This window comes from Amblyomma maculatum, chromosome 11, assembly GCF_055883805.1.
Source record: "Amblyomma maculatum isolate TAMU_Amacu chromosome 11, ASM5588380v1, whole genome shotgun sequence".
Lineage (NCBI taxonomy): Eukaryota > Metazoa > Arthropoda > Arachnida > Ixodida > Ixodidae > Amblyomma > Amblyomma maculatum.
This window is the reverse complement of record NC_139354.1, coordinates 3,980,023-4,124,201: the sequence shown is the minus strand read 5'-3', so window position 1 is coordinate 4,124,201 and position 144,179 is coordinate 3,980,023. Positions and strand designations below refer to the sequence as shown.

The 144,179-nt window shown below is 45.3% G+C and overlaps 1 protein-coding gene across 4 annotated transcripts; it reads left to right on the top strand.

Moving 5' to 3' along the window:
* The first annotated feature begins 51,128 nt into the window (after positions 1-51,128).
* On the top strand, positions 51,129-128,495 carry pcx (pecanex). 4 transcript variants are annotated; one of them, XR_014701795.1, is made up of 39 exons: positions 51,129-51,477; positions 57,145-57,344; positions 59,149-59,363; positions 62,149-62,301; positions 64,498-64,569; positions 64,884-65,647; positions 66,199-66,370; positions 68,405-68,692; positions 72,243-72,395; positions 75,596-75,655; positions 77,329-77,449; positions 78,935-79,119; positions 83,265-83,370; positions 83,878-84,517; positions 85,425-85,579; positions 88,068-88,221; positions 90,315-90,347; positions 92,637-92,811; positions 93,263-93,373; positions 94,565-94,656; positions 96,445-96,551; positions 97,047-97,155; positions 99,977-100,069; positions 102,976-103,126; positions 104,994-105,129; positions 107,627-107,804; positions 108,372-108,480; positions 108,964-109,093; positions 109,216-109,274; positions 110,875-111,090; positions 111,712-111,965; positions 113,174-113,404; positions 114,590-114,693; positions 115,115-115,265; positions 118,016-118,164; positions 118,476-118,829; positions 120,698-120,807; positions 121,109-121,243; positions 125,047-125,185. XR_014701795.1 is itself a non-coding variant. In XM_084583530.1 (38 exons), the coding sequence occupies exons 1-38, from the start codon at positions 51,325-51,327 to the stop codon at positions 125,625-125,627; spliced, it is 7,221 nt and encodes a 2,406-aa protein (XP_084439656.1). In that variant the 5' UTR covers positions 51,129-51,324; the 3' UTR covers positions 125,628-128,495. The 4 variants fall into 4 exon arrangements, 3 of the variants coding, with proteins under 3 accessions (XP_084439656.1, XP_084439655.1, XP_084439654.1); XM_084583530.1 differs by lacking the exon at positions 121,109-121,243 and having other exon boundaries at positions 64,887-65,647; positions 125,047-128,495; XM_084583529.1 differs by lacking the exon at positions 121,109-121,243 and having other exon boundaries at positions 115,118-115,265; positions 125,047-128,495.
* The last annotated feature ends 15,684 nt before the right edge of the window (positions 128,496-144,179 follow it).

Here is a 144,179-nt window from a genome sequence, read left to right as displayed (position 1 = left end):
CGCAGAACAACTGCTAAGATACAAGGAGTGCGATGTCGTCGCTGCCAAGCAGAATCCACTGAATTAATGCGCTCGCAGAATGGAAAAAAGTAGTCGCTCGCTTTACTCGCAGGCGCAGCAGCATTCATCGCTACATGCGCAACAGTTGGCGTAGCAGAATGCAGCACTCAAGCTTTCGGCTTTCATCACTTTGGTCGCCAAAGTGTCCTCGAAGTTTTTATTTGTCCTTGAACGCGATTTCAGAAACAAGAATTCGGCGATGGCGACGACTTTTCGGCTCAACAAGCCCAGTACGCTCTCTATATACAACGCGAGCTAAACTGAGGATATGTCACCCCAGAATCCTAGATGGTCTCTCAGGGGTCCTTGTGCAAAGCGATGCCTAACGAAGTAGAGAAGTGTGATGAGATTGGGAACTCTGCCGATGTCCAACTTAGCGCAAGGGTCCCTGCGAATCGCTTAGCGCGGCGTTGTGTAGTGGGTCATTTCCACAAACGATGTCGACTAGGAACACCCCAATCCAAACGGATACTCCAGAAAGATGCTCATGCAGGCTTCCGAGAGTTTTTTTCCGAGTTTTTGCGCAGTGTGTCACAGAGTGTTATGCGCAGGAATTTCATATTTCCGCTTCCAAGTTTATATATGAAAGCGCGCGAACGCTGTTCCAAATCGATATAGCCAAGGCGAAATGGTTCATTATATCTCTATTAGAAAACTTCTGCATCATTAAAACGAGACATCAAACTTCGATGAGGCCTCATAATAAGAGAATAGATGTTGAAAATGGATACAAACGATGATGAAGGTTATTGTTTTTTTCGCCGAAAAAAACAACCCAAAAACCTTCGTCGTTCGTGTCGAAGCAGCTTCATCTTATTTACAATATTCTTTTCTGAGATCCATTATTTCGTTCTAAGCCATTTTGTAGCAGACATGTTTGCATATTGTACAGCAAATCGATTCTCCGTCAATTGTATATAATTTATCGCGGACCGATAGTGCCGTGAGGCCATCGTGACATAGCGTGGAATTGAAAGAGATGATTTCGTATTTAGCTGCGCATTCACCAAACAGTCTCATAATTCCTCAGCTCGATAAGCTCGTAATTTAAGCAAGCTATCCTTATCATTTACGTTCTATACAACCCTGCACCAGCCTCTGAAGGTGAGCGCTTGTAGACCGCGCACCAAGCACCAAGCGCAGAGAAGGCCCGGTTAATTCGCAATCATTTTTATGCGATTTCTTTTTCACCTGCAAACAAAGTGAATATGATCTTCGTCTTGAAAAACTTTTATATTCTACCGCACAGCCATGACAAAAGAAATGTCGATTCTAGAGGCCGACGCTTGTACCGCGACGATAACCAGCAGGCCGGTGAGTCTGCAGAGGGGAAGATATGCTGCGCCGCAATACATTGGTGAACAACCGGAAAGCCGAGAGCGTGAAGCATCCGTTCACAGAAGATAAGCTCTGTCTTCTCTTGAAACTTCGCGTACATGTTGTCTACAACTTTACACCCCCGTAAGTTCGGACTTACAGTAACCCGATCGAACCAGCAGGCCCCCCGCTGAGCCGCCGTCAAATGCGAGCGGAGATGCGGCGCCGGGCTTGGAACAAGGAAGAAAATCACATGCGCCTCCTGTTTGCATGGAAATAGAAGTAATTTTTGAGTTCAACGCTGGAACTAAACGACTGGCGAAGGTCGTCATTTCTGATCACGTAACTGCCCCACAATCACTTGAGGCAGCCCAGCCCGGTTTATCTTGCACAACTATCAGAGTACACTATCTGACCAACATGAAAGCGTGCCTATTCTATATTCTATTCTAAAAACAATCTCGCCTCTCTCTTTTTCACAAAGTATACTACCATAGCTCAACCTTGCGCTCCCTTTGGGTTCCGTGATACCATAATACATTTCGTTTCCCTGTAACCACAGTCAAAAATTAAGTGTTACACATTCGCTCATTTCTTCCGCGAGCCTCTACTGACTGGAATAGCTTGTATGCGTCACTAACAAGCCTAACTGGAGATGACTTTAAAGCCGCATCACGAACTTTTTATAACTGCTGCTCCAAATTTTAATATGGTTGTTTGTTCTCAGTCTGCATTGTATTATTTCTTGCATATATAAATTATTTACACCTTCGCTGCTTTCTACGCGTTATTTTTTTTACCTTTTCATGCTTTCTCTTGTTTTTCGTTTGGTTAATTTTTTTTTTTTTTTTTTTGATGTGCTTATACCTATTTTGAGCTTGTGTTCAGAGCTTTGTGTGCATTTATCTCATAAGCATCCTGTCTTTGTATTGTATTGTGTCCACGCCTCCCCTCCGCAATGTACCCTTTTACCTGTAAAATAAATAAGTAAATAAATAAACAAGCAAATGATTAAATTTCGCGCACATAGCATCAACAAAGTAAAGTACGCGCCCCGAGTGTCAATTATCGTCCCACTTCAGGCAATGGGTAGACAAGGGATGCAATCGGGCCAGTTAGATATTTGCCCCGTGGACAGAAACACGCCGTCGCACCAGTACTACTGAACCTACGAGGAAGTGTTGTGAGATAACTATTATATGGAACTCTAGGAACAGACGAACATTGAAAAGAAAAATGCACCAGGTCCGTCCGACGTACTTTGAGCCAGAGCCTCAATACACATTGACCCCATTCGTCTGAAGAACCAGAAGAAAAATAAATATACCGGGCCCATCCACCGGCCTTTAGCCACACTTCAATTAAAGCTTGTCAGCACTGATGAAAAAATCTTCCAGTTGTTGCCAGCTTAAAATTTTGCCTACCACTAAAGAAGTTTCACTCATTCTTCTTTCTCAGTTTTTAAGTGCCAGACGGTCTCCATCATTGAGCAAAAACAAGCCAACCAACACTTTTTCCCCCCTGTCTTTTCTCCTAATAATCCAGAAACAGTGCACTCGCAATGGTTGCTTACAGAGTATGCGAGAGTTTCCCGCCTAGCTCACAAAAGAATAAGATAAATTCTTGCCGGCCAACCTCACATCCTGGTTTGTACTGCACGCAAAAAACGTTAACGAGTAGAGAGCACGGAGACTGAATCCGCTTCGAATAGCTTTCTCAGCGTTTGGTTTGGAGCAAAACAGGGCGGGGATCCTGCGGTCTCCGGACGGGTGCCAGAGACTGTCAGACGCTAGAATGATCACCGGGCTTCTTTCTCCATTTCGTCGTTGTTCGTAGTTGTCGCTCATCGAGAGGGATCGCCTAGGAGCGCGCGAAGTTGCATTCATGCCTCCTCCGTATTAGGCCTATATAGCTTGACTCTCCCCTCCCTTGCGCGAACCGTTGCTACGGTCACCGCTACACAGAGTGCTGCGGAACCACTCCCACCGATATCCACTCCCTTGACCTTATTCGCAGATACCTGTACACTTTCAAGTATATATATATATATATTGTACGTTCAGCATCTGGTTATAGACACCAGTTTCGGACCAAGCGACAGCCTCACAATGACATTGTGTTCTGAAGAAAGCTGGAGTTCAGATCAAACTGCGGTCGCTAAAAGATACCTGCCTTCATTTCCAACGGGTGGACCAGGTTTATTAATGGTAACGTGGATGCACCTAGCTTTGAAGAACGGCGGTGAGAAACTAAATTTGCAGTTTCATCCTCTAGGTAAAAAGAGTACTTTGTAGTCGGTGCATGTTTGGCAGGCACCTTGTTTGCCTACGTCTCTGCCGTCGTCCCCCCTCAGTTGTGCTGGTTCTTTCCGCGCTTGGCACGTGCAGCTGCCATATTGGACTCAGGGCTGTTAGGACCCAGGGCTGTAGAACCAAGGTTTACAGTCATCGCGCTGTGTGAGTAACTGGATTCGTATTCTTCGGGATACATAGCGGGTAGCCATCTGGGAATGAAGTACGTTGGTTTGCAGCACACGGCAAAAAAAGTCTCATTTCTTGTTTAAGTCTGGGCAGTTTCCTGCTTCTAATGCATACGGTGCTGAAGTGCCTCACCTAAGGTGCTGAGCGTGTTGATATAGTTGATACAGGTGTTCTGTATGTTCAGCTGCCTGATGTAGAAGTGCTCAGATATTGGCGTTAGCTCCACCATTTCGTAGTATAGAACGATGCCCGGGTGTCCCCATAAGTCGCTCCTGTACCGACGCAACCTTTATTGAAACTATCTTTTTTCCGTCTTCGCCTATCCGATTTTATCTTTCTTTTCTAAGCCAGCCCTGACAGCATGAATTAGGCTAACACTCATCCTACTTATGCGGCTCTGTGTATACAACGTATAAGTTTTGATGGTACACGATGAACTGGAATTAATTCATGAAGGAGAAAAAAATGATTAGCTGTGCTTTAGCTCTGGTTAAACTTGAATGTAAGTGGTAGCTTTTTTTGTCTGGCTACGCCTGTGGCCGAACTTGTGATTAAACACTCATTTAAACAGTGGTTTAACTGTGGTTTTGTGAAGCTTCCGCTTCAAAACATTATTGGGGACCCTTAAGCTCGGCCTTTAAGGGTATGATGTGATAGTGTGAGCCCACATAGAAATTTACAAGGACATAGAAAGCCCCACTTCAACCAAGCCGTATATGGACGTACGTGCCTGCGCGTCTAGGAGTAATGTGAATGCAAAGGGTTCTGGCAGGCTGATTCTGATATATCCCTCCCATATAAAACAAGCGATTCTAGTTGGCCCCCTTTCAGGCACCCACAGACACTGCCCTAGTGAAAAAATTTCTATGAGTAACAATAACCTCGTACAAGTTCTCATACTAAACTCATACTAAACTCGTACAAATCTCATATCATATCATACAAATCTCATTCAACGTATGAGAAATATATGAGATTTTATGACATTTGTATGAGTTAAGTATGAGAAATTTGTTTGCGGTTATTGTGACTCATAAGGCTTTTTTCATAGGGTGACGCTGAAGGCTCGAGCTGGCTGGCGTAATGAAGCTTCCGCTCCAAAATAACATGCCCTCTAGCATACTCCCTTATAGGGTTATAGGGGCGGGATATCATTTTAATTCCTGGCGTGAAGTTTCATTCCTAAATACAAAATAAGTATGGTCGGCAAGGGAAGCGAATTCGGAATTCAAAGTGCGGGATGTTATTGCAGCACAAATATTTTAGGGTGGGACACGGTGCAAAAAGCCACAATGATAAAAACTCTTCTTCTGGATTGTTGTTCCTTCCTTTCCCGGACCAATAAAGAACCTCTAGGCCAAATTTAATTCCCGGGAGTGCCCTAAAAACACAGGAATTCTTGTTTATTGAAACGTTGGTGGCGCCTGCGAGCTCTTTTGAGTCCAGGGAAACGGCCCGCGATTTTCGAAGTACGCACGCGAGGTGTGTATTTGTTCCAGTGAGCAGCGGGTACTCTTGCCGGAAGCATCATTCCTTCCTTTTTTCAACAAGCACGCGCGCTTATACCGAGAGTAGAGTGAGAAGTGCAGAAAATTGGAGAACATGCAGCCATGAAAATCAAAGAAGCTCTGATTGGCTAGAAAACCAAAAGTAGTTGCGACCTTCGTGAAAAGGCTATGAGAAAGCTAGATATCAATAAACTCAAACATGGTGTCTCATACTAAACTTGTACTACTCTCATATCCCTAATGAAAAATATATGATATTCTATGATATTTGTATGATTTTTGTATCAGAAAATCTTTGAGGTTTTTGTGACTCACAATTTTTCACTAGGGAATTGGCGCAAAAGTACCACGTGACGTTTCAAATTTTATTTCGCGCCATGCGAGGACAGCGTTTGGTCACATCCGTCGCTGAATTTAGTCACCTTGCTTTTCTGGTTTCTGCCAGCATTAATACTTGTTGGAGTCATGTCAGCTACGAAGTTCGCGTCGCGCAAGGGCTTTGGTAGACGAGCCGCTGCGTGAAATCAAGCCGTCGACGCTGCACAGGCTGACCGCTCTGTTTGCCTCTTTCAGAATAATTGTACAGACAACTGTAGCACTGACTGGTCTACATTTCAGTTAAGGACTAAAGCAACTAAAAGTGGTCTTATACTAGCTGGACATTGCTTTGTGGCGCACACACTGCCAAGATCATAGAGGAGAACAAATTGTGTATGGTGCGAGCAGGAGTATAGGAACTCTCAGTTCAGTTCAGTTCAGTCGTTCAGTCGTGTCCGACTCTTCGTGACCCTATGGACCCCCTCTGTAGAGTTCCTATCTTCTCACGATGATAGGAACCCTACAGAGCTCAAATGTGACCAGAAAAAACAACAACGGCAACTTGAAGCCAATGCTGCTGAGAAGCTTATAGACGAAGTAGAAGAATCGTCCTCAATTCCAGTTTTTTTTTCTTTCACTGAACTATCAGCTTAGGAAAACTATTGTTTCGCCATTACTTGATAATGTTAGTAATGTGCGTTTTCTGGAACAAAATTTTATGAAGAATGCAACTTTGCTCCTAGTTTGTTTTCTTATGAGTAAAAATGGTGGTTTGCTTTCGTTTATGGTGTTTCACGCCTCAAGGCGACTCACGCTATGAGAGAAGCCGTAGTGCATGGTTCCGGAAATCTCGACCACCTGAGGTTCTTCAACGTGCGCCGACCTGGCATAGCACACGGGCGCCTGCTTTCCGCCTTCATCTAAAAAAAAAAAAAAAAAAAAAAAAATGGTGGAAATGAGAAACCAATGTCATTCTTTATAAGATAGCATTCCTTTAAAATACAGCAAAGCTAAGCAAAATAATTCCCCACTTGTGTGACCCAGACTTCATGAGGCCACATAACACAACAAATTTGGAAAATTACCTTTCTCTTGTACAGTTTTCGTAAGCAAGTATATAGTCATCCTGGTCGCATAAGTTGCACAGCACGCTCCTTGCTTATTCTAGAGTAATGAAATTTGGCAGAGATGGTCCCAGCAGTGCTTATAATCTGGCCCTGCATGTTTTGAGTGAAATTGAGCAGGCGGTTCAGAAGTTCGCTCATTTGGGCAATGTCCCCCCTTAAAATATGTTTCGATACCTCCTAATTGCTCACCCAAAGATCTCGAGTGCCGCCGATAAAAGCTTGTTAAAACTATAAAAGATTTGTTAAAAGCGTTAAGTTAATATGATATCAGATATGAATACACATCTATTCGAGACTGTGCGGCATTCCGCAAATTTGGTGACCAAAATCTAAGCCTGAGCTTGGGCTAGACGCTCTAGCTATATGAAGGTGTGCGTGAGAGGTAATGCTATCCCGTTCCTTCTTCCTTATGAGGCAATTCGTGTTCGAGTGCAAGGAACTGAGAGAAACATTTAAAAAAAAAGTAATAAAAGACACGGGTTTTCCAGAATAATACCTAGCAACTTCGATTTGCATTTGCTATCCCGCCTAGTTCTTCTGATGTGTAACAACATGCACTCACGAAAGCGTGACGTGGATGGCCTGCAGAACACATTCATTTAAAAATGACGGCTTATGTTCGAATAAGAGCGGTACCTTGTCGGTATTGACGTATAACTCCCCGCCTTCTCTTAGTGCACTTCGTGTCTGTGCTGCGCTCATTCTGAATGTTTCAAAATGGCTTAGTCCTTCACTCTCATCCCTGCGCATTGTGACCTTCGCCTTATTTCCCGCAATTTCCTGACAAACCTGCGCGTACGCAAGGACTATGGCGCATTCGAAGATATTTTTCCATTAGCCCACCGCCGAGCTTTCTTTGGCGAGCAGTTCTGTAGCCCCAATTACGCCACTGCGTGCGCCATTCTTTCGGAAGCGCTTTGCGTGGCCTGATCCGGCTGCGTTCAGCCAAGCGTCAGAATTGAATGCGCGTCTCCAGAGGATGACACGAAAATTGAACGGGGGGCGTGGGAGAGCGATTATGTGTGCGCACCCCGCACGGAAGAGGGCCGGTGGCTGGCAATGTTTGCGCCGAGATTGCACGAGGATGTTGCTTTTACATAGGCATTCTAGCGGCGACTCGGGGCACTCGCGTGCAGTTTCGCTCTTTTGGATTGCCTCTTTTACGAGCTTCAGATGTTCAGATAAATGATGGGGCGAGACGTTATCACGGTTGGTATATATAGAACCGCGCGGGACTTTAAGAATGCCGAAAAGAAAAAAGAGACAGTCTTATCTTAGGCGAATTTGCCGTACTCCTGGCATCCAAACCAGCATAGACGATAAGATTGAAAGAACTTGAAATGTGCGTTATTAAACCAACGATTTCCCTACACAGCCCCTAGAATGTTCACTCGCCCCCCTCCCCGCAATTTTGTTTTGTTTCTACTAAGGTGTCCCAAATGCGGTGTCCAAGGTGTCCCGCAAATGCACTGCAAAGATGACCACAAAAAAGAGAACACTTAAACTTCGCTTAAGGGCAGACGCGACAGCATGCACCCTGATTGCCTCATCGCTTCTAATGCTCGTATCTCGGCATCCCGTCTTCGCTTAAACCGTTTGGCTGCCTCATACCGAGCGTCCTTCTTCACCTTATCGGTACCCATCTTACGAAGTCTCTCTGGTCGCAGAATCTCGAAGAGAGGTTTCATTCAGTATTCAGAAATCACTACTAATTAATCACAATATCAACCAACATATATCGTATACACTCCGCACAAGGGTTCCATCATATCTCCGCACCCTTTTGACTCGTCCTTGCGGAGGCGCCATCTGCGTTAGCAAAGATGTATCAAATACTAAGTTCCGGTGACCGTCGCATGCCTGCCGGCGGCGCCACCCAAATATTTGCGCCGGCCGCATTTTCACTCGACCATGAAAGCGCCCTCTTAAACTGCGGTACGGCGACGACTTTTCGAAGTAAAGAACCCAGTGCGCTTCGCGTAAAATGACTACCGCGTTACACCACTCCCCCTAATCGCAATTCCTGGGGAAACACTTGCGTTAAACATTACAAAACATGCCTATTCAACAATACTGCCGTCTGCCTTTCGTTCAGAGTGATTACTCTGCTTTGTCCTCCATATCTTATATAAATCCTCCGTGCAATGCCAAGTAATTAGCGAAATTGTGACGCGGGTCTCTTCTTCCTTTTACAGTTCCTCAACAGTCTCTCCTGGGAACAACAAAGCACCCGCCTGTCGGGAAACCACCAGTGACGTTTAATATTGTGTAACGGGCTGGCGCCTTATCCACCGATTCGCGCTTTACGTACCCGTTCCACTACTACCCTCCAATCAGCACATCGCGCCCATCACTCGCAACATAGGCTGGACTTCATGACGGTCGCTGTCAAGCTCATACTGTTCATTGCATTCTAACTCTGTAGCGTTTAGCAATGCTTAATAAATTAATGCCCTGGAGCACATCCGTCGTCCACTCTCCGCAACTCACTGACCTCATAATCGAGACAAGGCGGCCTTTCTCCAACCCTCCAAACACCACCTCACCGGAAAACACCCCCATCGTTCACTCAATACAGGTCTTCTGAACAACTCCGATTTACCCTGAACAATATGATATATGAACTTTCAGCCCACTGCCCCTAAACCTCCTTGATGATCTCGATGATGCGTTTTTTAACAATACGCCGCGCAACGATCACTCTGCCGTGGATAACTGAGCTTTCAGCGATTCCCGGAAATGAATTTGTTCAATAGGTGTCCGCAACTTCCAGCACTATATACTACTGCAATCTCTTGGTAAGCCTATTAATTAGCGACGAGGTGAATATATGCATACAATTGCGAATTCTGTGCTGTATGTTTCGACGGTCCTTATCATCAGGAGTGCTTCCACAAGACTGGAAAATCGGTAAGGCCGTCTCAGTCGCCAAAAAAGGATCTTCTTCGTATAAAAAAAAACTATATCGCCTTTTTCCCTCACAAGCATCTGCTTTAAATTAATGAAGCTCGTTATTTACTCATACATAATCAAATTTCATCTTTAGAATAACTTTTCCTCCCTAATGAGCATGGCTTCCTGAAAGGACTTTCTTGTGACACCCAACTACCTATTTTTATTAACGAATTCAGTTCTAACCCTTACCAAAACATTCATGTCGAGGCCATCTCGCTAGACTTTGAAAAAACATTCGGTAAAGTACCGTACAAACGATTACTACTAAAACATTAGCGCTTATACCTTAATCATTTAGTGATGAAATGGCTCCGAAGCTTTTTGACTAACATAAAACAATTCGTCTACGCTAACAGCCGCTTGTACCCCCGTTCCCCGGTAACCTCAGGTGTTTCCCAAAGGCACAGTGCTCGGACTTTTGCGTTTCTTAATTTACATCAATGACGTTTATTGATTATTGCGTAATATAATGCCCAATTTCTAATAACAATGACGCCCTAATCCTTCAAAGCGATCTTAAAAAATCGAGATCCGGTTCAAACATTAGTTAATGTCGCGTAATATTACTAAACATGTTTGCTCACTTTTCGTCGCAGGCATTACTACATTTCTCATCAATAAGTCATTTTTGATACCGTTGTGTCTTCCGTCTCAACCTGTTATTTGGGCGTTACATACCCTTACTCATACCCATGGTCATCACGTATAACGAACATCGCTGATGACGCTAATTGTACCCTTGAATTTTACGTCTAAATCTTCGTTTTGCTACCCTTTCTATAAAATTATTAGCATACTAAATATTTGTCCAATCTAAGTTGGAATTCGCTTCAGCCTTATTGGGACCCGCATCTGTCCAACCTTACTCTAATATTAGACGAAAAAAATTAAAATCGCACTGGAGGCTTCATTTACTCCGACTGCTTATATTATTTTAGTGTATCTAATTTAAAATCGCGAGCATTTTCAGCTAATATTGAATTACGACGGAAATTGTTTCGATTATGACTTTTTCATAAGTTCTATCATTCATCTTTAGGAGCATCGATCATGTCACCAGCCCATCGTCTTTCCAGCAAAATCAATAACCACCAAGACTATATACCCACCCCCTGCTAAAACATCTGCTCACCTCCGATATTTTTATCAAATTCTCTAGGGACTGTTCTGGAACGATCTTCCGACGGAAGGGGTGCATCTTACCAACTCCATCTAATTAAAAAAAAAAAAGATCGCATCCATAATCCTATGGCTGTCTTACCCATTCCTCATGTCCGTGCCCATTCCATATCCGTGCCCTTGAAGTATAATAAATAAATAAATAAATAAATAAATAAATAAATAAATAAATAAATAAATAAATAAATAAATAAATAAATAAATAAATAAATAAATAAATAAATAAATAAATAAATAAATAAATAAATAAATAAATAAATAAATAAATAAATTAGTAAGCGTGGGAATTAAATAATAATAATCAATCCATCTTTATTTATTGTGTGCAGGAACAACCACGTGGTCTTCGTGCTGCAGCACAAAAAAAAAAAAGACAATGCATACACAAGTTTTACACACACAGATAGAACACAAAAGAAACAAATAACACATGAAATGAAACTGAGATGAAAAGTGTCGCGGAAAGACATAAATGAATAGCATGTCTTATATACACAGTCAGAGAATTGTAGAGCACATCACGAAAAAAACAACATTAGATAGAGAAAAAAACAACAAATAACTGATATTGATTATAATAATAGAAATATACATAAAATAAACAGCAATAATAATAATAATAATAATAATAATAATAATAATAATAATAATCAATCAATCAATCAATCAATCAATCAATCAATCAATCTTTATTTAATGTGCGCAGGAACAACCATGTGGTCTTTGTGCTGCAGCACAAAAAAAAAATGAAAAAGCACAAACATGTTTACACACACAGAGAGAACACAAAAAAAAGAAATAAATAATACATGAAATGAAACTGAGACGAAAAGTATCACGGAAATTAAGCAAACAATGAGTATCATCACTTATGTACACAGTGAGAGAATTTTTTAGCACACCAGGAAATAAAGAAAAAAAAAAGAACGGTAGGTAGAAGAGAAAAAAAAAAACAGATGACTGACATTGATTATAGTAATATAGAAATATACATAAAATAAACAACCATTCCAGGCGCAACAAGTGCATGATACTTAAAACACAGGCTAGAAATACAGAATAATACAATAAAGAAGTAAAATTGAACAAGGGACAGTAAGATTCGAATATAAAGTTTAAAGTTGAAATATAAGCAAGAAGCGGATAAAAAGTAGTTCAAGATACAGACAGCATTGAACAGGAGAAAAAGCAAAAAGTGCAGTAAATACAATTTAAGGCTAGAAAGTGGGAGTTATATGTGATAAAGTACTATTTAGAATACAACGCTACGAACATCCAATGTAAATGAACAGAGCGAGTTTTGGAAGATGTCAAGGTGAGGACAAAAAGAGTTAAATAACCACTGCATCCTGTCCAGAGGGGAGTGGGAATGAAGAGGAGAAACCTGAAATGGTCTGAATTCCCTCATGCTCTTTCGCGGAACGCGCAGTAGGATGTACTCTAAGAGCTGAGGGCACATAATGTGGCCATGAAGGAGTTTGTACAGAAATATGATATCAAGTCTGATACGACGGCAGTGAAGGGAAGGAAGATTCAGTTGGGCGCTCCTGGTGGAGCGAGAGGGGGAAGTTGCGAAAGGAAAGCGATAATGAAATATCCGTAAAAATTTTTTTTGTACTCTGTCAACCTTGTCCAAGTTCGATTTGCAAGTGCCATTCCAAACAACCGACGCATACTCCAAGACCGGGAGGCATATGGACAGGTACAGTTTTAGGAACGGAAGGGGAGTATGGAACTCTCTCGAAAGTCTGCAAACGAATCCGAGTGTGCGCATAGCCCGCTGAGCAATGCGTTTAGTGTGAGAGGAGAAGCTGAGGGTGCGGTCAAAAAGTACACCAAGGTCATTAATTTCATCAACCCTATCCAACAGCACAGAATTGACAGAATAATGGTAGAGAAAGCTATGTGTTTTACGAGTAAAGGACACAACCCTAGTTTTGGAAGAATTGAGGGTAAGTCGATTCATCGCACACCAATCAGAAAAAGCAGATATGTCCGATTGCAACAACACGCAATCTTGAAAAGAATGTATTACCTTGAATATTTTTATATCATCAGCATAAAGAAGAAACGAGGAGTTCTTTATCGCCGAGGAAACATCATTAATAAAAACGGAGAAGAGAAGCGGGCCTAGTACTGAACATTGAGGAGCTCCACTCGTTGCAGGGTAAACGAAAGAAGTCTGTCTATTGACACTGACAAAGCAGAAGCGATCAAGGAGATAGTTGCGTAGGAGGGCTACGAGAGAGACTTCAACGCCAGAGAGTAGAAGTTTTTCAAGAAGTAGTGAGTGAGTAACAACGTCGAAAGCTTTGCTCATATCACAGTACACAGTGTCAACCTGACCCCTCTGAAGGACTGCTGCAGAGGCATACGTCATAAACGTGACTAGGTTGGTGGAAGTAGAGCGACCCGACATGAAGCCATGTTGATTCGGTACTATGATATGTTTGAGATGGAAGGAAAGTACGCTGTGCAAAGCTAATTCGAAAAGCTTAGAGGTTGCACATAGAAGAGAAATCGGACGATAATTGGAAACAGCAGCTTTGTTTCCAGACTTGAAGACAGGAAATACGCGTGCCATTTTCCACACGCGAGGAAAGGCAGCATTTTTTAAACAGTTATTAAATATGGCAGTCAGTACTGGTACGAAGATATAACTGAAGGCTTTTATTATGGCAGCTGGAATGCCATCAGGTCCAGGAGACAAAGATGGTCTCAGACGCTTAAGACTCTCAGTTATCAACTCCTCGTCAAAGAGAATGGAATTAGATAGTGCACCAGATAATAATAATAATAATAATAATAATAATAATAATAATAATAATAATAATAATAATAATAATAATAATAATAATAATAATAATAATAATAATAATAATAATAACAATAATAACAATAATAACAATAATAACAATAATAATAACAATAATAACAATAATAACAACAATAATAATAACAACAATAACAATAACAATAATAACAATAACAATAACAATAATAACAATAACAATAACAATAATAATAATAATAATAATAATAATAATAATAATAATAATAATAATAATAATAATAATAATAATAATAATAATAATAATAATAATAATAATAATAATAATAATAATAATAATAATAATAATAATAATAATAATAATAATAATAATAATAATAAAAACCTGTATATACTAGAGCCACTTTGGGAATGGTCTCACCTTCCTTCCGGTGCCGCACCATTACCTCTGTCGTTGAATCCCCTGCTATCTGTTGGCCTGCCTGGCTGCAGTCTTCTTCACTTGGGATCGACTGGTCCACTTCAGGCAAGCGTCCGACCTGCTCGACCAAATAAAGTTAACATTGCCACGTACTACTGTGATTAAATCACCAAATATCGGAGAACGACGGAGGGGGGAAATATTTTCTTTGTTGTAAGCTTTGCCTGGTTGCCCCTCGGTGAATTTTCAGCCGTATTTACAGGATTCAGGGGTAAATTTATAAAGCTATCAAGGGTACCGTACCCCCCAAGAATGAATCTAGCGGGAAAAGCAGTAATGCACGACATTTGTTTTTTATTACGTCGGAAGGAAGTTCAGAAATGCATTGTAGAAACGGAACCATCTTGTCAAGCGTAACTCCTCAATAATTACTCCGAAATTCGCTCCTAAGAAAACCTATGCTGTGTCTTGAAGAACAGCGCCAAAGATTTATGAACAAGAAAAGAAAACAGAACGAAGATACATTTCGCTTTGCAATTCGCAAAAGTTTAGCGCAGTTCAAGGTGCACAACCAACTAGGCCAAATTCTGGCGCTATGCTGTGATTAATTATTATTTTCGTTTGTTCCATCTCTTTTCTCCTTCGGCTCTGTCCTTATATGAGTCGGTCGGCCGGTCGGCTCAATTTCAAGCAGTCAAATACTTATGCCCGTACTGAGAATGGCGGCTTCATGGTCTTGACAAGACCTATGACCTAATTTCTCATACCAAAAGTAAGGTTAGCGACTGTTAGGAGTGCATGGACGGTTAACAGACCGATATGTCACATGGTAAACGTACAGTCATCGTTTCCTCCATTAACCACCACAACGTGCGAGTCGTTGTAATGGATCGACGACGCACAGACCGCCGCCGGCGGAGCGACAGAGCCAAAGAGGAGCCGCTGCAGTCAGACACAGGCATGCATGATGAGATGAAAACCTTCGTGTCTCCGCAGGAGTCCCTCGCCATCCTGTTACAGCTGTCCGTGGGCGAAGAACAACCGGAGACACCCCGAAGGCTCGGTGGTCACGACTGACCGCCACGACGCGGGGTGCCGCGCCCGACTATCGGGCAGCCAACCTGCGGGCCGGTCGGCGGCTCGCCGAAATTGGACACTGCGACGGTTCGGCGAAAAGCGAAGAAGCAAGCAAGAGGGACGAATGATGGCTGCGAGCCGCTATCGATGGCAGGCGCTCAATGCGCTTTGACGGGGCGCCACCCGTGAAAGGACCTGACACGACTCTGCCAGCGTCGCTTTTTTTGGCACGATGAGAATGCCAATACACTCTAACGCTTCTGTACAGGCGCGGTGCTATTTCGGCATGTAGTTCGGTGCAACACGGGGAAAGAGTATTCTCACACAATGGTCCCGTGACTAGACCGCCAACCGGCAACACATAAAAACTACGCTCACGAGAGGAATGGAAGGGTTATGTATGTGCGCTTTGAGCCGCTTTAAGCCACCTTTGCTTTGAACCGCGTGCTTGGAAGCATGGCACAGTGTCATGCTTGTGTCATGACGCAGTGCGGGATGAACATTGGCAATTTTGGCACTGCAAAACTGTCGCTGCCAATGACGCTGGCACTCCACGCGGGCCCGCTTCCCCGTCCTCATGCTCTCTGGACGACCACAGACTCAGTTATCACGGTACGCCGCTTCACATAAGACCATCGTAAGGTTACTGCGTCAGCTGTCTTCAACCATGGTCCCTGAAACATTAGGAGCATTCGTTATATTTGTGTCATTTGTCAGCAATGTCAGCCTAATCGTAAAGAGGGAGGTGATCAATTTTTACTACGAATAATAGTTGCATTGAGTTGTCCTCGTCTCCTCAATAGAGAAAAGAAAGGACAACAACCGAAAATAGAAAACAAAGAAAGTAAACAAATTGGAGTACACTGTATTTTACTAGCTAGCTGCTCACCTAATACGGTTACGTATAAGTGCTCTTCTTCCTTTCTTAACATCAAAGTAAGCATGCAAACAAGAAGTGCTCAAATGAACGACCATAAGAAATTTTGGATGATGAAAGGCTATTTTTTCTCACCATGCAATTTACGTTCAGAAAAAAAAAAAAAAACACTAACAGCCATTTTTTTTTCTTCAGTTGAAAGGAAAAGCCCGTGAAACGAAGGGTAGTGCATATGAACTGCTCTCGCCCGCACGTCCCCCGTCATATACTCCATTTACCGCTGCAAGACTCGCCCTTGACTACCAATGCGCTCCTGTTGTAAAAACGATTTAAATAATCAACAGCGAACTCTCATTTCTCAAGATGCAATGCTTGCGCTGCGCGCAATTGTTGACATAGGGCGGAGAGAAAGAGGGTCAGGTCAGCAGTGGACAAGAAAGAGTGAAGGAGAAGAAAATCGATAGAGAACAAATGAAAAGACGAAAGAAAACAGTAAGTAAGAATAAAGAAAACAAAAAGAAAGAAAGAACGAAAGAATGAAAGAAAGGTACGAGGCCAGAGCGGCGTGCTTCTGGTGCTCCTCTCGCTCGCCCAGCCTCGCGCGCGGTTACCCGGCATGCGAGCGATGGAGAACGGTGCGGACAATTGATGGGCATGCCATGCCCGCGGTGGTTCATCTCGGCGCAAAGGCGCCGACGATGGTCGACGGCGCCATCACGCGCGGCGTTCGGCATAATATTTTACACTAGCCATGGTTTGGGACAAATGACCGACCGAGGCCATCGAGCGGGAATGAGAAATGAATGCACATGAACTGCGCTAGAGAGACGTCCGAAGGGCCCACACGTCGTCGCCCTGTTTAAGGAATGTTGGCGGAAAGGAGTAAAAAGGTATATATTTAAAGCAAGAAAAAAAATGAAGTAAAATTGAGTGAACTTAAGCCTTGAGGAATTGCGAACGAAGGTCACGCTCCTCATGAGGACTGACAACGACTAATGATCCCATTATAATTATTCCATGAATGAGTAAAGCCAGGCATTATGAGAGAAATAGCTGTACAAACACAGTATCAATATACTAACGCATGGGGCCTTTTCTCACCATTTCCGGCTTGGAGCACCGGAGGCACTCTCTGCTGGAATAATTAATATCTCAAAAATCAAACTTGCTGCCCTAATAGACACTGCAATCGATGTCATCTTTCACCATGTCACAAACCCCCGCCTCCTTTGCGGTCAAAAGAGGCGCGGGATCCCCTTTATGGTTACCCGTCGTCCCTCTATGAGGTTTGAGAACACATTTAAAAGTTAGACCGGCCAACCCGTGAAGTACGTGTGTCGGTGTGTGATTGAGGAGAAAGTTCAAATAGGTCACTTTCGTTTACAAACAATTGAATTTTTATAATTAGTTGTCCAAATTACACTGCATAATAAAAGAGTACAATAAAAAAATAAAACGCCACGACAAGATATATGATATAAGATAAAAGACGACTAGTTAAATGACAAGTGGAAAACCCGACAATGAACAAAACGCTACGATAAAAGGAAGACTATAAAGATAACAAAACAAGTATTCTAGATATAATAAGTATGGTCAAAAGTCACATAGAAAACAAAGCGCAAATATTACTAAGTTAGGTAAAGGTTAACAAAAGCGAAAATAATGTTCGAATAAACAGTCTGTGGCAAAAGGAATTCTCACGGCTTTCTTGTTAGTTGAGGCGACGAAGGCTGAGTTGATCGGTAGCGGCGGCCGTACAGGTGAGGAGAACGATACGTCGACCGCGGGCCCGAGGAAACACAATACGCTCCCCCGGAGCGGCCGCGAGAGTGGCCCGGAAATCTGAATCTTCCCAGAGCGCACTGGCCCGGGCATGCTGCTATGTGCGTTTTTATGCTCTCGGCTGTCTAAGCAGCGCCCGCGTCAAGGACGCGCGGTCGCTGCCCCATCGGCTTGTCGAATCCTGCTCAGAGGAGCAGCGAGGCCCCGTGAGTTTCTCTCCATCTCTGAGGTAAAAGGTCCCGCAACTTCCGCTGTATATGCGAGGCAGCTTGTGACACACCAGGACCAGTTATGTCTCAGTTGCGCAGTCCGAGTAAAATATGAGTCCGATCCATGTATTTCCCGTGACAAACAATTATCTGTAGACAGTGTAACTGTGGCTGCTATAACTTTAATTCATTCCGAATTTGTGCCACTTCGAAAGAATATACTGTCATATGACAGCGAAGTTAGCTCCCAAAATACTTACACCATCCCCAGAGGAATGCGAACAACTACTAACATTCTTCGTCCTCCTCCTACTCATACTGGCAGCACATTTTCTAAAATGGCGAGAATTGGGCCTAGTTGGTTATTCATGTTGGTTTCACCGCGCTAGCACATTGAACGACAGAAAAGACAGACACCACGGAGCGCGAACTAACAACTAGTTTTAATGGATGAAACGGATGAAATGGAGGTCATTTTATACACAAAACGTGATCGTCATCAAACAAACATAAGCAATGAGGAAACATGAGGAAACAATCATCGCAGGGAACAAAGGCATACAGCTAGACACTCATCGCGATAATCTAAGCAAATCAACTTCTTTCGCAGACAACGACAGTGATACGTTGCTGATACACATATCGGCCCTGACGGATTTTATTTCAAAGGTTTCTGTGATCTCTCTTTCGGTTTTATTATCAGAATGCGAAATAACAGCGGTTTTTTTTTTCAAATTGAGGCTTACATTTACAGTGCTGGCAATGCGTAGCCAGCTTCCCTGGATGCGCGATTGATTTGCAATTGTTAGCATGCTCATTTAGTCTTTTGTTTATGCACCGACCCGTTTGGCCGACATACTTCAATCCGCATGAGAGGGGGATGGAATAAACCATGCCTGTATCGCATTCGACGTGTTTCCTCTCATGGTTGGTGGTGCAACGTAGTTTGGGTGTTTCATCGAGTCTGTTTATTTTTGCGCACAACCCCGATAGCTTTTTGGGTGCCGTGAACACCACAGGAACTTCGTGCCTGCCTGCAATCTTTTTTAGACCGTGCGATACTCCGTGCACATACGGGATGACAATCGGACCTGTGATCTTCTTGGAACCTTCAGGGTCATTTTTTTCTTTATTTTTTGCGGTCAATGTTTTAGGTCAATGTAGTTCGCGCTCCGTGGTGTCTGTCTTTTCTGTCGCTCAATGTGCTAGCGCGGTGAAACCAGCACAATTTCTGTTTTAGGCCTGCTGTGAGGAAAATTGGAAAATACGCGCTAGAATGAGCAGTTTCACGCAATAAACTTCACTTTAACTTGTTCTTGTTCTTGTAGACTTGTTCTTCAGCCGCACCGCGAAGCCCTCTGCGAACTCTAAATGACGCTAGCTGAGCTATTTAAACTATCCCGCACAACAGAAATCGTCGGCTAACACGCCAAAAGCATGGAAAATGCACTTTAAGTGTCCACATCCTATCCCCCTGCACGCCGACACCCACCCAAGGGCTAAACGCACCGACGATGGCACTCATTCATCCGGACGGCAGAAAAACCGTGTGTGCGGACCTTGTGGTGGTACATGCCCGCATCGTTTCTCACCCTGCCCAGTTCGATGTCGAACCTGCCACAAATGTGGAAAGCTGTACAACTTAGCCCATGTGCGTCGATTCCAGCGACAACCTCAGCGACAAACGGACCAGATCAATGCCGTCATAAAAAGCACGTCCTCGAACTGGATCTTCCACACTGGCGACCAATGCAAGCACCTACCTCAAGCACTGATCACTTATGGTGCGCACGACTCTGCCATTGCTATCATTGATTTTGGAGCAACAGTCAACACAATGGGCAAGCATGCTTACAACTTTCTTTCAGCATTACTCGTTTAATCAGATATATTCATATGGATCTCTGTAACCATTGCACGCCCTTGGTCAGTTCCGGGTAAAGCTGACATACAAACGCAACAGCACCCAGACAGTTTTTCATGTCCTAAAGAACAGCTGCCCGCTATCCACACTGCTAAGCCGTGAGTCTACTACTGCCCTTGGACTGCTGCACATTACACACCAATTGCTCAGCACAGCTGACCTGCTCAGCATCTACCCAGTGCTCACAAAAGGGGATCGGTAAACTCCCTAGTGCATATACACATCAAACCTGATGTGCCCCCGTAGCCCAGAAATTTCACCTAGTACCTTTCCATATCCAGTCAAAGGTAAGGCTGAAATCAAAGCCCTCTTAGATGCTGACATTATTGAGTCTGTTGAAGGACCAACACCATAAGTCAGACCAATATTACCGGTTCAGAAATTTTCTGATCTGAATCATAGTCGCAGATGTGTCGAGATACGTTAAGCCAACATGGCTATTGAGAGAGAACGACACCCAACACCCACTACATGGTTGCAGAGTTGACACACTAGAATGCTTTCTAAGATTTATTTGAAAAACGTAAACTGAAACTGGATGAAGTCTCGTGTGATCACTACCTTCACGACACCCTTTGGCCTCTATCGATACAGACACTTTTTTGTATATGCTCAGTAATTTAAGTGTTCCAACGAGCTACCGCATGTTATAGCAGACACACCTGGCACCCTGAACACCAGTGATGGCATCCTAGTCCATTATGCAGCAAGAGAAGAACATGACCGTGTACTTTGTGCCACATTCGATCGACTCAAGCACTGTGGCTTAACAGTAAGCCCTGGAAAAAGCTCCTTTCATTAAACCAAGCTCTTTGTTTTGTCTTTGACAAAGAAGGTCTCAAACTATTCTCAAGCAAAGTAACTGCCTCACAGAAGGCGCCCACCCCAAAATTTGTAAAATGACTCAGAAGTTTCCTTGGTTTTGCTACCTATTGCACCCTTTCCACTCATAACTTTGCTTCCCTGCTTCCCTCTCTGCACCTCTCAAGCAACTGCTACGGAAGAATACCGAGTGGCACTGCATGGTGTTCAGAGGAGCGAGATGTCTTCAACTGCATCAAGGAAGCTATTGTACAGACAACGGTGCGTGCCTACTTTAACCCTTTAAGCAGGATTTTAAGGATTTAGGGATTTTAAGCAGGTGACCCTTCAACATGATCGTGGGGGTGCATGCCAGCCGCTCGCTCACCCCAACTGAACAAAGATACAAACTGAGCGTGAAGCCCTTGCTACAGTGTGGGCATGTGAACATTTCCGTCTGTATTCATATGGAGCTCCATTCGTGGCGGTGACGGACCACAAATGACTAACCACCATATTCTCTGCCAAAGCGACAAACACGCCTCCAAGGATTGAGAGATGGCGTCTCCGCGTCCAGTTGTGTGACTTTAAGGTATGTAAATTATTAACCCAGAACGATCAATCCAGCAGCTTCTCCCGATATCCGGTTAGGGCCCCAAGATCAGACATTGAGCGCTCCATCAAGAAGTTTGTCTTACTTTACAGTCAGCCAGGCCGATCGCATTTCTCTTGGCTGAAATTGAAACATGTGTAGATGCAGTGTACAGATCTGTTGTTGAGGCCATCACCATCAACACTTGGTGCCAACTACAAAATTCACTTCCTTAAGTGTCAAAGACGAAATTTGTGCACTAGCTCTCAAGGGGAAAGACGAACTGCGCGTACAAGGCAGCATCCTACGAGGTTCAAGAATCCTGATATCACAACCTACATGCTATGCAACTGACCCACGTTGGCCACCAGGTGAAAACTAAGCAACTCTTGCGAACAAAAATATGGTTTTCACAGATGAGCCAGCTCTGTACAAGCACGCTTAAAAGCTGTATCCTGTGTCGGTCATGTGATGAAAAAATACGCAAGAGCCACTTTTCCATGACCCACCTCCCAGCATGACCTTGGTCAGAAGTAGCAGTTGACTGCTCTCTTCAATCGGACAAGGCATCTGCTTGTTATCTTCGATGAACACTCACGGTTTCCAGTGATAGAGATCATCCAGTCGACATCTTCTATGCAAATTCTATCAAAGCTGCAGAAAATATTTGCTCTTTTTGCATACCAGACGTAATAAAGTCAGGCAATGGGCCACCCTTCAACACAAGGCGTGGCTTCGCTTGCGACTGAGCTGAACTTTCATCACCGTAAAGTGACATCAATATGATCCCAAGCAAATGGAACCGTGGTTCATGAAGCCGCTAGTCAAGCTCGTTCAGACGGCGCACATAGAAAACAAGAATTTGGCTCTTGAACTTAATGCATACTTGGTGAGTTACAGGCACCTCATCTCAGTACAGGGCACTCCCCGCATTGCATCATGTTTAGAAGTGATGCTTAAGGCCTCCTACCAATTGTATCTTGCCACCAGAGCAGCCAGCACATTGCCACCATAGACGCTCAAAGTAAACATACCATGAAGGCCTACGCCGATGAACGCGGACATGCTTTCCTTTATGACTTCAAGGGGTGGGTGGGGTGGGTGGGTGGGGAAGGGGGGGGGGGGGGGCGTACTTAAGAAGAGAGAAGGAAAAAGCACCACTCTGGTATATGACCCTGAACGCCAGATTATGACTGTAACAAAAGGGAACGCCATCCCAGCAGCAAACCAAGAAGGGTAGATGGTATGCAGAAACATGTACTTAAAAAAGTTGCTGGTACCTGGTGTTTTATGGCGCAAAAGCAACCGGGCTATGATGCGTCACAGCAGGATCAGAATCAATCATTGAAACTGTGCTAGAAATCAATCACATGCGTCTAATAGCACCAGGCAGCAGGCTGTACCCCACTCGTCACGCAGTGCCAACTAGCGTCATAGGATGAGGCCCAGGGGACTCATCGAAGAGTACCCAGTGTAAGCCCCACGCAAAAAAAAAAAAAAAAAACACACACACACACACATCTAGTTTACCAAATGGGAGATAGGTGTAATGTTTTGTGCGTTACCGTTCAACTTTTCGACTTGGTTCTCGGAAGCAACATTCATGATCATCCTGCCCAATCCATGCTGGGTATGTGTGCTAGCGGAGGAAGCAGGTGATGTGACCCCGCGATGTCGAAGTTCGATAATCCTGTGTAATCCTGACAATAACGTTGTTGAAATACTACAACCTCCTGGCTGCCCTTGAATCAAACAGAAGAATACACCATTTATCCTGCTGCGCTTGGCTGGATGTCAAAGAGTAATTACCCCCTTATTACAAATCCTACACCTTGGTGGATTCCCCTAAATATTCGATCACCACCTATCCATATTCACTTCACCTGGAGACTGCCTCAGCGCTGTCAAATTTATTTGCTTTCAGCCGATTGATCCAGCGCTCTACCTGAGCACAGGGCAGATTAGTACCCAGTTCCTAAAAGCAGTTTCCATGGTTGTTAGGCGACCCTGTCATGGTGGAACACCAGTCGCGAGGCGCTTGTGTGGTGCGTCAAAGCCGGGACCTTCGATTGGATTTCTGAAATTCTGAGGGGGGAACTGGCCAGAATGAAATAAGGTGATGGATTTCATTTTTCTGTGCTCTATGAAAAGAGAGTGTGCAGAAGTATTCGAGCTTTTCTCCGGAGGCCATGCTTCCTGAAACACTTGGTGAGACTTCGGGACTAACGGAATGCGAAGTGCTGAAGGCAATAGCCTCGGCCGAGAACGTTTTGATGGACATTTACCTCGTCATCACAGGTGTTGTCCGGCGCTCTGTTGTCTGCATGCCACCAAGCAGGTGGCGGGACACAGTTCGATTAGCTCAATGGCGACTGCCAGCGTGCCATCGCTGGTAAACTCAAGATGCCTTACGTGATGCGCAATCTTCTACCCCTTTAGGTTACCATTGAACAAATGAGAAAAATCCCAATGAAACATCAGCGCTTGTATAGTTTCATTTTTGAACGGCTAATCGGCAATATAGACATTTTTGGTCTGCCGGAGTGCACAAACACTGGTGGGTGTTCTTTTGTTCCTTTCTATTCCTATGCATTTTAAACCCGAAAATGCCTCTACAATTCTGACCGATCGAGTTTTAACTTTTGTTTGCGTCTCTACGTTTTTTTTTTTTTTACAATACCTGCTATGGTGGCGATGGGACTGATGGCGAGGGGGGGTTGAATACACGCGTCTGTCAAGCTGTCGATGATGTCGTACCTACTGCTGCTTTAATTATTTAATTAACGCCTTGCATGTTGTATACTGCAGAAGTAAAGGCAAGTGAAAAAAAAAATCATCTCTAGCAACAGTTGGAACGTTTTTACATGTCAATGGTATCGAGTAAAATATGTATGACGAGCGGCACAACCTTTGAAGCGAAAGTTTCACTACTGCAGGTAGCTCGAGCAGTCGGGTATGCACGGTTTCCACTTTGTTAAGTAGTGTGGTCGTTATGTTACTTTGGGGCATATTCACGTAGGCCCCCAAGTGGCCTGTGGCCACTACCAAGGTCACGTGAGGTGACGTCAGTGTGACGTGGAAGTAGAGGGCGCTAGAAATAGGAGCTCCCGGGCTCCTGGTTACAAAACTGCGCAAAATGGAGAAGGACGAACACCCTGCTACAGTAGCGCATCGGAACGCGAAAGCACGTCGGAAGCAGGTCCTAAAAAGGCGATGAAGTACGGACTTTACGTTTGTAGAAACGCACAATGTGTTTAATCCAAGCCTGCCAATGAGCGTAGCTATGTACAAGAAATTTTTGCTTTCCTTCAGGGTTGACTACAGTTTTACCATCAGCTATTTTTTTTTTCTATAGGATGTAGGGTAGTTGTGGTAAAAAGCACTTTTATTTTGCCTTTTGCGTCTTTCGCGCGATATAGTTGTAATTTTTTTCAGTTCTATAGACGTAGGTACTTTTTTTTTTTTTTTTTTTTTACCTTTCGCGACAGGTTCGCGAGAAATAATTTTGAACCCTTCTTGATTCTCAACTTACAAGTTTCATTTTTGCATTTCTTTATGTTTCTTCCCATCATGTCCCATTTCAAGGCCTGTAAAACAGCCACGCAGTAAAATGAATGAAATGCATATAAAAACCCTGCAGAATCTTGCCCGGTCCAAATTATTTCGAACCTCATAATCAGTTTAAAATTGCGGGGGACACTTAAGCTCCGCTTTTAAGGGTATGGCGCGATAGCGTAGGCTATCACCTGACATATAAAGCCCGGCTTTAACCAAGCCGTACATACGTGCCTGCGCGGTAACGTGTGTCTCGGAATGCAAAGATCCTATAATACGGATCCCTCTCCCATGTGAAAGGATGCGCCCCCAGTTGGTAGCTATTGCCAAATGTAACGTCAGGCAACCCTTCATATGCGATAGCAGTTTAAACGGCATATACTTCTCATTTGTTTCATTTACCCTTCGCAGTGCGATATGTATGTTCATGTATTGCATCAGCATATTTAGGCTTTATTTTTACTAAGAACGAAAAAACGCCCCCATATCTACTCCCCTGGGCGTCGGTAAGCATGAGTAAGTAAGCAGTTGCGGTACGCCCCAAAGCCACACTGAACTATGCGTGCTTACCATAGCGATCTCGCCTCCGGTAAACTCGTGTGACTGCGGCGAATAACCTGGTCGCTAGGAGGAGCACCGGATGTCAGCATCGAGCCTCAACTTCACGCGACGAGGGTCCTTACAATGCGCTTGACAGTTCACTTCATGTGCTCTTAGCGTTTCCCTCTCTGCTTTCATGTAACTTCTTGAATTCTTCACACTTTCTCCCTCGAACTAGTAGAACAGAAAAAATCGAAAAACTCGTTTGTTATGGCATATATTTTTTTTTTGTTGCTGATTTTAACTTGTCCATGTTGAACGTCGAACGTTGAGCGTTGAAAGTTGAACGTCGTCCGAGAAGATTGAGCCTGACTGTACTGCCTCACTCACAGAAACACACGCTCTCTCAAAGCGGGCACACACAAACGCGCAGACGCAGCATGTACTCACCATCATCACTGTCGTCGCGTCGTTTTTTTTTTTTTTTTTTTTTTGTTTTTTGTTTTTTTCTCTTCGCGATCCTCCCATGAACACGGTGTTTTATGTAATACATTCGGAAGCCTTCGCGCTAGCACCGCCGGCTCAGAAATATCTAACGACTTGACAGATTTCGGCTTGCTCTGCCAGTGCTGTGCTGTGAGTACGACCTGGTCGCCGCCGAGGTGAGGGTGCAAGGCGGATAACTTTGAGGTGGAAATGATCTTAAAACAGAAAAATGCGCGGGCCTGAAGGAGTTCTCGGTGTCGGGTCAGGGCTGGGAGGGGGCTGCAGGGGAAGGAAGCAGGGGAGTACGGTGAAAGTAGGCGACCGAAAAGTTACATTCGCATTACGTCCTCCCCTTGAAAGAAAGCAAAGCTACCAAGCAACCGAGCGTTTATGCGTTTAGTTGGAAAGAGAGGAAGAGGGGCAAGGAGAGGGGCAGGCGTGTGTAAAGATGCAAGGAGTAGAAAGAAAGAAAGAGAGAAAGGAAGAAGAAGAAAGAAAGAAAGAAAGAAAGAAAGAAAGAAAGAAAGAAGAAAGAAAGAAAGAAAGAAAGAAAGAAAGAAAGAAAGAAAGAAAGAAAGAAAGAAAGAAGAAAGAAAGAAAGAAAGAAAGAAAGAAGAATGCATACGTGGCGGCAAAGTCAAGGGACAAGGGGAGGCTTGTCGGTTTTTCAGTATGTACATAACCTGTTCCATGTCGGAGAGCTGATAGAAAGAACAAGGACCTGTGTGGGAGTGGCAGACTGCGCTGAGAGAAGGAAGGAGAATTTCAGTCGCAGCAAAATCAGAATGCGAGTGAAAGGCTGCAGTATGTAAGCCCTGGAAAGTGTGAGAAAATAGAAAGAATACCGGAGACGAGCAAGAAAGATAGGAGCGAAAAGGCGGAAGACGATAGCCTCAACCCGAGAGGGAGAATGTCAGGTAGAACGAATGGCTCTTGCCAACGAAGTGACGTCGGCCTTATTGCGTTAGGGAGGGGCAAGTATACGTATACGCTTAGGTCGAGTGCGCGGAGTCATACCCGCGTCTGCATATGTGGGGACTCGATATTGGAGTCGGACAACGGGTTTATCAGGCGGCCGGAGCTCCTTCCACGCGTGAAGCCGGACTGGCTAGGGTTTATTTTTTTATTACTAATACACGGTTTCGCACAATGAACGGTCATTCGATTGCCACGCAACCAGGTTGACTACCTTTCGGTGACGCTTGGCGGGCGTTCTATTTTGATACGTGGTACCATTGGATGTCGTCGACTGGAACTCATTGAGAAAAGTTGTCCACCTCAAGCTCTCTTGGAAGGCGATAATGAGGCAGTGCTTGAGTCACCGATTTCACTTTAGGTTTAATCTGTTTTAGTTGTCTTCCCTGCTGTCGAAATTATGCCCCTGTGTCTCATCATGTTCGCCTCGTGCAGAAGAAAGCATTACCTTACACCTTTGTAGTGATGCGAGCAGTACGTTGCATGCGGCCATGTCTGGCCAAATGTGCATAAAGTTAAAACTCGATTTAATGAAGTGAAGCGGGGCCACTAATTATTTCGTTAATTTTGGAGCTTCGTTAACGAATAAAGCATTTTTCGGGTACTTAAGTCGATGCATTCGAATATATGGTGGAGCGGCATTCCGAAAGCTACCGCGGCATCATATCGGCAAAGCGCAATCGCGTCAGAAATAAAATTGTGACCCGCGTAAACAACCGACACCACTAGCGCGTTGAAATGAAATCGCATAATTTTTTTCTCTCTCAACAAGAAGAGCCCCAGGGCATTGCAAATTTACCTCCCAGTAAATAAGTCAGTGATCTTTGCTTGAGTGCACCTTACAAGTAACCACCGCATGAATTCCTTATAACTTTAAGGTGCATCCAGCATGTCTTTCGTCCCCTTGTGTGTTCCGGAAAACTGCCGCAGCAGGTAAAGGGCCCATAAATTTACCGAAAATCTAGTGAATTCACTTCAAGATTGTAAATCTCGCATTTCACGATGCAGCTTGCTTAAAGCGGGATGAAGGCATTCTGCGACGTTGCCGGCTCGCAGTCAAATTTTGGGGGGTTTTGTACATAACACACAAAAAAGTAAATGCTTCTTCAGCTTCATTTCTTGAAAGGTTCGTTAAATCGGGAGAGATCACGAAATTGGTTTCGTTATTCATAGTTAGTCAAAACATTGAATCCTAAGCGCGTCTGAGGGGGAATTAATCAGGATATCGTCGTTAAATTGGGAGTTTCGTTATATCAGATTTTATTAAAACGAGTTTTGACCGCATTTCTGTGACCATGCATTATGCCATTTGTGATCTTATATGCGCATACGTCAATATAGGGAGATATCAATGAAGGTAACGTCGGAAGCAGAGTGTTGAGACAGAATTTTGTCTAGTTCGGATCCAATTCGAGTTTATTCTATTTGTGTTCAGTTTCGGGTACGATTCCGTAGTGACATTCTGTTCATGCTAAAAGAGGTTCGAACCTGTTCTAACATGGTTCAAATGAGTTCAAGACAAAAAATGATCGAACGGAATGAAATTTCTGAACAATCCTCTCCCACAGTGTAAAACTGTGAGTGGATATGTTACATAATTAACCCATACGTGGGAGTGGAAGAGTTACATCCGTTCGCATGTTCTGCCCGTGGAATTAGGGTATAATAATTTGCGATAATAGAGCCGCAGACTCTAATGAATTGACAAGCCGTTGCTTTACTATTCCATTATGTGTCTGATAATTAAATAGGGACAACATAAGATACGCTTGTTGTTTGACGTGCACACATAATTCGACATTTTTAGAAACGCCGTATCGCAAGTGGTAGGCATCTCGGTGAGGCGCGAATTTGATTTACGTTTAAAAACTTTCACTGGAGACGCGTAGGTATATTGAACTCGGAGATAATAGATTAATATCAAACCGCTAGAAATTCTTTCCGTGGGATATAGAAGGAATAGCAGAGGACTTCTGTGAAGTTCGGTGAACTTTCGTGCCATTCGGTTTCGCGTAAAGAGCGTACGAACCGAGATGGATACTTTGAGATGTGCACCTGTCCTCGGTCACGGCGACTACCAATTTGGTGGAACCGCGGACGCACGACGGAGGCGCGATGGCAGCTATATTGTTGCCGCTGCAGAGCACTCATTTCCATCTCGTCTTGCCTTCCTACCTTAACTGTCACTCCAGCGCGCAGCTTTGTGCAGTGTAAAGTGTTGAATGTCATATCGGGGACCAGTGGAAATTTTCTTTTGTACGTATTCTCGTATTGCTACGGGCGCATCTTTCCCTCTGCGCATGTGCCTAAAGCCTTTGTGGGGTAGAAGGTGTGCGGTGGCTGACTGGTGCGCGTTGAAGCGCAATGGGTCATTGAGCTGCAGGTGGTCAAAAGAAGGGCTTGGTCAAGTTGGAATTTTCACATTGCGTTTGAGCCCTCACCGGCAGCTTTCTGTTTTTTTTTTTTATAAAGAACTTCAGCTGTCGTTCACGCGACATACGTTGGTCCCGCATGCACGTGTGCGAAAGAAAACAAGGGAAAACAGAGGTTCGGAATGTGGTGACGTCACTGCCGTTCATATTTTTGCTTGGGACCTCTCATTTCCCAAGTGTTTGTGTGGTTTATATCCTTTCCCCAGTCTTTGATTGGTGAGAAAGACTGCCTTATTGCTTATTGGTTGCTGTCCTCGCCAAGGGCGGAGACAGATGGCTTAAAAGTAAGCGCTCTGGGCTAAGCCAGGGCTGATTTCGTCCGACCAACGGGTAAGTCGTGTAAATAGTTTTTTCCTTGCTTGTGTCTCCTTGTTATATTAATGTGTAAATAAATAGTTAATCTTTCTGTCGTGCCATGAAGTAACGTGATTGTTGCGAGTCTGAATCTTAAATTTATTTACAACACCGATATCTTCAAGTGTTTCCTCACCTGGCCACCTTAAGGGGAAACTCAATTGCTTCTAAACAGAATATTTGAGACAACCGATTGTATTCGCAATATATTCCGATTCTCGTTCCACCTAACACATGTAAGAAAAACAAGGTACACCAAACTTTAAAGCGCATTTCGTTCTAGGTAATTGCCGATTTTGTTTAAACTGTACAGCATAAGTTGATGTGCAACAACCCCTCCCATTTCCTTCCTCGATACATCATCCAGAGGAAGAGGGAAAACTAGTGCGCTTGGTTCGTGCTGATGGCTGTGCTTTGGAATTTGAGTGGAAACGTGAGTACGCGACCTTCCAGCTGAAAAATATTAAGGAAAGCGTAGATGGTGTGGTTTCTACGTGGGCATAGGCCACAAACCACCGCGGGTTGGAGCGTCGCGCGAGCCGAAGCCCCAATCAGCCGTCACCACGCGCACACTGAAAGACCGCAGCGCACACTCAACCTCCGCAGGGAGGAGAGGACTTCACTGCGAGGACACAAGGCTCCAAGTTCACAAAGGAGACGTTTATTGACACACACACACACACACACACACACACACACACACACACACACACACACACACACACACACACACACACACACACACACACACACACACACACGCACACACACACACACACACACACACACACACACACACACACACACACACACACACACACACACACACACACACACACACACACACACACACACACACACACACACACACACACACACACACACACACACACACACACACACACGCGCGCGCGCGCGCACACACGCACGCACACACACACGCACGCACACACGCACACACACACGCACACACACACGCACACACACACGCACACACACACGCACACACACACGCACACGCACACGCACACACGCACACACGCACACGCACACACGCACACGCACACACGCACACGCACACGCACACACACACACACAAAGTCACTGCGTCCCGGGAGCGCGCGAGGAGAGTGCGCGCCGCAAACACGCAAGGGCGTGCTGTGAATCTCTCTCTCGCGGTGACCAGAGGGTTCCTTTGAGAGAAAGTGGGCAACCACCGCAAGGTACGCCTGTCGCGGATCGTTGGATCACGATCGACAGGCTCGAGCTGCGCTCTCAGGTACGACCCGGAGCGGACGAACTCGAGTACACACTGGTCTGCGCGGACAAAGGCCGGCAGACAAGAACAGTAGCGTAACGCACCTTGCGCTGTCTCGGAGGGGTCTCTCCATGGGCCCCGCTCGGAGGGTCGCGCGAGCGCGGCCGTCGAAGCGGTGCCGTGTTCCCGCCAAAAGGCGCCAATGAGAACAGCCACTGGGACGCCAGGGCGGAGCTGTGGCCGAGCGACAGTGACAAGTCGTCCGGACATCTCTCCGCCGCCTCATGCGGGAGGAAGGGAAATAGGAGAACAACAGGGAAGCGGGCGGCGGCCGCGCAAAGGGCAACCGCCTCAAGCCCGAATCCCACAATGGTGGTGGTTAAAATTTAGCTGTGGTTTAGCTTGTGGTTAAACCAGGAGTTACGAGAAAACAATCTGCATGGCGACGCTTAGCTTCGGCTTGAAAGTAAAGACACGGCTTTTGCACATAAAGTTTGCCCTACAGTTTCAGCTTTATTTATGCCAGAGAGGGCACTTTTGACCACTTGAAGTGCGATGAGGCGAAAGCCTCTATCGCGAGGTGTCCGAAGCACTCCACTACGGCGCCTCTTTCTGTTTTCACTCCCACCTTCGCAATGACGCGAAGCGTAAGCTACCAGCCAACATATAAAGCCCGGCTTTAACCGAGCCGTATGAACGTGCCTACGTGGCCTAGGGATAACGTGAATAGAAGGGGTTTGGCAGGCCACCATTTTAGATGCTCTTTCATCGCTTCAAGTCGGCGAGCGTGCCCACCAGTACATATCTGCCTTTCTTCGTAACCGCACAGCAGAAATCACCATCGGCTTCCTCTCATCTCTATATTTCAAGTTGGGTAGCATTGGCACCTGTTAGCCCCGCCGGGGTGGTGCAGTGGTAAGACGCCCGACTACTGTGCCGGAGTACCCGGGTTCGAACCCGACCTCGGCGGCGGTGTTTCCATGGAGGCGAAACGAAGAAGCGTCCGTGTGCTGTGCGATGTCAGCGCACGTTAAAGATCCCCAGGTTGTCGAAATTACTCCGTAGCCCTCCACGATGGCTCCTCTTTCTCTCTTTCCACCTTTACTCCCACCTTCCTCCCTTCCCTCACGGCGCGGTGCGGTGTCCACAGAAAACAAGTGAGACAGCTACCGCGCCTTTCCCTTCCTATAAATAAATCAGTCTTTTTAAAGCCAGTGCGCTGACATCGCACAGCACACGGACGAAACGAAGAGGCGTCCGTGTCCTGTGCGATGTCAGCGCACGTTAAAGATCCCCAGGTGGTCGAAATTACTTCGTAGCCCTCCACTACGGCTTCTCTTTCTCTCTTTACACTTTCACTCCCACCTTCCTCCCTTCCCTTACGGCGCGTTTGAGGCGTCCACAGAAGACAAGTGAGACAGTTACCGCGCTTTTCCCTTCCTATAAATCAATCAATCAGCCAGTAGCAGGCCCGTGCATTTTCTTTTCCTTCTTCCTACAGCCACAACAACAACATCCTCAACCGCACCTTTCCCTTCCTATAAATAAATCAGTTTTTTTTCCACAAAAAGAGATAGAGAGAAGAAACCTTTACTTAGCCGGATAGTTATATGGGGCCGAGTTACACGTACCCAGTTGGTCGAAATTACTCCGTAGACACCACTGACTCACCTTTCTCTCTTTCCACTTTCACTCCGACCTTCCTCCTTTCCCTTACGGAACGGTTCAGGTGTCCACAGAGGAAGTGTGATAAATACAGCGCCTTTTCCTTTCTGTGAACCAATTAACTCCCCGCCATGGTGGTGCAGTGGTAAGATATCCGTCTACTGTGCCGAAGTACGCAGATCCCGACCGCTAGCGGCTTCATTTCGATGGAGGCGAAACGGAGAGGCGCCCGTGTGCTGTGTTATGTCAGTGCACGTTAAAGATCCTCAGGTGTTCGAAATTACTTCAGAGCCCTCCACTACGGCACCCCTTTGATCCTCCACTCCCTCCTCCCTTCCCGTATGGCGTGGTTCAGATGTCCACAGAACAAGTTTGACAGATGCTGCGCTAAGACGCCCGACTACTGTGCCGGAGTACCCGGGTTCGAACCCGACCTCGGCGGCTGCGTTTCGATGGAGGCGAAACGAAGATGCGTCCGTGTGCTGTGCGATGTCAGCGCGCGTTAAAAATCCCCAGGTGGTCGAAATTACTCCGCAGCCCTCCACTACGGCTCCTCTTTCTCTCTTTCCCCTTTCATTCCCACCTTCCTCCGGTCCCGTACGGTGCGGTTGAGGTGTCCACAGAAAACAAGTGAGACAGTTACCGCGCGTTTCTTTTCCTATAAATCAATCAGATGCTCCGCCTTTCCTTTCTGAGCCGAATAATATTAACGGAAGGGCAGCCCTGGGTGTGCGATGTCAGCTTGAACAACCTTGAAGAGCCCCGCCGGGGTGGTAACAAGACGCCCGACTACTGTGCCGGAGTTTCCGGGTTCGAACCCGACCACGGCGGCTGCGTTTCGATGGAGGCGAAACGAAGTGGCGTCCGTGTGCTGTGCGATGTCAGCGTTGTTGTTGTTGTTGTGACTGTAGGAAGAAGGAAAAGAAAATGCACGGGCCTGCTACTGGTTCTGTAGCTGAGCCAGCTCCGCTGCCTCGTGCAGACAGAAAAAACTGATTTATTTATATAGGAAGGGAAAAGCGCGGTAACTGTCTCACTTGATTTCTGTGGACACCGCAACCGCGCCGTAAGGGAAGGGAGGAAGATGGGAGTGAAAGTGGAAAGAGAAAAAGAGGAGCCGTAGTGGAGGGCTAGGGAGTAATTTCGACCACCTGGGGATCTTTAACGTGCGCTGACATCGCACAGCACACGACGCCTCTTCGTTTCGCCTCCATCGAAACGCAGCCGCCGAGGTCGGGTTCGAACCCGGGTACTCCGGCACAGTAGTCGGGCGTCCTACCACTGCACCACCCCGGCGGGGCTCGTGCAGAAAGAACAGAAAATAGACAAGAAAGAAAAGGAAGAGGGAAAGAAAGACGCGCGCCGCAACAACAGCCATCGTCCACCACCGAAGCGGTGGCGGGTGCAATGACGGCCTAGAACATAAAAATTCGGTGGCAGGCTAACCCCGCCGCCAGCGGCGGTGACCTACCTGCTCCAGCACCCGCCAGACGTTAAAGATCCCCAGGTGGTCGAAATTACTCCGCAGCCCTCCACTACGGCTCCCCTTTCTTTCTTTCCACTTTCACTCCCACCTTCCCCCTTCCCTTCCCTTGTTTACGGCGCGGTTCAGGTGTCCACAAAGCAAGTGTGACAGATACTGCGCCTTTCCCTTCCTGTGAACCAATTATTATAACCTTGAAGACCTAGAGAGATCGCGCCTTTGCTTCCTTATAAACCAATGTACAATATACAAAGAAAAAATGAAAACGATCTTTACCTGGTTAGGTGTAGGTGTCCTAAATTCGGTGGCGTCGACTGAAAAGTATGAGGCTTCTTCCTATCCCTAAAACCTAATTTAAATAAAAATTTATGACAAACCATGGATAGAATAGCGAATGTTAAAGAGACTATCGCTGCAACACTCACAGTTTTCGCTCTATCACTAGGTTCAAACCATGCTTAAACCCCATTATTTTTATACCCTTTTGTAGGGCAAGCTACATTGGGCGCGAGGGTCGGAGCTCCTTCATCCGCTGGAGTAAATAAAAAGTTCTACTCTATATCTCTGGGCATGATGCAGCGATTTTACCGTGGCACGAATGGTATGGGGGGAAATTTGTTAGTACGGGTGAAGTGAAAAGGGGTGTGGTATTTAGGCAGCAAATAACCAATCATGCTGATGCTTGCTATGATTGGCTATGATTCAAATATGGCTGGGCCCCGAGGGATTAAAACCGAGCCCGACGGCCCAGTCGAGTGTTCTGGGCTACCGCGCCAGATGCAATGCATCGTCAACTATACCGAGTAAGGGGTTTCCCCTGTTGCTAGCCAGTTCCAAGTTCTTTTTTTTTCTTTAACGTCTTTGCTGTACATATATCTCGAAGGAGCTAACTTGTAATTATGTGAACATTCGTGCATATAAACAAGATGAATCCCTCATTCCTGTTATCGTTGAAGTCATCCCAAGGCCGTCTCTGACGGGGCACTTCTGGAGCAATAAGAAAACCTTCGAGTCTTCGTCGCCTTGATCAAAACGGGTCACTACCTGAAATTTACTCCACTGTTAGGGAGGCAAGTAGCAATATCGGTGATACAGTCAGCAGGCCTCTGTGTGTAGACAATTAAGTCGAAGACGAGCTGTTGCCGATTCAATGATTTTAATTATAGCGGTCCATCATGATATTCAGGGAGGATAGCCCACTCTGCAGGTTGTTGCAGAACATATAAAATAGCTGCCCAGAGAGCACCTAGTTCGTCACTGAAGTGCATGCATTGAGTGAGTGTCGCCGAAATCGTTGTGTGCGTTGTTTTTTTGTTGTTTTCACGGATGAAAATTGGTGCCTTCATGCTGCTGACATGCGATGTTCTGTCCTCTCGTCCTTTTCTCAACTTCGGTGACTATGCATTTCAGGAAATAAAAATTGACAAAATTTATTTGCTTTTAAAATTCACGACCGACTTGTAGTGCCTGTATTCTCACACCGAAGCCACGCACACGAACATAGGCCGAAGATCGAGCCCGTGCGCTTGTACGCAGTAGTGTTCTCACGTTGCCTGACGTAAACAAAACGCCAGACGTCCGTGTGAATGAATGAACGCATGACTGAATCGACTTCAAACCGCTGCATCAACAGCACAGCGGGGAATCTGGGCACGTCAGGCTAATTCACGCGAAATACGATGGGAGTGTTATGCCCTCATGTCTCGTCGTCTCGTTAGCGCCCGCAGTGACCTCAATCGGTGACCGCCGAGCGAAACTACCACCACCGATTGCCAGCGCGACAGCCAGCGCGTATCGGGTGTCTCTGCTCTGTCCACAAGACAGTTCCATGATGGATCGCTAGCGCCCAGACTTATCGTTCATTGCGGGCCCATGTTGCCACCACTCGGGTCGCTGTCGTGGGAGACAGCTGAGCTGCAGATAAATTAAGAGGCAGGTGGAAAAAATAAAATATCGTTAAGGGGGCGAACGAGTGTTGTTTTGAGCGAATGAAATCAAAGAAGACGCGAGTGTGGGTACGCCATCGGAACGACGCAACCGGAACTTGTAGGCGTTCGCTTTGTTTGCGCCCCCTTCTCCGCATAAGCAATGTACCGTCGCTACACCGCGCAAACGTTTCCCACAGTTTAGGCTCTTCGTTCGCCGAACCTGTTGTACGCCAAGCTGATGAATTCCCACGACATGGGGCTCTGTAACAGATTCTGCATCTAATTTATTAGTTTCATGTTCTTTCTCGGAACCACGGGGTGCGCGAGCAGTAGCTGAATACTGCGAAGACTGCAACGACAGATGTAAGCAAAAATTAATAAGGAGAGTAAGAGTGAATTTTGGAATAAGACTATTAAGGGTAGTGGAGGCAGGCTCCGCGTGAATGAAGTAGCTACGATAACAATAACATTGGCCAGGGAAGACAAAATACCAGAGTCCCTAATCGAGCACAATGAAACCATCTAGGCTATGGAACCAAAATGAAAAACACGCAGATGAAAATGAAGCCTAGGCGAAACGACGAACCAGGAGGAAGTCAACATAACAGAGGCCAAAACTCAAGCGCAATAAATCGGAACGCGCCCAAGCCAATGTCTCAGGTTACGAAACCAAAATGAAAAACAGGCAGGATGAAAACGAAATCTATAGGCGAAACGACGAATGAAGACGTAGTCAGTATACCAGAAGCCCCGATAGAGCACACTGAATCGAAACTTGCACAAGTCAATGCCTCAGCAACAGGCTATCGAACGAATATGAAAAACACGCACAACATGAAAATGAAACCTAAACGAAACCACGCACGGGGACGAAGTCAACATACCAAAGGCCTCAATCGAGCACATAGAATCGAGACGTGTTCAAGCCAATGCCTCACAAACAGGCTCGGAAACTAAAACAAAAAACACCCATGATATAAATGAAACCTGAACTTAACCATGTACGAGGACGCAGTCAGCATACGCACCCAATCAAATGCATTGATTCGGAACGAGCTGGAGCTAATGCCTCAGCAACAGTCTATGAAACCAAAATGAAAACTGCTCAGAATGAAAATGAAATCTAAAAAACGAAACCACGCTCGAGAACGAAATTAACATACAGGGCCCCAATCGACCACCCTGAAGCAAAACATTCTAAAGGTAATGGCTATAAGTAGCAGGCTATAAAGCCAAAATGAAAACCACGCAGTGGATTGGCTCCACTACGACTTTTGCACCGAGTAGAGCTAAAAACGGCTCGTTCTATACTCGGATATCGTCGTAGTCTTCAAAAATCCAGGTGGCTCAAATCGATTCAGAGACGTTCAGTATGGCTCACCTTATAGCCCACAGCATTGCATGAGAACTTAAAAACCCGTTACACACTTAAAACACACTAACGCCGGCGAACAGTACTCTCAAGTGCTTGGCAGACCGCTTCTTTCCCCCCTCAAGATGGCCGCCGCAGGCTTTACACCAGCCCATTTGCCGGTATAGGCGACTTCCACTCCAGCAGATTTTTTTTTTCTTTACAACCTCCTTGGTTGCCATTAGCAGCGCACACTAGTGAATAATAACCGGGCATGGACAATATAGGAGGCTATGGAAAATAAATGGGACTGTCCGGGTGTAAGCGCAAATCGTATTACTTTGAAAAGTCTGCTCAGCAGTCTGCGGCCACACACAGTGTACATCAGTACACCGTTGACAGTGAGGAGCGGCAAGGAAACTGATGTCATTTCGCTGATCAACTTTCTACATCAAGTAAGGTTCATGGGTGTCCCTCTAATTGCTACCAATTAGAAAAAAGAATTTCTCTTTTGGCAAGTGGCTAACGCTCAACAAAGAGAATCCTGTGCAAAGTTAATGCATAGAAAAATTCTTACAACGTCTCTCAATCTGTTAGCATTCTGCAAGGAGAGGATTTATGTATAAGCACGCATTTGTGGTGCTTTCGAACTATGATGTACGTACATATACGCTTTGACTTCGCACCTTTACTTAATACACGTTTCTGTTAGTCTGACCTAACAGACGCTAGCAGCTGGCATGTGAAACGAACACTTCGGGATACCTTTTTTTGAACAGCTTATGGAAGTTATAACGTCACAAATCAGTATTCTGACGTGAATAGGCTGACATTGTTTCAAACCTCTTCTCATAGATTTTTCTAATTTTCTGTGAAATGCATTGGCCGAACGCTGTTCCCTCAAGCTGAAGCGTCCCTTTAGGAATTTCTACTCAACTTAGCACCTGGAATATATAACATATTTTAAGGACTTTTAACTTTAATTTGTAAGCTTTGGTAGGCATGTCGAGCTGGCATATTTAGTGCTTTGTATCATTGTCGTTTCGAGCACCGTTACCGTGTTGTGCGCCAACGTAAGCAATACAGAGAGAAACAAAGTCGGCGTTATCTTACTCGGGACCTTGAACAACCCTGAAAGACGCGCTCCTGAATTCAAGCCAAGGTGATGGTCAGGTTTTTCCAAGTACGAATGTTATGAAATGTTTTTTAATTATGGCTGAGATTCTCTTTGAAAAATTACAATAAATTAATTCAATTTGATAATAGTTGTCACAAGGTGGCTTAGACATAGAGCGGTAGTTACGGGATCTCGATCCTGCATCACATATAGAGCGGAACTTACGGGATCTTTCCGCTCCTCCAAGCATGCTTCGACATGAATCTCCGGGGCAGCGAAATGCAAGCGCACGTCCTTGACCACGGCCGGTCTCGAGGGAGAGCGCGTGCTCTTAAGAGAAGCGCGCTCTCCCTCGAGACCGGCCGTGCCTTGACGATGGACTGCAGCGCAAACAGCCGAGAGTACAAAAAGGCAGACCGCAGCACGCCCGCGGCAGTGCGCTCTGGGAAGATTCATTCTTCCGGGCCTCTCTCGCGGCCGCTCACTCTGGGAAAGTGTCTTGTTTTTCATCGAGCCCGCGATAAACTTATCGTTTCTCCTCATCTTGTACGGCCGCCGCTCCCGATCAACTCTGCGACTTCGACGCCTCATTAACAAGAAAGCCGTGAGAATTCCTTTTTGCCACACACTGTCGGTTAATAGAACATTGGTTCGCCTTTGTTTAACTTTGATATGGCTTAGTATTTTACGCTGTTTTCTGCGTAACCCTTGCTCCTTCTTATTATATCTGGAATACTTGCTTTTTTTATTTTATAGCCTTCTTTTATCGCAGTGTTTTGTTCAGTTCCGGGTGTTTTTCCTCTTATCATTTACCGACTCATCTTTTATCGCTTTCGTGTCCTAGTGTTTTCTTTTCTTTTTTGTTATATTATTATGCAGTGTAATTTGGACCACAATCTATAAATATACAATTGTTTGTAAAAGAAAGCAACTTTCTTGTATTTATTCCTCAATCACACACCAACACACGTACTTCACGGATTGACCGACCTAACATTTAACTGTGTTTTTAAACCTCATAGAGGAACGACGGGTAACCGTAAAGGGGATCCCGCGCCTCTGTTTACCGTAAAGGCGAGGGTCTGTGACAACAGTAAATAATTATTTACGGGGAAATTAAGGAAGAGGGCAGTAACTTTCTCACTTCCGGTGGACGCCTGAAGGCACGTTGAAAAGTAAAGTGGGAGAGGAGGGGGGGAGAGAAGGAAGAAGAGAGGCCCTACACTGATAGTCTGTAAATTCAGCTTTTAAACCGAAACATTTACCTTATAACTTAGGGGCAATACATTTAGCCGATATATATTTCGTTATCACTCTAGGCGCATTACAAAACTCGAATTTGATCTAGATGACTGCACGCATCTCTGCACGTGTTGAAATTTATACGGTGTTCAAAAACTTGTCAGCTGAAACATTCTCTATAAGCACAGTCATTCCTTCAAGATCGTTTTACTTTTGACAAGTTCCATCTGCGACTCATGGAAGGAATAGGCTTGCACCCACTCTGCTACCTAATTCAAAGCAACACGTATACGCAGGCCTTTGGCAAAAGATGGAGAGTAGCCTGACAAAAAAAAAAATAAACCTTTGCACATAGTTGTTCCAGAAAGCCCTACCTGGCTGAACGACCTCACCACTTTAATACAGCTGACTTGGCGCGCTTACTTTAGGCTGGCTGGATATGTGATGTCCCGGACGTGCGAGCACGAATGCGATTCAGAGCACTGGTGATCACTGAAAGGAGACGACTGACAGGCCAACGATACATTTATTCGATGTTTGGAGAGGAGGTACAAGCAATATACAAGCTACTTAGCTTGTATATTGGCATACCAGCTCCCTCATGATTTTCAGGGAAGGACACTCGAATGCGCCAGCCGTCAGATGTCCTTCCTCTGCGGAACTCAACGTAACGTTCACACCCGAAAACGCGTGATGGTGCGCTCTCACCAGCCCGTCCTTTGAGCTCTTGACCTCTCGATCGACAATGTGACTAACGGTAGCATTGACATTGCTGCCACGGCTTCCTACAAAGCTCCTAAGACGCATTCCCCCTTCTTTTATGAGCATGTGCAGGTCACACCTCAGCCCTTCAATGTGTGCGGTAAGGCTCACCGACGCGAGTACAGCATAGGGAACATGCGGGACCTGGAGTAAACAAATCATTTTGAGACCAGAAGCACAGCAGAAACATATGCGTTTAGCAACAAAGGAAAACAACAACAACAAAAAAAAACAAACTCGAGGTTTTGAAGCCTTGCCACCTAATAAAAGAGCGTCATCGTGGGTTCTGAAGCCTCTGCCACGCGGTCGACATGAATAAGAGGCACGCCGCCGCGACTGTGGCAATGAAGTTATACAGATAGAACGAAAGTCTTGTATCGAGCGAAATGCTTGATAGAACAAAGGTTGTGATGTAACTAAAATCTCGGATATAACAAAATGCTGTCACATAACAAAAGCCTCACCACCAAGAAAAAAGCGGCGTCAGGTTTCTGACACTTCTGTCGTGGAAGGTGGCGAAAAGCAACGTTGTGGCTCTGACTTCTCTGTAATGAAACAGGATATAGCGAAAATTTGAGTGCAACGAAAAGCTCGGATATACGGGGAAACTCGAAAGAAAGAAAGAAAGAGTTGGGTATAACGAAGTAACGAAATACTCAGATATAATGTACGATCGACCGTCTTAGTTTCGTATTCGGTGCTGCACCAACTGAGCAGCGGCTGAGCATACCTCAAGTACAACACTGATAACGCATTCCTCGTCGCATGAACTGCAATCGTCACGTCATTTTTTTTTTCTTATCTGCTTATCGCACCTGCTCAGACTTGCACTGTATATGTAGAAGCTGGAGTAAAACTGAACGCTGAGCTATAGTTAATATGCCGTATAGCTGTAGAAAGCAGTTCGCCTGGTCTACTTGTTTGTGGTCACGCCGTAAATTTCCACGAACTGTGGAAGCTCTTTCTTGTGAACCGTCATAGCGCCCGTGGTGTCCATATCCAACGCATGTGTAGGCTTCTCCAATCTAGCTTTGAGCGCCGATAATTGCTCGCTGGACCGCCCAGTGGCCCTGGCGGTGTCATTTTTGTTACTACTCTGTGCACTGCATGCGCCAAATTATGATGGACACCGCGACCAAGAGGGTATATATCTGCCTGTCCGAGAAGGCACCATATATAGCACTTTGACCACGGGCGTGCTGGCCGACATGGAAGCTATTCCAAAATAGCGCGTTCATTTTTGTTTGGTACCCCTCCTAATGACCGCCCAATAAAAGCAGTTCTCACGAGGCACTTACCTCAAAAACTACACATGTAAATATCGATCATACATAATTTAGGCAAATTATTCTAAAGCATTTGATATTTTCTGCCATAAGAAAGCTTCTGGATAAACTGCGGGAATATTAACGGCACTATTTTGCTCACTTGGATAACCGCGGCTACTTATGTGTGTACGATGAACAGTCAACTGTAGCACTGACGTCAGGCGCGTGTCTCCCCGTGATTCGGAATTTACATTGCTGCCGTCAATCTCATCGGCAGTCAAGCTCCGCCTATAGCTGATGACTGTGTCATTTATCGCGATGTTAGCGATTATGGTGAACAGAAACAAAACAAAAAATTGTTTTTTATAGTGTTTGCATAGGAAGTTATGCCGAAAGACCGAAAGTATTACTAACCACATATTCGACCCATCGGGGACTCTTACTTTACAGTAATAATGGTAACTGCTTGGCGGCCCATGCAAGTGGGTTAAAATACTGAAATGTCAATATGGCGAAACAATTACTAACTGTTGTGTCGGTGTCTAGGGTATTCTACCATAGAGGTAGTTATGAAACCTTTTCACACCAAAAACAATACTCAATGCTTCTTTTTCGATTTGGCCATAATTGCGTTCTGCAGGTGACAGTGACCGGGATGCAAATGCAATTGGTTTATCTTTTCCATTCACGATGTGCGACAGTGCAACACCAAGACCATATTCGGACGCGTCACATGTTAGCTGTATTTCTTTTTTGACATCGTACAACTCCAGAACACGCTCGTTAGTAAGCATCTCTTTAGAATTCGTAAAGGCAGTATCACACTGACGCGACCAGTGCCATGCAGTGTCTTTGCGCAAAAAGTTATGCAGGGGTTCGAGAACTGTAGCCAGATTAGGCAAACATTTTGAGTAAAAATTAATTAAGCCCAGAAAGGCCTTTAGCTGGGTCACATTTCCAGGTTTTGGTGCATTCTTTATGGCTGCCACTTTATCAGCTGTGGGATGTAGTCCATCTCTGTCAATTTCATGGCCCAGATATCGTATTCGTTTCTGGAACAGCTTGCATTTCGCAGTGTTGACCCTTATGCCATGTTCTCTTAGGCGTATGAGTACCTGCTCCAATCGGTCATGGCACTGTTTTTGATCTTTGCCCGCGATGACAATGTCATCTAAGTAGCAGGCTGTGCCAGTCAGTCCGTGTAGGACTTTGTCCATCACAGCTTGAAACACTCCTGGCGCGCAGGCTACGCCGTATGGCAAGCGTCGGAACCGGTACAGGCCGAGGTGTGTATTGACAGTGAGCAGTTCTTGCGCTGGCTCGTCTAATTCCAGCTGCAAGTACGCCTTAGACAAATCCAAAACTGAAAACACGGACCCGCCTTGTAACATTGCAAAAATGTCCTCTGGTAGAGGGAGCGGATACTGGTCAACCTCAATTGCCGGATTTACCGTGACTCGGTAATCACCACACAGCCGAAGCTCCTCGCCGTTTTTCTTTGGAACAATCACTAGTGGTGTCGCCCAAGCACTGTGGCGCACCTTATATATGACTCCAGCTTTTTCCAAATTGGCCAATTCCTGCTCGACCCGTTCTCGCAGCGCGTACGGCACTGATCGCGCCTTACAATATACAGGGGACGCGTTCTCCTTAACTACAATGCTCGCCTTGAACCCTTTTATCGCTCCGTAGCCCTGCTCGAACACTTCGCGATATTTCTCAGTCAATGTCATCAAGGGCATTTCTTTCGTCAGTGACCGCACATGCATCACTTCATTCCACCGGATTTTGATTTTACTCAGCCAGTTGCGGCCAAACAACGTAGGCATTCTGGCACCTTTCGTCTCTTTAGCAATTACTAGCGGCAAGCGAAAACACTGCTCGTAGTACTTAACTTCCACATCCATTATACCCTTGATATCAACCGGAGTGCCATTGTACGTAACCAGTTTGACGTCTGCTGGCTTGAGCTTAGTGTTTGGAAAGTGCTTCACACACTCTGCCTCTGACATCACGGAAACCGCTGCTCCTGTGTCTAACTCCATGGGTACGTTTTCCCCGTTTAACCATACACTGACTACAATAGCAGGACTGGCCGCACAGTTGTCGGTGTGGCAAAGGGTAAGAAGTTCACTGTCCGACGATTCCTGCTCTAGCTGATGTACAACTCTAGTTTTGCACATTTTAGCAACATATGGCCTATCTTTTGACATTTGTAACACACCCTGTTCAAGAAAGGACAACTTACAGGTGCGTGCTGCCCACCGCATCGATGACAACTCGATTTAGTCTTTTGAGCCGTAGACTTCGTTTTTGGCTTGTCAGAGGCGTGACAGCTGAACGCCACCCCTTCGGAGACCGGTCTCGCCATCGACGACTTGCTCTGCCAGAGGACATCACTGACGCTTGAAGAGTGCTCCCCACTGGTTTCAGACATCATTGCCACTGTGTCTCTCGCTGCCATTTCCATGGCCGTAGCGATGCTGCAAACACGGTCCCAAGCGAGTTCGGTGTCGGCCATGGCCAACAGCCGGCAACGTATCGCCTCCGAGTATAGTCCAGCAATCAGGCGGTCCCGCAGGGCTTGTTCCAAGAAGCTGCCGAAGTCGCATGAGGCTGCCGCTTGCTTGATCTTCACTATGAAATCCGCGATACTTTCTTGAGGTCCTTGCTTCCTTCGATTAAAATCATATCTCTCGCTCACCACGGACCGCTTCGGAGTGTAGTGCTTCTGCAGAGCCGATACGACTTCCTCGTAAGTTGATTTGCTGGGTGACTTTGGAAGAAGCAGACTTCGGAGCGTGACATACGCCTTTTTTCCTATGGCGCTGAGGAACAGATGCAGTTTCTTTTCCTCGGCTACTTCATTCTCCGTGAAGTACAACTCGAAGCGCTCGATGAAGACGTCCACGTTTCCGCTGTCAGGATCAAACTCCGGTAGCTTGCCGACTGTGGGTGCCATCTTCAGTTCGTGTTATCCCATCCTCGTCGCCAGTTTGTTGCATCCACAGTAAGTAGGCGTAGGCTTGGACCAACGGCTTTATTCACAGTGCTGCATACTGGCAGCTCGAAATAAACTCCTCCCAGTACAGCACATGGCAAACGCATATATACACACACAGCAGCCTGACACATGCGCAGAACAGACATGATGGTGATACCATTATATCTTATCACACAACAGTAAAAGCACGTGTCGCACCCCAGATACCGACACAACACTAACCAGTAAGATGTGTTGTCGGCCTAGTTGGTGCAGTACTTCAGACATCTTATAGTAGCGCGAACAAAAACACAGTGTGTTTTTGTTCGCGCTACTATAAGATGTCTGAAGAAACATTACTAACCACATTCGACGACATTCCGTCGGCGACTGGGGGCAAAGGAATATGCCTAATAATGGTAACTGCTTGGCGGCCTATGTAAGTAGGTTAAAATACTCAAATGCCAATAGGACGAAACTATATACTAACCGGGATCCGGTAAAAACGTCCACGGAAAAAACGTCCCTGGAGCAAATGTCCCCGGAAAAATTGTCCCTATTGGCGAAGTAGAACAAAAATGTCCCCGAACGGGGCTGAAGTCTTGCGCTATAGAACGTAGACTACGTTTCCCCGTGGCGAGCTGCAATGATGAATGATGCATGTTAACTTTATTACAGCGGTTTCACCTGTCGGCTTGGAATTCACCGCGAACTGATGTGGGCATTCATGGCAAAAAAGAAATTATGGCAGCGGTAATACCCAGTGACAGCGCCTCGTCTTCACTTTGTTTGCGGGGAAAAGAGGAGCGGACCACCGGCTTTACCGGAGAAGCTTGGAGCGATGCTTTAATATGTCCATGATGCACGACCGGTTAAGCCTCGTTCTGCTTATATCACCATCACCCTTATCCCAATTCTACACCAGCATCGGAGAAACGGTCGTACCTCATCACCAGAAGGTCTGGAAAGTAATTCTAGTGACGTCTTCTGCTTTGATCGGTTCCCCGAGACTACCGTACGCTGATCCGCTTGTACCTTTCTAAGTGGGCAATGGTACCAAACTTATTAGACCTGCCGTATATGATTGCTTAACGAGCTGCGGAGCTCGGAATCTCGCAACGTATAAAGAGCCAGATGGCTCTTTCACCATGCTTTTACACAGTTCTTGTAAACATTTCGGGCCCCCAGAGGACGCAGGTACCAAATGATGATTACATTTAACTCAAAGACAAAAAAGAATGGCATAAAATATGTGTGTGTGTGTGTGTGTGTGTGTGTGTGTGTGTGTGTGTGTGTGTGTGTGTGTGTGTGTGTGTGTGTGTGTGTGTGTGTGTGTGTGTGTGTGTGTGTGTGTGTGTGTGTGTGTGTGTGTGTGTGTGTGTGTGTGTGTGTGTGTGTGTGTGTGTGTGTGTGTGTGTGTGTGTGTGTGTGTGTGTGTGTGTGTGTGTGTGTGTGCTTTATGTGAGTTCCGGAAGAAATTTTTTGAAGGGCCGGCTTTGGCCTTGGGGACATTTTTTCCTAGTTGCCGCTCCTTCAGGGGACGTTTCTTCCGGGCACATTTCTTCCGGGGACGTATCTACTGGGGACGTTTTTACCTACACCCATACTAACCACATTCGACGGCATTCCGTCGACGACATGAGGGCATGGGGGCAGAGGGTCTCCCCAAAGCCTGCGGCTCGTAATTTGCTTGCACAGCATAAATAACGGATCCCCATATGGCGCTAGTTTTTGCCGTCTTTCTTGTGAGAATTGTGACGCAATTTTCTGTGCAAGTGTTCCGGGTTATATCACACAATTGCTCATTGCACATAGCATATAGCTGGTAGAATTTTAACTCACGATGAAGCCTTTGCCTTGTTTTTTTACATGAAATGCTATGGTAATCCACAAGAGGATGGCGGGAGCACCAGTCACGCAGGTATACTGCAGGCCATTATTGCTACCAACGCAAAGCTGCAGGAGGCTGCTGATCCAGCAGCGTTTCCACTTCGTCCCCAACTGAAATTGGCCAACAGCCAGCCATCGGTAAACGACTGGGCAGAGCTCGGCAGCCATGACAGGCGGTATTATCGGCCAGCGAATGTGGGCCCAAAGGCGAGCCATGGTTGGTTGCCAATTACGTTCGTTAATATTTGACCGAAGCCTTTCAGCATATACAATTAGCAAATTGCAGGAAAGTCGGTATCCAATGCTAGGCTGTCAAACACATGACCCAAGTATGGTCGTAGTTGGCTGCCAATGAGGTTGGCAAATCACTTTGAGCCAGTCACAAGTCACGCGCAATAGGAGGTCTGAAATTTTTAAAAGAGTTGTCAAGTGCGCGCGCCCTGATCGTGGGCAGAAAGAACGAACGAATAGAAAGACTGCGACGCATGTGTATTGGCGTTTGTGTGCATGTGCGTGCGTGTGTGCAAGAGAAGCGGCCGTGGATGACGCCTCCCTGTGAAAGACCCGAACTTGGGAGGGAGTCTGCGGGCTGGCGCCGCACGGCCGGCCGGCGATGTCGGCCGAAGAAAAGCGCCGCTCCCGAGAGGACACCCGATCCTCCCTCAACCACCCCCCAGCCGTGCCAGCGAGTTGTTTCCAGGAATTCGGAGGAGAGCTTGCAACGGTTGCTACGCTGACGCCGGACGACGGGGGAAAAGCAGAACCCGGAGATGGGGAGAAGGAATCCGAGCGACGCGGCGAACGGGAGACTTGTTTCGGGTGCCGTGACGAGAGGCCGCACCCTGACTGAAGTGAAGTTGTGCTGCAATGGTGTATATAGTGTAAATAAATTATATATCCTGAAATTAGAGTGAATTCCGGTCCAGGTTAATCGGGAGAGGAGAGAAATTTGAAGAAAGAAGAAGAAGAAAGAACCTGATATTTAACTGGCGCAGTCGGCAAGGATCTTCCGATTGGAAGCGGACCGGCCATCGGATCGACGGAGGCAAGACAACAAAGGAGCCAGGGCTGAGCCATGAACCTCGGGCGCTGACCAGCGGGCCAAGCCATCTTCGGAGCACGACACAGGTTGGTGTCTTGTAGGTCCCTCTTCCGCGGCGCACTATGACAACTGTGGGGCATAGTTTGCGGGACCGTAGCGGGGAAGGATGGGGCCGGGGTGCTGGAGATGGGCAGATGGAGCTGGTGGCGGGCGCAAAGGTAGGGGGCGTCAGCGGAGGCTCGGGGTTGTCGTTTGCGGACGAGATGGCGCGGTTAAAATTGAAACTAAAAATTGCAGAAATGAAATTGGCAGCAGCGAAATTGCAGTACGGGGAATCTATCAGGGCAGCGGCGGCCGGCAAGAAACAAGCGGCGAGTCCAGACAAAGGGGCGGGCATCGCGGAGAGTCTCGAAGGAGGTCACAGAGCGGAAAGTTTGGACCGCGGACTGGCAGATTCGGGAGGCGGCGATGAGGCCGAGGTTGAGAAGGAGGAGGCAATTGTTAATGCGTCTGAAGTGCGTTCTGACGACGCAACGGAAACAGGCGTAGACGCAGTTGACACTGCGCTTCTCGGTGCTCCGAAGAGCATGCTAGCATTTGAGGAAGATGCGATATTGGAAGACGTCACAAATTCGCAGCGGTTAGAAGCGACACCTGTAGTGCGCGTAGAGGTGACGGCGCGGAAGGAGGATTGTGACGATGGTGAGATATGTTCTGAGGCAGATGTGGATGTAACGGATGTAACGGTCATCGCAGCAGAGGCAGACAGTATCGACAGTGCAGAAAACGGGCACTGTGCGCATGACGGGGCTGCAGAAATCAACGGATTCATGCGTAAGCTAACTGGCAGCGGTACGTCGAACGAAACAGAGGACAGCTCGAGTGCGCCCGTTCACGATGAGGCTGCTGCAGAAGTTTTGCTTGACCAGGGAGATAAAATCGCAAGTCAATCGTGCGATCCGCGGGCAGCACGGCAGTCGCGCCGGGCAAAGATGGGGCCTCGATTGACTGCGTGCGGGCCGGTCACAAGGCTGGCAGAGATTTTCATCAAAGGAAGAAACGCGCATCCCGCTCGACAGAAAGAAACATGCGCAAAAAGCGCTTCGATCAGAGCTTTTGCGAGCGACGAAAGAAGTCCGGTGCGTGGACAAACAGCAGGGCACGAAACCACCAAATTGTAAAGGACACAACCTTGGAGACGATCCGTATGGGCGACACGGAACCGACGGACCGCCCTCCGCCGCAGGGGGTCGGAGTCATCCCGCGCCTGGCCTGACGCGCTGCCGACGCGTGTGCACCAGCTCCATTGCTCAGAGGGAGCGGGCCCTTTTGTTTAAAGTTTTAAGTTTAGCTTTTGTTGTCATGGTGCGCCAGAGGGGGATTACGGACATCAGCCGCGCTCTGGTGTTGTGTGAGTTGTGACGCGTTCCAGTAAGTCACGCATCACAGTGGCGGTGGAGGTGTCAAGTGCGCGCGCCCTGATCGTGGGCAGAAAGAACGAACGAATAGAAAGACTGCGACGCATGTGTATTGGCGTTTGTGTGCATGTGCGTGCGTGTGTGCAAGAGAAGCGGCCGTGGATGACGCCTCCCTGTGAAAGACCCGAACTTGGGAGGGAGTCTGCGGGCTGGCGCCGCACGGCCGGCCGGCGATGTCGGCCGAAGAAAAGCGCCGCTCCCTAGAGGACACCCGATCCTCCCTCAACCACCCCCCAGCCGTGCCAGCGAGTTGTTTCCAGGAATTCGGAGGAGAGCTTGCAACGGTTGCTACGCTGACGCCGGACGACGGGGGAAAAGCAGAACCCGGAGATGGGGAGAAGGAATCCGAGCGACGCGGCGAACGGGAGACTTGTTTCGGGTGCCGTGACGAGAGGCCGCACCCTGACTGAAGTGAAGTTGTGCTGCAATGGTGTATATAGTGTAAATAAATTATGTATTCTGAAATTAGAGTGAATTCCGGTCCAGGTTAATCGGGAGAGGAGAGAAATTTGAAGAAAGAAGAAGAAGAAAGAACCTGATATTTAACTAGAGTTAACAAGCCTAATTATTACACTGACAATGTACAGCCTTTGTCAAAAGTGTCGAGCCCAGGGGGTCGTCTTCTGAGCCACTTCGTGCGGCTTGTAATGCATTTCCAGTATTAAGAATCCCTTGATGGTAAAGGGTACAAGAAGAATAAGATTTGGATGGAGCGCATTTGGGAAGCACTCGCAGATTATGACTAGCAGCTTACCGGTATCGCTCAAAAGGAAAGTATACAACAGTTGCATCTTGCCTGTACTCACCTATGGGGCTGAAACGTGGACGCTAACCAAGAGAGTTCTACTTAAAGTTGAGGACAACGCAGAGGGCTATGGAACGTAAAATGGTAGGGGTAACATTAAGAGATAGGAAGCGTGCAGATTGGGTCAGAAAAATAACTCAGGTTACTGACATTCTAGTGGAAATCAAGAATAAGAAATGGGCATGGGCAGGATATGTAGTGCGAAGAAAGGCTAACCGATGGTCGCTTAGGGTAACAAACTGGATTCCCAGGGAAGGAAAGCGTAGTAGGGGGCGGCAGAAAGTCAGTTGGGCGGATGAGGTTAAGAAGTTCGCAGGGGTCAAGTGGATGCAGCTAACACAGAACTGGATTAATTGGAGAAATATGGGAGAGGCCTTCACCCTGCAGTGGGTATAGTCAGGCTGATGATGATGATGGTAAGGATATTTTTGTCCTACTCTCCAATAGGAAGGATCTCCACTAATGCTAAATCAACGCCACTACACGGCTCAGAAGCAGACCCCCGAGGCTGTACACTTTTGACAATGGATTTACCTAGTCCATTAAATCCTTCTGGTTGCCGTGAGAATGGTGCATGAAGCATTAAAGCAACATATGTTTCTTTAATGCTTTCCGAGGCCTATTCAAAAATAGGCCTCGGAAAGCATTAAAGAAACACACACAGCATGTTATTAGGTTGGACATCATGGACCTACATGGGGCCAATCTCGTTTCTTTTTAAATTGTGCGTGGTCACAGCTATACTTGAAACGGATATAATTTGCTCAGAATTACCTAAGCTAAGTTTGCTACGCTTCAGGTCCAGGGTATGGGTCTTGTCAAATTTGTGTGAAAAATATATGAAGAAAATCGAAACGGCAGGTCCTACTAACCCTACTGCTAGCAGTAGCAGGGTTGGGCTAACTGGCGCTCACGTCGTATTGTCAATACACAAATCATTACTGACATTCTCGCAGTCTTTTCTACCGCAAACAAAACTTTGTTATTTCTGCACAGATTGAGATCGAATGGTAGCAATCTGATGCATACAATTTCATTCCGAAACCGAAACTTGTACCCTCTGAAAAACGTCAGAGCCCGTAGTGCGTGTGCATCGCCCGTCACTGCCTCACTGCCTCTCGATCTTTTTTACTTGCCATGGAGTGTCGTTTGCACTTTGTGATCCTGTTAGTGGATCGTATTTATTTCAATCCTGCATGGACAAGATGAGTGCCTGTTGGACGCTGAGAAGAGAGATGATAGGCGGCCCCACGATAGCCACCCGGACGCTGTGCCCGTTGATTCCGTAGATGGGTTCCCAGACGCTTGAGATACTCCGACAGGGGGTCTGGGCAAGTTTCACGGGGGGCTGGTTCTACGACCCAAGGCAGGATCATGAGTCCAACATTCTGCACCTCTATTTGTGGCTATTCCTGCTGTGCCTGCCTTTCTCCCTGTACATGGTAAGACGATGAACTTGCGCCCTTTCTCATGCATAGCATAACCCATAGGCAATGTGTGCACCCCTCTCACGGAAGGGGACTCGCAAAGCATACGCGTGCTAGACCTCGTATATGTAGGCTTGATGTCGTCCGAGCGTTTCACATTGCCGGATATCTACGCTTTATGTTTTGCTAGCGGAAGGCTAAGCGTTGTTTTACGTGCACCAGTGGTGGTAGACCACTTGTTGCGAGTAGTACCGAAAGCGTTGTTTCGGGATCGGGTATCGTGAGTTCAAGTGAAGACAGGCGCGAAGTAAACTGTCTCTCGATTTACCATCGTGCTGGTCTTATTGGCGATTAACTGCGCCTCTACTTTTTCGCCTTGCTGTGTTTGAGCTGCAGAGTAGTTGTTAACGTGTTTTACACTGACGTATGTTGGCCTTTGACAGTACGTCATTGTTTCACGCTCGTTAATTTTAGGAGTTGATGCCAGTCTCTGCTCGTGCGCGCTTCGCTAGGATTGAATGAAGTCCTGTCGTAAGTGTCCCGTTGGTTTGCCAGACAGGTTTTTGGTGCAATGCTGCCAATATTTTATATTGTCGTGCCAACTTTAATTTGCATGCTTGCAAGAAAACAAGAAATTCAGTGGTTACGGCGCTCGACTACTGTTCCCAAGGGCGCGGGATCGAATCCCGGCCTCGGCGGCAGCTTTTCGATGGAGGCGAAAAGCAAGGCGCCCGTGTGCTGTGCGATGTCAGTGCACGTTAAAGAACTCCAGGTGGTCGAAATTTCCGGAGGCCTCCACTACGGCGTCTCTCATAGCCTGAGTTGCTTTGGGACGTTAAACCCCACAAACCCAAACCCTCTTCATTATTAAGGCGTGCTGCTGCAGTGCTTTCATACAGCAGCACTGTCGGCATGAGTTGTTTCAGAGCCGCAAGAAAGCGTCATAAAATCTGAGCAGTGTCGCTGTAATGTTTTGTTTTGCGTGTTTCATCCACTCCTTAGTACACTTTGACATCATTGTAGTCTGCTAGAAATTAGTAGTTGCAAGAATTAATTACGTTCTTCCTGTGGATTGTAATTTTCATATGTATCAAGGTCTGCAGTGCATGCATATTTCTAAATGCTTTTCTGTATTCTACTAACTTGCATATGAATGCCTGGTGACACAAAAAATGCTTACCAACATTAGCCTATTTGGTAGGGACACCAAAAGTCCATCTGTGCAAAAATGCATCAGTAAAATGCCTAATGCAGACTCTTTGCTGCTTTGATATTGATATCAAATCGAGCATTGAGTTTGGTTTGTATTATGTGGTTTTAACTCCAGAAAACGACTCGGGCTTTAAGAGATGCCATAGTGGAGGGCTGTGGAAATTTTGACCACCTGGGGTGCACTGACATTGCACAGCACATTGGCACCTAGCTTTTCGCTGTTGAAAAAAAAAAGAAAAAAAAAAAGAGAAAAATTCCTGAGTGAGTGAAGCAGAGAACATCTCTTTAAATTCACTCATTAGCAGCTGACCCCTCATATGTCATCTTTGTTGCCATCTCAATAAGTAATTGAAATCGTGTGAAATATCAAATTACAGAAAGATGAGCAAAGTGTAGCAATGTTTGCTTGCATCATGATGCGACGGTTTGAATGTAGACAGATAAAGAGACATCTTTTTACACTAAATGTGATGTGAAAATTTGGGCTAGACTAGTTGCTCGGCTCTAGTGCTTGTCTGTGCCTTGGGTGTTTTCTTGTGGCCAGATTATCTAAGGCTCTCAGTACAAAACTAATCTCAAAACATACACACTGCCCCACCCCTGTTGGTTGCCTTGCCTGCTGTTCAGGTCTGACCAATACGGGTGATGCATATGAGCATTTTGTGAATGGTTATGTTAAGAGCCGTATGTAAGCTGTTCTCTTGTACGCTGTTCTGCTCAATTTATCTGTGAAAGCTGAGAAGCGTGATGTTTTTTCTCTTTGTTTTGATGGCCTTTGCTGTCAGTATACTATAGGAGATCAGTGGGGGTGTTTTCAACCAGAAACTTGGTCAGGCTTTGCTGTTAATGTTTTCCGTTAGCTACAGGACAAAGTCTTTCTCCTTAGTAGCCATTAGTCCAACTCCCTGCCTTGTTTTTGAAGCCTTTCTTTCAAGACACGTTTGCAGCAGTTGGCGAACATCCACGTCAGCTGTGAGTGGCGGAGCATAGAGGTCATGCGGTAGGCTTTGTTTCTTCATGAGAGCATCATCGACATGTCGCTGACAGTGTAAAGGATCACCCCAGCCCTAATCTTCCTTAGTGACACCTATTCCAGTCTTAGTATTAAGGTTTTAGGGAGGAGTTAAGCTAAGAAGATAGGGGAAATGAGGATGTGTACTTTTCCTTAAAAAGGGTGTCAGTATGGGAAGTGTGGAGTGGGAGGCTAGTTTTGGAGGCTTTGGGTCATGTTTAAGAGCATCTGTTCTTTGTTCAGCATTCGGTCCATCTTATGTTCAACATACCTGGATGCATTCCATTGTTCTTTTATTGAGCGAGTGTCCATCTTGAGCATTGCTTAGGGTTTTTATGACTTGTTTGAGTTCCCAAATAGCTGCTAAAGAGCCTGTGTAAATGTGTGCTTTTCTTATAGACACTTGGTTATTAAGATGGTAGAGACAGCTTTTGTCTTTCAGATATCTACTATGTCAGAGAACGAATTTAGGGCACGTGGTTTTGGTGTACGACTAGAGTGAAGAAGTAAACCGCTTGACGGAACACTGCAAAGGTTGTATGTCAATCAAGTTGGCAAAAAGGCAAAAAAAACTCATGCATTGTTGTTTATTTGTTATAGCTTATTGGACTAGTAGGGCATTGAGTAAAATGGTGCACTACACTTTGATAGCAATACAAAACGCAACACTAAAAAAAATGATGCTGGAAAAAAAAAAATAGTAGTAGCTTACTTTTAATACTTGAAGGAATGCAGGTTGCAGTGAAATCATAGATATGAAAGGAAAAAATGTGAACAGGATACTGATCTGTGCAGTGATCTTTATCCCCTGTAAGTATAGTCAACACTGTGCAGAGAGAGAAACAATCAATACAAATCGTTGTCCCTTATATGTGCTGTTTTGTGTGAGCCAATTGATAAAACACTGTAGCAGCTAATCATGAAATGTTTGGCGATGTGATACAGGGGGGACTTAGTTGATAATGCCGTTCAAATGTTTGATTACAAGGGTAACTCTGAAGGGTCAAGAACTTTATTTCTATCGAAGGTAAGCATGACAGGCAGTGTATAATGAAATCATCTGGAAATGCAAGACTAAGTCTGCAATTAAATGAATTTTAGGTTTAGAAAATTGTAGTCAGTGACAAAGATGTTGTGACATAAAGAAAAAGTAAACAAATTTGCCTATTAAAGAAAAAAGAAAAGGCCACTCATGGTTTCAAAAGCTATTGACTCACAGTCGACTGGATAATTCAGACTTGAAGGCCTAAAAATTGTCACATTTTTTTTTTTTTTTTCACATTTTCACAAATGGTTTGTTGGTGTGAATATTTGGGTTCGTAAATATGATTCAAAGATCTTTTGCTGCATTTCAAGCTTTTGGTTAACTGCTGGAAAATGTCCATTAGGGCACAGAGGAGTTTGAGTGTCATTTACACACTGGCATGTGGGTGTGTCTTTTGGGTGCACTATTCTGACTTCTTAAGAAATGTAGATGTAAAATTTTGGTTGTATTGTTCTTTGCCTTAGTCATTCTTAGGACATTAATGTACATGGGTCACCACGTGGCGTTCACCTGTGACGGATAAATAATTTACGAGCAAATTTCTTTTCTGACCTGTTTCATTTTCTGTTTAAACAGCCAAGTGATGACTATGACGTCAAAGTTAAGTAGAGTTTGTTTGAAGGATGAAAAACTGGAGTATAATCACTGGTTCTTCACTCGTTATGACTCCTGCTCTCAATTCAGGCTGGCCTGAGTGTTGTAGTGAATCTAAACGACAGAGAAGGGATTACATCACTGTTTTTTGTTATTATTTCTCGCTGTTGAATCAAAACAGGTCAGAAAAGAAATTCGATTATAACTTATTTAGTAGTTGTAGGTGAATACCACATGGGGTTAAGTTATAGCAATGTCTTATGTGATTAAAACACACAGCCTAAAGTATGTAGGAGTTGAGAGTTCTTGGACTAGAAATTCACAAATCCGGCAAAGGAACACAATGGCTTCATAAGGTGAAAAAAGTAGCTGTGACTTCATTAAACTTGATAAAATGCATTTCGTCTAGGGGAGGAGGAGCTCGAGCGGACATGGCAAGACGTCTTGTACAATCGGTGTTACAGCCGAGGATACTATACCAGCCCCAATTCCAAAGACTCACGAGGTGGCAGTGGGCCAAATTAGAAACAATAAATAGAAACGCAATGCGCACTATCACTGCCTTACCAAAACTTACCCCTATCCCTATTCTCCAAGAGTTTGCACAGATAAATATGTTGACAGAATTAATTGAACGAGAGACAACAAGGGATAAGAAGCGAAAGTATGTTATGCCCATAGCATCCTTGTACAACGAAGTGGCAGTTCGAACACCACCAGTGGCTGACCCCCCTCCGTGGGAATTCGCGACTATTACGACAAACAAGACCACTCGGCTTCGTCGCAAAGAAAAGCTGGCATCTCGACCTCTGGTTGATGCACTTCCAGGTACCTGCATTGTATATACGGACGCATCAATTATAGAAAATGGCGGTAGAACAGCAGGTACTCACACTGTGAACTAAAGGTACATAAAGAATATGTTTCGGAATACCCGGACCCGCTTGTGATGGAACTCTATGCAATCCGCGATGCTATGGAGGCCATAAATAAAATAGATTCCGTAACAGAAGCCCACATCTATACAGACTCCTTAGCCGCCATAAAACAACTGAAGAAAGTGACAAACACGCTGTGTAACCCAGAAAATCCACGCACTTAATAAAAAAACAGATACACATCCAGATACATTGGACACAGGACGATGCTGAGAACGTTGAGCAGAGAAAAGTTGACCACCTCACACACGAAGTTCCAAACACTAATGCGCCCCCCACCAAGCTCCCTTTTGATGCCCGCTCCGCTGTTCCCATCTTAGCATCCTCCTTAAGGACAAGTACACGTGCCCTCATTCCCCCGTGCACATTCCCCCTCCCTCATAACTTAACGAGATTGGAGGAGGTTTCCCTTAGAAGGATAAGAGCTGGGGTGACCCTTACCCCGTCGGTAACATGCCGATGGGAATCTCAAGCAGACATCGGACCAACCACATGCCCGAAGTGTTCCACACCTGCTGTGGACTTGTGCAGGGACAAGGGCATCAAGGACACAGATTCTGCGCGAAGTGGGACTAACCACAACAAGGGAAGAGGACTTCTCTAAATGGCTCACCGACAACAAGAGTCGGAGCCTGCTCCGGTTCCTTACTGAAAATAAGTTACATGAGTTTCTATAATATGCCTTATGGCAAGCTTGCGTACAAAAAAAAAAAAAAAAACTATGTATTGGACAAATTTTTTATTTTGCTTCTATTGAGATCATTGCAACTTTAAATTGAATCACTTTGAATTGATAGGAGTCTTCTGTGAAGGATTCGAGTGAATTTGGTCATGGAGCTGTTTTCAAAAACTGAGAGTCAGTTTGCTTTTTTGTGCTTCAGTTTCTCGAGCCAACGATGCCGGTGTGGCTTTGCTATGCCGGTGTTGTGGGCGTCCTATTTGCGACGCTCAAGATCATCAATGTGCGGCTCCACCAGATGTTCGACAGTGGAGAATGCATCGAAGAGTCGAGTGACGACTCTAACCGGTCTGTCTCCGTTGACCACACGGGACAGGGGTCACAAGCTCACGGCTCGAAAAAGTAAGCGCAGCCACCTCATGGATGCATGCTCTATTATCTACATTTACTTTGTAGCAGTTGATGTATGGGCAGTTTTTCCTGGGTAGAAATGGTGTTCCTGTCTAAAACAGCATATGCGTGACCACTAAGAGTAGTAGGCAGAGCTGCTCGTCCAGAGTTGCAATGTAGTGTCCTTGTACTTTTGAGATAGGCATCATATGTTTAGTTATGTTCTATTTGGGGAGTAGTCCCTTATCAGTGAATATTTTGGTTTGAAATCTGGCCTAAAATGAAATGGAAATTTTTTTGTGTTTTCAGAGAATTGATATAATTAGCAGGAAAAAGGGTAGAAGTGATGTGTAGAAGATATTACTTGGTGGCAAGCATGTAACACTTTGACATAATAGAAACAGGATGACATGATGGTGGAGTATGCTTTAATGGCCAGCAGGCATAGTGCGAGTGGTCCACCCCGCGCCACTGCCTCCTTCGTTGCCTTTGTATTCGTAGCAGTATTGTAAACTGATTCGCTATCTTATGCCTGTCATTGTGCAACATCGGTGACTTTTAATGTTGAAGTTTTTTGCTAGGCATATTATGGTGAAAAGAAGGCGTTCCCATTTTTAGTTTCTAGCGCTGTCGTGTATATAGCGTCTTTCAGATTGCCATGTGGTATGTGGTTTGCTGAAAGTACAGCATTGTTTTAGGTTGCACATTAGTCAATGTGCACATGCTGTGTTGGTCAACACAGTCGCGTATCTGTAGCTCCCAGATCTTTCATTAGGCAACCTGTACAATATTCCAACTCCAGATTAATAGTTTTCCAGTTTCTGAAGCTAGTTCCGACCTCTGTCATATGACAGACCCACTGATTGGGGTAGTCGTATTGAGCTGACAATAGACAGAATTGCAAAATTCATGTGCAGGATATACGTTCATGCTACTAATTTATGTGCTTGGTGTTTGTTTTTTTCACTCTAATTAAAAAGGGCATTCTCACTGAATAAAGTGATTGGGTGTTTTTTAATTTTTTTGACATGTAGCCGTAGGTATTGAAAGTGGGAACATTTCTCACTGATTGCTATTGCATCAGATATGTGGTAAACCTCTAAAGATACACTCTCCATGAGTAGTGCTTGGCAAATTCTGCAATCTGGTCTTAATTCTGATGACACCGAGAAATGAAAAAAGTTACTGTAAATAATGCTGGGGAATATGCAGCAATTTTTTACAGGACCAATTCCTATGTATTGTTTATATTTAGAAAGTGGTTAAATGACCCTGTTGTTAACCAAAAAACGAAGTTTAGGTGAAATCGTGGCAAATATTTTCAATGGTGTCACACTTTCTCACTACATTAAATAAAAGGACTAATGGATCACCGTCATCATAAGCCTTCATTGCATTAACAGCGGTGCAAAAGTTCTTAAATATTTTCCTTTGGCAGCTTAGCAGAGCATAGTTTCCTTCTTTTATCTGTGCCTACCTGTCTTACTCCTGCTCCTGCCTGTGTTTTCTCTTTCCTAATATACAAAGGGCTCCCTAAAGGGACTGGTCGCAATCTTGGTTGCAGTTATCAACATCGCAGCAGTTAATGCTGTAACCTCACTTCAAGGTTGACTGTCCAAAGAGAGGCCCTAATGTCGCCTAACCTGGACCAAAACTGAGAAATGCTGAGGCAGGAGTTTGGAAGTCTTCTAACATTGCATGTCTTTGCTTTAGCCTGTAGCGAAAAACTACAAAGCCTGTCTGCCGAATTCAACAAACCTTCAGTGTACTCATGCCTCCCGTCATACGCACTCATGTTTGTGCGGTGGTTGTGCAGAGAATCGGAACACATCGAAATGGCCGTCCTGAAACAACGGCAGGACGAAGAAACGCCGCCCGTTCAGTGCAGTTCGCGCAACTCCTTCACTGATGGAGCAGTCCAGTCCCAGATCACGAGTGGTGCCGTGGCTCCGACCAGCTCCATGGAACTGCTGGGACGGCTGGCACGTTCCGATGACTTCGAGATGAAGTCGCATGGCATTTGTGGAATTGGTGAGCAGAGTCTTGGTGCACCGAGTGACTGGCATAACTTATTTGCATTGCTGACGGCTGTCTTATAAAGGGACACAGACGGCCAATAGAAGCTAGCATCTATTGATAAGGTACTGCATCCTGGTCAAAGAGTTGCAACTCTCATAGAAATTGAGGCTGTTAGGAAAAAGAAAATGAAATAATGGTGTTGTTATCACATTTGTTTATTTATTTATTTATTCAAGTTACCCCTAAAGGCCCTCCTGGGTAAAATATTGCAAGAGGGGTTATATAATCGCATTAATAATCATGAGATATTTAGGAAGAACAAGTGCAGCAAGAAATATTAATTAAAACGTATGGAATAACATTAAAAGGAGGAAAAAATAAACTACAAAATATTTTGCACATTTTTGTCATAGTGAAGTGGCTCTTAGACTTTTTTTTATGCCAGTTTCTGTAACAATGTCCTGTGGCAAATTATTGCATCCAGTCACATGCCAGTTTTATAAGCAATATAGATTTTTTGGTGCAGATCCCAAGGACTATTCTTTACTGTCATTCACTTCAAAGCGTTTGCAATCCAACCTTTTTGGTGGTAATGTCACGAATTTGAGTTGACAGGACGGAAGTATCTTTAAATCCAGTGTACTCCTGCTTATTTCTGCCGCACACTCTCTAATGATATCTATGATGTTATTGTTCACTACTTCTATACTAAAATCGGCTTCCTGACTTAAAGCTATGTATATTTTCTAGCAAGGTCCTGAATTCTACCTTCTCTCTCATCCTTAATTTCTTTAATAAATTCTTTTTTACTACTCTGTTAAGCTCCCTCTTCGAAGCTATACATAATGCTAAACAACCAAAACTTTTTGTGAATAGCATGTAGAAGTGCCTCCATTGTCTGACACATACTCGTCAGCACCCAGTCATTGGTTACCATATCATCTAAAAGACCACAGGAAATGCAACCCCGTTTTAACTTCACAAGCAGTACAAGCGTGCCTGCTTGGCCTAGGAGTACCGTGCTGGAGTCAGTGTCATGGGTACCGTGTTTGGTTCTCTAGTGTACAGTGTACTTAACTCCAGTTTTCCTGAATGTTCTTGGTGATAAACAGTGCAGCCAGTAGACTTGGGTTTGATCCCAGCTACCTTGATCATGTTTCAGTGGTGGTGAAATGCAAGGTGCCCATGTACTGTCACATGTCAGTGCACATTAAGGAACCCCGAGGAGTCTGAATTTTCCAGAGCGCTCCACTACAAATTCTTGGCGGCTAAGTTGTTCTGCAATGTTAAACTTCATAAATCAAACAACCTCTGTGAAAAATGTGCATTTTACTGCTGGAAAAACGTTGGCATACCCGGAAAAGGCCAGAAAATAGGTTCTGCAAACAATATCTTGATGTAGTTTCCCTTTAAAGGTGGAAGTCCTTTGGAATCATTTTATGCTATGATTTGGAGGAAATTATAATTATATTACCATATATTTACTTGATTCTGAGCACTCCCTTTCTTCATAATCGCTATGCCGAAAGTGATGGGGGATCTGCCCCCCCCCCCCCCCCCCCCCCCTTGTTTTTTATGACGATATCTTGATGAGATGGGCAAGAAAAATAACATTTTATTTGGCAGACAAACTTGACCAACGTTTCTCGCAAATGCGATCACAGCGCGCTTCAACCTCAAGCTGTGGCAACCCTTATCAGACTTATCCCAACTTCGATTACGGTTGTAAACAGCTGACACCGAACAAAGCAACGTGGACTCGCAATGCACCTTGAGCTCCTCCGATGGTTACGATTTCAGGTTCATGTGAGGATGTACCAGTAGAGTTATCAGGGAAGCTTTCGACTGGCTTTTAGAGCTCTGTGCCTTCAGCTGACGTGTTGTGTCAGCACGTAACAGCTCAAAAACCCGCAGATCGCGTCATTGACGCCACACCACCTTGAGACTCCAATGGCCCTCTGGCTTGACGACTACATGAGCAAGCAGTACGTTGGCAGCCTTGTCTGTGTGGTTTTCTACGCAAAAAGGGGGGTGCTCAGATTCTCATGCAATTTGTTTTTTTTTTTCTTTTTTTCAGAAATTGGGGGTTGGAGTAGCTCGGTGCTTAGAACTGCGAAAATACAGTAATTAGATTATTCTCATTATAATAATGATTATCAACATCTTGCCATTGTGTTTTTGTGTGTGTGTGTGTGTCTGCCGGCATGCGCTCTGGCACACTCACGCCTCAGAAACTTTGCATTTGTCTGGCGAATCAAAAGAAAGTTGAGGGTCTGAATCCTTGCCACAGCAGGCTCGTTTCACTGGTGGCAAAATGCAAAGACTGTGGGTGACCTTGTGCTGTGCACCTGGGAAGAATTCCAGCCATTATTGTCATATTTTTATTCGCATTCTTTTTTTACACCTTTGCGAAGTTATAAATGTAAAATTATTAAATTATGAGCTGCATAGCTACAAGGTAACATTCCCGCTGAATTTAAGGGCCTTTAAGGGGACCCCAATGTGATGTGCCGAGTGGAACTCATAGTAAACTCTCAAACGACTTGAGTTTGGACAGAGAAAACAGCAATTTTCTCCTGCCTTACATTAAGACTGACCAGCAGTACTTTCATAGCTTTGTTTCTGACCTCTTGTGAGTCCCAACTTGAGGAGCTAACATAAAGCACTTGTGGACATGCGAATTCGAGTCAGGCATAGTACCTTCTCGTCACTTGATCATCAACGATCGTTTGAAGGCTGCCTCGTCATTTATGCATTTAATAACAGTGGCTGTTCAATTTTTTTCGGCACGTGGCAGATCTTCAGGTCGACGTGCATCATCGGAACAGTTCGGGGAGCTCGGGCGGCTCTGCCTCAGGAAAGCAGGAGCGGGTCTTTCATGGGACCACGTCAGCGACTGCAGGGCCAGGGAGCCCACAGTTTGGGCTTGTCGACGAAGTTCTCAAAGAAGGTGAGTTGAGGAAGAAAAGAAAGGGGGAATATAGTATCACGGACTTTTATTAGTTAAGGAAGAGCATGGGTTGTTTCTTTTAAAGGGGTCGTGCCATGGTGATCCAATATATTCCAGTTATGTAGTCTCACAGATAGTTCTGGGCCTTATTATTTTATTTCCGAGATTTGAGCATCCTAGACGCATTCTGTATTTCGAAATTATTGGCTGAAGTTGACACCTCGAAGTTCCTCTCACTGACATCGGTTTCCATGTTTAAATGCATGGTGACGTCACAGACCAACACCACATGCCTGCTGCTGTGCCGGTTCTGATAAGCTGCCGATACACTGTACTGTGTTCACACTTGCTCAAAGACTGTCGTGACTCACAGTGAATGTACTCAGCATGTTTCTGGACACAGAGTACAGACTGCAGGGAAGCACAATTTAGTTCCTGCCCACACATTCCCCTTCGGCATGACCTCTGCCGTCATCCGATGGCAGAACTGCCTCCACCACCGTGAACACCGCTATGTCGGCTGTGCCTTCCGCACCTTCCCTTAGGTGTCCGCACCAGCGGTACGGCGGATACCTTGCGCCAGGGTCAGAAAAACATAACAAAATTTGTTTTTCTCGTAATAATAACGGGTCCTGGAAAAAGAAATGACAAAAATGAGTGCTTCTTGAGAAATGCTGACCCATAAAGTAAAATTTTTGCTCACAGCCGCAAAGCAGCTTCCGCCGGTGTGATGCCAGCGTTCTTGTACGTGAGCTTCGCTGCTAATATGTTGCTGAAAATAATCATTTTTTTTACTACGAAACAATGCGGTTGAGAGTGAGGAAGTTTCATGATCGAGTGTCCCATTTACTATAACGCCTCGCTGATCAGTTACAAAGTGCCGTTCACTGTGGCTTCTATGCGGAGTAATTTAGGCCTAGCGACAATTAGGGAGAAGCAGACAGCCAGCGCGCTCGCTGGCAGAACCGTTGCTGTAAGCTTGCGGCATCCGGTGCTGTAAGCCTCATGAACTTATCGTCATCGTCTACTCTCATGATGCGGCTGGTGTCACACTTGGGCCTGACAACGAGCAGCGTAGACGATGCTTTAGACGGGGCGGGGTATTGGGTGCCTCGATGTAGCATGCCGCACTTTGTACACTGTATACACTGCTGTGCTGTCGGGTGGTGCTCGAAGACTACAAAAGCGCTGTCGAACAGCACTCTATAGATTGTGCATTTTATGCTTTGGTTTGGGATGTGTTTCTGTGTACAATGTGTATACGTTGTTGGAGCGGACCAGCTCTTGCGCCTTTCGTATTTAGGCGCAGACTTGCACCTGAATGCCGCCCACAGACGCCGCTATTTCCTAGGTCGAAAGGGCTAACAGAGACCGAAAACTCAGTTTGTAGTAATCGCGGATAGTGGCACAACTGCTGTTTGGTCTGCCACATCGGTTTACCGTGGCTTCACGTAACTGCGGTTGACTTTGATCGTGTAGAGAATATGCAGCAGAGGATGCAGTGTCGGTATGTGCTGTGCCAGATCGCAAGGTGTTTACGAAGAAGCGAAAATACTAGTTTTAAAAATATATGCAGCTTCGATGGAGCTGGAATTTTGAGGTTTAGCTGCTTGGCACATCAAGAATAAGATGGAATAAATGGTTTAGTATATTCCAATATTCTTTCGCTTTTCTGGTGATTTGACCAAAATGTCATTGCAGTCATGGGTTCTGTGCTTCGCTGTATTCATGTAATCACGCCATAAAGAATTTCTACAGTGAAGTGGTTTTAGGGCACCATAGTAAATGTCTAAAGGTTCTCCTAGCTTTTGCATTAGCACCAACTGTTCAGGCTTTGTTTTTTTTTTATTATTCCGGGAGCATATTCACCAGCTGTGTATACTAGTTTGAGGGTGTTCAGGGTGCAAAGCAAAATATGTGGATTGGTGTCTGGGAGAAATTACTTTGAGCTTAAATGAAAGAGAATTAACATTGGCATGTTGAACGTTTGGGCTCAGCTTTACAGCCTGTGTACGCCTGCCATGTACAAAAATTATGGAAATGTTGATTGGATGTGCAAATCATGATGAACTTCTCCAACTCACTCAAGTTTTGTGATGAACCATTTTCGTTAGTGCCTTCAATAAGTGCCTCAGTATGACGGTAATCAGCTGTTTTGTCTCTTTTGTGTCTTTTATGCTGATTGTATTCTTGCAGTTTCAGACCTGAAGGCTGGTGCCGTTTCCATGCTTCCTGCTCCAGCGGGTTTATCAACTGGGGATGAGCTTGGTGAGAGTAAAGCTTTTTGATACTGCTGGCATTTCTGACGAGCCCAACGGATTTTATTGCTTGGAAAGTGCAGAAAAGTTTTGTTTCTTGGCTGAATGGAAATGCTTAGTGGGTGTGTAAACTTTCACTCCACAAACACGAAAGCTTTTTCCTTTAGTTTCCTTTATTACGTTAAATAGTGTGAATGTAGATTTGTTTTATTCTTTGAAGGACAGGATACCTAATTTTATATTATATTTTATTTGAACTATAAGGTGGAAGTGAAGAGCTCTAAAAAGAGACGAATATTGGTTGCTGTCCTTTTATTCCTACAGCAGTAGCCTCGGGCTCCTCTACTTCACTGCACCCAGACAGCCACCGTCGGAGTCAGCACCGACGCCGAAGCGGAACTGGCTTCCTCTCTTCCGGCTCTTCATCCGGGTCGCTCCGCAATGCCACCGGGTCTGTCGAGCTTGCCTTCCTCTCGCAAGATCCCAGTGTCCGTGCTGCCGAGCTTGCCCGCGCTGCACAGCAGCGAAAGAGCAGCCACGCCCTTCGCGGCAACGTTGAGGACGCCGACGGCAACTGGCTTGTGCGCCGGGCCCACAGTGAACTTGAAACCAGCGCTGCCGAGAAGCAACGTGCTGCCGTGCCACCATCACATCCGGTGTCCCTCGAAGCGATCCGCGTTGGCTCATCGACAGTGGTGCCAGCATCGAATGTGCGGCATGTGCGGAGGAGTGTAGAGTTCTCGCGGCCTCCGCTGGCGACGAACGACAACAGTGCGATCAGGACTATAGCGGAGCAACCTGCTGCAGAGACTCCGGCTAGCGCATCGAGTGGGTCAAGCAGCGTCAAGTCTTTGGTCAGGCACCGGTCGCTTGACGCGGCAACGTTGAGGCAACGACGAGGCCGAGGAGAGAAGAAGAAGGAAGAGGAGAGTAGTGCAGTGGCATCTGGTAATGCGGAGAATGTTGGTGGCGGTCGGTGTTTTCCGTCGACCGACAGTGTGTCATCAGCGTCGGGTGAATCCGACCGCAGCAGCAGCCACTTCACCGTCATCTACAAGCCCCTTGATCCATGCAGTGGAAATCCACAGGTGATGTCATGATGTTCAGTGCTGTTGGCACTTGTTTAACGGTTATTTCATGTTTGTTCTTCATTATCGCTGCGAATCTTGTAGATTTACATTGCTGATAAAAGTGTGTTGCGTTTCTACATTATTGAAATGGTATCAGCAATCAAGTGTCTCAACAACTGAGCCAACAAAGCCGGGCAGATAGTGAAAGAGATTGAGTGATCAGTGGGTAGGAAATAACTTGACCAAACTTGGAAGAATGGAAGACGGCCGACGACATCCGCTATATATCCCATCTTATTCTTTCGTTCTCCAAAAAATCGTAAAACATTTTCCCACGTTTCCTTAATTTCCAAGACTACTGATATTTTTTTTCACGTGTAATTCTTGTATTTGACATTCGTGCTGGACGCAGAGCTTCACAGCTCGTCAACTGCTATTGGTTAGCTGATTTTAGGCTAGTTTGTGATGCCTCTTTTACTTTGCCCTCGTAAGAAGCTTGAGCGCAACACATTTTTTTTAACAGCTGTATTACATGAGGCATTTAGAAAAACTGTGTTCGGCATTTGCAGGAGCTTGACTTACCCGAGCAGTATCCTGGCTGGCTGGAAGGAAACCCGAGGAATCCCGATCCACTGCCATCCCCAGCATGTTCGGAACGCAGCAGCGTTGCTGGCTTGGATTGGCTCTTTTCTGGAGTAGCGGCCCAGGCAGTGAATGAGACGAAAGCCCTGACTCCGCTTGGTAGGAAGCACATGTTTTTCTTGTTACACAAGCTTTGATGATGTTTAGGACGGAGTGTACAGAGGCTTTTTTCTTTCACAGTCTTGGTGAAGGTCATTTCCCTTATTGTAGCCAGGCATTTTGAGTGAAAAGTGGTGCTTACATTTCTACATCCTTTGCATCTGGTATTTCGCTTAAATCTTTTGTCCAGCAGTTAGAATTGTAAACGGGAACAAAATCACAGTATGAAATGTTACAAAATACGAGCATTGATAACACTTCCTTTTTTTTTAATCCAGTGCTGTTCTATTGTAATCTGGGTACAGAAAGCATCACACTGTAATGGCAGCTGATCATGCTTTCTAGAGTGCTTAATGAAAACCATGCCTGTTGCTGTGAAACGAGGGCTAGTGTGTGACCAGCTTAGTTTGTGATCATCGTGCACAAAAGTTAATAACCAAAGTCATTATTACCAAAGCCAATTGGGTCGTTTTAGTAAGTGCTGAGGTGCGTAAACCGTTTTCAGCCCAACTTTGGCCTACCATTTGGGTGGCTGTTTTTTTTATGATTACAGCTTAACTCTTCACACAACTGAAGTGTTCGCAGTAAGCTTAACTCTATATATATATATATATATATATATATATATATTTATGTGTGTGTGTGTGTGTGTGTGTGTGTGTGTGTATGTGTGTGCGTGTGTGGCGGTTCTAACTTTTTATTTATGCTTAAGTTACAATTTCATTTTCTGCCAAGGGCCAGTGCGTAAAGCAAGTGTTGTAAGTGCTATGTCGTATTCTGTGCAGCAGCCTAAGACAGAATGCAGTGCAATGGATTACAATGCATTGTAATTTAACACTCAGCAACTGAAGCTTTGAGCCTATATTTGTTTAGATGAGTGCAGTGTAGTAGACAATATAGCATATTTGTTCTTAGTGAGTATCAATGGCTGCTTTGCCCTTCTGTCTGTGGATTGGTCAAAATGAAAGAGGGAAAAGAAAAGTCAGACACAAGTGGCAAAGTTTGCATCTGAAAGTATTCGTAGGTACAGTCACCGACTGATGTTTCGGATTCGGCGGGACCCTGCACGTAGTCAAATAACAGTCCAAACCCGTAAACTGAAAAAAAAAAATAAAATCACTTTTATACAGAAAAGTTAGCTTTAATAATCCCGAACTTTGCCACTCCCCATGTTTTGTTTTTATTTCAGTATAATAAGGAGTTATTGCCTGGCGCGATCTGCTACTGTAATCTGCTTCCGCATGCCGCCCATGCACACGCACTAACGCGATTTGATACTACAGTATTCTAGCCCCTGTATCCCGATACGGCGGGTGCTGCCACCAATGCGCACATGCTTATCAGTGCTAACGCGGCTGGCATGGGCGCCACCAGAAAGCATGAAACTCGCTCAAGGCTGTCACCGTATGTGCATTGGTGCTCCACTGAAGTGTATTGTGCTAAGCTACAACTGCTAACTATAACTATTCAGTTAGGTTATATCAGCCAGTTATGCTGTCGTCATACCCATATGCCATTCACGATGACAACGAACAGCGTACCATTTGCCAGTGTCTCAAATGGCAAGAATGAACAAAGAGCCAAGCTAGTCCTTCCAACCTAAATCCAATATAGGGCCTTTCATGGCCACGCAAAACTGCGTGTTTGCGATGACTGTGCCCGCTTGTATCTGTCAAGCAAAAAAAAAACAACGAGCCATTGACCAAAAAACGATCTCCACAGCAATGCTGGCACCAACTTAAGTCCGAAAAATTGGTCGGGAAAATGTATACGTTCCTATGGGCGCATGATGGTTCCTGAATGGAGTCTGAATTATTGGAGTCTGAAAAATCAGTCGGCTACTACAAGATTTTCACCATAGTATGAATAATGCTCATGCTTTGTTTAGCTTGTGTCAGAATAGAGTATTTTATTTGTTGTTTTTGTGGCTTTCTATTACTCATTCTCGCAAAGGCATCGCTTTCTTTATCTCGTCTGTTTCTGATGGCCCTGCATCATTTTGACCTTTGACATTGTCATTTGTTTCACGTTCAGAGTTTTGCAAGGAGCAGGCTGAATCCAACAAATCCAACCAGGCGCGTGCTGGTGGTGACACCACGGAGACGTGTCTCGTTGCCACAGCTTGTGGAGATGTGGACTCCGCTCTTCTGCCATGGCAGTGTGAGGATTCTGTTGCACGGGCCCGCAGCGGATCGTCGGAGCAGAGTCTGTCCGACGGAAGTTCGCCGTCATCACCAGACGAGATGACCCCGCTCGGTGCTTCGGGGCGTCTCTCCACTGCCTTGGGTGCTATTCCGAAGCAGTACATGGAGGATGCCAGAGGTCAGAGTAACAGGGAACGCGGTACACTGTAGTTGCATTCACAGTTAGAAGACCCATTTATTAGAAGGCCTGCGCAAACAGCGGGTTTCCGGTTTTGCTCGAATTCGAAGTGAATATTTCAACAAGAAAATTTGTCATCAAAATAAACGTTTTCAGAATCATTAATTTTCCTAACACTCAAGGCCATCATGCAAGAAAAGAAAACTATATTGAAAGTTTGTTGCAAATTGCAATCATTTCAATGTGTGATGATTGGCATGCCTCTTTATTTTAAGCTCTTAGTCTTTAGTTTTTATTCCGGTGGTTGAATTGAAGCATAAATTCACTTTATGCTCGAGTACGCCTCTATCATTTGGGATCCTCACACGAAAAGGAACATAACTGGTCTAAAAATGGTACGAAGGAAAGCCGTCAGGTTTATTTTCCACAAGTACAGCAGATCCGATTCTCCCACACAGCTAAATTCTAATAGATGAAAATAACATCCCGCTTCTTTCAGTCCGCCGCAAATTAAACAGAATTTTGTTCTTTCGTAAGATTCTGTTACAGGAAGTTATTCCATTACCTAACTTTGTCCAACCTTCTACTGCCAAACGAACACTACACACTAGGGAACACACGTTGTAACCTGTCTTTTCCCGAACAAATTCATTTAAGTATGGTTTTTTCCCAAGGACCATCTCTGATTGGAATGGGCTGCCAGAATTTATTTTCCAAAGCAGTAATTTTAACAAGGCACTTGAAGATCGTTTGCTTGGTTAGGACTTTTACCATTATTATTTTACATTTGTTTCCTTTGTTCATGCTGAATTGTGTTGTGTTTTTTATTAATTGTCTATTCTTTGGTTTGTTAGGCTGTCCAATTTTCTATAATTACTATTACTATTATGATTCCTTTCTTCTCGCCGAATGATAGTGTGTATGGTATTTTTTTGTTTTTCTGTGTGTGATTGTCACCTGGTATGTCCCTCCTGCTTGGGCCATAAGGCCTACAGTATTTTGAAATAAATAAATAAATACCGTCGAACCCGGATATATCGAACTTGAAGGGGATCGCGAAATAGTTCGATATATCGATAATTCAATATACAGAAATTGGCTTGGGGAGGCACTTACAATGTGAAAAAACGATACCGTATTTCTCGCATAATCAACTCACTCGCATAATAAACCCACTCTCCACTTTAGCAACCGAGAATTTGAAAAAAAAAAAAAAAAAAGTGTTACGGCCAGCTTGCTCACATGCAAGCGATTAAGCGATCTCAGGGACGAGCAGACGAGCAGTAGCTGCTGCGACAGAGCAAAAAATTTCCAACTTGGAACTGCGTCCCTCTGCTGTTCCAGCCACCGCAGCAGCTCAAAACAAGGTTGCTATGAAATCGCCAGCGTCTTCGCTTGCATGTCGCACTCTGTTACTCTGTTTTGGTCGTCCCATTGACAGCTCATTTCTTGGCAGTGTGCCAAGATGATCTTTTGACAGCTCCTGGGATGGCGGGGAGCCAACTTGGCAGACTGCCCGTGATGGCTTGATTGCACAAGCCTGGTTCGATCATTTATCACGCCGCGCTTGGGGCGGGCCTAGTCCACTGCCACAAAATCATTGGAAAGCGTGATACAGTAGCTGCAAATGCTATTTGAAGTGAAAAATGCTAAAAGCCGGTGTCATGATTGCAGCTAACCGTGTGCTTTCGTTGATTCATACATGCAAAGATAAACGACTTCCGCAAAAAAAAAAAAAAAAGAAAAGCCACTTCGTAACGCCATATCTTACGCTACACCGCGCGTACAGCACAACGATAAAAATAGATGACTCTCGCAAAAAAAATAGATCTGCCGCTTCTTAACTTCCGCAGGCGCCATAGCCACATCAGCCGCCATGCGTAGAGGGTTCGCAACACACACTGGAGAAAGCGTCCGACGTTTTGTCTGAAAACGGGCTGAGCTGGCTTGGCGCATGCGTAGCGCGTGCTACTGCGAACGAAGGCCGGGAAAGAGGAAGGAGAGAGATGGCTTAGCAAAAGAATGGGCACACCCTTGTGCTTCGCTCTGTCGTGTTTTTACCCTCTTGTTCCCACCGGTTCTCTCTGGTTCATTCATGCACATGGCTTGCAAACGTCATGTGCTGGCGCGCAGGAAACGACAACCGCAAATGCGCACGCCTTTAGGGAATGGGTGCGGCGCTGTCTAGCTGAACTGTCCCCTCTCATTACTTCCGCGCATGGCTTGAAAACTTCACGCGGCAAACGGCCGAGGGTGATGCGATCGTCTTTGGGAAAGGCACGCTTTCCAGTGCGTGGTGCGGAGTTCGATATATTGAACAACCGATGAAATTGAGTTCGATATATGACGCGGGTTTCCTATGCTTTTACATGGGATTTTCAAGGGGATATTCCGTGAGTTCGATATAACCAAAATTCGATATATCCGGGTTCGACTGTAATAAGTTCATAGCCCAGGCAGCTGCTTACATTTGCAGAGACCTTCAGCTGCTTGTGCATTTTGCAGTGTGTTCACTTTTCAATGGCATTTTGCATTCTAGTGCTGCCTTTACGCAGTCAGTCACCATGACCATTTGCCTAAAAATGATATAATAGCCTCTTAGATGCCTCTGAACAGGAGAATGGCGAAAGCCTATTCTTCTTCTCCTATCATTTACCTCTCATCGTTTGCCTCTTATCGGCGTTCGTTGCAGGGCTACATATAATTATAATAGGTTTTGCTGGACAGGAAAGGCGAAGTATCTGTCACACTTTCTTCGACAAGTGCGAGTTTGGACCGTACACCATCGCTCCTATCGCGTGGCGTTCCTTGGCGCGCGTTCAGGAGTGACATTGCAGGTGGCAGGAACGCTAGACAAGAACTAATCTCGTGGAATCTCACGGATTATGACAGGTCTTGCGCACAACTCTCGCTCACAGGATTTCTTTTCGTGAGCCTAGAAAGGCTTTCGCCTTAATAATGCTTTCGTTCATTGACTAAAAACTAACATTATGGTAATCTCACTGGATAGATGCGATGCACAAGTAAGTAAAAAAAGAAACGCTAACCTTTTATGGAGCCACCTTACTTGAACGAACCAAACTGGGGCCAATGCAGCCCTCAAGCCTCTTCCTTTTTTTTTTGTAGTTATATATAGTGCACATTTAGACTAGCTACTGCTGTTTACATGTAGTTCTTAAGTGTTTCGCCAGTACTCAGATATTTCGAGAACATTCCACAGGCGCTACTAAGTAAAATGTACATTCTTAGATTGCTGTCTTCTTTTGCAGTGGAATGGAAATGTGAGAACAGGATATGTTTGAGGTGTTTAGCAATGCCATTTGCTGAGTGTTTTTGTAATGACTGTATATGCAGTGGAAGGCTGTGACGAGCAGAAACGTTGGTTTCCATAAATTTTGTTGTGGTTGTTGCTTCTTCTTCTTTTTTTTTTTGGGCGAGGGTATTTCTTTGGTTTGGTTTATGAGATTTAACGTACCAAAGAGACTATTGGCTGTGAGAGGCGCGGCATTTCTTTGGTATTAAAAAAAAATATATATATATATATATGCAGGAGACCAACCATACCCGCCGGTACCTGGACCGTACACGCGGACAGCGGTGCGTTCGTTGCTGAGCCGCCGTTTGCTCGACATCCTCAACCTCAACGACCCTCAGGAGTGCGAGGCGGAACTGCAGAAACTGAAGAGGGAGTTGGACATCTGCCGTGAGTCCAGTGCAGACACCGGAGCTCGTTCGCTTCGGAGCAGAACTAGAGAGCTCTATTGCAGTTTTTCATTGCCAGTAATCGTATCATTCAACTTAAGCTTTTGCACGCTAGCCCTGCCAACTGAGACATCGTAACTTAACTAAAGTCAAATCTTGTTAATTCAGCCTTCTCCTTGAGCAGAATAAATGTTTGAAATTGACTTCTGATTGTCGTCATACATGCCACAGTGCTAAGGAAATGCGCGTTTATTGCTCTCCCATGCAATTCAAGTTTGGGGAGATCTACCTTGACGATCGTTGGCTACGCGGGTCATACCTCGACTTAACCCTCATCCGAATTGAATGCAAGCCCATTGATATCCAAGTTAATCTGTGTCCGGCATCATAGACTTACATAGTCTGTGGCCAGGACCGCACTTATAGTCCTAATTATCCGAACTTCTGAATTTACATTGGTTGAAGTAACAAGATTTTACTGTTAGTATATTAAGCAGGCACCTGTGTGCAGTGCGATGTTAACATGTGTTGAAAAAATGCCAGGTGATCGAAATTTTTTCTGTGGCCTTCTATTGCAGCATTCCTTGTAGTGCATGTGATGGTTCGGGATGGTAAACTCCACAATTTGCAATATTCTTTTCTTGTGAGAAGTTGTCAAGATTTCTTTTTTTTTTCTGCCATCCATACTTGCCATCCATACTTAACACTGCGCTCTGCAATTCTTGTTTCTGGCCTTTTGTGTTCTAGATAGAGTATATCTCATCCTTCCAAGCATATTTCCTTTCCTTGGCCTTTGTGTTCTAGGAACGGCTTATGCAAAGATCTTTTCCTTAGTGTAAATTCTCTGGCATTGTGTCCTGCAAAAAATGCTCTTTCTTGTTCATTGTCCAGGGGTTTATGAGGCAAGTTGCTGTGACTCAGCCATGCAGACATGCATATTGTTAAAGTTCGGAGCACTATATATTCAATTAGTTAGCTGTTGTAGTTATATTGGTATATAGTCGCCGACCGATTTTTCGGACCCTCTAGGGGCCGAGATAGTGTCCGGAAAATCAGGCAGTCTGAAAAAGCGAATGCACACAAAAAAAAAATTCACTTTATTTTGTGAGCGGCTTGAATAAGTGGTTAGTATGCCTCTGCGGGGCACTACGTTGCTGTACAAGTAAGTCGGCTTGCACATCGGCAAGGGGGACTTTCTCGCTGTACACAGCCGAAAGCACCATCAGAGCTCGGGTTAGTTCACTGCTAGTTGGCAGCACAGCCTTTGGCTCCTCACTGTCAGAGCCCTAGTCATCACTTTCAAGCACCTGGCGAACAATTTCATCGTCGGTGAGTTCAGCGCAGAGCTCGATCTCGCTGTCAGCGTTAGCAAACTGCTCCAGCGTCACTTATGGGAATGGCTCCTGCAGCGCACAAGTGCTCAATGAGGTCAGCAGATGAAGACGGCTGATGGGATTCACTGGCGCTATCATCGGATGACGACGGCACTCCATCTCTGATCGCGAAATCCGTGTGGCGGAAGAAATTCCACAGTATCTCCTTGGTTATCGCCTTCCATGCATCAGAAAGCATGCCGAGTGCAGACAACAAGTCGACACTGTAGGTTTTGCCGCTGTCCACGCATAACACCATGCGACTAAGCACTCGTGATCGATAGAGGTGCTTGAGTGTCCGGATAACGCCTTGGTCCATTTGTTGTAGTACAGCACAGCACACCACACATGAATGGTGACCGCGGCGACTGACAACTGTGCACGACGGTAGCACGGCAGAGCTGGCACTGGCGGGACAGTGCAGCAAGCAGTGTTTGCTATCTAGGCTATACCGGGTATGCGAGGTTCCAATGGTGTATGACACGGGGGTTCGAGGTTGCAGAAAACTGAAATGGCAGCAGCCAGAAAATCAAAATGGCATCAGCGTTGTTTGCGTTTTCGGTCGCTCTTGAGTCACGATTTGAAAGAAAAAGTCCAGAAAATCGAGCGAGAAGGGTTTTGAATGTCCGAAATTTTGGTCGGTGTTATACATTGACTCTATGGAGTGCGTGGCAATGCCATGGCAAGGTCTGGATTTTCAGGCAGGCCTGGATAATTGGCTGTCCGAAATATCGGTCGGCGACAAAACGTGGAGTAGTGCATTTCGTGGTTTTTAAAGCCGAATTTTTTTTTTTACAGAAAAGCGATTTTTTTTATGTGCACAGATTTTTCGGCCTGTTCTGATTACTCAGGTCGTTTACCGTAAAGTCCTAAAGATCACATGGGGACCGTAACTAAGTTGCCGATTGTTTTTTCGGACTCGGCGGGACCTGGGAAATGATCGGAGTAATCAAATAGTTCGAAAAACCTGTGAACTTGAAAAAATTTCACTTTTATGTGAAAAATCAGCTTTACAAATTCACAAGTTTCGCCGCTACCCTTGTTTCATTTATATGTCTGTAATAGGGAGCATGCTGCCCATACGCGCATGGTCCGATACAGCAGGCACGGCTGCCGACGCAGCTGGCATATGCGCCACCGGGAAGCATGCAACTCGCTCAAGGCGGTCACCCCATGCACAATTGTACCCAACAGAGGTGAATCATGCTAGGCTGTAGTCACTATAACCCTCCAGGTTAGAATATCTCGGCCAGTCATGCTTTCATCATGACGTCACGCCCTCGACTGTGGTGCAAGTGTACATGAAAATGTACACGTTCCTATGGGGGCGCGGGAAGGTTCCTGAATGAAAGTCCGAAATATCGCGCAATTCCAAATTATTGGAGTCTGAAAAATCGGTCAGCTACTCTATGTCAGTAACAGGGAGCTATAGCGTAGCACTATCTGCTTCCGCGCTGGCGTCATCCGGTATTACAGGTGCGGCCAGCAGTGCGTGCACGCTGGTTGGTCTCAGTGAGGCAGGCGTGCATGCCTCCGAAACTGCGCTACTCACCGCATGCTTAGGGCACCCAGCTGAAGCAGATTGCACCAAACTGCAGCCTCCATAACTCTTCAGTTAGACTATATCAGCCAGTCTTGCTATCGTCATGTCACTTCACTTCACGACTTTGATGCAGCTGCAGGTCATGCTCATGCCGTGAAAGATTGCGCGTGCCACTCGAAGCAATAAATCAGTTTTCATGAGTAACGACGGACGCGAGGACCGCAAAATGAAACGCATGGAAAAAAGTCAGTGCTGGTGATTCTTTTCTTTTTCTTTTTTCTTTAGGAAGGCTCGCTTCCAATGCTGAAGAGGTGCCGCCAAGCTTCTCACCTCCCTCATCTAAAGGTGATCCACTATTTCCTTTGAAATCATCAGTTACGCATAGCAGTGCCGTCACGAGCAGTGATATTTCCCCACTTCTGGTACCCGCTCCCGGTGCACAGTTTATGCATTCATCCGGCAGTGGTGTTGTACCCTCCGGCATACCTTGCATACCTTGCCTTGCCTCCGGCAAGGCAAGGTATGCCGTGTCAGCGTTTAATCCGATGGAGAAAACCCCAGCTCGTGCCGGAGCCGGCGCCGCGGGACGATGATGATGGTATGTACAAGAGGAAGAAGATCATGGTATGTACAAGAGGAAGAAGATCCGTGGAGGGCTCACACTATCTATAAATTTGTAATGATTTAATGCTATGAACATTGTAAAAAGGCATCAAAATTTTTGTAGAAGCTGTAGAATGTTTTGATTTTTATTAGAGCCTATTTTTGCAAAATTGAGAACCTGTATTGGAAAGCTTTTAAATAGAAAAAAAAAATTTATCAATGCAATGTGTGAATAGGCTCCAGAATGAAAACTTGCATCTGAGAACTGGATGATGTTCTTGGCTAAGATTGCACAGTTTTACCAAAGTCTGAATTTGGTGATGCGGCATCATGGTCAGAGTCGCTGCGACTTGATGCATTGAACAAAATTTGCTGTATGCACAGTGGAATCATGGGCAGCAGGATTTATTTATTTTTTTTTTGAGCACACATCATCTCTGGTGCTGACGTCGCGCTATGGGGAGACTTTGCTGAGGAACCTCATTTATCGCCGCGTTTAAATTGAGCATTGACATGTAAGACTGGCATTCTTTGTTGACAAATGCCAAGTCAGACTTTTGTTATCACCGCCGCCTATTGCTTAGGCCTTTAGCAGGCTAAAGTCAGCTCATTAAATCGGTTATTCGTGTGAAGGTCAAGCAATTTCACGGGGCTGCGGAAAAAATGAAAAACCCTGCACGAAACAAAGATACGATGGCTAAAGAACCTATTAGTGACTCATCAAGTCATCGATATCTGTTGATCATTTGTGATTGATGCATAGTAGCGTGGCAGGGAGAGTTGAGAGTTAACCATCATTATTAATAGCCACAAGTTTGGCAAGCTGTGTTTAGATGCAATTCAGGGCTCCGTAGCATTATAAGCCATGGTCTATTCAATTGTGACCTGACTTGTGTATCATGATGGAAGTCTCTTCATTAAATCTCATTGCTTGTTGAAATTTTTGTGGACTCGCTGTGAAAATTCTTTGCAACTTTTGGTGTCTGTGTGACCTTCAACTTGGCACGCTAGTTTGCGGCATTTGTGGACTTGCAGGGGCCAAGTTGTGTGTCCATGGATGTTTTGATTTATGCAGTGTTAAAAGTGTTGGGGCTTTAACGCGTGCTGTCTCTTCTGCAAACTGTCATGGCATGTAAAATCCAGCTGCAGCTGTATTTAAGTTGTTGAAGCCTTTAACTTTGTATATTTGGTCCTCTTGAGGAATTGTTAGAGGTTGATGAGAATTCCTGAACGAGGATTGCGCAATTGAAAATGATGCCCAACTGTTCACTTGGGGTTCTGTGTACCTATGGCACGTTTCTGCCAGTTTAATTTTACGAAATGAGCTTCTCGAGGAGTAATAATTATAAATTCGTTTGGGATTGACCTGAATTGACTGAAACCGTACCATGCTGTGGTTGATTGTCTCTCGATAGCGGGACCAGCTTCAAACCGCAAGCGCCCCAAGTTGGCCGCGACTCGCCGCAAGGCCAACTACGGTACCTCCGAGTTTCTGTCCCTCCTGCCCAACAGCCCGGCCCTGGCTCAAGCCGAAGGGCAAGTTCATCTCATTGTTCTGGACTGTTTACATTGTCAACTTGCCGCTTTTGCCAAGCATGTTTCCTAGCTAGCCTCATTTTCTTGTGTCTCCTGCTAGCGAATGCTGGAGAAGATATCTTGCAAAATTGTGAGCTAGGTAGCACATCTTCTGCCATCTTGTTGTTCTGAAGTTTTTTCACCTGTACCAATTTCCAATTTTTTTTCTGGATTTCTTGCATCATCTGAACGTTCAGAATACGTAATGAGTCTATAATCACTATAGTATTGACTGAATAGGTCCCAGTCTGTTAATATCACAGATTCTAACTATTCTGACATTTTGGGATAAATTTTGTGTATGCCGATGAAAAATAATTGTCAGTGTTTTTCTTTGCAAAATCAACCATATGGCTTTCTTGAGTCCTGGCATGCTATGTATTTAGGCCATTTTAGATGTTTTACTCGCTTTCAGTCAAAACGTTAAAATGGCACCTGAAACGTTTAAATGTCCTTTGCCCTTCTGAAAAACGCATTCCTGGTTGCAGATGTAGTGCGCTGTCTAGAACATTGTAAAAGCAATAGATATTGCTGATGTTGGCTTTTTTTTTTTTTTCTTTGAATGACATGAATTTAAGGAGACACTGATGTTTTCGCTGGCCTGTGAAACTTGTATCACTGAGATTCTACTGGACTATGTTTTCCCAGTTCAGTGCGACCATAATAGTACGGCTCGAGACAATATTGCAGGTTCTAAATGCACGCAGAAAAAGCACATGAAAGGAACGTCAAGGTCACTTTTGCAGGATCAAAATGAAAAAAAAAAATATGTCAAGGTAAAGTAGGGATTGAGGTTGGAATATTACATAGACGGTTGGGCGCAAGCTTATGAATGAAATAGGTAAGTAAAAAAAAATGTCTTTCTTGTACCTCATTTACATGCAAAGGTGAGGCCATCAGGTGTCAAGGTCACCCCCACTTCTTTTTGTAGAGAGGCATGCTGAAAATTGAGAGATAATACTGATACAGAGATAAGAATAAAATATCTTTACATGATCACTGCATTGACTGTTGGAAAAATCCTGCTTGGGAATTGGCTTCAGCTCTGTTCACCACTTGAAATCACTCTTTTGTCTTCGCAATCGTTGTTGTCGAGAAAAACTGATGCTGACCACACCCTTTGTGTTAGGTGGCATGGGATGTGCACTGTGCTTCGCTAGCAGAGAATTGGTTCACGGCATGATTCAGGCATGACTCGCAGCTGCTTCACAATATTAGTGTCCGGGGTTGATGAAACCATGACTCTAGCTCAAATACAAGCTCATCCCACATTCAGGATGGAACATTGGAAAATCCAAATTCAGTTTTTCAACCCACGGTTTTACTCAGCGTTGACATTTTTTTTCCTTAGATTTTTTGACTCTTTGGACCATTTAGTGTGTTTAGTTGAGTCCGGAAAATTGTCCTAGATTGACTGGCGCAATGTTGCTTGATTGTGTTACGCAGAGAGAAGGATGACGAGTCTGCTGTGGCGGCCACCGGCTGGACACCGTCGGGCCGGCGCAGCTGCACTGACCGGGGTCCACCTGCCTACCTGCTGGCGAGCATCCTGTCAACCCCCGGCACCCATCTGGCCATATCGCACGACGACACCTCGCCGGGCGCAGTGCACTGCTTCCAGGATGAGCACGGTAAGCTTCTTGCACCTCTTCGCCAGCCGGTGACAGGGCTGGGGTAAATACAGTAAGGGCTCAGCAATTTGAACTTAGTGTACGAGAAGCACTTAAAATTACAGTCCAGCAAGGTTATAGGGAAGCCAGTTATAGCGAAATAGTGGTTATAATGAAGGGAGTCCAATTTCCCGTTTTCATTTTTGCATCTTTAATACAATTTGTGTTCGGATGCAGCGATGTAAATAAAAGCGCGTCAGTGGATATGTATCGAAGTGATTTTGTATCAAAGAAAAATAGTGTATCAATTGGAACATTATGCCTTTCTGGCAAAGTTTCGTGCGAAAATAAGGGCGAAACTCAGCTCACAGCCACATTTGCAGCGTCGTTTGCACTCCTGTGGAGCGAATGGTACTTCACTGCATTGCTTGACTCGCGACCCTCGCGATGAGTCGTCTTGTGCTGCCATCATGATGACCGCGTGGGAAGAAAAAGTATAAAAATAAAAGGTAATTTTTGGTGACATCATGGAGCAGCGGTCGACTTGTTGAATCACGATTCTTCAATTTCTCTCCTCTCGACTTCGCCTGGAAAATTCTTAAGACAATGGACCTACTCATTTACCCCCTTTCTTGGAACCGCCCCTGACCATCTCCTGTTGATCTTCGATTTCTCGGTGATGTTGAGTCTCACAAGCCCCAGCACCTCCGGATAAGAGAAAGGTGTCTTTGAAGACGAAGCGTGCTATTCTGGATGAGGTGTGCTGAAATGTGAAGAGTGATAACACATGGAAATATGAAACCATAGTCTTCCAGCTATAATCAATAATGGCAGCAAGATTGGCACCGTTTTCGACAAGAACATGCCAGCAGGGACTGAAAGAGGATCCGGTGCGCCACATACGGCGATGTATAAGCCACGCATTTGCAAGCGATTCTTGGATCCCCGATCAAAGAGCATTCTATTCAGTGTACCCGTCATGCTGGTGAAGGTCAAGGGCTTCGACTTCGCTCTCGGTCACGATGACTTCTGGTCGGGGAATAGGTGGCTCCAGATATTCAAGGAGAGGCACAACATCACGTGTAAAAACATCGTCGGAGAGGCTGCGACTGTTGACGAGGGATCGCTCCATTAGTGGATAGCCAGGCATCGCAATTGGATTCTTTAATATTCCGACAAGGACATCTGCAACGCAAATGAAACCACATTGTTCTTCTAGTTGCTGCCATCGAAGACTCTCGCAGCTAAGACAGACAAGTGCATCGGAGGAAAAGTAAGCAAAAACTGGATCATGGTGCTGATTTGCTAGAGAGTGGATGGCTCGGACAAGCGAGACTTGTTGGTCATTGGCAAAGCCAAGAAATGTCGCAGTTTTGTCAGGGTGCTCTCAATGCTAGTGTCTTACGTAAGCAACAAGAAAGCATGAGCAACATTTTTGGCAAGCGGAAAGAGATGGTCCGAAAGTAATACAAGGGGCTCATGTTGCTTGATAAGTGCTCTGCGCCACTGTGTCAACACACACTTGAGCGCTGTTGAGGGTTTCTTCCTGCCTTCAACAACTGCTGCCAAACTGGAACACATGGGCCAGGAGGCCATTGCTAACTTTAAGGGCCGCTACCGGCGCGGATTGATCGAGCACCTTCTGATCGAGCTCGCTAAGCCGTTGACATCTGCAGCGGCCATCGTCACTGTTGACACTCTACGGATGTTCTTTGGGAGTTTGTAGCAGAACTTCAGTTCACAGTCATTTCGGATTGCAGGCCGCGATCCTAAATTTGCACTCGCAAACTACTTTTTCCAGTGGCAGTAAATTAATCTACTCAAATTTCTGTTCTTTCCTTTTCATAGTCTGGATACCACACTGTATCGAAATAAGCATGACCAAACGACCTCGAAAAGACAGGCAAGCATCACATCTCCTTGCATCGTGGAGCTTTATTTTGTGAAAGGCTGCACCATAGTCTTCTGTGATTGGGATTGTATGTGAGACGGCAAAGGCTAGGCGCACGCCGAGGAGAGAGCACGTCTGCGCTGCCTGCCTCGCTTCTTCGCCGCAGCCGGGTTCAATGTGCATTGTTGGAACCTTGAACTCGGATGGGGCAGAGAAAGGATGAGGAAGCCGGGGATGGCTTTACGATGAAATAGCGATAATATTTTACATAAAATATAACATCAGTTCAAGGTCAAAATAAGAGCAGAGACAAGGTAGGCATCAGTCCAATGACAGGAACCAGAACGCACACATAGAGAGCGCGCACCCTCTCTTTTTGTTTCATTATTACTAGGTTCCTATATGAGGACTGCTGTTACTTCAAAAATAAATCCAAATATTTTATTTATCTCTTTTGATATTGCAGTGAACGACAAAGAGCGACGCATACAATCAATGTTACCAAGAGGGCAGTTTTATGTACGCATAAAGGTCTTGGGGTGTGTAAAATTGCTGCCATGACGATGGTAAGTTTATCAAATTATGCATCAGTGGACACATACGACGGCATGTTAGCAATAATTTGCGCAATGAGTTTTTGTGCGACAGATATTCTGACTATTCTTTCTGGTTGTCGCACTACAGACGTGAAGGCTGTACATGATAAATGGCGGAAGGAAAACATCGTAGATTAAAATTTTCATTGTTGATGGAAGATTGCTTGCGGTAACATTCCCTACCAGCTGTTTTTGTTTGATTTTACTACGAACATTCTACCTATACTAATTATGCGTCGCAGAAGCAGAGATGGTGGCGTACGACTGTCCACTTCCCTGCGATCTTCCTCACAAACCTAGCGTCCGAAACGTTGTGCAACTGGTCACTTTTGTTGGCTAGATGATGAGCAGCCAAGGTTCTCCCAACATTCCGCATTCAGGCAAGACCAACGTAAACCTCATGCTCTCTAGTGCTAGGGAAGGCGTTAATGCATAGACAAAGCCAAAAACGATATGGAGTCATGCCATGCAATAGAGCAGGGGTTCTCAAACTTTTTTGCTTGGAGGAACCCCAAAAGCCTTCAAATAGTTCCAGGGAATCCCCCGCCCCCCCCCTCTCCCTCAGAGCCAGTCTCATATCAGCTGCCGGGTCAAGACGGCTCCTGTGCTTGTTCTTCAGATAGGCGAGGGCTGAAAATGCCTGTTCACATGCATATGTAGTTGCAAAGGGGAGCAAAATGTCCACTGCCCTTTCAAAGAGGCATGGAAACAGTGGAGCAGTCCCCATCCAAAATTTCACCAAGCCTTCACCATTAAATTTTTCTTTGAGAGCAGTGCTTGCCCTGAGCTCTGAGGATTCTCGCGGAACACAAGAAGACAGCCCGCGGAACCCCTGTGTTCCGCGGAACCCAGTTTGAGAACCCCTGCAATAGTGGAAGAAAAGAAAATGTGTGCAGTTGTTCGTGCTGTATTTTTTTTCCCTCAAGACGTCTGCTGCGTTGTCGTTAACCGATATAACTGCCGTGGTTCGTGGTTTGCAGCTTATTGCAATGAAACTTTAGTGTGGTTCTGCCAAATTTCGGGTAACTTGGCACTAGCTAACAGGTATAGTTATAGAAGCAAATTCAGTTTGTCACGGTCTATCACCACAACACCTTCTTTATGGGGAGTTCTCAGATACACATGTTTCAGTAGGAGCAGCGTTAGGAAATTGGATAACATCGTAATATTGAAGAATTCGCTCCGTGGATGCTTGTTACATCCAGGTTTAACTGCAGTTCTGGCAAAAAGCATACTCTAACTTGTAAACATGAACAGAAAAAGGTTGTCTGCAGTGTCTCTCCTTTGTAACTGTACAAGTCCAACCTCACCCAGAGAGCAGAACTTTGCAGAACATAGGCCACTCGATGACTGTTGAATACCCTTGTTGCGCACAAAATTGATGGGATTCTATTTCCTGTTGGGATCTTTAAACTAAGACTCTGTTTTCTTTATTTCTGGCACATACCTCTCGTTTTCCTTCACAGTAAAATGAGCTCATGCTTGCATGTGTACATGTATATGTACCTGTCTTTCTCTTTTTGTGCAGTCATCAGTCGAGGAAGACCGCTTCGATTAAGACATCTGTTCCAAATAGAAAGGCATAACAGACAGGAAACGCTATTTATATGCTTAACAAAAGTTAATGTTTGGTCTTGTATGCAACCTTCTGTACACTTGCTATTTTCACCGTGTTTCAGGCAACTGGCAGACGTACACCTTCGATGAAAACAGCACGGGTGTCTCGCGGGGCCTCGAGATGTCTCCGGACACCAAAATCTTTCAGATGATGTTCGACAGCAAGTGGTGAGTGTCCAAGCTACTGGTGCTCTTCCATTGATTAGAAATGCAATGGCCGAGAATGTTGAATTTTGTTTGTTTTGATTCTAGTTAGTTTAGTTTGCAGGGTTTAACATCCCCAAGAAACTCAGGCTATGAGACGTTGTAGTGGAGGGCTGTTTTGAATCTAGCTTCTTATAGCATGCTCAGCGAAGTGGCGCTGTTACGTCAGTGTTATGCAAGTTTCCAGAACAAGAAAGGTAAGTAAAAAGTGCCTTCTAATTTAAAGGCACTTTTGACTTACTTTCTTGTTCTGGATGAGCCAGCATACTTTCTGTGGTAAAGAACAGCATTATTTTAAGATTGTATTTTATATAAGTGGCTATTCATTGAGAAAATGTTTAAAGCAATTCTTATGTGGGCCGTCAGCTTATATTGAGCTTGGGGAAGCATTTTGTCCAGGAGGACAGCTTCGCTAGGCTGTTAAAATGGGATATCAGTCAACAGCAAGATGCTTTGCTGGGCTTCACGCAGGGAGACATCGTCGCACAGTAGCTCCAGTTCATCCAGTTCCGCAACCATGCTGGACAGCGGCGGCAGCCCTGCCCCGGCCCACAGCACCTGCCCGATCACATTGGGCTTCAGCCCCGCCCCTGGCATGACGCCGTGCGTCACCGCGGAGGCCTCTGCTTCCTCCGTTGCCGTGGCGACAAAGCTCCGCCCATCCTCCCACCAGCAGCCACACCACCACCGGTCTCATCACCAGCACTCTCACCACCAGCAGCAGCCGCACCAGCAGCAGCTGCAGCAGCTCCCCTCCTCGTCGTCCTCTGCTTCACACCAGTTCGCTCATCAACCTCGGCATCATCACCATCACCACCGACGCAGCCACCACAGCAGCGGCCAGCACAGTCAGGAGGCGGGGGGTGCCCCGTCTTCACTAGACCTTTCGCTGCCAGCTGGAGCAGGGGCGGGGCTTTGCTTGAGGCGGGGTGCCACGGTGCTTGAGAACCGCTATGACCCGATGGGCGGAGCCATTGAAGGGGCTGGGGCCTCGCGGTTCGACACCTCCAGAGGAGCCGTGTCTGCGCTCCTGGCGGAGTCGCTGCTGAGTCGCATGGCCATGGCAGCGGCCGCCAACGGGGTAACCCTGTCACAGACGGCGTCGTCCCAGGCAAGGAGGTTCACTTTTGGGGCTTGCTTCATGAAAAATAAGTCCCAATGTGGCTACAACAAATGTTGGTACTGTGAAATTTCTGCCACAGTGAAGCATTTCAGTTTCCTTCTGCCAATCTTATTAGGCAGTGCCGTGAATTAGTGTTGAAGTGCACTGGTGGCAATCAAACAGCGTATGCGGCATGTAGAAGTGAGGAATATAAAAACACTCCAATATAACTGCTGATATGTTGTTTCTTGTCATTGCAATTGTGCCATTCCATGTGTGACATAAACATTTTTTGAACAATCCGGATTTTTCCAACCTGTCACTAGCAATTTCTGAGGTGCCCGGCGGTTGCGAGGATAGCACACTTATGAGTGCGGAGCAGACGTGTTGCAGCTCAGACGTATTTTCCGTTTGAAGTAATAAACCTAGATTTAACCCCTAGAACCTAACGATACACATAAAGCCCTCCTTCAGACTCCTGAAACAAGCAAGTTTATGTGCGCACACACACACCTCATTATATAATCTTATAGTAATTATCGGTCACTGACGAACATTGACGAATACCACGTGAGGAGCTGTGTATTCTGATGCCTTGTGCATCGTTACAGAGAAGGAAATGCGCACCTAAAATGAGTTGTCTAATAATTGTTTTAAAGCCACCTTTTCACTGACATGTAAAGAAATCATGTCGATACAATGCTGCATTTGTATTTACAGTAAAATCTTGATAGGCAATAGGATCATAGTTGATGTGAGGTTCAGGATGATACAAATTTGTGAAATTTCCCTACCAGAATGCATTGTGTAGAGTGTAGGCTGTAGTTTCTCTTCTGGAAGAAAGGAATGTGTAAGGGTTTACAAGAACGCGGTTAAATGGGCTTCCTAAAGAGGTGGTGTACTGTTGTTTGTGCAGGACACAGAGCTGGACTCGACGTGCCACATGCGGTTTGTGGGCAGCGGCACCCTGCGGGGTAGCAAACCGCGCCACTACTACCGCTTTCGACTGCTGCCTTGCAAGTCCATCAAGGTCGGCTTCGACCGGCTCGCCCTCATCACAGTCTTGGACCGGTGAATCTCTTGCTGCGGCTCACTTTTTCGTCTTTCTCTATTCCCCACATATCTTTTTATGCTCGATTCATATGTATCTTCGTTCATCTGGGCCTTTATTGATTGATATCGGCCTTGGGTCATATGGACATGAATTCGCTTGGGCCTTGATTTATTTGCTGCTTACATCATGTCAGCCTTTTTCAATATTAGTCTGGGTTCTTTTAGTGCTTGGCTCATGTGGGCCAAGGCTCATTGATTTCTTGGCTTTTTTTACTTGTTTATTTCAGATACCTCTAGAGCAAAGGCTTGAAGCCATGGGGGAGGAGTTGTTATGTGTTTGGGGATGGCAGTATTTTTAGCGTCACTCCTTAGTTCCAGGGAAAGGTGCAGAGTTTGCTTAGTAATCTTGTTCCAACGTTGGGAGAAGGTTGGCTAGTGTCGGGTAGAAAAGAGAGAAAGGGATTGGCACGTATCTCACATCGCTCTAAACCTGAGTCATGCCTCTAAGATTAGGATGCTGTAAATGACAACTTTAGTTAATGATAAGATAAGGTAGGGTTTTTCAAAGTGGAAGTGGGTTCTGAGGATCACTGGGGGTTTTTTGGACTGCTGTCTGGATTTCCTTACCATCCAAACCTGTGCACACCTCCACCACCTCCCTTCTCTTTTGCCAACTTTACTTTGGCAGTTATGCTACAGTCGAACCCAGATATATCGAATTTTGGTTATATCGAACTCACGGAATATCCCCATGAAAATTCCATGTAAAAGTATAGGAAAGCCGCGTGATATATATTGAACTCAGTTTCAGCGGTTGTTCGATATATCAAACTCTGCATCACGCACTCGAAAGTGTGCCTTCCCCAAAGACGATCGCATCACCCTTGGCCGTTTGCCATGTGGCGTTTTTAAGCCATGCACGGAAGGAATGAGAGGGAACGGTTCGGCGACGGCTGGTCTAGGCCAGCGCCGCACCCATTCCTCAAAGGCGCGCGCATCTGCGGTTATCATTTCCCGCGCGCCAGTACGTGACGTTTGCAAGCCATGTATGCGAATGAACCAGAGAGAACCGGTGGGAACGAGAGGGAAGAAATGCGATAGAAGCTATCTCTCCTTCCTCGCTCCAGGCCTTCGTTTGCAGTAGCACGCGCTACGCATGTGCCAAGCCAGCTCAGTCCGTTTTCAGACAGAACGTCGGACGCTTTCTCGAGCGTGTGTTGTGAACCCTCTGCGCATGGCGGCTGACGTGGCTATGACGCCTGTTGAAGTGGCAGATATCTCTCTCTCTCTCTCTCTCTCTCTTTTTTTTTTGTGAGAGTCGTCTATTCTTATCGTTGTGCTATACGCGCGGCGTAGCATAAGATAGGGCTGCTGCAGACGTTAAGAAACGGCAGTTTTTTTTTTGTGTGTGGGAGTCGTTTATCCTTGCATATATGAATCAACGAAAGCACACGGTCACCTGTGATCATGACACCCGCTTTTAGCATTTTTCGCTTCAAACAGCATTTGCAGCTATCACGCTTTCCAATGATTTTGTGGCAGTGAACTACGCCCGTCCCAAGCGCGGCGTGATAAATCGAACCAGGCTTGTGCAATCAAGCCATCACGGGCAGTCTGCTGAGTTCGCTCCCCGACACCACAGAAGTTATCGAAAGATAAAAGTGCCATGATGTTATCGCTGCACAGCATCTTGGCACGCTGCCAAAAAATAAGCTGTGGATGAGATGACCGAAACGGAGTGGCACGCGCCGTCGACATGCAAGTGAAAACGCTCGCGATTTCTGCCGCAACGACACAGAAACCTTGTTTTGAGCTGCCGCGGTGGCTCGAGCAGCGAGAGGGACGCAGTTCCAACAAGTTGGAAATTTTTCGCTCTGTCGCTGCCGCTCGTCGCTGAGATCGCTCAATCGCTTGCATGTGAGCAAGCTGGCCTTAACGGTTTTTTTTTTTCTTCAAAATTTTTGGGTGCAAAAGTTGAGGGTGGGTTCATTATGTGAGTGGGTTGATTACGCCACAAATATGGTATCGTTTTTGCGCATCGTAAGTGCCGTCACAAGCCGATTTTTGTATATCGAATTATCAATATATCGAACTATTTTGTGATCCTCTTCGAGTTCGATATATCCGGGTTCGACTGTATTACCGTAGGCTTAGCATGGTTTGGGAGTTTGTTTGTTCATGCTGGAAGCCGCCTGGCATGCACTTTTATCACTCATTTTGCTCACGCGAGACACGACTTAGTTATCTCAGATGTCCTCTGTGAGCTTTAACATGAGCGCGGCTAAGAGCAACAGCGATCCCAAGATGGAGACCAACAAGATGGAGGCTGACACACGGGGATTTGTTGGCGCTTCTCAGAAGCTGGTTGGGTTCCCCGAGGCAAGAAAGCTTGGAGCGCTTAGTGTATAGGGAAAGGTTTTGTTGGTGAGGCTGTTACCACAAAGTGTCGCAAGCATTTTGTGATTTGTTTGTGAGGGGAGCTTTTTTTGTGGTTGGCTTTCTGTAGGAACCTGACGGCGATGGAGAACGTCCTGTCCGTGGTGCTGGCTGTCTTGGTTGCCGTCTTGGGGTCCCTGTGCCTTTCGCGGGGTTTCTTTCAAGACATTTACAGTTTCCTGTTTTGCTTTGTCATGGCAAGCTGTCAGTACTGCCTGCTCAAGGTCAGTTTACAGCTTTCTTTAATAGGGAGGGGTGTAGGATGTAACAAGGCCTGTTAATTAATCCCGTGGGGGCAAAATGTCACTTCGAGCACCCTGTTTAAATTTAGAGATTACAGGTGACGAGTTCAACATTCCTTTGCTGATGCCCATCAAGTTGGCTTTTTATTGGCAAATTTGTTTAGCGTCACATTTTTTTTTAGACCCTTCATGGAATATCACCTTTGAATGCAGACACCAGCTGATTATTTGCCTCAGTGGTACCTGAAAAAGAGTCTGAACAATCAAACCGTCAAAAAAAAAAAAATGTCTACCTAAAAATGAAAAAGAAAAGACTCTTTCATGCGAAAGACATGCCAAAAATGTGCAGAGTTTATTGCTTCTTGCATTTTGTTTGCAAGCAGCAATATTGGGTTGTATTCAAGCACCATATGCAGCATCAAGCCATGCTGGACTCTACCTTTGTCCCATCTTCAACGGCTGCGTCGTGGTAGTGTAGTGGTTAGGGCGCTCGACTACTGTGCCCTGGGATGCGGGATCGAATCCCGGCCACGGCGGCCACTTTTCGACAGAGGCGAAAAGCAAGGCACCCGTGTGCTGTGGTCGAAATTTCCGGAGCCCTCGTGTCACAAACCTCCGCCTTTAAGGTCAACAGAGGCGCGGGATCCCCTTTACGGTTACCCATCGTTCCTCTACGAGGTTTGTGAGCACATTAAAAGTTAGGCCGGTCAACCCGTGAAGCACGTGTGTCGGTGTGTGATTGAGGAGTAAGTTCAAATATGTCACTTTCTTTTACAAACAATTGAATGTTTATAAGTAGTAGTCCAAATTACACTGCATAATAATAGAGTACAATAAAAAAATAAAATGTCACAACATGAATGTGATAAAAACGACTCAGTAAATGACAAGAGGAAAACCCAACAAAGAACAAAACACTGATAAAAAGAAGACTCTAAAGACAATAAAGCAAGTATTCCAGATATAAAAAGTATGGGCAAAGGTCACATAGAAAACACAGCGTAAAGGTACTAAGTCAGATGAAGGTTTAAACAAAGTCTAAAACAATGTTCGATTAAACAGCAGGCTGTGGCAAAAAGGAATTCTCGCGGCTTTCTTGTTAGTTGAGGCGTTGAAGGCTGAGTTGATCGGTAGCGGCAGCCGTACAGATGAGGAGAAAGATGCATCGATCGCGGGCCCGGTGAAACACAAGACGCTTTCCCAGAGCATCCGCGAGAGAGGCCCGGAAGACTGAATCTTCCCAGAGTGCATTGCCACGGGCGTGCTGCGGTATGCGTTTTTATACTCGGCTGGCCACGCAGTGCCCGCGTCAAGGATGCGCGGTCGCTGCCCCGCCATAGTGTCGAAGCCTGTTCAGAGGAACGGCGAGGTCCCGTGAGTTTCGCTCTATATCTGAGGCAGAAGATCCTGCAACTTTCGCTGTATAGGTGAGGCTCGTTATTTTTCTTTCTTTTTCATGCCTCAATATAATATATGTATAGGTGAGGCAGCTTGTGACACCTCCACTACGGCGTCAGCTCATACATAGCCTTGAGTCGCTTGGAGACGTTAAACCCCATCAACCAAACTAAGCCCAACCATCTTCAAAACAATAATGCGCTTTTCTCTGTAGGCTGTCCATATGTTAACGAAGGACACGGCGTTAATTTGTGCGGCAACAGTAAGGTACAAACTGCTAACCTTAGTGTAGCGATGCCATTTACCTCCATTTAAATCCAGGACTGTGTCTTTCACGCCACTGGGAGGCCGATTGTTTGTGACGGCAGTGCCCGCTCGCATCTGTGTTGGGTCGAAAAACTGATCTCCACAGTATTGCTGTGTCTATTTGCTGTGTCTATTTTAGTCTAGGGAATTGTAACATTTAGAATTCCACAGAGCCCGAGTTGTTAATCATGAATGTGTACACATTCTCACAAGTTGTCTGACTCTTATGCAGTAAAGTTTGGAAGCTAACGGCAAAGATTCTCTGAAAGGGCCGCGGGTGCAATGGTTTTGCTCTCCTTGCTGTTTTTTATTTATTTTGTGCTGCCAGCTTGTTTTGACAGTGTCCTCTCTCTCTTTTTATTCTGTTTCAGAGTGTTCAGCCAGATGCTGCCTCACCAACTCATGTGAGTATTGAATGTGTAAAGCATTTCTGGACTTTTATTATGGGGGTATTGTTAAATTATTTAAGAGGTATTTTCAAAGCAACCATTTATTAACCAGGGTGCTGAATAGCAGCTGAAGGTACCGTCTTTGCCAAAAGTAACCAGGCTGCTCTGCAGGCTGCCAGAGCAGGCGCGCGGCCGTGTGGCGGCGTTGTGCTCGTTGTGGCTTATCGTTGCTTGTCAGCTCTGAGGGTACAACAGCTGACGTAACTTCGCACCCTCACTCTCGCCCGTTGAATGATAAAAACTAGGCGTGTATGATGTGCGGGCTGCGGTTTCAAGCGTGCGAAGCCTGGTTGTGCCCAGGGAGGGCGCTCAGTATAGCGACGGGGCTATTCACTCTTCTCGGCAACTGCCCTAAAGCAGATATAAAAGTCGCGTTTCTCGCTATATAATTATACATGCTTGTGTTCTGTAATCCGCTGCTGAAACGCACCAGCACAATTGCGATTTCCTGCGTGTTTGATGCGCCTGTACATTAAAGAATAATAACGCACCTCGAAATTTCAATATGCTTTCTCTGAGGTGCCTTGCATACTGCCACTTTCCGAACCGTAACTCCGGTACAAAGACATGGGAAAGCTTGTGAACCCTAAAAGCAATCTTATCTCTGTTTTAGGCTCGCAAAATTGTGTTAGCCCCTTGGGGAGGCTGTGTATAAATAAGTGCAATGATTGATCCTAACAAACTTTTGCATTCGCTTGTAGGTAAGTTTCGGTTTAAGTAACAAACTATAATGAAACCTTACTCACGCTTAACCATTAGATGCACATGATTACTTTCTCGTTCGCGGAACCCTTATTTCAGGGCAACACTGTCTGGCAAACCTAGCACATGTTCGTTCTAGAAACGAACAATAAAATCTCACCGTGTCTACTATCACCTGCTGTTCTGTTTTCCCCAGTTGCCGAGAAGAGTGAATAGCCCCATCGCTATGCTGAGCTCCCTAGCTGGGCGCAACCAGGCTTCGCACGCGTGAAACCGCAGCCCGCGCATCATACGTGCCTAGTTTTTATCATCCAATGGGCGAGAGTGAGGGTGCGAAGTTACGTCAGCTGTTGCACCCTCGGAGCTGACAAGCACCGATAAGCCACAGCGAGCGCAACACCACCACACGACCGTGCGCTTACTCCGGCATCCTTCGGAGCAGCCTGGTTACTTTTGGCAAAGACTGTACTACTGCAGAGAGGGAAAGCTTCTGACAAGAAAAAAAAAAAAAAAGGCGATGTATCGCGCCACATATATTGCACAGGTGTTTGGATAAAGCAACCTTTCTTGTTGCTTTGTGAATGTGAGGTTTTACGTGTCAGTTCACCGGAACTAAAAATATCGGGAACTTATTGGCAAGGCAGACTAGGTAGAAGGGGGTAAAGCACGAAACTGCGGTTAGATATTTTTTTTTTCTTGTTACCAGAAAAAAATTGCAGGTTGATTCGCTGCTTCAGTTGAATGTTCTGGTCGTGGATTTCTTCATTGTAATCAATTTTTTGCTACTTGCATTGTGCACGCTGTCAGCAGCATTTGGTTCTTGCGTTAAAACTTTGGAAGCATTTATCAAATACTATGTGTGAGTGCTCATTGCCTGTTTAATAAACTGATTCTGATTGCGTGGCTTTTGCGTTGAAGGTGACACTCTGTGTCATTCTCATAGGGCGTCGTGTTGTCGTGCAGTTAGAGCTACGACATACTGCGAGAACCGCGGTGTTCTGTGATTTCTGCGTGCAAGGGCTTTCTGCTTGGGGAGACAAAACACTGAGATTTGTATGTATGGCCGCAACATCTTGAGAAGGCTACACGTTCTGTGGTGAGGCTGGTCCCTTAGGCACGGCACATAACTACACATTTCTTGACCTTCCTTTACCGATCAAGTATAAACGTTAATTTGGCTTCCGTGCGGAAAATTGCTGCTTCTTCCTTGTGTGGGTTCGTGCTTACGCAGAATGAAATCCCAGCCGCATTTTGGTGAAGGAATATTATAAAAAACGCAGGTGTGCAGTCTCACGTAGATTGAAGAACTCCGCTTGATCAAAACTGGGCCAGCATCTTCCTCTGTATGCCTCGATTGACCCCTTCTTTCATCCCTTCCTTCATGGTGCGATTGAGGTGTCCACCAATAATGGTATCTTTTCCTCTTGTTTAGTTTTTATTTTCTAGTGCTGATTGGGCATGGACTGGTAGGGTCATTGTGACAAGGTGACATAGGTGATGCTTATTTTTGTTTGTTTTGTTCTTCCCGTTTTTTTTCCCTAGGGCTACAACCGTGTGGTCTTGTACAGCCGTCCCATGTATTTCTGCCTGTGCTGCTCGATGCTGATGCTCGTGCAGTTTCTGATTGACTCGCGAGTCGAGTACCCGCATGTCACTCTCTATGGAGCACGTCTCATCACTGAGGCCGCTGTCACTTGGGCCCGGAGCTTCCTCATTGGTGAGCGTCACTCTTGGTGTTTTGGATGTGTGTAAAAAAAAATGTGGTATACTGTATTATTTTAAACCAGGGGAACATCTCCTAACGCAAAGCTTCATTCGTCACGGTTTCATATTAATGTCTCATTTTCAAGGCTTGTTTACGTTGTGCATTGCAGTGTGTATGCTGTCATAACTGAATCAAACATGTAGTAAAGAGCTGTTTGCTTCAAATTAAAATGGACCGCGCATCAGATCTTCACTTCCAGAAACTTTGCCTCTCTTGAGCTTTTTGAGCTGTAGGTCTTCATAAAGTTGGTTGGACAAGAGCTTAGCAACTGTCTCATTACAGTAAGTGAAGCCTAATGAATGAAACTAACAATCGTTGCAATTGTTTTTTGACGGGGGGGGAGGAACAGCGATTTTCGGTGACCATATTTTCATTATCAGGATTTTCATCCTTTGTTTTGCAGTATTCATCTTGGCCTTCCCTGTCACCTTTAGCCTGGGCTTGCTTCCTCAGATAAACACGTTTGTGACGTACCTCCTTGAACAGATTGACATGAACCTGTTTGGTGGATCGGGTGAGTAGGGCTGCCCCATTTGTTCGTGTCTTAAAAAAAAAATGCCTTCTAGTTCAAAAAGCTTCAGATCGTTTTTTGTTGTCCGATCTTTAACGTCTAGTGGGCTAGAAGAGTGAAACCCTGCTTACTGTATTTCACCTTGGCCTGCCGGGGTGGCGCAGTGGTTAGGGCATTCGACTACTGTACCCAAGGATGCGTGATCGAATCCCGGCCACGGCGGCCGCTTTTCGATGAAGGCTAAAAGCAAGGTGCCTGTGTGCTGTGCGATGTCAGTGCACATTAAAGAACCCCAGGTGGTCGAAATTTCCGGAGCCCTCTACTACGGCGTCTTTCATAGCCTGAGTCTCTTTGGGACGTTAAGCCCCGCAAATAATACCAAACCAAACCATTTCACATTCGGAGCCATTGTGATCTTTTTGTGGAATACGGGCGATTTGAATACACAAAATTCACTGCTTTCTGACTGCGTAGCCAAGTAGTCCAGTGAGCATCACTTGTCCACGTGGTTTCAGATCACTAAATTCTTTTTTTTTTTTGGACAGATTTGAGGTTTTACTTTATTGACGTTCTTCTAATGTGTGGTTAAAAGAAATTTTTTATGGCACAAGTAATTTAACCCCATTTAACATTTGAAATGGTTCAAAGCATGATTGCAGCTTTTAATGGAATTACTGTCACAGCATTCAACTGATGGCATCCACCTCTCAGGCAGCACTGAGTTTATCTCACAGTTTGAATAGTTTGACATCGTAGCCTAAACTCTAGTGTGGCTTTTAATTAATGTCATGCTTGATTTGAACCACAATAACCTGATGCTTAGTAAGGCATTGCCTACTCACTTATCAGTTCCAGTCTTAGCTCATCAGGGAATACAATTTGTTAAGTCCACCCTGCCGTGGTGGTGCAGTGGTTAGGGTGCTCGACTTCTGTGCCCAAGGGTGCAAGATCAAATCCAGGCTGCTGCGGCTGCTTTTCGATGGAGGTGAGAAGCAAGGCGTCCGTGTGCTGTGCGATGTCAGTGCACGTTAAAGAACTCAAGGTGGTCGAAATTTCCGGAGCCCTCCACTACAGCGTCTCTCATAGCCTGAGTCACTTTGGGACGTTAAACCTCTTAAACCAATTTGTTATGTCCAAACCATTTTGGAGAATACTTGAAACATTGTGCCCTTTGTGTTTTCTACGTGTGACTAGCGACCACTGGTTTGGTGTCTGCTGTCTACTGCATCTCAAGGAGCGTAGCATTCGTGGTGTTCCTCTTTGGACTGGCCTATGTGGCTTTGAAGGTAATTTGCCATTTCTTTTTTCTTTAGTTCCGTAACATTAACCACCGCCATTTACCTGCTTTACTACCCCTGGGGGTTTAGCTGCTTGTTCCAGTTGTTAATTTCCTTGGTGTAGAGTTACCTGTTGTAGCAGATACTCTTTGGAAATGAATTTGGCATGTGAGGTATTTAATTAGGGCATCTGAGCTCGCAAGGATCACATCAGTTTAGCATTGCCGTCACACGGGTGTAAGGCAGCATGAAATTTCTATACAGTAAAAGCTCGTTAATTCAAATTCCACGGGGCCGCCAGGCCAGTTCGAATTAACCAAAATTCGAACTAATGAAAGTGAGCAAAAATGAAGGCGTTTGATGCCCGGAGGGCACGAAAAACATTTATTTAGCAAAAAAGTCTGTTATCATCTTCTGCTTCTTCTCTCTGAGGGCTACCGTACTCACTCGGTCTTCTAGCATGCGAATGCGACGCAGGGAGTCTTCTTTGGCTTCTCCAGACAACACCCGGAAGACAAGATTATGTCTGTCTCTAAAGCGGTGAAACCATCCTTCGGAGGCGACAAAATCTTCCACATTCAAGCGCAGGGCGAAATCGGCCGCCTTCGCCATGATAATTGGGCCGCTCAGTGGAATGTCAGCGCTTCTCATTTCTTTCACCCACGTGATTACAGCGGTCTCAATTTCCGGATACTTGGCTAACCGAAGCCTTTTTCTGTTGCTGGCGAAATCTTCGGCTTCATAGGCATCCTCGATGGCCTTCCTATTTCGGACGTACGTCGACAACGTGCTTGGTGGAATCCCGTGCTTTTTCGCGATTTCCACTTTGCTGGCCTTCCGTTCATCCGCCTCGCGTAAAATAGCCACTTTCTCCTTCACCGTCTTGGCACAGTATTTCCCACGCGAACACATCTCACGGACACAAGCTCACAACAAGCGGCGTGCAAAACGAGGGCTCACGAAATGCAACACGAAACCGTGGTCGATAACACTAAAACGTCGTTCCTCGAAGGAGTCGCGGCAGGAAAGACTGTTTAGTACTTGTTCCAGCACCCTAGCGGCGCCCCGATGGTTGTGCCATCTATCGTTCTGCCGTGAAAGCTTCCAACGATGGTTTTTAACAGCGCCGCTGGGCGGCGCGCAGTTCGAATTATGGGTGGCGGCGCCAATTTTTGAGTGAATTAACGAGCTGTTACGCGCATAGACTTCTATGCACTGTGGACCGGACCACGATGACTATTTCGAAGTATCCAAAATTTCGAATTAACGAGTTGTGAATTAATGAGCTTTCACTGTATGTGGTTTCTTTTTGCACACACGCTGCAGTGGGTTGGTATAGGGAGAGAAGACCCCCTCTACAGCTTTATTCTCCAAAATCGAAGCATACTTACTGTCGCTGTCATTTTTTTACTGCTGCCTTGATATCTCAATGAAATTGGGGTTGCATGATATTATTTATGTTTACTTTTCTCTCAATCTATTTTATTACTTTTATCTTTTTATTTCCCTTAAGCTCTTCAGTTTGCTCAAGTTAGTGAAGAACACCATTATATAATTTTAAAAGTGTGCTAAACAGCTGTACGTCACATGATGTCACATACTGTACAGTTAGGGTTTTATGTTCAACCATTTCTTGATGTAGGCATACTGTGGAGAATTTGTGTGGTTTTTGTATACCTCATCTGAACAAATGCAAACAGCCTTACTGTGAATTCGATGGCACATAACGATTTCATTCTGTTTGTCTATTTACTGGTTGATTGATCGGCTGCAACTCATATCATCGCTGTTTTTCAGGAGGGCCACAACCCATCACAGCACATAATGTTCTCGCTGTTCTGTGGCTTCCTTGTCACATCGGGCTACCTGTTGAGTAGAAGCGCTAGTGATCCCACCATCCTCTGGTGAGTTTAGGTTTGAATGGAAAATCGTAATGAATGTCATTTCTGTCTTCTAGTCGCCAAATGTTGCGTCTTCACTGTTTTATCAACTCATTGTCATTATATTTCTGTAGAGCTTTCGACCGCGAAAATTTAAATACAGTGCTAGTAAATCTCTGGACGTAGATTTTACGAAACAAAAAGCTTGACTTCTCGATACCTATGCTGGATGCTCGGGATATAGAGCTCTTGATTGGTATAGTTCAAACAAGAGGGACTGTTTGTTTTGCCACCGTGTGGTGGATTTTGGGTTGATTGGCCTGGACATCATCTCCAGTGTGCGCCATCACAATGACTCTTGGCTTCAAGCCACTCTAGCAAAGGCTTCTAGGGGATTGGAGCATTTTTAGTTTAAGGTATTCCTGGAAATGTTCTTGCTGTTGAGATGCCTGACTACTGCTATCTTGTGCCATTCCGGGTCCTGCCATGTTCAGTGATTTGCAGTTCTCTGCTCTGCAGGAACCTCATCAAGCGCCACCTGTGGGCCGAGAATGCACCGACTGCCAGTGCCACCGACAGTGCCCCTGAATATGTGGACCCACTGCCCGCAAAGCTGGAAAAAACATTTGTACGCCGCACATTTCCTCCTCATTATTCGAGCGACAATGAAAAACATGTTTGTTTTTTTTTCTGTTTGTTTCAAGCTGTGCATGACCTCTGTTGCTATTAATCGCGCTTGCTTTAGTCTATTGTGATTTCATTGTATCCATTTTTTTTTAAGAACTTGTATAATGATAGGCAGCTTGCGCATTTAGTTGAAAGTTTCAGTGATATACTAGCAGGTTCTGCCTGGCCCAGGATTACATTGCTGCGGCCGACCGCTAATGCTTTGGTTACATAAAGCACTCGTGCTTGGCCAAACTATCTAGGGAACTTGATTATCAGAAGGCCAGGATATATGTTGTAATGTTGGCTGTGAGCTTTCTGTTCAGTTTGATGACTTCAGTGAGCTGCTTTATGAACTATGCCTGGCTTAGTTGGATCACTTAATAAAAACTCAATGTAACTCGAACTCGGTTAATTCGCAAATCCCAAATAAGTCAAAGTATTTCTGTGGTTTCAAAATTTCTGATACAAATCTGCCGAGAATATTCAAACGGCAGCCTGCGTCAGCTCGGTTAATTGGAACAATTGGCCTCGTTTGTATCTGACCTGGTCATGGTCAAGGGAGCGTATAGCTTGATTATTGCAAATGCTGCCTCAAAAAATAGACTTCTGTTTAAAAAAATGGTCATTCAAAATTTGGCCGACGTTTTTGTGGAGTGTAAGGTAGCTTTGGATGAACGGCAGGTAGTATGTGTCCTGTGATGTGTGGGATGCAGAGTTGAACGCCGTTTCAACTTCGATCTCTGCTGGCATCATATCATGTTTACAGTTTGTTGCTTCAGGTGGGGCTCGTGCCATCGAGCCGTCCCACAAGAAGCAACAAAACAGACTATGGCAGAGGGACGAAGGCGGTGGTATGCACAGAGCATTCGCAGAATGATAGTTTTTGGCCTGGATGCGAATGTTTTTGCAATTTGGTGAATTCGAACATCTTTCACGGTTCCAATGACTTCGAAAGCAACTTTTTCTGGCAGTGGTACAGAATCTGAAGTACACCCTCCCTTCTTACGCATAGTAATATAGGTATAGCTTCTACTTGCTCGTATCAGTTTCCTTCTAAAATGTGGCAATGTTTTGCCAGTATTCGTTAATGCATCTAATCTAACAAATTTCTCAGGCTAAACATTGAAAGTTGAGAGAAAAAACAGTTCTCTTGAGTACAACAAATTTGCTAGACGCATTTAATTGCAAAAAGCTTTCATTGATGGCTCCAGGTGGTCAGATGCACTGGCATGGCCAAGCTGTTTGGCAGTACAACAGAGCCAACAGGGATGGAAGTACTGCTCCATTTGCTCCATTCTGCTCCAAAATGCTTTTGCTGCTCCATCCTGCTCCAAAATGCAATATTGCTCCAGAACTGCTCCAAACCAGCTGCTTCAATGTTCTGCCATCAAATTTAGCAGAACACATATTTTTGCTGCACAAGGGGTAATTTATGATATTTCCTCCAAAAAATGTGATTCAATGCAATTTGATTAAGTGACAGTGAGAAGCACACTGGGGCAGTGGCATGCTGTGAGTTCTGTGTACACACTCTAGGGGCGCTTTAGTCGAAACAGAGGCAGTACAATGATGGCAGAGTTACCTTCTCCAAGCTTTTTGAATCGTCAGTGGTGAGAGAACTGAGCAAAGTAGTCACGGCAGGTATCTCGAGCCATTAGGAAAGTCTTCCGACAACACGGTACAACTTGAATTGTTCCAAAGATTAAGCTGTGAAAACAAGCAGGTACTTCGCTATCGCACCTCTTTTGTTAGTAACAAGCATGTGAATCCTACATCGAATCAAAGCATACTTGAAGCATAAAGGGGTGACACCACAAAGGTGCCATTCACTTGACATGTTCTCAAGAGTGTTCGAAAGCCACACGGGCCTATTGCCAACGCGTTTAAATTAAGGAAGCGCTGGAGTCTCTCAGGTGAAAATATGATGAGCCACTGGCAAAAGGCTACGAAGCAAAGCAATTTGGAGGAGGAAAATGCCATCCTTGAGTGCCGACTATCCTTCCTAAAGGCACTATTGACAGTACCCTGGAATTTTTCAGCACAGGTATGTGTTCAAAACGGATATGTATAAGACAGAGAGTGGAAATGTGCTTTTCATTGATGTCAACTCTAAACTAGTGGTGGTGCTTGAACATTAAAGTGGTGAATTCCACGTTTGAATCTATCATGTCAAAACAGTTAGACTTAGTTATGAAGTGTAGAAGCAAACATTCGGTTTGCTGCTAGTCTTTTCCAAAATTTTTCTCAGGTCAATTGTGTTACTTTAAATTTCTGTATGTACATGTTTTAGCTGTTTGTCTTCTCTTGTCAGAGGTGCGGGTGTAGCCTGCAAAGCTTTAAGCGTTGAGTAGAAAGGAATTAAATCGGGTATTTTGGTTTGTCAGGAACAAAAACTTGCAATTTTTAAAGGCGTTTGACCTTAGAAGCATGCTTGAAAACATAATTCGAATGCTCTAAATTCTCGTCTTATTGCTCCAAACCTGCTTCATATAGGCTTTATTACTGCTTCCTAAGCTGCTCCAAAATGCTTGAGCCTGCTTCCACCCTTGAGCCGAGAGTGGAGCCCAGAGAAGGCCGCTTGCTGTTCACTGAGCACTTTATCATTTTTGGCGAGTTGAGTGACTGCAAAATCGACTTTAAAATTAGCTACATTTCAGTAATGCAATTTGAACTGGTCACAACTATTGGTTGATTGTGCAGGAATCCTCTTCGGCCTGTGGTCGAAAGCTAGGTTCTGTGTGGGGATAGTTGTGCCATGCCTTTTTGCTTTGTCATTGCAGAGGGCCAGGCTTCGGACGGATGCGATACATTGTGTCTTCGTGGCGATCTTTGTGTTTGCGGTCCATGTGAGCACCATGTTTTCTGCTCTTCAGGTGAGCCTTGCCATCAGCACTCTGCCATGTCAGTAATGGCTTTCTCAGCAATTAGTGGGCATGCACTGTACAGCCTTCCAGATTTCTAGTAATAACATGCGAAGAAGATGGAGAGGGGAATGCATTTCGCGGGAGAGGGCATGGTGACAGTTTCTGTTGGTGAAGGCAGCGTCATCTAGTATGCTATTATATTAATGGGAAGCAACTCCAGCCTATCATCGGCTGGTGTGCATCGCAGCCCTAAGAAGCTGCTACTAATAAGGGGCGGCCCTGTAAAGCCAGGACTACCTCCTATCTGAGGTAGTCTTTCTACCACTGAACTAACTTGGAAGGCTAGCAGATCAGATAGTATTACCAGAATCGAATTGACCATTACCTCGAAGTGGCAGTGGTCTAGGTACGATATATTGAAAAATCCAACACAGTATGGTCGACTTGTAATAGGAGAGTATTTACCGAACAATAATTGTAAGAAACACTCTGGAGACACAACCCACACACACAAGCAGGGTCTACTATCTGCGTTGCAGCAATCCAGAGCCACAAACTTGTAGCAGGTGGAACAGAGAGAAAAGTGAACCTCTTAGGTAATAATTTTAGACAATCCCCTATGCAGGCACAAGTAATTTTTGTACCATTTTCGAATTCAGATACTTAAGCATTTTTCAAATGTATAAAAGTTTAGCTGGGTTACTGATTGATAGCATATGCTAACAATTTGCTTGATTGTATCTCACAGATTGCTTGCTCTGCAACATTACTCAGCTTTTTTATGAGTGTAAATCAGTTTAGTTTTTTTTTTCCTTTCTTGAACACAGACACAAGGAAGTCTGAAAAGAAATAATTCATGAAAGTGTAAAACGTTTATGCACGCTAAGGGCGTAATACATTAATAAACTGTCTCATCATTGTTGTGTCACTTTGGTGTGTTTTTTCAATTGTTTTGTGCTACTTCTCAAGGAAACCTGCTTTACCTCTTTTTCTTGCTTTTTGGGATTAATGATAGGCATAGCTTTGCTTTTATTTTCCTACATTGCATACCTTGCTATTACAGTCAAACCTCAATATAACGAACACACATATAACGAATTATTGGATATATCGAACTCTTCCGAAATATTTTTGTCAAACACATGTATTTTTAACTTCCCATAGCGAACACGGTTCGGCATAAAATGAATATTACGAACTTCGCGGCACCAAGCACTACATCACTTTAATAGCAGGAGGCAGGCTTCGTTGCACTACATGTGTGTTGTGTGGCGGAGCAAACGTTCAGGACTACCTCGCAGGCGCTGACAGCGCCACAGATGCCACGACGGCATTGGGAGTTGACAGCCAAAGAAATCTATGGCCTCCGAGATCACCCCCGCATGCCTGTTTGTGCGCGCGGAGGTGATCTCGGAGACCATGAGAAATTGTTCGCATCTCACAATCGCTGACAGTGCCGCAATCGAATGTTGCTTTTGCCTTTTTGGTTTTTGCGTCTTTCGCATTTTTTGGTTTTAGTGTTAGTAGCGGTGTCGCGGTGTGGCTGTCGTAGCGTTCGGCGGAGGCTGTGTCGGTCGCCGTGTCGAGTGTGGTGCACGGATGTGTGTAGTGCTGTGATGGCGGTGAATGGGAAAAAAAGAGCAGCACTGACGTTAAGGACCAAGCTCAAAATAAAATCAGGGCCTTCAAGGCAGTTTACAAGAGTAGACTGATTGACGCTCTTCTCGTGAAGCTTCTTATGAAGCAGGACTTGAAGGTTGACTTGCTGGGAGCATTAAAGCGGCATGGGACAGCGTGAAAGGCGAAATGATTGCCAACTACTTTCGGCACGCAGGTTTTGTTCCAGCAGAGGCCCGTGCATCAAGTGATGATGGGGACGATCCTGACGAAGCAGAGCTCCGCAAGCTCGATGGGCCTGGAATGATATTTCGCGTTTTGTTGATGACATGCCCGCAACAATGACTGTAGAGGACTTTGTAGATGGTGGCGACATCGCGGTGACTACGGCTGTACTGACGGACGCTGAAATCGCTGTGGAAGTTTCTGAACATCCCGCAGACGAAGCTCAGGCTGACCCTGCAGACAATGAGAACATTCTGACTTCACAAGAAGCGCTTGCTGCATTGGATTTACTGCGCCGCCACTGCAGTGTTATTGAGAGTAGTGGATTTGCCCTTGTTGAGTTTTGCAAACTGTGGAACAGGGTGTGATACGGAACGTGATCAACACAAAAAAGCAGGCTGCAATAGCACAGTTCTTTGCTCGTAAATAAATGGACGTGACCCAAGTAGGCACCGTCCGAGTTGCTGTACCTTCTCTGATTGAATTTTGCTGCTCTTGCATGTATTTTCTACGAAATTTTATATTACGAATTATGGATAGAGTGAACTATTTTCCGATTTTTTAACTGTTCGTTATAACAAGGTTTCACTGTATTGAGCCTCTTTCCCCCACCGATCCTTATGGGCTCTTTAATACGCTTTGCTGCGAATAAGGACTAGTGCAGATATGAAATGATTATAGGTTTTTCACATGTGACGCTTCGTTCCTGGCAGCACCAGGAGGTTCACTGAAAATGTTCTCCTTAGTTTAAAATCTGTGTAATCCAAATTTGTTTGGATTTTTCTTCTCGTTTGAACTATTGAGAAGCAGCCGTGGTGTTGAGATTTGGGGCGAGTGCTGGACAGTTGTGGAACGTGCAGTCAAGGAACGAATGGCAGGAATGATTAGCTCGAGCTGATAGTTCTTGCAGTGCAAGCACAAATCGCATTTTTCATTGGCGAATGGTGCAGTGCATTTTCTCGACATCCTTCATCCTGTCTGTACACTGTTTATCGACGGTGACTGGGTGGTTGCTGGGGTCCTTTATCGACTGTTTATAAACAATGACTGGGTCGTTGTGGTCCTGTGTGCAGCCCTACCTGGAGATGCTGCTGCATGGGACAGCCGTGGTGTGGGGCCTGCTGCTCCACTACTGCCTGCCACAGCTGCGCAAGCAGCTTCCCTGGCTCTGCTGTGCCCACCCCATTCTCAAGTCGAGCGAGCACCAGCAGTTTGAAGTGCGGGGTCAGTGGAGAGAAACCCTTAGTCTGCTTCTGACTTCATCTCCTTTTGTCCACACTCTTGTCAGCACCTTTGCTACGAAAGGAGCGGCAATGCATTTCTTTTCGTGAGGCCACTGAGAACAAATTGAATTTAGGCCGTATCACCTGATTACTGCATTTCAGCCGCAAATAAGGAGAGTTTCACCAAAAAAGGCACTCTTTTAAAATAGAAAAAATTAAAAATTCAGGCACAGGTGTCGTCTTTGTGAGCAGTTTTTACAAGCATACTGTGGTAATGTTGAGACTGAACAGACGAAGACCTTTCACACTAGTTCGTACCGCCATCTATGTGCAGCTGGCGATCAGAGCGTCTGCTTTTCCCTCTGTGTCATCACAACACTGTGAGCTTGTGCAGGGCAAAAAAAAAATACCTATTCTATTTTTTTTCACGTGGTCGGTGAAGCATTCCCAAAATGCAGTAGGGCCATTTAGTGAAGAGGGCCTTCCCGGCACCGCAAGTCCACGCGGCCAAGTATTGCAGTGAAGCTTGCAGTACGGTAAAACTGCAGTGAATTTGAACGCTTTTGGTGTATTTGGTGCATTATTTTCGAATATTTCAAACGTCAGTTTTTAGAATATGAACATGAATCAAATAACAGGCATATTTGATTTGTATTTCGAAATTTTGAATATTTGCATATTTCTAGTTTTTAGCATAACTTCTATTACAAATTTTTGGCTATGCAGTAGCACCTCGTTTATCCGGATCTCATTAACTGGCAAGACTGTGTATAGTTCAATGGCGGCAAACGCTCATTATCTCGGAGGCATTTATCCGCACATCGGTTAACTCGGAGAACTCCGATCAGTGCTACAGACCTTTCTGCATTACCGTGCAATACTGCATGGATGTGCATCCACAGCAGGTAGGCCACAGGAAACCAACGTTAGGCGAGTCGGTCTGTGCGCTGCTCAGAAAAAACGAAAAACAGCGACAAAAAAAAAAGCTGAAGGGCAAGAAATGTGATGATGATGATGATAGCAGATCATTTGAGCAGTAGCTCAAAGGGAGAAGCCACATCATCGTCGTCGTCAAGGCGAATAAACCGTTTGTATTACTGTCACATGGCTGTCACTGCTGACCCGTGGCTGCGTTGGCTGTGCGCCTGATTTCTTTGTCGAAATTGTTTGTGGTGCGACAGTGACAGCTTGTGATTCGTGTAAATAGGTGCCCGTTGCTCAGTTCGAGTGTGTTTGGGGCCTGTTGCCACTGCCATTGCGCTCCACAACGATGGTGACTGCCACTCCAGTGAAGTGACGACGATGTTGCCGTCGCTGGCATGCTAATCGATGACAACATATTATTGGAGATTTGTGATGAAGACTGAAATTGTTTCGGCGATGAAAGCCATGAGCAGCTGCTGCCGCGATGTCGCACTGTGCAAAAGGCCGCCAAGGTTGTCGCTGTACTGGAGGAACTTTGCGTCAAATCACGCGACAGTAAGCATGCGCACGCCACTTGACAGGACTGAAAGAAAAATTATCGTGCAAATTTTGATGAACAAGTGAACAAAAATAAAGCAGTCTTTTATTAAATGGCATGTGTATGCCCAGTACCTTGTTTTGTTGTTTTCATGGTAAATTCAATAATCCGGAATTCGGTTAACTCGGACATTTTTGCCGGTCCCTTGCAATCCGGATTAACGGGGTTTGATTGTGTATGGAACTGTTTTTTCTTTTTTTTTTTACGTGTTTACTGTAGTATGGGTTTTACTGCAAATGGATAATTATGCAGTGCTTAAGTCATTTCACATTTTCATTAGCTTCCACACACACATGAGAACCCAGGGCCATCTCCTGAAGTGCCATATATTTTCTGCGTCTTGCAGAGCCAGCCCGGGTGATGTGGTTCGAGAAATTGCAGGTTTGGATGTGGTTCATTGAGAAGAACCTCATCTACCCGCTGCTCTTCCTTAGCGCGCTCAGCACCAGCACGCCTGACATCATCGGCCGCTTTGGCGTGGCGTGAGTCATTTCAGCTACTTGCAGAGTCACTCGTAAAATTGAGCTGTGGCCTCTTGCCTCATAAGATGTTGAATTTTGCTTAGTGTGTATATCATGCGCTGTTCTGTTACTGAGGGGGGAGGAGGTGGGACTTGGGCTTGAATTTTGAAGTTGCAAGCTTGTGTCGTTCTGTTTTGCATCGGCCATTTGTTGCCCTTGTGTATCGTGTGACGGGGCTGCATTTGGGTGCCTAGGTGATCATTGCCATGGCTCTCACGCGTATCGCTCTAGTCAGTCTTGTTTTTTGCCAGCTTCAGGCACCCTGTCCTTGCAGACTTCCTAATCTCCTCTGCCCTCCAGACTGGTGTGGGTTTGGGCTAGTCATTAAAACACAGCGAATACAAAAATGCTGAAGATGGGGACAAAAAGGAATTAGCACTTGTCCGTGTTCATTCTTGTCCCCATCTTCAGCGCGTGTTCGCTCTTGAAGTTGTTTGCTACTTTTACCTTACCTTTTACCTTACCTTGATGTCGTCTGCTACTTTTACCTTACCTTACGTCTGTCGTCCCAAAGGGCTGCCAGTGGAGCACTCAGTCGATCACAGGCTTTATTTCAGCGAGGATAGCGAGGATGTAGTTAAAGCGGTATTCACATCGGGGAGCCTTTCGGGGAGGGGGTGCGGGGGCAACGCCGGCCGGCAGAACCTCCTCCCTTGCTCCCACATTCACAGGGGCAATGAAGTACGAGAGGAGTGTCACTGTTGCCAGACGACAGAGACTCTGCGCGCGCCGAGAAGAGCGGTGTCTGTGCTGCCTGCCTCGCTCATTTGCCGCAGTCAGGTTCAATGTGCATGATTGAAATTTCGAACTCTGGTAGTGTGGATGGGGCGGAGGAAACACGAGGAAGCCGGAGGCAGGTTTATGATGAAGTAGCGAGGATATTTTATATAAATTATCACATCAGTTCATTGTCAAAATAAGAGCATAGAGACAAGGTAGGCATCAGAGTGACGACAGGAACAGATGAGGGCGCATACCCTCAGTCTTTTTTCTATTGCTACTAGGTCCCTAGATGAGGAGTGCATTTACATGAAAAATGAAATAAAATCAAAGTATTTTATTTCTTTTATCGATACTACAGCGCACGACAAAGAATAAAAGGCTGCCAGGCGCAGCTTGAAAAACTCCTTGTACCTATTCACACGGCGACCGGGCTTGAGCATTCGCGGAGGTAGTATGAGGTTTCCATCTTTTACACAAAAAACAACGTATTAGAACATTATAATTACATACCGCATAGGTCAGTAGCATTTTACGAATCATAGGCACTGAACTTGGCAGGGGAAAAAATGTTACATGAAACTTGTTGGAAAAAAAAAAAAGTTGAGTGCGAAACAAAAGACGCGAAAACATCAAGAAAAATGTTACACCAAAAGGTGAGGCATTACAGTTAATTATTTTGCATGTTTTTTTTATGGTCATGACATGTTTCACAAGAATGTTAAGTTGCTTCAGGAAATTTCAGCACAATGATTGCGTATGATTAGTGGTACAGCAGAGTGGAAAGGACCAAAAGTTGTGGTCTTGCACTGGATAAGCAGGCGTGTACCAAATTATACGGAGCATTTTAAACATACAGTAAATGTTACCAGAAGAGCAGCGTTATACATGCATAAAAGTATCAGAGTGTATAAAGTCGCTGACCTGACAATGATAAGTTATAAAGTATGCATCAGTGTGCACATGCGACGGCATGTTAGCAATAATTTGCGCAATGAGTTTTTGTGCGACAGATATTCCGACTATTATGTTTGGTTATCACACTGCAGATGCGAAGGCTGTACGTGAAGAATGGTTGAAGGAAAACACTGTAGATTAGAATTTTCATTGTTGTTTGAAGACTGCTTGCGGCGACATTGGATGCAAGTCGTTTTATTTTAATTTACTACAAAAACTTTATACTAATTATTCGTCCCACCAGCAGATAGGGTGGCATATGACTGTCCACTTCGCTATGATCTTCTACACAAACATACTTAAGGTTTATTGTACTCCGCTTCGCGACCGACCTACCGACCGACATAGTGGGTATTCTTCAACTAGTGAAATTGAAAAAGAATGTTTCTTGGTACGTCACAATAAGTTCTGTCACATCAAAGGAGCCCCCTGCCCACCACAACCAGCTACAACAACGCATTTCCCACAGAGCGCAACCCGCGAAGTTGCCAGGAGAGCGAAGAAAAAACCGCGGACACCCCTCCTCCCTGGGGAGGTTTTGTGTCAGCTGAAAAAAAGCCCCCCACCTCGAAGGACTCCCGGGAAACTGGTTCAGGTGCCCAAAGGCGGTACATTTTCACAACATCGCTGTCTAGAGGGTGGGTTTCTTCCCCGTGTGAATACCCCTTAAGTTGCGCTTATTCTTTGAGAGGCACTGGAAAAATTGCTTAGCAGCTTTTGCAGATGCACTTGTTCTTGCTTGCCTATTGATCCCTGACCAGTTCTGTCTTGCACGATGCAGTGGTGGCTGCCTAGTGCTGGTTGTGTGCGGCCTCAAGTGCCTGCGGAGTGCCTTCAACGACCCGTCGCAGCACTTCCTTGTGCTGCTGTTCACCACACTGTTCTTCAGCTACGACTACCGGGGGCCCAAGGAGCCCTTCCTCATAAACTACTTCTGCTGCCTTTTCGTCTTTTCCAAGGCAACCCCCCTCCCTGTTTCTCTCTCTAGCTTGCCATGGATGCATTCTTAAGCCGAATGTATCCTCTAGTGGAGTCATAGCTTGCACATTTTGCCACTCTGTGTTTAAATTTAGAGGCACTCTGAAAAAGTTGAAAAGCGCCTGTACCGGTCAGTGACCCTTACTAATGGCAAAGAGACTTCCTGACTTTGAAGGGGAGCTTCTGTAATCTAGTAAAGACCAAATAATAAACTAGAGCTGTCACCATTCTCTAGCCATTTCCATAAGCACGCTGTGGTGACATCACTGCTCTACGACGACATTTCTGCTTGTGGGTTAAGAGTTCAAACGGGATAAAGAGTGAGAAAAACAGAAATAAACATTTCCTCTTTTCTAGACCTTCTCATTTTCTATCCATACACCAAATATGTAGGGAGTGTCGCCATATTAGCCCAGACGGAAGTGGTTCGCACTTTCCTCCCATTGCTACACGTTTAGCAAGACGTTTATCGGGGTGCTAGACACGCAAGTTCAGCTGTCTGATGTAGGTTTCTCAGTGTGTTGTGCTCTTGTCTTTTGTCTTTTCAGGTGTATGAGTTGTTGCTCAAGATTAGCTTCATCATCACCTACATCGCCCCGTGGCAGATCACCTGGGGCTCGGCATTCCATGCTTTTGCTCAGCCATTCAGTGTCCCTCGTATCCTTGGAATGTCATTGCTTTTGTGCTGTGGAGCAGCTTTTCTCAGCCGGAAGCTGGAGTTTACGAAGTGTGGAGCCGATTTGAACCATCTTTTTTTTCTAATCTTGCATTTATGTTACTATGGAGCCGCATTAAGTTCAATTCAGTTCTTGCTTCAAGCAGGCCTTAGCACTACTTTATACTGCACTGGCTCTGCCAGGCTTTCTTTAGTTGGTGTCGAGCTCTTGAACAGTTTATATTCTGATCTGCCATAGTTTGCGTCTTGAACATGATGATGCTTTCTTTCAGCAAAGTCACTAGTATTTATTGCATCACAGCAGGCAGTACTGTCGTCACGATGTGTCCTATTGCCAATCAAAAGGCAAGACTGATGTATATCTGGCGTGCCTTCGTAGTAATGTATAGCTTATTTATGTTTCACACTCTAGCAGGGCTGCTTATTTTTGTGCGTTTTCCTTAGCTGTGGCCAAACGCATGCAGATTCAGCCATGCTTTTTGTGCAAGCCATCATATCGGCGATCTTGTCAACACCGCTCAGCCCCGTACTGGGCAGCGCAATTTTCTTCACCTCCTATGTCAGGCCAGTGAAGTTCTGGGAGCGTGACTACAAGTGAGTTTAACTTGCCGGTGTGGCATTCTTTTTTTTCTCTTGAAACCTTGTGCGGTGAACTTTTGAATGTCGTTTCCTGTAAGGCATCAGCTTGAGCTGTTTTCATTTTACATTCACGACAGCACGAAAAGAGTGGACCATTCCAACACACGGTTGTCATCACAGTTGGAACGAAACCCAGGTACGTGCTCCCTCACGTTGCTCCAGGTTTAGTGTGTTTTCTTTTTTTTTTTTTGTACTTAGGCTTAACAGATGTCTTCAAAATGTTGTTTGCCTGGTGAATATATTTCTGCTAAGTCTTATTAGTTATCATGTCTTAATCGACTGGGCTGAGGAGTCATTGTACATGCTAATTAGTGAAGCCTAGAATGTTTGCTGTGGAGTTAGGTTGTTGGCTGACAAAAACTGGCCTCCGTAAGTAAAATAAAGTGGGATGGAGCATGGAGTAATTTACGACGTTTCTATGGTTATGCAAAAATAAAAAAATTGGGTTTAAATCAAATTTGGATATTAAGAACAAGTGCGAATCAAATAGAATATTTTTCGAACACTGCCAAGTTAAATTGAAATTAAGTATTCTGAAAAACACTAAGAGAAACAAGCAAATAAATCAAAGATGCGTGAAAACTGTGAATATAAAGGCAAATTTGAGTAACAAAGGTTATTGTGAACAAATATTGTTTTCAGCCACCATCAGCACAGTTTCCTATGTCTGCAACGCATACCAGGCATTACATAAAGAACAAGTGTCCACGAAAAGCATCGGTTGATAATCTTCTCACTGTTGTCTATCTTAGTTATTACATGCACGTCTGGAGATAAACATCATTGTGAAAGAGCTGCTTCGGGGCGACTGCTGGTTTGCGTCGTCTGATATAGCAGGTGACTCTGAGAGCCTGCAAGCACATCCCCTGGTAATCAGATCATGTGACCATGATGCAGTTTTCTGTCCGAGCGGAAGCCGGTACCTTTTGACAAGTACTAGTCTGTGACTGGAAAATCGAATATGCCCACTGACGTGCTGCATGGTCCAACCCACTAATCGTCGAGCGTACAGTGGCCACACGATGGCAGCTCTCAGTAGCTGTCAGCGTGTTATCGTGCACTGGCTTTTACTGCAAGCTGGCAGTCGCTCGTGTGGGGAGAGAGCAGGCCAACTTGTGTGACAAATACAGGATACTGTCATTTGGAAATGTTGTTACATTTTGCCGCTGGTTTAAATCAGCTACAAATTGGAAATTTCTGAAAGTGCTAAGAGGTTTGACTGGATCGAATGGTGTAAGTACAGTGTGAATTGAATTGAATAGCAAAAAATGTTTGAAAACTTAGAGATTCCTTGTATTTGCACATTCTTAGGTGTTTCCTTTAATGTGATAGTGTTAAGGGTCCCATTCTGAGGAAAATGCAGCATAGTTATGACATTACATGGAATGACGTAGGCGATGAAATGGCGAAATCAAACCTCTGAATTTTGCATTGCAAGTCTGGCATACTACCTCTGCGCCATTGTAGCACATTTGTTCGACTGGGTTAAAAAGCAGTATGTAATGGCATCGAGCGTTTCGTTATCTGTGAAAGGGTTCTCCAAGGCACTGAGGAACCCTTAAGGTGAACTTAAGTATCATCCAGGTTTCTTTTTGTCTCTCGGACGTCTTGACTTCAGATAAATGGGAACACTTTTTAGAAATCTCTTGAAACAGGAACAATGCTGTGTAAGCAGGGTGCATTGCTTTTGAGGATGGAATGGGGCTTCATGGGCGGGCATGTGTTGGTGTTTGCAGGCTCGGACGACAACAACCTCAACTCCATCTTCTATGAGCACCTGACGCGGTCGCTGCAGCAGTCGCTGTACGGTGACCTAGCTCTCGGTCGGTGGGGCAATGTGACGCAGGGCGACTGCTTTGTGTTGGCCTCGGACAACCTCAACTGCCTGCTGCACATCATTGAGTTGGCTAATGGCCTCGTCACCTTCCAACTTCGCGGTCTTGAGTTTAGAGGTAAACAGTATCCCAGCTGTGACAATGTTTAAGACTCGTGTAACCGCCACCTCTGTAGTGATCAGTTGCCCCTAGCTGTGAGTGTGTCGCTACTCGGGAATTTCTAATGACAGATTTTTGTTGAGAGTGATCTTTTTTTTTTCATTTGTTTAACTAGTCTGAGGAATGAGTGCCTTTAGCTCCATCAGTTGCTACCGACTTACCATTTCTCACAAGTGTGCCTGTCGCGAGTCGGTATTACGTCATTCGTTTTTGACAGTTTATTGCGCATTTAATGACCACCACATCCTTGCCACTGCACAGCATAGTTCTCAGTGTCACACACTTTTATGGCTAATGTCCTTAGCGTAGTTCTTTCACAACTCTTGTAACACTTCTCAAAGAGAGCTCCTGTTCCTTTTATTTCAATGAACATAATATGCGAGAAGTGCGTGGGTGTTATTCAATATCGGCACGCGTTAAAGAACCCCTGATGATAGTAATCTAGATCCCCACACTTTGGCATCCCTTATAGCATCTGTATGGCTTCAGGACGTTAAATCCTTCACAACTTACCACAGAATGTCACAAGAGAGTTGTTCGAGAGGCTTCTCAATTTCTTTTTTTTTTTTTTTTGCACAGGCACATACTGTCAGCAGCGCGAGGTGGAGGCCATTTCGGAGGGCGTGGAGGAAGACGAGGGCTGCTGTTGCTGTGAGCCAGGCAGGCTGCCCCACCTGCTGTCCGCAAACGCGGCATTTGGGCAGCGGTGGCTGGCCTGGCAGGTGGCAGCCGCCCGCTACGTCCTAGAGGGCTACTCCATCTCCGACAACTCAGCCGTGTCCATGTTGCAGGTCTTCGAGCTGCGCAAGGCACTTGTTACCTACTACGTCAAGGTGCGTCGTCACTCTGTTGTGCTTACGTGCTGCGACTCTGCCAGTATATATTTGCCTGTTGCCGAGCCCATGCAGAGGCTCGATAATGTTTGTTGAACTTGTCTTGCCTGGCTATTGAAAGCCTATTGAGTCCCATAAATTTTCTGGTGGCGATCTGTTGATTTTGGGGCGAGCCATGTGGGCTTTAAGCTTGATGTTCACTTGTTGTGCAAAGCCTTGAATCCAAGGCCTAAGTGTATCAGACTACATTATTGGTTTTTCTTCGGTACTGTGTACAGCACATTGCATTACTGAGACTTGTTGATTTTCTGCTCACATTCTTGTAATGGCTGCATTGTGCTCTATAGGAATATTCTTCAGAGTTTTGTAATGTTTTCTTAGTTGTTTTTCAGGAATTTTATTGTTGTTTATGTGACTTTAGCTTTTTACTCTGTGAAGTTTTACAGTAACTCATTCTGTCAACTCATTCTGTGTTCAGCTTGTTAAACTCTTGTTACCAGTGTGTACTGTTATGCCATTAGAGTGCAAAAATGCGCTGCCTTTTGTTTCTTCTTTGGGCTTTCGTCTAAAACTAGAGCTGTGCTTGTAGACATATTTTGGATGGGAATGCAAATATTACGATGTTTTTCTATTACTGCCAGGTCTGGAAATCTTTAGCAAACCATGGCCAGAAAAAAAAAAGCTAATTTATAGGATAGGTGTAAAAGCTGACACAAAAAGAAAATCTATGTTAAATAGAATATTTTCAAATAATTTTAAAGATTAGTGCAGAAAGTTGATAATAAAATAACACCACTAAACACAGGTATGGAAAGAAGCAGACATGCTACCCAGTACAGAAGAAATGGCCATGGGCAGGGCATGTAGTCCAGAGAGAGGATAAAAGATGGTCTTCAAGCGTAACCACTTGGATTCCAAGGGAAGGAAAGCACAGCATGGGGCGGCGGAAAGTCATTTGGCGAATGATGTTAAGTGTTAGCAGGAGTCAAGTAAATGTAGCTAGCACAGGATCGTGTTAATTGGAGGAGTATGGGAGATGCCTTCGCCCTGCAGTGGGTATAGTCCGGCTGATGATGGTGATGGCTTGCAAAGGTCTGCCTCTACTGTATGATAGCTCGTGCAATCTAGGAGTGCCAAGTAAGCAGTACCAGCACTGTCAGGGACTAATTCAGAGTGCACGGTTGTGTCGTGCCATTGTTCATTGCCAGGCCATTGTCTACTACACGGTCACCTCTAGTCACCTGGAGGAGTGGCTTGCCCTGCCCGCTGTGAGGGATGCGCTACACCCGACTTTGGACCGCAATTACACGGACGTCGATCCAGTCTTCAACATGAACATCGACGAGGACTACGACTTCCGGGCATCGGGAATTTCGCGGAGTTCCTTCTGCAACGTCTACCTCGACTGGCTCCAGTTTTGTGTTGCTCGCTCCGGAAAGGTGGGTGTTAATTGGTCACTTCCTTTTGAACGTTAATTGAAGGAAGTTAAAAATGCTGGTGCATATTTTGTTGTAAAGTGTTGACTTATTTTTAACACTGACAGGCTGAAAGGAATGAAAAGAGAAAATGGGAACATTCATGAGATTGAACAGAGATGTAAAATGATGCCTGAAACAGGAATCCATTAAATAAGGTGGATTTTTTGTTCTCAGCAAATGCACTGCTCTGTGACCATAGTTATGACTTGGTCCCATGCAGTTTGGAGCACAGCTGGCTTTCTTTATTAGTTTCTTTTGGTGCAGTTCGGCTATTGCACTCACTTATAAACTTTTGTGAGCAATTGAGCTAGCGCAGCTAATTATAGTATTGCAATGAACTGTGGCAAGTTTAAACTGTGGGAACATCGCAATGGACGCAGAAGAATGGGACTTGATGGATCCCCCAGGGTCGAATTGATGCGATCCACTAATATAAAAAAAGGCAGCTTCAAGAAAACTTGTCTTTGGCTGATGGCAAGTTTACTAACATTAAATCTGGAACTGGTTGCTGTATTGAGGGGGAGTTACATGACCTTCTGCAGAAGAGTTATTGTGCTCAAGAAATTTCAAGCAGTGATTGTTTGAATCAAAAATGGAGTTAGTTTGTTTTTTGAGGTAAACAGAAACTATGCAGTATTTAAGAAAATGCTTGCTCATAACGGCAAAGTGTTGGTGAGCTAAATTGGGTTTTCTCTTTGGGTGTCAGAAACCATATGGTAGGGTGGTAGGGGAACAGCAGTGCTGAGGCAAGGAACAAAGTAAAACAACATGTCCTGTCACCTTTGTTTTTGTCATTTATCTGTCTCAGTGCTGTTATTCGCTGTCAGTATACACCAACTAACTCAACCCTCTTTTGCTGAAGCCCTATGGACAAGCACAATTTCTAGATTCTATGCATAGTTCAGATTTTTCAGGGCGTGTTCCTTCTTGCCATGCTTTTCAGGATAATACCATCTAGAGTAATTTATTTTGAACATTTCATTAGGAGAACAGTGGCTCTGTTTGACATATAGCAATTACATCCAAGCAGATCAATTTTGAAACAGGCGTCTGGCTTAATTGGGCACAGGCGTCACTTTTGTCTACTTGAAGACTATTTAAAAATACTACTGGCCGAATGCACAGTTTCCCTTGTGTGCTTTACAGAATCTCGAGCATGATCGGAACTCGATGGTTGTCTCGCTGTGTTTCTCGCTGAGTCTACTGGCACGGAGAGCACTGGGAACTGCATCTCACAACTCTTTCTCAAGGTTTGTAATGCGTATTTTGCTTTAGCTTCGTTTGCATCAACCTTCCTTTAATTAGATCATATTGTATACTAGAATATTACTTCGTGCGCATTTAATCAGCTAGAGAAGAAACTCATGCAGTTCGCAAGGCCTACAAAAGGTGGTGGTTAAGCGTTGTGCCTTCCTATTATATGTGCTGCATACTGTACAGTGCATATGTGTTCAGTTTACACTTCTGCTATTAAACACAGTTGACGATTGGCACGGTTTTGTTATCGTTTTCACTTGTGGTTTGGAACGCTTTAGTTGGGCGGAGACTTTCAGTATACCGTTGCGTTCTTTCAGTTTCGACAGCAACGGTGTTTTTTTTTTTCTGCAGATTCCTTTTACTGCGTCTGGTGTTGTCCCTGACACTAGTGCCTTTGTTGTGCTCGATTTTCAGCAGCGTCGATCTCCTGCTCTACGGCCTCCACGCTCTGTTCAAGGGTGACTTTCGCATCACGTGCGTCCGTGACGAGTGGGTCTTCCAGGACATGGAGCTGCTCCGCCGTGTCGTGGCTCCTAGTGTCCGGATGGCCCTCAAGTTGCACCAGGTCAGTGCTGGTGTGACTGGTACAAGGAGAGAATGTGGCTGCATATGAAGGTCAAGGAGGTGACAGCGCGAGAGATTTAATATAAGCACAACTGTCTGTGATATATTTGAAATGTGTGTGAAATGTCGAGTATATATATGTATGTGTATGATGTGTTTGAAACTATATAGCCTGGATGTGCCAGCTGCCCAGAAAAATTTTAACACATAAAATTGTTTTTCTTGCCACCTAATGGCTTGAAGTGACATTATATGTTCTCCTGTTTATTGTGATGAGTGTTTCATTAAGCCAGCTAGTAGCCATAGTACCATATAAACCGTATTTATAGGTAGAGTGGGAATATAGGTTGACCCCTTTACCTTGAAGTGAAAAGAAAAGAGAAATAAAAAGAAAAAAAAGCGGAGGGGCACGTGTACAGCCGCCCTGATTTTTAACAATATAGCGCGAGCGTTGACCAAACTGCCGGTCAGCGCCTTACTACGGCGATAAGCGTGCAACACGGCGAGAGTTCGCACACGCACAAGAAGGTAGGGCGTCATCTAGTGAGCTGTTCTGATCACGACACACGCCCTGCCACAATATCTCTTCACAAAAGAAAAAGCAGAAAAAAATACAAAAACAAAAGAAACCGGCGTACAGTAGAGCACACGTGCTTTGTTTGCGCCTCTTTAACCGTGTTTCCAGCTCACAGAGGCTGCTCAAATCAGAAGGTTCCAGTTGTAGGCAATGCTTTCCACGTGCTGCGTGCTGCTGTATTTCCTTTCTTTTATTTTTTCTTATCTTCACTCTGCTTCTCCAGTGCGGCCGCTCGTAATCGAAAAAGGAAGGAAATCACGTCTAAAGGTCGCATGTTATTCATGCGCATGTGCTCTACTGCCCTTCGGGTTTTCGCGAACAGATAATATGGTAGGGCGTGTGTCCTCATGATCGGAACAGCGTAGCAGATGACGCTCTACCTTTGTACGCGTGCACAAACTCCAGCCGTGTTGCACGCTTATCGCCGTTGTAAGGCGCTGACCAGCAGTTTGGTCTGAGCTCGCTCTATATTGTTAAAAATCAGGGCAGCTGTACTTTCATCGGCTGTGTCCCTGCATCATCCGAGCTACGATTTTGCTCCAAATTTTCAGCAGCGTCATTGAAATAAGACTCTTTGCTGCTCGCCACCTCACAGAGTATGTCACCTAGTTCCATCAAGTATGTTGCTTATGCAACATTTCTTGAAAGGCTGCATGCGAACAGCTGATATTGTCCACGGCACCGCACGTCGAACCACCGAACTGTCGCTAAGAGAGTAGCCATGTTGCCGTTTGCTTCGGCGAACATCACTTTTTCTGGAAAGCCACTGTAAACTTCCTCCACATGCCGTTGCTCCACATGCTCCACATTGCTAAAAAGGCATATTATACTCGCATAGGTCAAACGAAAGAGCGCGTGTTTGGGACGGAAAAAAAAAGTGGCAGTAACTGCAGGATGTTGATATGATTTTGGATGTCCGTTCATGAGCAGACACTCCACTTGTTGCCAGACTGTGCCTCAAATTCTGCTAAAGACCGCTGTATAAAATGAGGGGCGACTTTAGCTTGCTTTTTCTTTTTTTTTTTTGAGTAAAAATCTCAACCTATATTCTGGCTTATATGGTAGGTTACGGCCTCTAGTATTCTCTGTAGCATTATTTATATATATATATATATATATATATATATATATATATATATATATATATATATATATATATATATATGTACTGTCACGCACGTCCCACGGTGTATTGGAGGAAGATGAGGGGTTGCAGGAGAAGCTGAAGAGGAAGAGGAAGCTGGTTTGGTTCGATCTGGGTGTGCTAACGACCAGCGCATCTAACACTCGGCGTGTAAATAAACCACGTAACAATATATATATATATATATATACCTTTTTTTTATTCAAGTTTGACAGACACAGAAATAGGTTGGACTACCGTAAGCAAGTGAAATCTCGTTGGTTCCCGCACATTTCGATGGAGCTGAAATGTGAGATGCTTGTGTACTCTGTAGTGTCAGTGCACGTTATTATTACATTATTATTAATATTATTATTATTATTATTATTATTATTATTATTATTATTATTATTATTATTATTATTATTATTATTATCATTATTATTATTATTACATTATTTTTGTTGTAGCATACAACAAAAGATTTCTAGCTATTTCTTGCCGCAGTAGAAGTTTCAAAAACCCTTTTCTTTTTTTGTTCCACTGGCTTGCAGGAAGAATATGCAGAGCTGCTTTTGATATCCAGAGCACTTGGCATTCAGATATTTTCATTGCCACTCATCAGAGCGGCCTTCATAAATTTTTGCGTAAGCTGCTTTTCATGCTGCTAGTTAACACTGAAATTTTGCAGTTTTGTTTTGATCTCTGATCCTGCGTTTGGACTGGTCACTGCACTTCTTTTCCCGTCTCATGCAAACGCGATGTGTTTTGGTGAGTTTGGGTTGCTCTCTCGGTGACTTCTTACGACTACCCATTCCTACTTGGAGTGTCATTTTTGTCAGAGTTCTCAAACGGAGCCATAGCATTAGACTGCCTTTCTAATTGACATTAAAATAAGTTCATTCCACTTTTTCGTGCGAGTAAGAAGAGATGCTTCACTTCACACTTGGCTCGGTATACTCCGCTTTTGTGCGCACTTTTCTCGTTGCAAGCAGTAGTTGTGCTGTGTAGGTTGTTCGAGTCCAACTGCCACGATTCCTCACTGTTTCAGGATCACTTCCTTTCTGCTGAGTATGATGACCATGCCACACTGTACGAGGCCATCAGCAACTACGAGAAGAATCTGGTTATCTCCCACGAAGCTGACCCGGCATGGCGGAACGCAGTGCTGTCAAGCGTCCCGTCACTTCTCGCTCTACGGTGAGCACAACCTCTTTGTCTTTACGCCTTCATCGTCGGGTACATTCGTGAGCAAAACGCAGGATCATAAATTTTCCGGTTTGAGGTGAGACTTGGGATCGTCTGCTCGGTACTGACAAGGCTGCTGATTTGAACAGTGTGGATTAACTGTTCAGATGGTTCGCTGCACTGTTAAAGTTTCTAAAAACCAATATGTTGTCATTAACTTCAGCATAACTTTCTGATCACCTGCTGTGCTCGACTGATTCCAGAGACACTGGCGAGCCTTAGTAAAGTGCATTTTCTCTCCTGCTCCTTACGTTCGATCTCAGGCATGTGTTCGACGACAGCTCGGACGACTACAAGATCATTATGCTCAACAAGCGGCAGCTTAGCTTCCGTGTGATTAAGGTCAACCGCGAGTGCGTTCGCGGCCTCTGGGCGGGGCAGCAGCAGGAGCTTGTGTACCTTCGGAACCGGAATCCAGAGCGCGGCAGCATCCAAAATGCCCGCCAAGCCCTGCGGAACATCATCAACTCGTCGTGTGACCAGCCCATCGGCTACCCAATCTACGTGTCACCGCTGACGACATCATTCCTGGAGACATCGGAGCAGCTGTGCGGACTCATCGGCGGGCCCCTGAGTCTGTCGCGGTTTGGTGGAGCCCTGCTTGGATTCTGGAACCGGTCAGTGTCTTTCAGTTTATTTTTCTTTTGTGTGTGCTTGCGTGCGTGTGTGTGTGTGTGTGTGTGTGTGTGTGTGTGTGTGTGTGTGTGTGTGTGTGTGTGTGTGTGTGTGTGTGTGTGTGTGTGTGTGTGTGTGTGTGTGTGTGTGTGTGTGTGTGTGTGTGTGTGTGTGTGTGTGTGTGTGTGTGTGTGTGTGTGTGTGTGTGCGCGCGCCCGTCGACCTCTGATTGGGTTTTCAATCTTTTCGATCCTGAGGCAAAAGGATTTCCTGGTTCGGAAGAAAAATTTTACTATTTCTGCTTCCGCGGTGGCAATTTCAAAATAGCATGAATGAACTGGTTGATAATTTTACCTTTATTGAATTGCTTGATCTGAAGAGAAACTAATGACAAGCATATGCTCAAGTTTGCTACTGCGGCAAATTTCATCGAAACTCTCTGTTTTACATAAAATCAAAGGAGTTGATGTGCAAGAATATGTTTCCTGATGGTTTAATGAGTATAACTTCGTTAATAAAGAAAATTTTGAAGACCCTCTTCTCTCTTTAAAGAACATTTACATAGTGCATTTTACACTAAATCTTATGTTTGCATTTTTCGATTCTTAAACAGAAAAAATGAAGGGAAACTGGGGTAAGTATCACGTAAGTCCTGAATCAAGTTTGCAGCCCTTTACTCAGTGTATGCCAGCAGGAGCAGCTTGAAATTTATTTATTTTCTAATACTGTTTATTATTACTAGCACTCAACACAAAGTATAGTCAGGTTGTCGTTCTGTTTTGTTGAGAATGCCTATGCTATCTAAAGTGTGATGGTAATCATGTTATGGAGGTATTTACAAACCAGTGTCAATTTAGATGTGTATTCTGTTTTATTCATTGTCTTGGTGCTCTCTGCTGTCACCTAATCCATCTGTACATTTGCAAGGTTATTTTAGAATGCAGTTATGTTAGCAACCATTTTTAGGAACTTGATTGTTTCTGGCTGTTAGGTTTTTTCTTTTTCTTTTTACAGCTTAATGAAATTGGTTATGAAAGCTGTTCAAGGAGTGCAACTGTCACTTGTATTGGTTGTTATTCACATTTACAGTAAAACCTTATTACAAGAGGCGCTCAAGGCACTCGAAAAAGGTGTTACCAAGGTCTCTTGTAAACAAAAATTCATACCAATTAGTATGTGCAGAACTTCAGATTTCCTTAGCGAAATTCTCTTCCATATCAGTGTCCTTTTATGTTTCAATATGTCAGGAACCGAGGAGTGCCTCTTCTTGACTGGGAAGTCAAAAATTCTCTTGTTTCAGCCACACAGGAATGTGATGCCAGTGGTTGAAACAACAGGAACATTTTGATTTCCCAGTCAAGAGGAGGCACTCCTCCTTGGTTCCCGACATACTGCAGCATAAAAGGACACTGATATAAAAGAGAATTGCGCCAAAAAAATGTAAACTGCCACACATACAAGTTGATACGAGTCAGCTGCATTGCATGAGCATATCTGATATATGTCTCTTCTAAATAGTGAAGAATTTATTCTAGGGATCTGCAAAAGCAGAGTGTCTCTTGAAACCATGTCTCTTGTAGGCAATGCTGTTAACATGGCAAACATAGGAAAACCAACCAAACTATTTTCAAGTGTCTCTTATAACCAAGTGTCTCTTGTAACGATGTCTCTTGTAACGATGTCTCTTGTAACAAGATTTTACTTTACTTGCCTTGTCAAAGCTGCTATATCCTGACTGGCTGTGTGAAGGTTGTCGCAAAGTAGGAACTATAATTAGCAAGCTCAGGTTTTGACATGTCTGGCTGCTCAAACAGACCTGTTCAGATGAGACCCTGGTTTCATGCTAAACTGACTTTTTCTTTAATGTCAGGCTCAAGATAAGGTGCGGCGAGGGTTGTTCCAGTGGGGGCACAGCCATTCAAGATGATGCCATCTTTGACTACACAATGGCTGGCTCCCTCTCCGGAAGCATCTCGAGAGGTAAGCATGGCTCTTCCCCATTGCCTAACCGCTGTCGCGCTTCTTCCGCACGCTTCGGACTCTCTTTTTATCACTGCGCTTTTGCACATGCCTTTTCCTCCTCTCTCCAGGCACGCTTTTCCCCCACAGGCAAGTTCCCTCCCTCGCCTGTGTTGCTCTCTCGCGGGTGGCGCTTTGTGACGTTTGCGCTTCCCAGTTGGAGTACCTACCGCTGTGCTAGCCCGCATCTCGCAGGCATGTTCCGCGTGTGCTGATTGGCTTGCGCGCACGTCTTTTGCGTGCATTTCTGGCTCCATCCCAGGCTTCTCGGGCAGCGTGCGATACCAGTATGTCCACCAAGTCGAAGACGACGTGTAGCTCTGCTCCCGACCCGCGCCTGTACTCTTTTCGTTGTAGGTGAATCGCAAGTTTTGGTGAAGCAGAGTACGACCTGAAGGCAAGTCCACATATAAGTAGCACTGAGCTGACATTTAGGCCTCTTTTTTTTTTTTTTTTTTTTTTCTGTTTATTTTACTGTTTTGTTTTTGTTCCTCTGTATATGTGTGTGTCTTGTTTTACAGTGAGAGCTGTTGGTAGTGGTAGCACAAGCCCTCGGAACAGCGATGGGGGTGTAGATGACTGCAGTAGGCTAGGTAGACAACGGGGAGGGAAGGAGAAGGGTACTACAGAATAATAAACTCAACAAGGTTGACGACTGGGCAAGTTGGTAAAGGTTCATATTTAACAAGCCAAATGACGAGACACAGGAAAAAAGAGGACAGGACAAGGCTGGACTAGCAACTGAATGTTTATTGAACAGAAGAAAACAATGAAGACTCCTCCCGAAAAGCATGCGCACAACCCAACCGGTGGAATGGCAGGAAATTGGGAAGATGATGAAAAATAAAATTCAAACTAATTCAAAGTCAAGGCCTACCTAACGAAGTTTCTAATAGATCAAATTCCTTACAATGAAGGCTAACCGACGCCTTAGCCACACACTTGTCCTCAGCATTAGCAATGTAATATGCTTCAACCAACTCTCTACAGAATATGTGCAGAATAACCTACGAGTATGATGTTTCTTTTTTTATTGTCGTTTTTGTTGCGCGTGTATAAAAGCAGAACAGCTATTGCTCGGTTCCTTACATCGCGCAGTGTAGCATGAAAGTTTATTACTTTTTCTGAAGGGGTAGCGTGTGCAGTTCAGTGCGGATTTTTTCTTTTTGTTTTAGTGCGACTTTTCTTTGTAGGCTTAGGCTTTGTGAAGCACTTGCTGCATAGGTTCCGTGACTTTGGCATTTGGATTCCCAAAGTTAGCCTATTGTTCACAGAGGCAGCATTCTTTTTGTTCTTTCCAAAGCCTCACCATGCATTTCTGTTTGTGAGGGCAACGTTCACGAGGTGGAATCCCGACATCCAGGTTTCAGTGGCGGTAGAATGCTAAAGATGACCATGTGCCTTGCTATATCAGCGCATGCTGAAGGACCCCGGGTGGTTGAAATTAATTTCAGAGCTATATGCTACGACAACTTTCACAGGCCGTGTGTAGCTCTGGGACATTAGAGAGTTTTAGTTTACCGTGATTGCCACCGCGCGTTCCACTGCGCATGCCCAGATCCCCTTGACGTCGATAGATGGCGCCACATGCTGGAAGTGTACACATAGACCTGCTGCATTGGAAACAATCGGCGCGTGCAGTAGAGGGTCACGGTGGGGGATCGCGGAACACGGTATACTAAATCTCTCTATTGAGTCACATGTGCTGTAATGTACCATACTTTATGGAGTGCTAAATTTTCTTTGTGTAGAGACTCAAGGCTGATTGGTGCAGACCAATCAGTTTATGGAGTGGCCAATAATTTATTTCTTTTATGATTCAAGGAGTTGTTTACTTCTACGCATATGATGATAAGTGATGATGACTTTGTTAGGCTTGGGTCACTTGATAGCACTAGACTAGGCAAGTATGAAAAGCCTGTTCTTTTTTACCCCTTATAGCATGATGGGGTTAAGGGGAGACGCGGGTCGAAAAACGGCGATTTTCAGTAAAAAAGTCACTTTTGTGATTTTGACTGTTTCAGCAACACTGGTCCTTCCTCTTTAATATATAAAAAAATCAGAGCCGAAAACAGTCGCGAAATCATTTAAAAAGTCTGTTAAAGCACGCAAGGTGGCTAAAGAAGGGGCAGATACGACCCATGTTCAAGCGCGTGACGCGTCAAATCGCGGCGTCGCACGCCACTGAAATTTTGCAAGGCGGCAGGCCTACGCTTTTTCTCCCTAAAGCTGGCTTTGCCGCTTCACAAACCCCCAGCAAGTAATAAAAAAAAAAAGTTTCGCCGCCCAAACCTAGCATTTTCACTGGCCATTTAAATCACGTGGTGCGATTTCGACCACGCCATTGGCTGTCAGTGTGGAAAGCGGCCATTGCTCGTCTGCTCTTCATGCGACGCGTAGCTCGCTGTCACGCTTGCCCGCTAGTTTTCTCTCGGCGTGTTTTCAAAATTTCACGCATCTTCGTGCTCGTCGCTGCGATAGAATCCGAGAAGAAACGTGACTTTCGGTGTCAAAAGTACCGATCAAACCACGCGTTCAAGGGAAGTCACCGGCAAAGTGAAACGGCGTGCAGTGGAGACGTCCGCGGAAGCTAGGCCTAACCTCGGCGGAGGCGACACTTTTGACAGCTCGAAGCCGGCTGGGCACTGAAGTTTCAGTGACAGCTTAGACGATTTCGTCAGTGCATTGGATAAGAAGATAAGGATCTTCGAGCGTTGAGGAGACCTAGTACGGCGAGTGCCTTTATCGGCGAGATCGGTGCCGCGAACGCACTGGCGAGCGAGCAGCATGTCGGGAGCGCGGACGGTGCTAACTTTCCGTTCGCGAGTTGGCCAAGAAGTGAAAAGGACTCTCGTCGTTTCTAGAGCTGCGTTGCAGCAGTGTAGCGTGTGCCACGTCCGTTGTGTCGTAGTCGTGCGCGGTGTGCAGCTCCGGTGGACAACGCCCTTCAGCCAGCCCGAGGGAGATTTTTGCCGTGAACGTCAATGCAGGGGTTGCGGCGCTCGTTATTGGTGCTGGATACAATCAACTTTCCCGATTTTGTGTGGTTCTTGGTTTGCCGAAACAAGTGCACCATAAGGAGTTTGATGCCATAACAAAAAATGTGCACCTTGTGGTTACAAAGCAGTGGCTGACAGAAGCAAGGTCTCAGCATCACTAAATAGCCAAGAAAGCACGCCTTGAGAATGCTGCTCACAATGTCACTGTGGGAGCAACATATGATGCTGGTGAATTCTAAAACTGTGCACTGTATCATAATACCCTGGCCTGCATTGTGTGCAATTTTCATGCAGAGAGTGCTGCTACAACAGCAATAAACAGCTTTTGTATCTTTAAATCGCATTTTTCTCGAATTCGTATTTTGGGCCGAATATGAGTTTTGTGCACAATATTTTATGTCGTTATTTTAGTTCAATCAACACCAAATTTGGCATGCATAATCTTTAGGATGTGTAGAATGCAAGTATCTAGGTTTAAATGCAATCAGCAGTATTTTTGGGCACGCAAATTAAAAAAATTATCTGGTGCTAGCCACTAAAAACAAGGCACGAGATATAAAATTGTCTCAAAACATTGCATGCCAAGGGAATGTTGCTATGTTGCTTATTTGCACTCAGTGGAGTGTTGGGGACAAGAAGAACTAGTTGGCTCTGCCCTACCATGCTTGCTGCTGTGTACAGCAGCTGCACAAACATGCATTGTTTTTCACTTATGCATGGCATTTAGAATATGAAAACCTTAAGCTATTTTAAAACTAAAAGCATATTTAGAAAGAGGAGATCAATCTCTATAAGTGGTGCAATTTTCATTCACCTAGCATTAATATTAAGAAAAAAATGTTTTCGAGTAGCATCTCCCCTTAAGCACTAGTCTCTGCACACATTTGTGATTATAGGACTGCCATTTTCTTTATCAGTGCTTTTCACCATGTTTTACATTATATAGATATATGCTTTTCGCTGACGTGGTGCTTGGCTTCTGTCTGATCAAATGCTTTGAAAAGCAAGTCTTCAGTATTATGTCATGCTGACAAGACACATTGACATGGCGTTCTCTGGCAAAGCAGTACTTACTTCATATGAAAAGGAAGTCATCAGCCTCCTTACAATAAAATAATGGCCGGCCTTTGCTTACTGTAAAGTGCCTTTAACTGCCGGGCGAGAGAGAAAACCCGAGTACCTCGTTTTCGTGTGAATGCAGCTCGCCGCAGTCACTCAAGTGGTTCCCACTCAGTCAGCCATTCAGCAACTGAGACTGGTAGCAGTAACGGAGGCGGAAATAGCGGCGGCATCGGCGCCGGCCTCGACCAGGGGAGCAGGAGCATCGGCCGGACATCGGCGTCGAGTAGCATTGGCCGCGGGAGCACGTTGAGCAGCCTCGGTCGGAACAGCACCAGTTTTACACGGACTTCACTCAACAACCTGACTGTGTCGTCGTCACTCGTGTACAAGCCCAGTGGGACGCCTAGTGGCGGTGCCACTATTCTCGGCACCACGCCATCGAGGCAACAACCTTGCATCGCGGAATCGTCGCTGGCTGCTTCATCGGGACCGTTCTTGGTGGACATTGTGAGGAGGAGTTCGGCATCGGCAGTCCCACTCTATTCTGGAAGCATAGCAGCAAACATACCCAGTCTGGCCGCAAACCTGAACAGTCTTGTTAGTGTTGCTGGAAGTTCTGGTGGTGTTTCGGGAGGTGGTATTGCTACTACGGCCAGTAGTGCCCTCTGGGAAACGGCGACAGTCACCGGCTTGCCGTCAACGGAGAAAGTCAATATATGACAGTTGCCTTTGAGTGTTCACTCGAGTGGTGTCAGCAGTTCTGATGGTGTTCTGGCAGGCATTGTGGGTGGCATCCTTTGGGAGACTTTGGCAGTCAAAAGTACTCTGTAACACAGACTGTTAATACCTGAAAGTTAGCTCTAGGCACTTAAGATGACCAGTTACTAAGAGCACATGAGAAGATGGCAACAGTCACTGGTGTGGTTTAAAAAGGAAAAGTTGATATCTTATGGTTGCTTTTAAATATGTTGGCGGATGGAAAGGTCATTTGGATTTTCATGGACGTTCATGCATGGTTTACTGAATGGGCAGAATTGCTTTTTTACATTTGTACTTTCATTGATGCATGCTTGCGAAAGAGTCTTTGAAAGCTTTGTCATGGCTTGTTTTCTTTTTCTTTTTTGTTCTTCTGCAAATGAAGTATTCCGACACGGGAACCGACTATGGCAGGGTTTGGACTGAGTCTTGTTTGTTTCAAACCCTGCTGCTGGCTGAAATGAAATGCAAATTCAGTAAACTTGTTGAGCCTAAAATAACAGAAGGGAGTTACTTCTAGCCAAATGCAAAGTTCACACTATTACGTCCACATTTTTTCATATTTCGTAAGCTACGTTTCCTGTGATGACTGCGAGCATGTCACAGATGATGACATGGCGAGCCGAACTGTGCGTTGTTAACCTGGTATTCAAAGTTTTACTGCTCGTGCACTCTCCCTTTTTTCTTTCTTTTTGACCATTTCACTCTTTTACAGTGTTGCTTTTCCTCGGTGTTGTTGCCAAAAGTGCACGGACTGACTTTATGTTCACTGATGACATCTGTCTGATAAGATAAGCGGTCTATGGCTTTCTGGCTGCCGACATGTCCTACTACTTAAAAGTGTACTGTCATTTTGCATGGTGCTGATGGTTCCTTTCTCATCCCTGCCATTGCTTCGTTCACTTTGTCACATGCTTCTCAAGTTGTCACTGTAAATAGTACATCCTGTTTTATACAGAAGCCTGGTATCAAGGCGTGACAGCGTGACAGTTTGCATCAGTACTTGAAATGTATTCCTCCAACTAGGTAGTGTTGAAAACTAGTTGCCTCTATTTCTTCACTTGTGGCAAAAATGTGGACGGCGAGTGGAATTTGTTTGTGCATGTTTTTCACGCCTGGACTCTAAAGTTGTGAAACTTTGGTGATGCACAATGTCTCGGCTCATTGCAGTATATGCCTGCACACTGATATGAACTTGTGAGCCTCATGCTCCTTGTGCTGTAATAAGAGCATCATTGTTTTGTTCCCTCTTTTTGCCGTAGAATTGGCTGCAGCCTTCATGATGAGTTTTGCTAATGTCTATCAAGGTTGCTGTGCCACTTTTTTTTTTTTTACATGGTGAATAGATTTTTAATACAGCATGTAATAGCTGAAATATGTGCTTAGGCAGTGTAAACTCATCTAATTAATAAAATGGCGGGATAATCGACCCCTTGCGATAACTGCTACGTTTTCCATTACCTCTCATTGTCAAGTATATTGGCATCCTCCTTGTTCTAGCTGATGTGTTTCTTATGAGTTGCGTGTAAGAGCATCTGTGTAGTTTTTGCTGTAGTGCTCAAAAACAAATTAAGTTTGGTTACCTCCTAATTTAACCCTTAATTCGCATGCAGCTTAGGTTTGTGGCAATATAGTTTTCAATACAAAAGTAAATTTCTTGCATGGCCATAAGCATGTGTCAGAGCATTTTAAGGGAACTTGTTGGAACAAGTTGATGCTTCTAGTATATTTTTTAACTTAGTAAGTTTAGTTTAAACAAGCATCATTTACAGCAAGCTTATTTGCTTCTGAGTGTTTTAAGAATAGTTCTCTAGCTTGTATTTGTGCAGTAATCAAATTTAGTCACTTTTTTTAAATATTTTGCTTTTTCCTCCTTCTCTTAAATTATTTTGAGGCATAAACTTCATTAAGAATGAATATCATCAATGCAAGTGCACGGGTTTGCCGTGTTGATTTTGAGGAAAAACTTGTCTGCACTAGCCACAAGTCGAAGAGATATTTATCATTAAGCTTGTCTGTAGTTAGCAAAGGAAACCAGTTGCTTACCTTTGGTGCTTACAGCTTATGAACAAAAACTCGCTAGTCATCTTTATAAACTCATGGACAGCACACTTAACTGACACCCCCCCTCCTCTCTTTTAATGGGTACTGGTTGTAAATATGTAAAAAGGGGGTCCGCATTGGGCACATTTATTTTGTAAAGTGTCCAGTACGCTAGCCAGGTTCTCCAAGCATGTGATACATGGTTTACGATCTGTACATAATGTGTTTGGACTTTTGTCATTTGTGGCTTCAGTTCTTAAGTGTGTATGTGTGCCCTATTGTTGATCTTGCGTCCGATGGACTTGAAGAAATTCCAATGGACGAGGCAGCACTGTTTGAATGCCTGCATCAGAATCGTGTGCTGCTCCTAGTCTTGTGAGCGAATCGTTGTTGATGCTGCACATGTTTGTATTGTACAGGTGATTCCCATATGTGATTGCTGTGTGAATTAAGGAATGAAAGGTGTGAGGTTCTTGTGCAGTTTGCCTTTTTTATGCTGATTTGTGAGCTTCTGTTTACAAACAGGTTACAGAGGGTTGGCATCTTTTTTTTGTTTTTCAGTTCTCGCATATTCCCATATGTGATTGCTGTGTGAATTAAGGAATGAAAGGTGTGAGGTTCTTGTGCAGTTTGCCTTTTTTATGCTGATCTGTGAGCTTCTGTTTACAAACAGGTTACAGAGGGTTGGCATCTTTTTTTTGTTTTTCAGTTCTCGTATACTTCGAGGGTCAACTTAAGAACTGGAATGCCTTTTGTATCAGCTATTAAAACATGAATGCAAACTGGCAAGTTTGTTATCGTTTAGTCACATTTCTCCTGTTTGCAAGCCAAGCAGATCACTCTTGTGATGTTGTAAATCTTGTAAACTGGCGACAAAGCTAGTTTCAGGGTTTTGTACTAGCAGTGATGAAAATGGTGGCCATCAGATAGTTATGTAGTAAACAAGCACCTCTTGAAATTGGATGTTAGCGGGACAGTGTACAGAATTTTATCATTAATGTAACAGTTCAATGCTCCTTGCTAAAATGAGTGTACTATATCAATTGTAGCGGTGAGAAACGTGGAAGGATAATTTATCCCTTTCATGAACGCAATGACAAAAACTAATTTAGGATCTTTTTCATTGCTAGATTTTTTTCTGGGACTGTTTTATTAAATATAAAAATTATGCAGGTGGAAATTGTTCGTTCCCAAAAAAATCAATTAAAGGATTAAAATGTTATTTTCTAAATGACGATGCTGCTTCTCGGTTAGTAGTTGGCATCTGAAAACCGTGGCTTTAGTGACATGCACCGACATCGCTCAGCACAAGGCAGCGTGCTTTCTGCCTGCATCGAAAAGCAACCGCCATGGCCGGTGAAGGGAGTTCCTGCCATGGCCGGGATTTGATTCTAGTCCTTGTGTTCAGCAGTCTAGCCGCCTTACTAACAACACACCGTGGCAGGGCCGTTCTGCAATAATGGGCATTGAGGAAGCGCATATGCTTAGGACTACGGTCTCTCTTTTTTTTTTAAGCAGTTCAGGCTTTGCCTGGAGAGTGTCCACGATAGTGCCTTTTATGTAATTTTTTTTGCTTAGGTTGGTTTTTAGGGAAAGCAGAGTGCAGTATCTGTCAGAGTTCTGAGTGGACTGTGTAGTGTCCACACTTTCAATGAATGGCATACAATTGGAGGTACAGTCTTGGTCAAGGGTCCTAAAGCCAGTGGATTTTCGCCTCGGCCGCAAAATGAAGCCATCACGTGGCCATTACTCCCTAAAAGGCCGCAAAATACTATGATATAGTTAATGACAAATCATTTCTTATCATTTTAAATACCCTTTGATCTTTAATTATGGCATGATGGCCCCATTTTGTGTCTGAGATAAAAATCCTTTGGCTTCAAGACTTTTGACCAAGGCTGTATGTATGTTATCGTAAACTAGCCTCAAACTTGACTAGCAGGTGGCTCCTAAATGGGAAGTGAAATGTTACGACACTACACTGAACGCTGCACAAAGAATGGTTGCATCGCAAATTTGACATGAAATCGTGTACATTTTTCTGGCACGTTTGGAATGATGCCAAGTTTTTTCTCCAACAATTCTGTAGTACTGCGACAGCTTTTTGGCACAGCAAGCCCAGTACATCATCATCATCAGCCTGACTGTACCCACTGCAGGGCGAAGGCCTGTCCCATATTTCTCCACTTAACCCGGTTCTGTGCTAGCTGCATCCACTTGACCCCTGCGAACTTCTTTACCTCATCCGCCCACCTAACTTTCTGCCGCCCCCTGCTACGCTTTCCTTCCCTTGGAATCCAGTTTGTTACCCTAAGCAACCATCGGTTATCCTCTCTTCGCACTACTTGTCCTGCCCATGTCCATTTCTTCTTAATTTCTTCTAGAATATCGATAACTTGAGTTATTTCTCTGACCCACTCTGCACGCATCCTATCTCTTAATGTTACCCCTACCATTTTTCGTTCAATAGCCCTCTGAGTTGTCCTCAACTTAAGTAGAACCCTCTTGGTTAGCCTCCACGTTTCAGCCCCATAGGTGAGTACAGGTAAGATGCAACTGTTGTATACTTTCCTCTTGAGCGATGCCGGCAAGCTGCAAGTCATAATCTGTGAGTGCTTGTCAAAGCTCCATCCCAATCTTATTCTTCTTGTTATTTCCTTTTCATGGTCTGGATCTGCGGTTACTACCCGTCCTAAGTAGACATATTCGCTTACTACTTCCAGTACTTTGCTACCTAATGCAAACTGCTGTTCCTTCCCGGGGCTGTTGAACATTACCTTAGTCTTCTGCATATTGATTTTCAAGCCTACCTTTCTACTTTTCCTGTCTAGGTCATCAATCATTATTTGCAGTTCATCCCCCGAGTTGCTTAGTAAGGCAATGTCATCAGCAAATTGCAGATTACTGAGGTAATCTCCATCTACCCTTATCCCTAACTGCTCCCATTCCAAGTCTGTGAATACTTTCTCTAAGCAAGCTGTGAATATTACTGGGGAGATTGTGTCTCCTTGCCTAACCCCTTTATGGGAATTTTATTACTTTATTTACGCGGAGCTATGTTTGTTGTGCAGCAACTGTAGATATCTTACACTACTACTGCATACGGCTCATCTACACACTGATTTCGCAATGCCTGCATGACCACCTAGGTTTCTACTGACTCGAATGCTTTTTCGTAATCAATGAATGCTATTTACAGGGGTTGGTTACACTCCGAACATTTGTCTATCACCTGGTTGATAGTATGGATATGAGAGCATAGAGTATAATTTCCTAAAACTGACTTGATCCTTTGGCTGATGGAAATCTAAGGTGTTTCCCTGATTCTATTAATGATAACCTTAGTACGTTACTTGTACGTAAGAGATAGTAAGCTGACTTGTCTAATTTTTCAAGTCCTTTGCGTCCCCTTTCTTAATAATTATGATAATACTGGCAGAACGTCTGATTGTTCTTCACTACTGCCAATGTCATTATTGTTCTAACTACTTTGGTACTGTATAAGCCAGTATAGAAATCCTCGGCTACTTTGACTATCTTGTCCATGTTAGTGATGACATTGCCTGCCTTGTCCCTTAGCGCATACATCTGATACCGGTTTCCATTGGGCGAACAGGAGCAAGAGCAAGGAGCAGCCAGAGTAGCACACAAGAGCACTGGGGACGCGCGTTCTCGTCTCCCCAATGGAGCATTCACGCTGCTCGGAGAGCAGCGTAGCAAGGTAGAGCGCGTGACGTCAGGCATCATGTGATCAAACTTCCCGTCTCGCATTCACGCTGCCCGGAGAGCAGCGTAGCGAGGGGGAGCGCATGACGTCAGGCATCAGGTGATCAAACGTTTCCCGCGCTCGCGTTGCCCGTATCCCGTCGCGACGTCAAAAAGGTCACGTGACTTCCTCCGTTCTCCCGGTACTCCGCCGTTGGCGACGGAGCACCGAGGACTGCTCTCGGGACGTCGAAAGCGCGCCACCTCTGCCAGTAGAACACAACGCTACTGCTCCTGTTCGACCACTGGTAGGGGCCGAAACTCGCGGGAGCACTTTTAGTGCAGCTAAAAGTGCTCCTGTTCGCCCAATGGAAACCGGTATGACATTTGCCTATGCGTAATTTCCTTTTCACCGCTTTAAGGCTACCCCCATTCTTTAGAGCATGCTCGATTTTGTCCATGGACACTTTGCACCTATTGATTAGCTTTGGTAGCTAGCCATACAACCTGGTTACTTTAAAGAAAAAACTACAACAAGGCGCGAGGAATTCTTCCAGGGTGCTTCACGTAACAGTGACGGCGCTTCTGGAGACCTCTTTGGCTCTTTTTATGCCGAAACATACTTTCACAGGAAGTCGAGACCATTTTCGCGCCGATACCGCGAGCCCCAATGAAGCCATGATCACGCCTGATACGTTACAGGTTCATTTAATAAATAATCTGTGTCGGCTTACTAATAGGTGCTTTTTGTACTGCATGTGATTGCAAGGAGAGCAATATTGACAGATTCCTGCATGCACCAATGGCAAGAGAAATGCTTCATTCCAGGTCTCTGCAAACGCCAGCATGAGTACAGACTCAACGCGATGACGCGTAATGCCAGCGGCGAAAAAGAGCAAGGGTTTGCCTGTCATTGTAGATTTTATGACACGGCACTGGGCAATGGCATGACATGCTTTCAATCAATCAACCAATAATGAATCAATCGATCGATCAGTCAGTCGGTCGGTCGGTCGGTCGGTCGGTCGGTCGGTCGGTCGGTCGGTCGGTCGGTCGGTCGGTCGGTCGGTCGGTCGGTCGGTCGGTCGGTCGGTCGGTCGGTCGGTCGGTCGGTCGGTCGGTCGGTCGGTCGGTCGGTCGGTCGGTCGGTCGGTCGGTCGGTCGGTCGGTCGGTCGGTCGGTCGGTCGGTCGGTCGGTCGGTCGGTCGGTCGGTCGGTCGGTCGGTCGGTCGGTCGGTCGGTCGGTCGGTCGGTCGGTCGGTCGGTCGGTCGGTCGGTCGGTCGGTCGGTCGGTCGGTCGGTCGGTCGGTCGGTCGGTCGGTCGGTCGGTCGGTCGGTCGGTCGGTCGGTCGGTCGGTCGGTCGGTCGGTCGGTCGGTCGGTCGGTCGGTCGGTCGGTCGGTCGGTCGGTCGGTCGGTCGGTCGGTCGGTCGGTCGGTCGGTCGGTCGGTCGGTCGGTCGGTCGGTCGGTCGGTCGGTCGGTCGGTCGGTCGGTCGGTCGGTCGGTCGGTCGGTCGGTCGGTCGGTCGGTCGGTCGGTCGGTCGGTCGGTCGGTCGGTCGGTCGGTCGGTCGGTCGGTCGGTCGGTCGGTCGGTCGGTCGGTCGGTCGGTCGGTCGGTCGGTCGGTCGGTCGGTCGGTCGGTCGGTCGGTCGGTCGGTCGGTCGGTCGGTCGGTCGGTCGGTCGGTCGGTCGGTCGGTCGGTCGGTCGGTCGGTCGGTCGGTCGGTCGGTCGGTCGGTCGGTCGGTCGGTCGGTCGGTCGGTCGGTCGGTCGGTCGGTCGGTCGGTCGGTCGGTCGGTCGGTCGGTCGGTCGGTCGGTCGGTCGGTCGGTCGGTCGGTCGGTCGGTCGGTCGGTCGGTCGGTCGGTCGGTCGGTCGGTCGGTCGGTCGGTCGGTCGGTCGGTCGGTCGGTCGGTCGGTCGGTCGGTCGGTCGGTCGGTCGGTCGGTCCAGTCAGTCAGTCAGTCAGTCAGTCAAAGTCAAGTCAGTCAGTCGTGTGAATGAATGAGTGAGTGAGTGAGTGCGGTTGTGTCCAGTTTCAGATACAAAGAGAAAGCAAAATAAGACAAGTAAACACGTTTTCTTGTTGCTCGTGAAGCTGTGGTTCATTCAAAAGAACATCTCGGAGATGTAATGCAGGCAGGTCAAAAGCTGACGCAATGTTCCCGCGTCGTAATCATTGCATTGCTTTTTTTTTATTGCACACAACGTTTTCGTTCCTTTCGACTTGCTTTTAATGCAGCAGCGATGGTTCATTAGCCAGAAAGGAAGAATCTACTTCCCGTTCCAGCCTCTTCGTTTTCGGAATAGCGAATGTATCCGGCGCCGTGACTGGGCCCACGTTTGGGCGACCTTCGGAGTGCACACTTCGCCCTCGCATGAGGCACAATATGACATGCGGTAGTGCAGTGCGATGACGCATTTTCACCAGAAAATCTAAGTGCACATTCGCAATCAGCTTACATTACTTATGGCGCAGTATTTGTTCGAATATTCGGTAGTTCCTGAAGCTCAGTTCTCTGAATAATTTATGCACCATGAAAACCTCACCTAACCGCACATTATAGTGGTAGCAGAAATTGCGCCGTCTAAGGTTTGTCTTCAATAGCCGCCATGTAAAATTTCGCTTAATAAACAAAAACCACTACAAAATGTCTGCAATCTATTTGCCTCCCAGAAATCCGCACTTCGTCACGTATGCAACTATACTTGATTTCCTGTCAGATGGAGCCGGTCTAAAGTAAGTAGATGCACGTAGTCCCGCTTGAGCTGCGCTCTACTGCGAAGCCGTTGCAACAGGGCGAAATTGGTGGCGGTTTCGCCCTACACGTAGCGCATGGCTTTCACCTGCTGTCGAGACACGTCGTCTTCACCTCACGTAGACCTCCCCTTCCGCGAATCTTTTCCGCGTGCTTCTGTGCCTGGGACATGGATCGGAACACGAAGACCTAGTGAGGGCGGACGCGCGAACTTCTCAGTGATGTTTCACCAATACATAAAACGTTTATATTTATTTCACAAATACTCCAATTCAACAAGAAATGCTTATCCTCGTTACAGCGACATATGTTTTTTTAGCTGCCTTTTTTCGCTTCACTAAGAGAACTCATTCTCCATAGTGAAGTATATAAGGACAAGGGGAAGGGTGTCCAGGCAGTGCGTGCTCTTTGCCGTTTTTTGTGCGCCAGCGGACTTGATTCGCGCTTGTAAAGCAAGCTACTGTGTCTGTATATGTATTTCATATGCCTTCACCCAACTCGTCACCCATCACGACCTTCTTTCTTCTCTCCTTCCCCTTCCCCGGTGCAGAGTAGCTGGCCAGATCTGAATTATTCCGGCCAACCTCTCTGCCTTTTCCTTTCAATAAATCCATCTATCTATCTATCTCACAGACATTCGTACATCAAAGTTCATCATGATAAATCCCCGCAAAGCTTTGTAATGTTTATTTGTTGGAACAAGAAACACCGCTTGCTTCGTAAAGTTCTCATTTAGCCTGTTCTTAGCGAGTTCCGAAGGTTACACTTCATTGAGGGGTTACGAGCTCGGCTAGCCGGCGGGCCAAGTGGTTTCTTTTTCGCCTGAATAAATGTGGTACAGCTGCACGCTCGGCCTCATTCGAGAATGGGTGGCCGTTTTTTTTATTCATTATCTTGAATAATGCTTTAAGGCGTGGAGGTTTCCCTGGTCGGTGTATGACCTCTGAAGGCCAGTGAGGAACAAAAGCTGTAAACACTCCTAGGTTTGCCCGCACCAGAGTCGGAGTGTATCCTAAATTTACGAATAATAGCGGGGCGGGTGGTCGGAGGCGGCATTTTACCAGCACGCCTCAGGGATTCGTTCCTTGACCGCTTTCTGGCAAGGCCAGACATCGCTGCAGTTCGATGACGATATCTTTTTTCGTCCCTCGACGGCGAACAATGGTTTCGCAAAGTGCCGAACTCGATGTTTCGCCAGCTGTCATCAGTTTCAAGGTTTCGCTTATAATCATCGACACCATGTCATTATCGCATCATCCACAAAGGCTTCTTTTACCGAAGGGTATTCAGTTAGTTTTGTCTTTCTCCCCTGTGCCATTTTCTGATAGCATCTGACCACCGAACACACTGCCGCCCGCGGCTACCCAGAAGCTTGAGGCACGCTTGAGCTGTTCTAATTGAACGTGAAGAGTAGAAATATTGTGTTCTGCCCATGGAAGGCGCTTGCTGTTCCTCACTACTAAATATAGTAGTTTTCACACAAACACGTCACTGGTGTTGCGAAATATATGAACGAAGGTGCCTCGGCATGACGCAAAAAGCGGCCTTGAATTTGTAGTGCTTGGCCGTAATTAAGCAAAGTGGCTTGTAGGGCGAGTTGGTTGAACATTATTTTAAAACAGCGCTAGAACACGGACAGACAGAAAGAAAGAAACACAAAAATCAGCGCAATGAGTGTTTGTCTCTTTCTATATGTCCGTGTTAGCGCTGTTTGAAAATAATGGGCGTAATCGTTGTACGGTTTTGTTGAAAAACACTCATTGTGTAACGCGGCAGCTATTGGGCGCTTGAAAGAGCCTACCTAAATATTACAGGGATGGTCTAAGTAAGCGTGATAAGCCTGGTTGAAGTTCGATCTAAGCGGCCTTTCTTCGCTTCACAGGCAGTAGACATAGAACCAGCGACATCAACCTCATTGGCAAAATACATCGCCAGTGGAGAGGCGTCGCGGCTTTCTAAGCTAAGTAAGGATTAAAACCAGCGGACAGACGCAGACAAAAAGAAACTTTTTTCTTTTTGTCTGCGTCTTTCCGCTGGTTTTAATCCTTGCCAATATGTACCAACTGGCCCAGCTATCTCCACTCTATTGGACCATGTTTCTAAGCTACCATTACTATTTCATACTGTTCGCTCATTTTTCCTCCCCTCGCCTCCGTGTCTACGCCTAGAATGTTTTTTTTTTTTTTTTGCTTTTGAGCTGTAGGCACTAATTAATTGCAGATGATTTATTGCCATGCCACAGCTCACCTTTAGCTGCGGTAGCTGGCAGAAGATGTCTCGGTACCCCGCCATCTTATGTCGTCTTGACCGTCTTGACCGACCGACTATTCTTCATGCTAGCCACTTGTTCCCGTTGGACGTAACGCTTCTGCATTTTCAATATTATTTGTACTTTCCGTTGTTCGTAAATGATGATTCTTGTGAGATGCAACAAATTGTGCCGAATCACCACGCATTTTTCTTTCCCAACTAGTCGATTATGTAACCTTTTTGTAGAACCACGGTACATTTGCCCCTCAGAAGACTTACTGTAAGCTTTTAATCAAATGCATAACGCTCTCAAAACTCCAAACTTTCGACATCATAAAATGAGAACTCTTGCAAGCCTCAGAATTTCTCGAAAACAAGAAACTTCGGAAAAGCATTCTATAAATTCTAATCGGAAATGAAATGCGGAAGTCAAGATCTTTATACGCTGCGCTGCAAGGAACACGATGGTGTAAATTGGGGATCAGATCAACCGTGTGAGTTAGCCTTCTTTCTTCCTGCTTCTTTTGTCATTATAGCTAAATGAAGAAACATCTAACACTTTGTTGTCATGTTACTTGGCTGATTTCGTTAGTCGTGCACTGCAAAAAAGAAAAAAAAAAAAAAAGAGGATTAATAATAAAAAAAAAAAAGCTCTAGCAACCCCTTCAATACATGGATTTTGTGGCGACTTGGCCTTTAAGTTGCTCTAACTGTAAGGTTGGAAAATCAACCGCATTACCAGAACCCTTTCGGCCGAAGCTATATTTTAAGAGTTTAAAAGTGAGCACGTCTCTATTCCGTGTTTGGAACTAACCTTAGATTTCCGAGGCGCAAATGCCTATACTGTAGTTATTTTTTTTTTAAATCGAACAAGGTCTGAAAAACGAAGGTGGCCTGACAGTGGTAAAGACTAAAACGGTATCTCTATAAGCATAGATAAAATGCGCTAAGTGACATTGAGGTCGGTGTCATTATCAAAATAGATAAGACAGTTAATGTAGCTGAGGAGTTCTACACAGACCTATACAATAACCGACGAGAGAGGCATGCAGAGCAACTGTACATCTCGCCAGTAATAGAGGAAGTAAACGTACAAAGAGGTATAAAAGACCTGGTGAGGATCAGGTAACCACAGATCTTTTGAAGTGCGTTAGCGAAGTTGTCAAAAAAAAAAAAGAAAACTGTTTGCCCTGTATGCAATGTTTTTCAAGAGCTCTATAGAACAAACATCTGGGGAAAAATTACCTTAATTTATAAGAAATTGAAAAATTACAGGCCAGTCAGCTTAGCGCCCATTGGTTACAAGGTGCTTAGTAAATAAAGCGCTAATAAAGTCAATGCAAACTTTGGGATGTAGTCAACCAAAGGATCAGGTAGGCTTTCATAAAGGCTATTCGACGGTAGACCATATCCACACTATCAAGCAGGTGAGAGAAAGGCGCAGAATGTGACAAAATCCTATATATTGTCTTCTTAGATTAAGAGAAGGCATTTGGCTCAGCCTAAACTGCCTCAGCAGCCGTGGAAACATTACGGAATCAAACTGCAGCGGAACCACATGTAGAAATACCGTGACATATTCATATATTCTACACATCCACCGTAGTTATCCACAAAGACTAGAATAAAATCATAGAAGGGCATTCCGGCAATACTATTCAGCGCATGTTTGCAGGATATGTTCAGGTAGCTAAGTTTGAAGCAGCCAGTACTGATAACAGTTGGTATAAAATAAATTAGTAATTTACCATTTTCTGATGACGTTGCCCTGCTAAGTAACACGACGGATGAATTGCAAAGCATGATAAATGACTTGAAGATAGAAATCAGAACTTTTTGTCAGAAATTATTATGAAAAAAAAAAAATCTAAACCAATGTTTAAGAGCCTTCGATGTGTAACAGCCACTTACGAAAGTTAGGGAGGTGCTGAATGTGGAAAAAGAGTATATATTTAAATGGAGAAGGCAGTGATTGTAGATACGGACCACAAAATTGAAACAACTAGTGGAATGAGGATGGAGTAGAACCCGCTGGGCAAGCACTCTCCTATCATGAATGTCAGTGTGTCAGTATTCCTCATAAGAAAAGAGCATAACAGCTCCTTTTTACTGGTTGTCACCAACGGGGCAGTAACCTGGAGACGCAAGAGAAGTGTTCCCCTTATGTTGAGGGCAATACAAAAAGCTATCGAAAGGTGTATAAGAGCAAAGTTAGGAGACAGAAAGCGTGCAAAGTGAGACGGGTAACAAATGCGAGTTAATGCAATTCTCGTAGAAACAAAGAACGATTGTCCATAGGCAGGGCATGTGATTCGAAGGTAAAGTAACCGATGGTCGCTAGCGGTAACGAAGTGGATTTCAAGCAAAGGCACGTGTAGCAGTGGGCTTCAGAAGATTAAATGGGCAGATGAGATAAGGAAGTTTCTGAGAAAAGGCTGCCGCAGCGGTAGGCACATTATCGAGTTAATTGAAGAAATCTCTTGGAGGCCTTCGTCTTGCTGCAAGCAAAATCGCGCTCTTTTCGTGTCTATAACTTACGCCCTCCAGAAAAGGTGCATTAAGGTACAGGCACAGAAATGCAGCTTTAAAGGTGTGATTTTATTTATAGTTTGCTCTGGTTGCTGAAGATGACGGCGCGCAGACACGAGTCACGATAACAGATACGTAATAAGCGAGACAAGGAAAGTAAAAAAGAAATGAGATATCCGCGAAAGCGGTGGCCGACCTCGGCCTAATGGTCGCGAACATACGCAGGCCGCACGCGAAAGTGCGTCCAGCTTGGCTCCTCAGTCAAGGCCGCAGAGTGGCACCAGAACGAACGCATAAATCAAGAAAGAAGAAAAGGGGGTCGAAGCATGGTGCTTTTCCTTTAATGTAGTCAGTGCGGCGACAGGCGGGCTGGAACTCAGCGCAAAGTATGCAAGCGGAAACAAAACAAGGACGGGGAAAAAAAAAAAAAAAAAAAAAAAAAAAAGAAAATACTTCGGTTCCTCCTTCACCTGGCGGAAGAAAGCTGGATGGCGTGGAAATAGCGCGATTTCCTGAATATCACTGCTTTCACGCACAGCTTTTGAAAAAAAAAAAAAAAAAACTGCTTAATACTCTTCGATGATGAACGAATTAAGTAATGAGTGATGCCTTTAAAGGCGCGTACTGCAGCCTCATTATCAGGGAATATTGTACCTGGCAGGTCGTCGACAGGAAAGGAAGAAAACTAAATAAATAATAAAACAAGCTGCCGTATAGTCGCAAGAATTAACTGTATATACCTGCACTTTGCTAACCGCCAAACATATTAGAAGCATATACAAGGCAGGTGAATGAATAAATGAATTAGCCTATCCCTCAACTCGTCTATTTGCACGGGCAGGGGTAACATTGAATTCTTCAAGAGCGTAAATTGCTGAGCAAGTTGGTTCATAAGTCCAGTGGTGTCGCGTGTGCACCTCCTTTTCTTTTCCTGCGTCTTTCTTCGCTGCTTCCATTTTTGCAAGTATTCAAACGTTCGCGCATGGGGATTTATTAGGTGTGGTTGGAAGAACTACTGGAGTTGGCTTTCATTGTGCAAATACGGCTTTACAATTTCTTGTACCTCATGCAAAAGAAATTATTTTGCATATTTTTACAGCGAGGTCGTTCTATGCGCAAGTTTTGACATATATACATCACCATAAACAAACTGACTAGCCCCATTGCAGGACGAAGGCCTATCCTATGTCCCTCCAATTGAACCTGTTCTGTACCAGCTTCATTCACTTCACCTCCGCAAACTTCCCGTTTTCACCCGTTCACTTGACCTTTCTGCTGCCACCTACTACGATTGTCTTCCCTTGGAATCCATTTTGTCACGATTAGAGACCATCAGGCGTTTTGTTTTATTTCGCATCACGTGCCCTTGTCCTTTTCCAGTTTTTTTCTTTATTTCTACCTTAGAATGCTCCCTGACCAGTTCTACTTGATTCTTGACACTTAAAGTTACAGCTAGCTTTTACTGTTAACTGCTAATAACTCTTGGAGCGGTTCTTAATTTAAGCCGAAAAATTTTGCTAGCCTCCGCGTTACTGCTCAATAGACGGGCACGACTTGAGATACGGCACACAATACTTAAAAGGGGAAATAAATGTTGACTTCTCCCTTCCACTGCTCCCCATGTGGATCTTAACCCTTAAACTTTCAGTCTGCCACTCTATTAAGCACCAATTCCTTAGTTTGCGCCTCTGTTACCCCATACACACTCATTAACATTGATTGGTAAGCTGTCAAATTATGTCAAAGACCACCCGACCGCAGAACGTGACAGTCGCCTCCTCATATTACCACAGCACTGTGGCGTTACAACATTGCCGGGGCTCACAGACCGCCAGAACGATCCAGTAGAATATATATACAGCGATGTGCTCTGCGAGGTCAAAATCATTCTTCTAGCCTAATTCTTACTTCTTGCATTATGTCCCTACACTCTTCATTCTAGGTCAGGCGGGAGGTGTGTTCTTATCTGCGACATTTTTCTATTTTCTATATCCCCATCCCTCTCAGCTGCACTTATACTGAGACAGAGATGGATTAGTATCTTCTGTTCTTGGCCATAAGCCTGCTTTGCTTTGAATCCTGTGCAAATCCATGGGTAATAAGGGATCAGGGGTGGGTTGCTCACTGCTGTACTTTCACCTTGGTCATTGGAGGAGGAGGAAGATGAGGAGGAAATTTGGCAGGGAGGTTAACCGGTAAAGGAACTGGTTTGCTACCCTGCACTGGGGGAGAGCGGTAAGTGGGTATACAAGTTGTAGGTGAGAGAGGGATGGGTGATGACAGTACAGTCACATCACATCACGTCACAGTCATATCACGTATCATAAAAAATCATAGCTTTTCGATCAGTCCTGCGCTTTTCATAAAGCGGAGAAGTGCCTGGGAGGCCTTCGCCGCAGACCGTGTTCACACTAGATAGTTTATGCTTGTCATAGTAGGGACGCGGACATACACCTAGTCGCGTGTTTCGTGAAGTATAGCCGAGTCGAAAAATATCTGTCAATATCAGCCCTAGCAACGCCTTTATGCTTCGCTCCGCGTTGAGTCTGACCCCAGCCGCAACTGCACAGGATCAGTTGAGAGTTATAGCTTGCCGTGATCCGCGATCCGCTACCGTGATCCGCCACCATGCGTTCCACTGCGCATGCCCAGACCCCCATTGACGCCGATAGATGACGCCACACACTGGATGTCGGCACACAGACCCGCCGCGTAGGGACCAATCGCTTGAGCGCCCTGCCCACGCGCGGTAGAGAGTCGCGGTGGCAGATCGCGGATCACGGTAAGCTAAATATCTCTAATAGGAGAGAGTTCTGGTGACGTTCGATTGCTTACAATAATTTTGAAGAAATGGAAGTGGAAAATTCTACAGCATGACAGAAAACATGTTCTTTTGGTTTCTCATCACACCGCTATTGTTTAGTTAAACTGTTTTTTTTTCTTGTTATTCTTCTCATATTAGTTTGTCTTTTTACATCCCTGTATAAGAATAATGATTAGTTAATTACCCGTAGCTCAATTAACTTTACCATGCGTTCAAGGTACTATATAGCACAACAGAAAACGAGGACACGAAAACAGAAAAGAACACCACGCGCGCTATGGTGTTGGTTTCTGTTTTTGAGTCCTCGTCTTCTATTGCGCTACTGTGTTTTGAACCTAAGCACTGACAGGCGCAAAAAGCCACGCAACTTACCACGGAGAGAATTAAATTCCATTTTGTTTATGGTTACGTCATGCATTGCGTTAACAGGTGGCGATATTTATGTGCGAGCATATTCTACATCACCCCCAACAGAATAGAGTGAAATGCATAAAAGAGAAGCAAGAGCAGCCTCAATGAGTGGGCGCTCAGAAACGAGCTGCTTTTCTCCGAGCTTCACCGCCAGTTACAACCGCTACACAAAAGAGGAAGACATGAAAAGGGCTCCGGCGACGCCAACTCTCGTTTTGCATCCGTCGTGTATATTTGTAGCGTGTTCGTAGGCACGTGCAAAAAACTATGCCCCCCCCCCCCCCCCCCCCCTCGCACGCCCTTCCCTCCCAGCTTCTCTTTTCACGAGCTTGTAGGGTACGCTCTTCGTTTTCAAGCTGTGCCCATACAAACTGGAGGAGCGAGGGAACGGGAGAGGAAGCCACGGAAAGGGCACAAATGCGGCGGGCGCTCAATGTCGGACTGCTGTTTGCCGAGTGGCGCGTACGACGTGCGTGCTTTTCCGTATGGTGGTCAGGCTCTGGTGAAGCACGTGGCGGCTGTCGTGGTCGTAGCGACCATCATCGACGCCGTGGTCTTCTGGACCATCTCCTCGATGCCGCCGAGGCTTCCTGCGCGACAAGGGGAGGGTGTTCGCACATGTGTCGGCGTCTGCTGCCCGCCTGCGTTTCAACAGACCCGCTGTTTGTCAAGTGGGGAAACTTCGATGTGCTTGAAATTTTGATGAAGGGCTGGCATTTAAGCTTTGCTGCAATCCAGCTAAGTTATGAAGAGGTTCAAGGCTTGTGCTGCGCGTTGCCTGGAGCGCCGTTTCAGGCGTGCATAGCGGTTTAGTGCGCTGTTGAATGCTCTAAACTTGTTCTGCACATTTTCTAAGAGGATGATTCAGGCATGTGCCGATCCGCAAAAGCGACAAAGCGACAAAGGGCAAAAACCTATTTTTCGTGTGTAGCAGTCCAGTGAAGTGACAATGAAGTCTGGAGTCATGTCTTAAAGTTGAGGGAACGCTGAAGACCGTTGCTAAACACATGTGCATCGTCAGGCGTACTGCGTTTGAAGAGCGAATAGGTTTCGCAATTTTCCGACGCACAAAGCGATGTTCGTTTCAAAGAGTCTATAGCAAAAGGGATTGTAGCCTGGTTCGCATTTGTCACGCGTAATGAAGGACGGCGTTGGCTCATGTAAAGAGAAAAGAGTGCTACTTCTTTCCTCAATCAGTAACGAAGAACAAATTAGACGGATAAATGACACAATAGGCAATGTCAGATAGAACATCTGAAGCATTGGCAGCAGAAATAAGAGTAGAGAAATTGCCTTGTGGATACATAGCGAAAATCGAAGCTATAGAAAACAGGAATGCATTATGGACGGGTTTGACAGGAGTGATATATAGAAACGCTTTATGAAGCTTGACAGTATAAAATTGACGGCGCAAATTGGTGAATTGGTGCATTGATCAACACTGAACCATTTTTCCTTCCTTTCTATACTGATCAAAATAAAAGGCATTTTCGAACCCTTTCCAAACGCAAAGAAATGTGCGAACCCTGGTCGGAAAGTAGAAAAGAGAGAGCCTTGTGCACCTTACATTAACTTGCCTGTCATCGGTGTGGCTTTGACATACCGGCGCCTAGAGTATGCGCAGCCTTGTAGTCGCCTGTTCTGAACTCCTCGACCAGCTTATCGACATAATATAGCCTCTGCAAACACCTTTACGAGAGCAGTATAGAGCTGAACTGTAAGTTCCCAACTTTCTGGACTAACCTTGCATCTTGCAAATTTCCATTCTACGAATCGTTAGCGCAGAGCCTTTGGAGCGGACTGACCGCGTGCTGTTTCATCTCGAAGACGTCAGCGAACCATTCCCCCTCCTCGACGAATCTCCGCGACGACGACACAGTTGACCGCGTTTTGCCCTTTCCTGGCCAAAACACTCTTCTCGCCTGGACTCTGATTGACCTTCGCTTTACGTCTCTACCAAAACCACTCCTACGGTGAATCGCGTCGGGGAGAGGCGAT

Coding starts and splice junctions, on each gene's coding strand:
- pcx (XM_084583528.1), top strand. CDS start 51,325: ATGGGTTCCCAGACGCTTGAGATACTCCGACAGGGGGTCTGGGCAAGT. Junction 93,374..94,564: donor GAACCTGTTTGGTGGATCGG/GTGAGTAGGGCT, acceptor ACGTGTGACTAG/CGACCACTGGTTTGGTGTCT. Junction 94,657..96,444: donor TGGCCTATGTGGCTTTGAAG/GTAATTTGCCAT, acceptor GCTGTTTTTCAG/GAGGGCCACAACCCATCACA.